General features: G+C 40.8%; 8 protein-coding genes, 1 long non-coding RNA gene and 5 other non-coding genes across 16 annotated transcripts; 3 read left to right on the forward strand and 11 right to left on the reverse strand.

Annotated features, from left to right (window-relative positions):
• Positions 1-2,596: 2,596 nt before the first annotated feature.
• On the reverse strand, positions 2,597-65,691 carry supt6h (SPT6 homolog, histone chaperone and transcription elongation factor). Of its 2 annotated transcripts, none has more exons than XM_070843996.1 (37): positions 65,594-65,691; positions 64,130-64,240; positions 63,883-64,044; positions 63,071-63,144; positions 62,738-62,918; positions 62,512-62,593; positions 62,041-62,296; positions 61,762-61,863; positions 61,463-61,576; positions 61,239-61,328; positions 60,913-61,055; positions 60,554-60,699; positions 60,303-60,410; positions 59,917-60,197; positions 59,654-59,808; positions 58,932-59,127; positions 58,638-58,777; positions 58,406-58,523; positions 58,210-58,286; positions 57,955-58,090; positions 57,678-57,815; positions 57,058-57,225; positions 56,828-56,955; positions 56,458-56,665; positions 56,074-56,221; positions 55,713-55,855; positions 55,468-55,608; positions 55,091-55,286; positions 54,782-54,927; positions 54,441-54,533; positions 54,199-54,312; positions 53,932-54,056; positions 53,388-53,500; positions 53,217-53,294; positions 52,944-53,122; positions 51,893-52,170; positions 2,597-2,610 (listed from the first exon to the last, which is right to left on the reverse strand). In XM_070843996.1, the coding sequence occupies exons 2-36, from the start codon at positions 64,227-64,229 to the stop codon at positions 51,898-51,900; spliced, it is 5,052 nt and encodes a 1,683-aa protein (XP_070700097.1). In that variant the 5' UTR covers positions 64,230-64,240; positions 65,594-65,691; the 3' UTR covers positions 2,597-2,610; positions 51,893-51,897. The 2 variants fall into 2 exon arrangements, with proteins under 2 accessions (XP_070700097.1, XP_070700096.1); XM_070843995.1 differs by lacking the exon at positions 2,597-2,610 and adding an exon at positions 49,566-51,554 and having other exon boundaries at positions 51,902-52,170.
• nsrp1 (nuclear speckle splicing regulatory protein 1) lies at positions 3,658-7,971 on the forward strand. Its single transcript, XM_070844254.1, has 7 exons — positions 3,658-3,685; positions 4,676-4,766; positions 4,877-4,933; positions 5,071-5,199; positions 5,471-5,678; positions 6,103-6,205; positions 6,298-7,971. Exons 1-7 carry the CDS (start codon positions 3,666-3,668, stop codon positions 7,106-7,108), a joined length of 1,419 nt encoding a protein of 472 aa, XP_070700355.1. The 5' UTR covers positions 3,658-3,665; the 3' UTR covers positions 7,109-7,971.
• LOC139213390 (calpain-1 catalytic subunit-like) lies at positions 8,215-13,641 on the reverse strand. The gene is made up of 19 exons (XM_070844068.1): positions 13,402-13,641; positions 13,185-13,272; positions 12,946-13,061; positions 12,693-12,826; positions 12,407-12,599; positions 12,260-12,334; positions 12,040-12,125; positions 11,787-11,858; positions 11,269-11,416; positions 10,719-10,730; positions 10,402-10,604; positions 10,108-10,252; positions 9,943-10,008; positions 9,754-9,811; positions 9,599-9,654; positions 9,118-9,196; positions 8,882-8,995; positions 8,623-8,675; positions 8,215-8,241 (listed from the first exon to the last, which is right to left on the reverse strand). The coding sequence occupies exons 1-19, from the start codon at positions 13,639-13,641 to the stop codon at positions 8,215-8,217; spliced, it is 1,965 nt and encodes a 654-aa protein (XP_070700169.1).
• LOC139213391 (calpain-2 catalytic subunit-like) lies at positions 18,265-22,610 on the reverse strand. Its single transcript, XM_070844069.1, has 11 exons — positions 22,383-22,610; positions 22,204-22,273; positions 21,947-22,065; positions 21,713-21,846; positions 21,046-21,220; positions 20,888-20,962; positions 20,474-20,559; positions 19,887-19,961; positions 19,370-19,376; positions 19,237-19,248; positions 18,265-19,131 (listed from the first exon to the last, which is right to left on the reverse strand). Exons 1-11 carry the CDS (start codon positions 22,608-22,610, stop codon positions 18,928-18,930), a joined length of 1,185 nt encoding a protein of 394 aa, XP_070700170.1. The 3' UTR covers positions 18,265-18,927.
• Positions 31,380-35,635, reverse strand: LOC139213392 (calpain-2 catalytic subunit-like). The gene is made up of 12 exons (XM_070844070.1): positions 35,402-35,635; positions 35,252-35,321; positions 34,983-35,101; positions 34,718-34,851; positions 34,330-34,504; positions 34,172-34,246; positions 33,725-33,810; positions 33,511-33,585; positions 32,625-32,785; positions 31,968-32,125; positions 31,846-31,857; positions 31,380-31,730 (listed from the first exon to the last, which is right to left on the reverse strand). Exons 1-12 carry the CDS (start codon positions 35,633-35,635, stop codon positions 31,527-31,529), a joined length of 1,503 nt encoding a protein of 500 aa, XP_070700171.1. The 3' UTR covers positions 31,380-31,526.
• Positions 36,740-40,055, reverse strand: LOC139213302 (uncharacterized). 2 transcript variants are annotated; one of them, XR_011585417.1, is made up of 8 exons: positions 39,835-40,055; positions 39,410-39,492; positions 39,165-39,211; positions 38,884-38,966; positions 38,571-38,642; positions 37,790-37,841; positions 37,551-37,602; positions 36,740-36,849 (listed from the first exon to the last, which is right to left on the reverse strand). It is a non-coding gene; the product is annotated as an uncharacterized lncRNA (long non-coding RNA). The 2 variants fall into 2 exon arrangements; XR_011585418.1 differs by having other exon boundaries at positions 38,571-38,636; positions 38,880-38,966.
• LOC139213578 (small nucleolar RNA SNORD65) lies at positions 37,677-37,750 on the reverse strand. The gene has a single exon (XR_011585444.1). It is a non-coding gene; the product is annotated as a small nucleolar RNA SNORD65 (small nucleolar RNA).
• Positions 37,920-37,997, reverse strand: LOC139213575 (small nucleolar RNA SNORD49). The gene has a single exon (XR_011585441.1). It is a non-coding gene; the product is annotated as a small nucleolar RNA SNORD49 (small nucleolar RNA).
• On the reverse strand, positions 38,726-38,799 carry LOC139213580 (small nucleolar RNA SNORD65). The gene has a single exon (XR_011585446.1). It is a non-coding gene; the product is annotated as a small nucleolar RNA SNORD65 (small nucleolar RNA).
• LOC139213579 (small nucleolar RNA SNORD65) lies at positions 39,039-39,112 on the reverse strand. The gene has a single exon (XR_011585445.1). It is a non-coding gene; the product is annotated as a small nucleolar RNA SNORD65 (small nucleolar RNA).
• On the reverse strand, positions 39,290-39,361 carry LOC139213574 (small nucleolar RNA SNORD49). The gene has a single exon (XR_011585440.1). It is a non-coding gene; the product is annotated as a small nucleolar RNA SNORD49 (small nucleolar RNA).
• On the forward strand, positions 41,866-48,678 carry LOC139213321 (ras-related protein Rab-34-like). Its single transcript, XM_070843997.1, has 10 exons — positions 41,866-41,964; positions 42,664-42,755; positions 44,099-44,164; positions 44,796-44,897; positions 45,860-45,924; positions 46,306-46,357; positions 46,477-46,558; positions 47,115-47,205; positions 47,312-47,419; positions 48,478-48,678. Exons 1-10 carry the CDS (start codon positions 41,917-41,919, stop codon positions 48,537-48,539), a joined length of 768 nt encoding a protein of 255 aa, XP_070700098.1. The 5' UTR covers positions 41,866-41,916; the 3' UTR covers positions 48,540-48,678.
• Positions 65,692-66,040: 349 nt separating the features above from the next.
• sdf2 (stromal cell-derived factor 2) lies at positions 66,041-68,997 on the forward strand. The gene is made up of 3 exons (XM_070843998.1): positions 66,041-66,255; positions 66,809-67,005; positions 67,761-68,997. The coding sequence occupies exons 1-3, from the start codon at positions 66,072-66,074 to the stop codon at positions 68,058-68,060; spliced, it is 681 nt and encodes a 226-aa protein (XP_070700099.1). The 5' UTR covers positions 66,041-66,071; the 3' UTR covers positions 68,061-68,997.
• Positions 68,998-73,119: 4,122 nt separating this feature from the next.
• caln2 (calneuron 2) lies at positions 73,120-92,539 on the reverse strand. Its single transcript, XM_070843939.1, has 5 exons — positions 92,410-92,539; positions 87,631-87,774; positions 85,498-85,610; positions 77,158-77,311; positions 73,120-73,247 (listed from the first exon to the last, which is right to left on the reverse strand). The coding sequence occupies exons 1-5, from the start codon at positions 92,525-92,527 to the stop codon at positions 73,120-73,122; spliced, it is 657 nt and encodes a 218-aa protein (XP_070700040.1). The 5' UTR covers positions 92,528-92,539.
• Positions 92,540-108,344: the final 15,805 nt, after the last annotated feature.

A 108,344-nucleotide genomic window follows, 5' to 3' on the forward strand; every position in this document is an offset into this window, starting at 1 on the left:
GCTGCCAGTTGTTTGCTGGCCGATTCGCACATTAAAAGTGATCAATATCTGTTTTCCAACGGGTCTGGAGGTGGATCAGGCAAAAAAGAGGCAGTTTGGTGTCGGCTCCAAAAACGGGAATTTCCTTGACCCCGGGGTCATCATTTTTTTTCACTCCCCTCCTCCACTGTTTTGGCTGCCAGTTGTTTGCTGGCCGATTTACCACATTAAAAGTGATCAATATCTGTTTTCCAACGGGTCTGGAGGTGGATCAGGCAAAAAAGAGGCAGTTTGGTGTCGGCTCCAAAAACGGTAATTTCCTTGACCCCGGGGTCATCGTTTTTTTTCACTCCCCTCCTCCACTGTTTTGGCTGCCAGTTGTTTGCTGGCCGATTTACCACATTAAAAGTGATCAATATCTGTTTTCCAACGGGTCTGGAGGTGGATCAGGCAAAAAAGAGGCAGTTTGGTGTCGGCTCCAAAAACGGGAATTTTCTTGACCCCGGGGTCAGCGTTTTTTTTCACTCCACTGTTTTGGCTGCCAGTTGTTTGCTGGCCGATTTACCACATTAAAAGTGATCAATATCTGTTTTCCAACGGGTCTGGAGGTGGATCAGGCAAAAAAGAGGCAGTTTGGTGTCGGCTCCAAAAACGGGAATTTCCTTGACCCCGGGGTCATCGTTTTTTTTCACTCCCCTCCTCCACTGTTTTGGCTGCCAGTTGTTTGCTGGCCGATTTACCACATTAAAAGTGATCAATATCTGTTTTCCAACGGGTCTGGAGGTGGATCAGGCAAAAAAGAGGCAGTTTGGTGTCGGCTCCGAAAACGGGAATTTATTTTCACTCCACTGTTTTGGCTGCCAGTTGTTTACTGGCCGATTTACCACATTAAAAGTGATCAATATCTGTTTACCAGTTGTTTTCCCTGACCCCGGGGTTAGTGCTTGGAAACCCCCCTCCCCCACTTTGTTTGATCATTTGCTGGCCAAGTAAGCACATTAAAAGTGATCAGTAACTGTTTTCCAATGTCTTTGGAGGTGGATCAGACAAAAAAGAGGGAGTTTGGTGTCGGTCCGAAAAAAGTAAATTTCCCTGACCCCAGGGTCAACGCTTGGAATCCCTCCTCCCCCACAGAGATATTTTGTGTGCATACACAAGTTTCATTGAAGTGGGTGTAGTTCTGATCCAGGGAAAACGTCAGGCAATATCTCATGACTCCTCAGGTGAGGCCTGCCTGTCTGAACCTGTACTGCTACACTGTTATCTCCACTGCCTGAGGGAACAGATTGGGGATTGCAGCTACCATAGCCTGCCACAAACCACACACTAAAATGCGAAGTGTGTGTCATCAGCACATTACACAGGCCAGATACCAGTGCGTGCAGGTATGCACAGATGCACAGCTCCAGCAGCACCATTATCATTACAACTGGTGTACAACCTGGTTTCTCCCTTTTCTCCTACACATAAATAGATAGATAGTCTGATCCGAATGATTCACCAAAAATGAATGATGTATGTGGCGACTCAGAGGTTTGGAGGCAGACAAACACAAAATACCTGATAAGTTGAATAATTCACTGCATTGGCTTGTTGTCATCAGCAGTGTTTTATTTCTGCATTATTGCACAAAGATGGAAAGAATTTCCCTCTCAGTTATTGACATCAAAATGCTATTTGATGAGTCCCTTCACATTTTCTTCAACTTTACCATTTAAAGTGTCTATTCACCACTTCATTCGTCCTGCTTTCAGTCTGCCTATCCATTTATTTAGACGTCCCATCGTTAATTTCATCACCACTCCATCCATCCATCCATCCATCCATCCATCAGGCAGCTTTGGTAGTTGTGTTTGTACCAGAGGGATTAGCAGTTTAGCAGCGAGGCCAGAGGAGAGATGAGATGAGTTGGAGATTACGACAGAGATAATGGTGTTTTGGATTTAAAGTCACTCAGAGGAGGCAGTGGGGAATTCAAAGCTGCAGCTTTAATCACAGGTGAGCCATGTGCTCTCTGATCGGATTTAAAAAAGGGACACACAGGTTTAGAGCAGAGCAGCTGACAGCATTGGAAGTACCAAAAATTGGAGTACCAAATAAGACATGTTTGGTATCGAGGGGTCACAAGCATAAAATTCATTCTTCTTAATTCTTAGTTTCTGTCAAGTGAAAAATGTGTGTCATTTTTGACATTATGAGTTGTGAAAGGGATTTTTGATTCAAGATTCAAAGCGTTTATTGTCATGTGTACAGTACAGAAACAGGTTTCCCTGTACAATGAAAATCTTACTTTGCCATCCACACTGAATGCCTTAAGAGTTTAAAGTGAGAGTAAAAGACTAAAAAAAAGTAAAAAAGTGGCATGCAGGAGAAGACTATAAGATATAAACTACTATTACTAATATAAATATACAGTATTTACATAATGTGCTCTGCAGATGCTCTGCAGAGAGGGCAGGGGAGTCCTGGTGATCTTGGATGCGGTCTTCACCACTCTCTGCAGGCGTTTGTGGTGGTGCTGCAGCCGGTTAAGATAGACTCAACAACGCAGCTGTAGAAGTTGGTGAGGATTTTTGATGACATGCCAAACCTCCTCAGCCTCCCTAGGAAGTACAGCCGCTGCTGGGCCTTCTTCACCAGCTGTGTGGTGTTCAGTGTCCAGGTGAGGTCCTCGTTGATGTGGACCCCCAGATATTTGAAGGTGCTCACCCTTCCTGACCTCTAATGAGCAGTGGCTGATGAGGGCTCCTCTCCTTCCTCATGTCCACTATCATATCCTTAGTTTTGTTCGTGTTGAGGGTGAGGTTGTTGTTGAAAGGGAGTGGAGCGAGAACACGAAAATCACCAAAACAAGAGCTGCAATATTTTCACACAACCACAGGGTTATTTTGCTTTAGTACTTGAAATAATTCATAGGCCTTAAATGTAAATTTCAAATATAAAACTCAATTGAACCCTGTCCCTCTGTGTATAGTGTAGTGGTTAGTTTTTAAGTCTGTGAACACTGCTGGTTTTCTTGATAAGAATTCTGTAGAACATTTAATCATTAAAATTTCCAGTGATAAAGTTCCAGTGATTGTATCCAGGATTATGATTATTATTTATTAACGAAGTTTTACTATTTCATCCAGTTAGCCAAGTGAATTCCGTTATTCTTTAAAGTTTACTGTTGTCTCGTAATCTCTTTTTATTAAACTGACATTTCACAACTAGGATCTGGGGACACTCATTTCTCTGCATTACCTGCGTGGATTAATTGGTGTATTGTTTGACTGATCAATGAGTTACACTTTGGAGCAATATCGCCATCTATTGTTGGACATAACAGCAACAAAAGCAACACATCCATCATTATAGCGTTTTTAATAGTTGGCACAGGGATCTATGGTAATATGTTTTTTTATATCACGGTATTTTAGGTGATTTTAAACAGTGATAAATCACATTTTGTTCATCGGCGTCACTTAGATTTATTGAACAATTGACATCCGCACATTCACAACATTCATTTTAGTGAACAGAGGAAAAAATAACAGAGATTATAAATATCGGCCATTTTGTGGGGTGGATATATTCACATGGTAGCTGAAGTGTGTATAAATGTAACACAATAGAAATGCTAATTTATGAGTTTTTATTCAAATGTGTCGAATCTGTCGGTGCTCGTTCACAGTCAGCAGAGCAAGATGGCGGTCCCTACAAAACAGTAAGGAGCAAACATGCTAACGTGATCTTGACTAAACGTTCACTGAAGCGGCTGCTGTATCACTTGGCTGGAGTTGTAGTTAAAAGCAGGATCGATAACCTAATGTACTGTAGCAGCGGTGGTGTTTTACATCAGGGTTTATTGTGAAAACGGAGGGTCGTCCATTGCTGCTGCTAGTTAGCGATATGCTAACGTTATGCTAACTTCGCATATAAATCGGCTACCTGACGATAATAACTTCTGTTTTGTTTGTATAAAGCTCTAAATGTTGACTTTTACACACCTCCCAAATATTTACCCACCGCTTCGTAGCTGTTTTGATTATTAGAGAAAGAAAACACAACCTATATATATCATATGAGTCATTCAAACTGCAGTTAATTTGGCAGATTTGTTTTAGTTAAGCGTTATTTTTTATTTGTCTGTTCGGTACACAACAGATTACTCTGAAAAGTGAGCTTAACCTTATGTGTGCATATAGTCACCTGTCTCATAAACGAGTTATTTTACAGTCTGTGGTTAATAATCCATTGTTGCCACTGGAAAATGGGACAAATTTGCTAGGTACACCTAACTAAACTAATGCAGTGTACAACTGCAACAACCCTGCAACACATCCTCCCTTCATGAAGATTATGGTGTTCAGATTTTTCTCTGAAACTGTTCCAGAGAGGTTTAGATTCAACTGTATGGTCAGTTTGGAGGATGCTTGTGGTGCTGTTGAACTATTTACCATCATACAGAGGGGTGTTTTTTGTTATTTGTAGCTTCCAGATAGTCATTGCCAAAATGAAGCATAAAACACTACTACTTTATTTGCTGTTTATTCTAATGGCTGCCTCAGTGATAGTGTCAGACAAGCATCCTTGTCCCACAAGAGTCAGTTTTCTAATAAATGACAGCCTTTGAACGTTTCACATGTACAATGCAAGTACAGATGGTTTTTGTAGGACAGGTTTTAAGAAGCCTTGTTTCCTGATTGTCTACAAGGTACGGGCTGATCTTGCCACAGAAGAAAGGAGCATCAAAGACGGCAATTTTGCAGAAGCCCTCAGTGTTTGGGGATGACTCAGATGATGAGGTGGGCAAAGAGATTTATGTAAAGGAAATAAAAAAAAATAAAAAAAACTGTATTATTTGGTGTGTTAGCTGGCTTCTGTCCAATTACACTGAATATGCTTTCTACCTCAGACCTCTGTTGGAGAGAGTCTGCAGAGAGAAGCTGTCAAAAAGAAGATGATGAAGCAGGTGAGAGGAAGAATATAAGGACTTAATGTGACTTATTGCTATAAATTGTTTTACCTTTTTTTTAAATTGAACACAGTCATTCTTCTGTGATTTACGTTTTTCTGGTCTTTTTTTTCTGTTTTTCTGTCTGTCTAAAGACACGTCTGGAGATGCAGAAGGCCCTGGAAGAGGACAGCACTGTATATGACTACGATGCTGTGTACGATGACATTCAAAACCAGAGACTTGAGAACAACAAAAAAGTTCTGCGAGGTGCTGACAAAAGGGTAATCTCATTTATGTTGATGTAGTATAAATGTAGTGTAAATTTGTTGTATTGCTGCAGTTGTTAACACTGGGATATCAGGGTGATCTAATAGTTATAGATTGCTTTGGCCAGCATGCACTCTGCTAAAATATGTTGGAGCAAGACACTGATTCCCTGTGCTGTTATGCTGCTGTTTTCTGATATTGAGTTCTAACGTCCTGCTGGTGAAGAAAAGCCTCCTCAGAAATATTTACTTGATTAATTCTTTTGACTGTGTTGCTTTATTACAGCCAAAGTACATCCACCAGCTAATGAAAGCTGTTGAGGACCGAAAGAAAGAACAAGAACGAAGGGAAGAGAGGAAGATCCAGAAGGAAAGAGAGGCAGAGGGAGAGCAGTTTGCAGATAAAGAGGCTTACGTTACCTCTGCCTACAAGCAAAAACTGCTGGAGCAGGAGGAGGAGCGGGAGAGAGAGAAGAGAGAGGCGGCGATGGAAGGTTAGACTGACACTGCAACTATTTTTAGACTGCAAGCAAATATGATTTTGTCGTAAGTGATATGATGGGACTTTGAGCTCCAGACATATCAAACAGCATATGAATGTATCTTAAATTGGATTTGCTGAAAGCAACTTTTTGTAATCTCTAACCAATCTGGATATTGTGAAAACAATTTGAAAATAGCCTGATGGTCTTTCAGATGCTTTATCAAAAGCAAAAAAAAAGTTAATCAGGGTAATTTAACATGATTGCTTCAATTACTTCAATGCATTTTATTGTGCCAATGCAGTTGGGGAAGTATAACCTTCTGTGGGGCACATGAAGCATAACTTGAAGAGATGTATTTCAAAAAGTTATTGAAATGTGAATATTATGTGAAACAATGTAAGTGATTTGTTTGGATTGTTTCTGGTTTGCTCAGCTGCTCTGGATGTGAAGAAACAAAAAGACTTGAGCGGCTTTTACCGGCACCTGCTGAACCAGACTGTAGGAGAGGAGGCGATACCAGATCGCTCAGCAAACAAGTCAGTCATAGCTCTGCATTACTTGCTTATCCAACAAGCACACACATAACTATTCTGGACCTTCAAATTGATCTCTCTCTCTGTTTCCACAGAACTCAAATCTCAAAGGGTTCAAAAGACACTGAGAGGACTTCACCTGTTCCCTCACCAGTGGACCATGATAATATCCCAAGTCCATGCAGCGACAATGAGGAGGGGCATGGGCAGAAATCTGGGTTTAACAAGCCTGCAGTAGGCTCTACACACTCAAAACGCCAATACAGACAGAGGTCGCCTTCATCAGGGAGTGGAGAGGAGAAAGACAGGGAGAAAGAGAGGGACAGACATAAGAAGAGCCATAGGGATCAAGACAGAGACAGAGGGAGGGACAGAGATAGAGACAGAGACAGAGACAGAGACAAAAACAGGGGAAGGGAAAGGGATGACAGACACGGAGGACGAAGAGATGACAGGGACAGAAAAAAAGACAGAGATAGAGACAGAGGAAGAGAAGATGACAGAAGCAGAGGCAAGGGCGACACAGAGCGGGAAGACAGGCACGGGAGGAGGGAGAGGAGCCCTAAAGACAGAGAGAGGGATAAGAACGGGGAGAGAGAGAAGAGGAGGGATCCAGATGAAGACAGGCGGAAGGACAAAGATCGAGAAGAAGAGAAGGAGAGGAGGAGAGAAGCAGAGAAGGAGAGGGCAGTGAAGACGGAAGACATAGACCCAGAAAAGAAGGAAGCGGATAAAGAACACAAAAAGGGAAAAGAAGATGAACAGAGGCAGGAAGACGAGGAAAAGGCGAACAAGTTTGCAAAGCGCAGCACGGATCAGACCGTGAGCTCGGCACGAGAGAGGTACATGGCCAGGCAGATGGCACGCTCGGCCTGTAAGCCCTACATAGAGAAGGAGGAGGACTGAGAGCAGCCGACACAGACCCACAATCTTTATCTCAGTTTAGAAAACCAAGCTAATGTTATGTTGTGTTTTTCTTTGCATATCCTATGAAAACATCGAAACCAACAATGCGTTAGTTTCTTCTTCTGCCGACTCTCCAGCCCTGTTACCAAATGTAAATCCTCAAAAGTTTAATTTGATTTTCTTTTCAAGACTCAATAATTTCCCTAAAACAGCTGGGTGCTGTAGTTTTTAGCAAATGTTCCTCAAACACAAGTAAATGTCCAAGTCATTTCCAGCGGTGGATTAATTCCCATTTGGTGCACTAGTAAGTATTTACAGTGACAAACCAGTGTATGTGGCATTGTGACCAGTGTAAAGGTTTAGTGTACTGATGTGTGTTTTTAATAGTGTTGGACAACAACAGAAGCTACATCAGTCTTTGGCTACACAGACTAGGGGGTTTCTGGGGTTAGTTCATTGTTGGGTTTAGTCTTTTCATGGGATTTGTTGAAAAAAAAAAAACCTACCTGATCCTGTAACCAGTGACTACACCATACGTTGCACTGGACAGATTCAAACAGCAGAGTGTGCTGACGGTCTCAATAGATGTGGACAGTACTGGGGACTTGAATAGGCAGATTTTTGATTTACTATTGTGAAATAAGAGTGCTGACGTGTAAATATAAGTTTTGACAAAGAACCTGTTGTAACATCACATAAAGGAGTGAGTGTATATAGGACATTTTATCATATTGTTTCATTTGGAAGAGGGATGAATGTGGAATGTCCTGAGCCATTGATGTTGTGTTTGATCACTTCTGTTGAGGTTTTGTATCTTTCTGACATCGTCTCTGATGAGTAATAAACTAGTTTCAGGTCCACAATTACTTCTGTTGTTTCCTGTTTGTTCTGGGGTCTTTTGCAGTTCGGTGTTCAAAGTGTTTACAAGAATTAAGATTTCATCTCACAATTCAGAGGGTAACAACGTTTATTTCACAAGGACAATGTGATCACAGAAACGTCTTACTTCACTGGTTTTACAACGGAAGACATCACTTCTAATAAAAGCAGAGTTTGATTGCAAGAATCTTCTCTAGTGTCTCCTTTGCTCCTGCATCAGCTTTGATCTAGTTGTACATGGAGATGTCGCTCCACTGAAACACAACAATTGTACAATTGTTAGTATCTGAGGGGTTAAATAACATCTGAACAGAATAGGCTGCACACTACAGTGGTGGAATAAAGTGCATCTATCCAAGCACTGTACTTTTTGCATTTTATGCTACTAATATTGTACTCATAATACAATTCTACATCATGAGCACTTTTCACTTTTGTTACTTCACACACATTTTACCAATAATACATACTGAAATGACTATTTAAATGCAGGACTATTTACTTTTACTTCAGTAGATTATGTGAATTATTGTGCAATTTCTTCTTTGTTTATGTCAATTTTTTTTATATATATTGAGAAAGAAAAGGATAAGTGGAAATTGGGAAAGTGGAAGTGGAAGTGAAAGTGGACTTGCCTCGGTCCAGGTCATGCTGATCACTCCATCTGATGATCTGTTCTTGAAGACATCTGTTAAGAAAATAAGTCACAAATGTCACATTCTTGCAACATAAGCTTAAAGAATACACTAATACTGTGCACTGTTCAAACCTGTCATCAGTGTTGAGAACAGATTTGAGGAATCAAGGATTAGCTCTTTAGACACAAAAGCCAAAATTCTCTCAGAGGAGTGTGGCTCTGAAAGCGATGCGTTCAGTGTCTGCCATGTCACTCACCTGACATAGTCTCTAGGCGTAACATGAGAATGATGAAGCTCTCCAAGGAGGTGGATGAGAAGCCGGAATAGCGGAACATCATCAGCCTCACCATGCCGTTGTCCATGTCCATTCCTGGTGTGGACACAAACAGAAAAATAGTCCAGTTACAATGAAGCACGTTCCTCTTTTTTTTTTGTATTGGTGTGAGCTTATGATGACATTTTAGTAAAGTTTAGATCAATAACCAGTGTTACCTGAACTCTCAATTGCCTTCTGGATCTCATAGTCAGACAGGGATCCGCTTCTGTTCAAATCGAAGCGATGGAAGAGTTTCTGCAAAAAAAAGAATAAACAACATTTAGAAACTAAGAGCACTTTAAACATGTATGCCAGCTTTTTAATCAATAATTGCACAGCATCTCAGGTAAATAAAACTCTGAAAATTAGATTGATTGCATTGAAATATGTCTTTACCCCCACCCCCTCCTTCTTATTTGCTGTGTTACCTTGTACTCATGAATCTTCTTCCAGAGAGTTGAGAATTCACTGAAGGACATTTTCATCCTTCGGTCGGTCTTTGCACGTTAAGGATTGTTTCAGCAAAAACACTTGACAAACAATTTATACTTCTGATCAGAATGTTTTTGACTTGTAACTCTCTGTCATGATACTGTAGGGTAATTTCTGAGATAAGAAAAACAAGATTAAACATTTGAAATTTTCTTTTTAGGATACGTCCACCTGAGCCATCATGCTCCTGCAGGTATCCAAACCAAAGCCATAAGAGGTTCCTGTGAACACAGTGAAAATCAAAGTTGGAGTCATAATTCACAATTATTGATGTAGGATTTTGAATGTTTTGAAAGCACGTGTGGTTAAAGTCATCTCACCGTGAGGGAACCTGTCATTCAAGAGCTTCTGGAGCTGTCTGGCACTCAGCTCACCATTCTGTCGCCAGACACAGAAACAACAATAACTGTGATTGACTGATATCAGAAAAAAGGAGAAATGGAGAAGCAGACAGATGAGTGGTGAGAGACAGATTTTAAGGCAGATGGAAGTGGATGAAAATAACACACCTGATTAGCGTAGCGGTTGAACATGGCACGGGTGGGATCTTGGGTATCATTGCCACCACCTGGTATCTAAAGTTAATGTAACAAATTAATGGATCAGATGTCAAGTTGGCAAAAAAAGACTTCCCCGCTCCCTAACTTACAGCACAGGTGTGTAATTTTCCATACCTCAGGAAGAATTAACTTGTCCTCTTCTTCATGGTCATCGTCATGGTCATCATCATGGTCATGGTCATGATCATCGTCATGGTCATGATCATCATCATGGTCATGGTCATGGTCATGGTCGTCGTCGTCACCGTGTTCATGGGGACTGGATGCGGAAGAGAATCTGTTAATCAAATCTGCCTCCAACGCCACCAATCATTTTCTGCTACGGGATCATTTTTACTAATCCTTGTTGTCAGTGTAAGAGTCTCAATTGGGACTCATACTATGTGTCAAATATCAGGAAGTCCTTACCTGATTTTAGTCTCAGACTTGGAGTACACAGAGAGAACGAAGTCTGCAGTCATGTAGGACTTCATGGTGGAAGGGATGATCACATACTCTCCAGGCTGCAGACTGTGCTGCTCAATCAGGTCTCTCTCATAGGTGTAACTCTGTGAGTCCTTTATAGGCCTGTTTGACCTGAAGAAGGACGAGCGCAGGCGTCCTTCTGGTGTCTGGAAAGAACACGAATCTTATTTAATCTGATGAAATTGCCTCCAGAGCATCAAATTGCATTATTCAGATTATTCAAATGTGGGATTTGCTTTGAGTGTGAGATTTGTTCTTACCCCTGCAGGAATCTGTTGGATGTGAAATGGGAAGAAGAATGTCATTATACAGTTTCCCCAATCAGTCAAAAATTCTAGTTACAGGAAGAGTGTAAAACAATGACTGTTTTGTGAATTCCTTTGCTTCACATTAAGCATTTTTTATTTATTTTCTTTGTGTTTCATAATTTTTCTATTTTCCATACAGCATTTGGTTTTATTCAGTCATTAGTAAATATTAAACCAAATCTCAGGACACAAACCTTATAGAGGGTAAGTCCAATTGGATAGGATCTTATCTTTTTACGATTCTCATGGTGAGGTTTCTGCATCAGAGAAAGCAGGATATTTTTGTCTTTTTTCTCCTCCTTGTCTATTACAGACACCTGGATGCGATACTGAGGATTTGTTTCAAAGAGAGCTGCAGATACAAAGCAGATGACACTTCAGAGACAGAATGGTGGTTTTTGTGCTTGTACATGCAAAAGGAAAAAGACACAACAAACATCTTGTCCTTGCAGCTATAGTTAAAGTGAAGGTGAACGAACGACTTGGGCTTACAACTATTCACGTTGCCTCCAGCAGAGCTCCCTGCCACCCACTTGCCATCATAAATCTGGCATTGCCACTGGCAGGTGAGGTCACCATCAATAAAGTTGGGGTTCTCACAGCAGATGGACACCATTGAGAAGTAGTGACAGAAGTCGTCCAACGCCATCCTGGCAGTTAAGCAAAAATACTGCAGTTACATTACAGTTGTACCGTTTACTCAATCTTCATCATGAAAAATAAAACGTGATCTTGTTCAGTTATTATCAGGCCTCATTGTTTTAAAAAGTCCTGTGGAGCTTTTGACCACTAGTAGCACTATAGAGCAATGTTTTTATGGCAAGGAAGCACTTGCACACACACGTTTTCACACTGTCCCACTGATTGTCAGTTGGTAGTGAGAACACAACAGAAAACAGAAAAGTTGCAAGCTGGCATACATTATAATTTTCATGTTTTATGAGGAAGAGAGTGGAGAAACACTGATTGTGTCTGTTTACAAGAAAACTTCACATGGTACTTTTGATTTAACTTCTTTACCAGAACTCTCCATCGTCACGGTCAAAGCACCTCTCCCGATCCTCTGGGCCCACTCTCTGCCACATCCTTGACCTGAGCACAAGAGGAAAATAAATCAGTGACAATATTCAACACACTGAAGCTCAATAGATTCGTTCTTAGTTATTTTTCTTCACATGAAAATAATTCGTCTTCAGTTGTAGAGCAGTGTCAACCTTTTTTTTCTATTGCTATGATATGCACATATGAGTGGATGTATAAACAATTCAAGTACTTGTCACTCCATTTTCCGTTCCACTCCTGTTTGCCCCAGGGGTTCATGATTCTCACCAGCCTCACTTTGGAGCCGTAATACGTTACCTAAGGGTGAAATCAGAAACTTCTATTATAGTAAATACCTCCAGCCAATACCAGATTATTTCTGATAAAACCTTGCTGGCAATTAAACCCCTCTTATTCTAGCCCGTCCCCTCAGCTGCACACATGAACTTTACCTCAGTGACTGCTGTGACAGAATAGGCATGTGCATCCACCAATCCCGTGTCTGCTACAGTGTTCACCAATGGACCCTGAAATGGGCAAGACAGTTAAATTACCGCAGTTTGACTTTTAATTTTTTGCTCTAAGAAATTGGTTCTTACCCCTTTGGGAGCAGTTCCACAGCAAACCATTGATTTGCACCCAGTGGCTCTGGTGAGCTGCATCCACAGGTCATCGTCATGTCCTGCAGAGTGGGACTCCCTGAGTTTGTAAGTCATGTGCACGCCTCCACTGAAATCCTTGCAGGCCTCTGACGGTAAACCAGCGTTCATGTCTGCGTATGAACCACACACTCTGAGAGAGACAGAAAAAATGATGTTCTGGTGTTAGGGAGCGCCACAACTGTGAACTACTGTGCTTGATGTTGTGTGAGTGATCTGTTCGTACTTGGCATATGCTTTTTCCAGCAGTGGAACCCAGAACTCATTTCCAGCTTTGGAGTCCACAGACAGTAACTGTTTGTTGAGTGTTGGCAGGTGGTCATCAATGACAACCTCCACCCACTTGCCGAACCTCCAGAACTGACACGGCAAAGATACATGAGAATTACAAGTCAGTTGATGACCAGGCTGTACAGTATTGTTTAGATGTATTGTGAAAGTGCTGGTTTAACAGACATATTCATCATTAAATCCTTTACCCTGAAGTGAAATATCCCTGCATAATTGCTGAAGGACTGGTCCATGGGCACAACTTGCACCATCAGGCCTTTCGAGAAAGTCAGTGAGGAAATTGCAGCCAGAAACCAGCAATTACCTGGTAAACAAGGAAAGCAAACACTTCAAATATTTGCAAAATTTGCACATGCACTACCACATAGTTAAACTTTTCAAAATGTTCTGTTGTCTTTCACTGTAAGTCAAAAAGATCCTTGCTTACCCACTCTGCCTTGGCCAAAGTCAAACCGTGAGGCTCCTTTCGTACAGAAATGAGGCTCACTGTCGTTGCCTTGTGCTTTCAGGATGTCCTGGACAACACAGCAGGAAATACACAAGGAAATAAATCAGATGCATGTATAGACATAAACATGAGAAAAAGGCAAGTCATCACAATGCAAAAATGTGCATTCTTGAGTGCATATTTTAAAGTAATCTACCGCAGGTCGAAGCCACTCGACTTCATCCTCCTGCCAGCTGGTTAAAGCAGGCAGGTCTCCCAGAGATCGGTTGTCAGGTGGGAAGGTGCTGTCCACAAACAGTTTCCTTCTGCGGAGGTTGTTGTCTTTCAGCTGTGCATAGTCTTGGTTGTTGAACTTGGCAGGGTTGCTGGGGCTCCCCTCACTGCCATCTTGGTAACGCAAGTTGATGATAGAGGTGCAAGTTCCAGTTTCAGGCATGTTGACAAGAGGCTTCAGACAGACCCTGAGATGCAAGAACAAGGACAAAATAAGAGAAAACTGAGTCCAATTTGAAAGGCAAAAGCTGTGTGTCAGAGATGGATGGAGATAATTACCTGTGACTGCTGCAATCAAGTGCTGCTTCCTCACAAGTGACTTGGAGATGTCCAGTCTGGTCTTTGCAGCAGACTTTCCCTGACTTAAATACATACGGTTTTACATAAGACTGTAGTCAGACCCACCCCCAAAACGCAATGTTAAAATTACAGGGGACTGTGATGTTTCTAACCAGGAAAACTGGTTTTGTGCTATAAATCAATCATCACCTCCACTGAAACACAACTTGACATTCTCATTGTCTCCTGTCATTTCAGTGACAGGCCTGACTGCACACATCTCTCTTTTCCTTGTGAAATTCCACACGTAATTTCACATCATTTACATAATTTTTGTACTTTCTCTCTGTTCTTTATTTTCCTGTGCCATGGAGGTTATGTTTTCAGAGCCCTCTGTCTGTCTGTTTGTGATGGTGATTACAGAAAAACATACTGACCCAATTTTCATGAAAGTTGGAGCAAGAGTGTAGCATAGGTCAAGGAAGAACCCTTTCAACTTTTGAGCAGATCCATATCAGACTCATGAACTGACAACAACAACAATGACTAAGAGGAATGCACAAAAACATGGCCTTCAGATATTAACCATGAAAATGTGAGATTTGGCATCAGATCAAAGTCTACACACTGATTTATTGTAAGGATTGTTTTTTGGCTGTGAGTTAGGTATGATGAAAAATCCTATCAAAGTACAATGCAATCAACAGCATGTTCTGGTCATTTCAGTCAATTTGATCTCACCCTGAAGGATAAGTGGTATAGACAATGCATAAATGCATGTTTTCTCTATAGCAGTATGATGTTCTGCATATTTTAGATTCAGGTTTCGTGTGTGTTGGATGATGAATGAGAATCACTGCTCTATCCTATTATGGAGAAATTTGTGAAGCTTGCCCCTGGCAAAATATGTTCCTGACAACTGTCAAAACATTGCCAGCTAGAAGAAATGACATGCCACTTCAAGTGTTAAGAAACAAGAAGAACAATTCTCAGTTAAATGAAAGTAAGAAAATAAGTAAGATAAATTAATGAAAATGTATGCATTCAGGATGAAATGAATCACCCCACGTGTGGTGACAGGCAGAGATGAGCTATGTTTTTCAGGTGGAAAAAGACAGTTCTGGTGATTTGATTCACGTGGTGTTCAAAGGACGAGTTGCCGTTGGGTGGAAAGAGTGGCAGAGAGGAGTTATTGATGGTGTTGCAGAAGTTGTGTGTAGTTTTGGTGAAGGATTTGGGACCAATAATGATCATGTCTGGTATGTCATACTTTCGAAGTTGGCTTGCATCCATGATTTAATGGCAGAGCAGCAGCTGGACAGAGTGGAGTGAGTTGCAGTGGTGATGGATTTAGTGTAGCTGGATGTCATTGACATAGCAGTAGAAATGGAGACCATGACAAAGTGTGAGGTTACCAAGGAGGATCATGTAGAGGATGAACAGAAGGGGGCCAAGCATTGGAACCCGGGGGAATGATTGGGAGTGGTGGAGGAGGTGTGGTTGTTGATGTTGATGAACTGTTATGCAGATTGAATAAACGAGTGCACAACCCCTTTATGAGCACCCTCATTGGATCTGTCCAATGATGATGACATGCCAATTTGAACTTGGGCTGTGAAATAGCTGCTGAACAATTATAGAGTTAATGCACTAAACCATTTATCATGGACTGATTAGGAAAAGCCAATTCAACCAGATACAGAGCAGAATGAGAATATTTAAGTAATCAGTCATAGTATGTGTGCATGCCTGTTGACAAACAATGTGTGCTGTCAGCAAGTCACATGACTATTAGGATTAGGCACTAGACCAGGAAGGACCCAAAAGCATGACACTGGACACTCTCAGACAGATGAACACTTTACTGAGGACTGGCAGGCAAACAATACTTACAGACTTTGACAATGACAAAATACGTAGCTATATACAATGAACTCCAAGGGCTTGACAAGATAGTTGCCAACTTGAACGCATGACAGGACAAGACGATCTGGCACAGGACACAGGGAGACACAGACAATATATACACGAGGTAATGGGGAACAGGTAGAAACTGGAAGTGAGAGACGAGACTAAACACAAGTGAACACAGGCAACTTAACAAACACGACGAGACATAATGACATGCGTGACACATGACAATAATTCTCACAGTTTTCCTCCACTTAAAGGTTTACCGTTGCCCTTGGGACTCTGCCCTGTCTCTGGAAGATGGTATGTTGACAGCTTTCAAGAAATATGGTTCATTATTTGCATATTGCACTGCAGCACTCGCAAATGCTCATGTTACACAAACAACAGAAAGAACAGGTGTGTAGAATTGTGTATCAGTGCAAACAGTCTAGGAATGATAGGATTTCTGTACTATTGCCCCAATCGTTATTGCTTTGAATCTTAAAAGTAAAAAGGTAAAAAAAAAAAATTGCCTGTAAGAAAATATAGTGGCTGGTGCTGTTTTATTCTTTCCAGGTTGTAAAGTAATGTAGAGCAATGCAATTTTATTCATAGAGCACATTTCATTATAAGGAAACTCAATGTGCTCAATGTTCTACAATATCACATACTGTTGATATTTGAGCTGAACTGAAGACACAGTTTTTAGAGATCCTGTTGATCCTGATCCTGATCCTGTTCCTGTTGAATGCTGGCAATCCTTAATTATATAGTAGTGTGAATATATATATATATGTGAAATAACCAATATAGTGACAAATTGTAGTAGTAGAATTTCTGGGAATTACTGTAAAAGTATTGGGCAATTACATAGAAAAATTAAAGCAGAATAAAGAGGTTTGATCGGTAGTTTCATGGAGCCTGTGAATTAAGATCTGATGATAGATTACAATAGTAATACTAGGAGTATTGGATATTACTGACAAGGCATTACACTGTAAACCTCACATACTACTGTCGAAAGCTATAATAAATATTAATGACACCATAAAACAACAGTAAATTGCAAGTAACGACAGCTGACAATAATTCATCATAATTTTATGAGAAAATTCATTGCGGTACAAGTATGTGACCACCAACCATCATTCTGCCTCAGCCACTCCCATCGCTAACAGGTGCATACAGCATACCAGCATACAGCCACAATCTCCACTGACAAACACTTCCAGTGAAAGGGGTTGAAATGACTTATTAAAGTTTGGTGGTTTTTGTTTCTCAAGACACGAGTAAAGGCAACATCTACAGGCTACAAAACATATAACCCAAATAACCACATGAAAAATAGATAAAAGAAGATAAAGAATATAAACTTAATCTTCTTTTGGACACTTTTGAACTGTACAGTAGGCAGACTTATTTTCATCCATTTACATGTACATGCTACTCACACACTTAATAAAAACATCAATATAAAAACATGCAAGTTTAGAAACTAATGCAAACAAAGAACTGTTCCATGCATGGTGTCAAAACAATGTCTTTGGCACAAACAAACATAACTAAGTGGTATTAAATATCAGAGCAAACATCTTTGAGAGATTGCATTAAATACACCAGTGATGATGGAAGAATTGGAGGTGAAGGACTTGGGTTGTGAGATGGCTACTGAACTGTTGCAGAGTTAATGCACAAACAAGGCAATTCAACCACACACAGAGCAGATTGTAAAGCCATAAGTGCCAATGTCACCGTATATATGTAAACCTGCTGCAGGAACAGTGTGCTGATATGTGACAATAATTCTCTCAGCATGCTCTTTATTGCCAAACTTTTTTCTTCCACTTTTAGGTTTACAGTTGCTTCTGGGACAAAACGTGTCTAGACAAGATATACGTTGACAGCTTTTAAAGAATGTTGTGCAGCACTATATTCAAATAATAACACAGTAAGTACACATGTTCCATACATGTCTTACTGTATTGAGTATCAGTGTATTATTGCTTAAGTGTAAGTATGTCTAAAAATCAAGTGGGTGGTGTGAGTTTATGTGTTTTCCAGGCTGTGATAACCAGCATATTTCTGAAACTGTAGTTACAAGGTTTAAGATAATGGCCATGTTTGTGATGTATGCACAAGTTATAATATGGAAAAATGAAATACTGGATCTCAGTTTATGCTCGTTTTTTAATCTTGAAATGACAAGTGTTCACTAAGAACCACCAAAAGCTCCCAACATGTCAGTACATACAACATATCATAAAAACATTTTTGTTGTTAAGTCTGCTCCTGTAAAGGGGCTTAGAGTTGCCCTTGGGACAAATTCTTTATCAACAAGTTGCATACACGCTATTCTCAAAACAAGCCTTTCATTATAAGCCATCTCACATAAACCATATTGTGTTAAGGCTGGAGAAATAACACGTTATTCACCAAAAATGCTGAAATAACAAAAAGAAATATTAGCATAAGCGTCTAGACACATTTTAATGAATGCTTTTGATTTTAGGCTTCAAATAGATTTCTTTTTTTCAGCATAAAAACACTGTAATTTGCAGCAATAAGAAAAAGCCAAAAGGACAGTATTTGGCACAGTAGTTGTTTTAAATGAGTACAGATAACTGACTGCATATTGGCACATTTTAGCAGATAAAATGTACTATATGAAGTTACAAAGCAGTCAGTAAAACAGGAAATTAAACACAGCGTTACAAAAAACAACAACAATTGTACTGTATGTGGTCTCCACTCATTGAAGGTACATGGTGGGAACAGATCACTTGTCTGTATAAACCTAAAGCATGATAATCATGACCTCTACGCATGTTTACTCTGTTATCTGCAGGTACATTAAAGCTTGTTATAATAGCACTCAGCTTTTCCCTCTGGACGAAGTCTTCAGCGCCTGTCAAACACTTTGTAATAGGTTGTTACTTTCGTGTGTAGGGCACACATACACAAAAAGGGAGGAACTGAAAACAAAACAGCAAAGAGTATATATTATTAGCAAGAGATGACTCTCTCTCACGTACATGTTTGCTGAAGTCCTCCTTTACAGACCACAGATGACTTACAGGGGTTTTGTAACATGATATATATTGATATACTGGTATGATATATATTTGCATTTTCAAATACATAAAATTGATTCTTAATGATTAGTTAATCAGTAAAGCATTAGAAATGAGGAAAAGAGTTTAGCATTATTGTATTATATTGTATTATAATTGTATTACAGTGTTATTACACACTGTATGTCTGCATCCATCAGGTGTCTTCACTCTATCTCGGCCTCTGCCTTGGAGTACATTGTGATGACGAAGCTTCCGGTCTGGTTGGGCTCTGACGTAGAAGGAATGATCACGTACTCTCCTGGCTGGAAACAGTAGAACTCGATATGCTCCCTTATTTGCCATAAGTCGCCGAATGCTGTTGGTGCCATGCCTTTAAAAAGGGATCCCGGAAGTTTCCCTTTGGGTGCCTGCAAAGAAAATAGATGGGCCATTAGCTTTAATTGTTTGGGGTATCAGTTTGTGATGTTGAGATCGCTTACTTATTTCTTTAGGGAAATAAATGATCTTTTTACCTTTGGTGGCACCTGTGTAAAATGAAGGATGAAGACACAAGATTAGATTCTTTGGAATTCACATAATATCAATAAGACACAATTAAATCAACAACACAATGACTAACAGATGGAAGAGCAAACAAGAACACACCACTGACCTTGTAGACGACAAAACAGACGCTGTTATATTCAACTTTGCTGCGATGTTCCTCATCAGGCTTCTGCAGCAGAGACAGCAAGACATTCCTGTCTCCCTCGAGGAACTCGTCCGCCTTCACTGTGAGACGGTACTGTGGGTTCGTCCAAAACTCCTCTAAGGAAAAATACAAGATGGTCAATTCTCAGAAATCTTTTTTGTTGTTTTTACACAAAGTCAGAACTCACCTGAGTCAGGATCGCTGCCCCCGGCAGATTTTCCAGCCTCCCAGCGGCCTTCTTTCAGGGAACATTTCCACTGACAGTCAGCATCACTGTCCATAAAGTTGGGGCTGTTGCAGCAGATGTCCATTTCAGCAAAATAGACACAAAAGTCTGTCATCTTTATCCTGAAACAGCGATAGACAGGATTGGAGGACAGAGCTTTCTTTTGATTAACTACAAAAAGATACAACCCTTTACAAAAATAGGTCCAGGTTTTCATATATTGGACTTTTTTTTTACTGCCTTACCAGAATTCTCCATCATCGCGCACTTTCAGACACTGTTCACGGTCCTCATCACTTACGGTATCCCACAATTCTGACCTGTAACACAAGCCAGCTCTGTTTATTTAAACAGCACAATTTGTCAGCACAATTTGTTAACAATGTAGCGTTGCTCTTAACCACAATGCATGTCCAAAAGTATGTGGACACTCCTTCTAAGTTGTGGACATTGTGTGCTTCCAAGTTTTCTGCATCAGTCTGATAAGATTAGATAAGATATACCTTTATATTAGTCCCACGATGGGGACATTTACAACATTACAGCAGAAAATATGTACAGAGGACATGTTTAGACAGAGGAAGTATAAAACTAGAAACAATATACAAAAGGGGAATATAAAGAAAAGAAGGGGGAGATATTAAATATTGCACATAACTCAAAGTTGGGGGAGAGCTGCTGCAGCAGGCTGCCACTCATGCAGCACCATCTTAGATGATGGTAACATTCACAAATGGGTGTTTTGTTTGAGTGTCCATTTTCTTTTGTAGTGCACATGCAGGTAACAGCATTTGATTAAGGTTCATCATGCAGCAGCTTCACTGCTCCTTACTTGTCACTCCAGTCTCCGTTCCATTCCTTCTGACCCCACGGGTTCCAGATCCTCACCAGATGCACCTCTTCTCCATGACTGTCTACCTGTTAGACAAGTCAAAAACAATCACTTAAGTTACATATTCAACACTTTACAGTCAATATTTACTTAGAACATGTTTCTACAGCCAGAAAACTAAGGGATTAGTACAATAACAGAAGAACAAAAGCAGAATAAGGGGAGAGGAGATATTGTTAAATTCAAGAAATCACTCAAACTATAGTCACCTTAGTTTAAAGGGTTTTACACCTGACTAGTGTGAAATCATATTTCTGAGGTAGAGAGTGTGATAGTGTGAATGCAAAAGTGAAACCTGTAGTGTTATTCCGCTCAGTCATTTACCACATGTTAACATGGAAGAACAAGACAAACCTGCTTGAATCCTGTCACAGCGAAGGCATGACCATCCACCAGACCAAACTTCTCAAAAGCTTCTGCTCCTTTGTCCTGAAACAGACAAGTTAAAACCAGATGATGGCTATTCTAATCCTCTGCGATCTGACCTAATGAACCATAAGTCTGACTTTTACCCCTCCAAAAGTTGAGCAGCCCATCATAGTTCCACACTGAATGGCTCTGTTCATGATATCCCACAGGTCAGGTGGGCTTTTGGAGAGAGTGTAGCTCATGTACACCCCCCCGCTGAAGTCCTTGAATGCCTCAGGTGGGGTTCCAGCGATCATGTCTCCATAAGATCCACAAACCCTGAAGAAAAAAAAGAAACAGGCACCTTTGAATTTAGTGATGATAGCTTTGTGACATCCTCCAGACACCTGAATCTCCTATTTGTGAATCACTGACAACATATTTTTTCTTATCTGTACAAAGTTACATTTTGGAGGACAGTTTTCTGCAGTTGAAGATAAATAGTGAAGCAATATCAATGATGAAGACAGATAAATCAAAATTATGACTCATTAAGCCAAAACTGACAATTAGTTTTGTCTCTCAAAGTTCTGACTGACCATGATTATTTAACATTTATCTCATTCCTAACACTGTATTCATTTACCTCACACATATGGGCACCCATATCTTGTTGTCTCAGCGGAATATTTTGTCAGAACCTTTTATGTTTATTGTCACAACAAAGAAAAAAACTAAGGCATGACAACACATCCTAATGGTATAAATAAATCTCACTTGGCTGATGTTTTTAATTATGGTAGGGAACATTTTTTCACTGCTATCACATACTTGGCATACGCTTTCTCCAGCAGGGGAGCCCAGAACTCGTTCTCAGTTCTCGAGGAAACTGACACAGGGACGTGATGCAGTGTTGGCAAGCGGTCATCGATGACAACATCCACCCATTTTCCAAATCTCCAAAACTTTCAAAGAGAAAGGGAAACGTTATACTCATTTTCTCAGATTTTGTCTTATCATTCTTAAGACTTTTTTTTAGTGCACTGACTGAAAACTTTACTTCACCTTGAAGTGAAATATCCCAGCGTAGTCATTCTTGAAGCTTTGATCTGGAGGCACCACTTGTACCATCAACGACTTGCGAAGAGTCAACGCTCCAATAGACGAAAGAAACCAGCAATTGCCTGCATGCAACCACAGAGAATATCACAATTAAATTAGTTAGATTAAATAATGGTAACCATAGTACTTAGATTTGAAAGCCTTTCTAGCTTGGTTTTGAATAGATATTGTAAAATATTAAATATTGTAAGCTTGCATACCAACTTGTCCTTGGTGGATGTCTAACCTTGAGACCCCGTCCACAATAAAGGCTGCATCATAACTAATGTCCTACAAAAGGTGAGAAACATTTGGGTAACCTCATGCAAAAAATTTAGCATTTGCTGATTTGCTTTTTCTGAGATACTTCAAATGACACTACGTGGACAGATTGACTTACACCAGGTCTGAGCCACTCCACTTCATTGGCTGATGAGAAACCCTCCAGTTCTCCCAGAGAGTCCAGGTTTGCTGGGAAGGTTTCATCCTCAAATAACATCTTCTCTTTGAGGAGAGATCTCTTGAGCTGCTTGTAGTCTTGGCCATGAAATTTCACCGGGTTAGATGGGCTTCCCTCGCCTCCGGCCTCATACATGGAATGAATCATCTTCACACTGGGGGAAGTCATGCTGGAGAGCAGTGGCAGAGGTGCCTGAAATCAGATGAACAGTAGCTGGTTAAAAGCTTTGAGGAAAAACCACACTTAACAAATATCAGATAAGTAACATCAAGCAAAAGACAAAACAGGAATAATTGGATTGAATTTACTTGTAAAGTCAGAGTCTGGCAACAGCTTCACAGTAAGAACCCAATATGACAGGATCAGAAAATGTGAGCATCTTTTATACTGAGTGTTGTGAAAAAAAAGTGTGTGGTGTGTGTGGTGTGTGTGTGTGTGTGGTGTGTGGTGTGTGGTGTGTGTGTGTGTGTGTGTGTGTGTCTCAGATGTACAGTTTAATGCAGGAAAAGCCCATTTTTTAGATTTGGCAGAGGAGGATTCACATCAGCAGCTTAAAGGCATTACATGGAATTGGAAGTCATATCCAGGCACAGACACGTTGAACACACCTGATTTGTTAATTATAGACTTGCTGATTTGAATACGAAGCCAACAGGAGGTTGGCAGGGATGAAAATGTATCCATCTTTGTATGGAAAAACATAAGGAAGAATCTAGATGTGCACGTTGAACATTAGAATTATGGATTATGTATGGTGAGGATTAGAGTTCATGTGGCTATTCATTCAATCAATTCAATCAATCAATCAGTCTTTGTTTATATAGAGCCACTTCATAACAAGCACCATCTCAAAACTCTTTTCATATACAGTGCTGTGAAAAAGTATTTGCCCCCTTACAGATTTCTTCTGTTTTTGCTTTTTTGTCACACTTACATGTTTCAGATCAAACAAATTTTAATATCACACAAAGATAACCTGAGTAAATACAAAAAGCAGTTTTTAAATGATGATTTTATTTATTAAGGGACAAAAGCTATCCAAACCAACCTGGCCCTATGTGAAAAAGTAATTGCCCCCTAAACCTAATAACTGGTTGTGCCACCCTTGGTGGCAACAACTGCAATCAAGTGTTTGCAGTAACTGGCAATGAGTCTTTCACATCGCTGTGGGGGAATTTTGGCCCACTCTTCTTTGCAGAATTGTCTTAATTCAGCCACATTGGAGGGTTTTCGAGCATGAATGGCCTGTTTAAGGTCATGCCACAGCATCTCAATCGGAGATTGAGTTGTCGATGCGCTCTTGGAGTCATTTTGGTAGGCCGGCCACCCCTGGGAAGGTTCACCACTGTTCCATGTTATCTCCATTCGGGGATAATGGCTCTCACTATTGTTCGCTGGAGTCCCAAAGCCTTAGAAATGGCTTTTTAACCCTTTCCAGACTGATAGATGTCAATGGCTATGTTTCTTGTCTGTTCTTGAATTGCTTTAGATCGGGGCATGATGTGTTGCATTTTGAGATCTTTCAGCCTACTTCATATTGTCTATTTAAGTGATTTCTTGATTCTACAGCTCTGGCAGTAATCAGGCCTGGGTGTGGCAAGTGAAATTGAACTCAGCTTTCAAACATGTGGTTAATCACAGGGCAATTACTATTTCACATAGGGCCAGGTTGGTTTGGATAGCTTTTTTCCCTTAATAAATGAAATCATCATTTAAAAACTGCTTTTTGTGTTTACGCAGGTCATCTATGTCTGATATTAAAATTTGTTTGATGATCTGAAACATGTACGTGTGACAATAAAGCAAAAACAGAAGAAATCTGTAAGGGGGCAAATACTTTTTCAAAGCACTGTAGAGCAGGACTGAAAGAGACTGAAAGAAAGTTAAAGATCCATGGATCCCCACATGAGAACAGGCACCAGTGATGAGGAAAAAACGTCTCTTTTTATGTGCTACAACAGCGTACATTCATTTCAATTAAATGAGCAAACTGTTTATCTGTATCTAGACGTGGAATGTAGATTTACTCAAGCGCTATACAGTGAATTTCTTCTCATGCTTCCATATATTTCTATTCCACAACAATTCAGAAGGACATCTTGTACCAATTCCTCCAATTCAATCATTTTAGAGCTTTGGTTAGTAGTACTTTACAAATTAAGATAATGTGAAACATATAAAGAAACAAAAAGGTAGAGCTGAATGATTGTTTGATTAATCGACTGACAGAAAATTAATTGGCAGGTATTTTGACTCAGTTCAAGTATGTAGGTATTATTAGCAAAATGTACAAAAATTGTAAAAAGTATTCATTCTGTAGAAAAAAGGTCCCTGTCAGTGTTTTTCTTTAAATCTGATATTTCTGGATCAATATTACTGCTGCATTAATTACTTTAGAGACTGTTGGGTAGTTTAATCTACAGCAATGCCCTTTCCTTTTCCTCCAATTCAAATCACACACAGAGCAGATTGTAAAGCCATAAGTGCCAATGTCACCGTATATATGAAAACCTGCTGCAGGAACAGTGTGCTGATATGTGACAATAATTCTCTCAGCATTCTCTTTATTGCCAAACTTTTTTCTTCCACTTTTAGGTTTACAGTTGCTTCTGGGACAAAACGTGTCAGACAAGATATATGTTGACAGCTTTTAAAGAATGTTGTGCAGCACTATATGCAAATAATAACACAGTAAGTACACATGTTCCATACATGTCTTACTGTATTGAGTATCAGTGTATTATTGCTTAAGTGTAAGTACGTCTAAAAATCAAGTGGGTGGTGTGTGTTTATGTGTTTTTATAATAATTTTAGACCTTTGGTTAGTGAAACATATAAAAACGAACAGGTAGAGCTGAACGATTGTTCGATTAATTGACTGACATTGAAATTAATTGGCAGTTATTTTGACTGTTTCGGGATTGTTAAGTCATTTTTCATTAATTTCATGGTTCCAGCTTTTCAAATGTAAGGATTTGCTGCTTTTTTTTATTTCCTGAACAACCACAAAACATTTCTAAGTATTTCTAACATCTGAGGTATATGCAGAGAGGCCGTAAAGCATGTTGGAACAGTTATTGTTCCAAGAGGGCATTGAATTTAAGGATTGTTTGAATTTAAAGATTTAAAGAGTTTTATGTTCAGTATATGCATATATGGTACAGGTGTTTTTCTTACTTGATTAAACACTCTGTCACAGGGTTCACCCTTGAGAGGGTTGTTAATGTGTCAAAAACACCATTAGGTTTTAATGTATTATAAATTACTGTTTCTTAATTACATGGTAGAGAAAGATGCCCTAAAGCCAAGATCATCAAACAGGCACCAAATGATAAATAATTATTTTGGTTGTAGGATATCTTCCTCTAACATGCTAATACCACTGAGACATGCATCAGCATGTAAATGTGTGAACTAATACTAGTACTAGTACTAATGCCCAGTTTGAAAGCAGAACAGTACCTATTGTCATGGAAGTATGACACTGAGCAAATAAACCCATGTGAAAACACTGATTTGGTCACATATCGATTGCTATATGATTAAACTGTGAATAAACATTCCTTAACTGATGCTCTATTAAGCTTCAAGGACTGTAATTAGTGGTGTGAGATGAGGAGAATTTTTCTTAATCATCCCATACCGAATCCATCACAATCATGCTCGGCTCCATAGATACTTGCCAACTTGATGGGTGCCAGATGCCAAAACAATTATATGTTGATGCATAACTCAGTGTTATCTGGTATTAACATGTTCCTGCTTGTCGATTTGGGTTGAGAGCATCTTCCTCTTTTCGTGTCTCACTCCTCTTATTTCAACAACAAGACAATTATGATCTTAAAACAATAACTCAAGTTGCATCCTCAGGTTGTTAATGTGTCAATACACCATTGGGTCAAGCAACAACATGCAAATGTTTGCATCAGATGCCATGTTTTCAATCAGAACGCTACCTGTTCTTACAGAAGAACAACCCATCTAATTTGGTTGTTTTGATTTACTGTGAATTATCGTGTCTTTTTTACACGATAGAGAAAGGTGCACTAAAGCACTTTGGTTTTAGGTTTTATCTTCCTCTAACATGCTATTACCACTGAGTCATGCATCAGCATGTAAATGTGTGTATCTAATGCTAGTTTGAAAACAGAACAGCACCTATTCTCATGAAAGTTTGACACTAAGCAAATAAACCCATGTGTGAGAGGCTGATATGGTCATACATCAATTGATATATGATTGAACTGTGAATAATACTTTAGAGACTGTTGGGTAGTTTAATATACAGCAATGCATCATGGTCTAAAAAATCATCATATGTTTGTAGTGTTGTTCTTTGTCTTTGTGTGCTGATCCAAGATCTATTTTTTAAATTGTTTAATTATCTCAATAAGGAGAATTTTCTAAACCCGTGAAGACGCACTTCATCCTTCAGTTTACCACAAACATTCAAAATTCATTTGGAGATAGATGGCTTTGATTGGATGACAAGAGTATGAAAAACTGTTATATGAAAATTAACTGGTGACTGAAGAAGTATTCAAGTAAATTACAAAAACCTCAAGTTTTCTTTGATTACAATACTAAACTAAAACAATTAATGCTCTTCATTACCTTCCAGCAGTGGTTTACTTTCCATCACTTTGCACTTCATCATCATCTACACTCATTATCGCTTACAGCGTCCCACAATTATGATCTGAAACCAAAGGAACTTTATTAAATTATACCACAAGTGCTCTGCAAAGATCATCATAAGCACGTCTGAGCAGGTAAAAGTATGTGATTTGGATTTAATATGTAACGCTTCACCTCCTTACACATCACAATCACATTTCTTCCATCACTCTCTACTTGGTAAATACATAAGCTGAGTAAATGTGCAAATATGAAATGTTTCACAGTCATGTTAGTGTAAGCCAAGATGTTACAGTACACATTTACAGTCTGCAAATGGACAGACTGGACCAATAATAGAAGGCAGGAAGCAGAATAAAAGGTCTGAAAATAGCACAAAACCCAAATTATAACTTAAACAACATTATTAGAGCCAATGGAGCAACATCTAAATGTAGTGATATATATATATATATATATAATATATATGATATATATGATAAAAATTCAAAAAGGGAAGACAATCAATGAAATATACACACAGAGGTTTTACCTTTCAGAGGGGAAAAAAACATAAGCACACTTACTAACTTAAATAGTGCAAATGCACCAATGTTCAAACACTAATGTGTCCAAAATACACAAAGACATAAAGGAAATATACATATAGTCAAACTAGAACAGGTGCACAACTGCCAGTGGATATTCTTCTGTTGTTCTTTCCATATATGTATGTTACACACAGTGCAGTAATAATCTGCTGGAATACATGGCTCCAGGTTTGCTGTATTCTTATTAAAGGGTAACTACACCCTCAAATTCTGCTAGAGGCCTCCGACCATATTTAAAACTAAGCTTACTTAAGTTACAGTTACAGACATGCACAAAATATTGTCTTTTTCAGGAAAAATCAGAAGATCAGACACATGCACGCTAATTTTGAGAAGAAAAGGCAGTTTTTACACACAGTAAGTGCATTGTTGGAAGAATCAGCTATATGGAGTTGTGAAGATTTCAGAAAAGTTCTTCCCCATTATGTATTCCCAGTTCAGTTGTTTTTTAAACAACCTTAATGTTACTTAAAATAGAAACACCCTCCCAGATGAAGCAAAGATCATATAAGTGTGTTATGGCCACTAGTTTTTAATTATTTTAGCACAGTTTCTGTCATTGTGGCATGATCGATGGGCCAAAGTGCTATAATACTCAGGAGCCTTGGCCATAGTTTCCATGTAGTCAATGGGAGGCAAATAAGGGAGCTGCAGCCACATTTGACGAGGAACTCGTGAAAAGGAACTGATTCAACTTCTTATGTACACAGGCTTGTACCTTCAACTTTTCCTGAAAGAACCTAATATTATCTAATGCAGTTGTTGATATTTTCGACTGATAATTCAACTGGAAAAATTTGATGTTGATCCAACGGTCAGTCACCTTTCAATGTCTATGGAGAAAATACACTCACCTGGTACACCGGTACACCTGTTCAACTGCTCATTAATGCAAATATCTAATCAGCCAATCACATGGCAGCAACTCAATGCATTTAGGCATGTAGACATGGTCAAGACGACCTGCTGAAGTTCAAACTGAGCATCAGAATGGGTAAGAAAGGTGATTTAAGTGACTTAGAACGTGGCATGGTTGTTGGTGCCAGACGGGCTGGTCTGAGTATTTCAGAAGCTGCTGATCTACTGGAATTTTCCCGCACAACCATCTCTAGGGTTTACAGAGGATGGTCCAAAAAAGAGAAAATATCCAGTGCGCGGCAGTTCTCTGTGCGAAAATGCCTTGTTGATGCCAGAGGTCAGAGGAGAATGGCCAGACTGGTTCGAGCTGATAGGAAGGCAACAGTAACTCAAATAACCAGTCGTTACAACCAAGGTATGCAGAAGAACATCTCTGAACGCACAACACGTCGAACCTTGAAGCAGATGGGCTACAGCAGCGGAAGACCACACCAGGTGCCACTCCTGTCAGCTAAGAACAGGAAACTGAGGCTACAATTCGCACGGGCTCACAAAAATTGGACAATAGAAGACTGGAAAAATGTTGCCTGGTCTGATGAGTCTCGATTTCTACTGTGACATTCGGATGGTAGGGTCAGAATTTGGCGTAAACAACATGAAAGCATGGATCCATCCTGCTTTGTATCAACGGTTCAGGCTGGTGGTGGTGGTGTAATGGTGTGGGGGATATTTTCTTGGCACACTTTGGGCCCCTTAGTACCAAGTGAGCATCGTTTAAATGCCACAGCCTATCTGAGTATTATTGCTGACCATGTCCATCCCTTTATGACCACAGTGTACCCATCTTCTGATGGCTACTTCCAGCAGGATAACGCGCCATGTCACAAAGCTCAAATCATCTCAAACTGGTTTGTTGAACATGACAATGAGTTCACTGTACTTAAATGGCCTCCACAGTCAGCAGATCTCAATCCAATAGAGCAACTCCTTTAACCAGGGCCGTCAAAACGAGCCCCTCTCTCACTTCCAGTAATATCATGTGACAACAAGAATATGTGTAATCATGTGTACAGTGCAAAAACAAATACCATACTGTCAGCTCATATTTGTTGCAGGAGCACGTTCAGGGCAGAAAGTCAAGATCCAGGAGTAAAGGGCCATATCGTGTCAGCTGGTGTTGTGCTTTAGAAGTGCACAATAAAATCACAATTCATTAAATTCAAAACTACCCAATGCACAGTGAACATGCACATTTTTGGAGGCCCCTCTGGGATCTGGAGTTTCAAAGCTTTGCGTGCATGATTATTATTACACAGCCTACACCTGTGTGTACATTCCCAAAACCACACAATTTGGTCTTTGTTGCAACTCTGTCAGCTCTACTGGGCAAACAGCTGACCTGTCACGCTCAAAGACATCATCAATCATGTGCTTGCTAGAACCAGAGGTGCTGTGTGAAGTACACACCTGTTTGACTGCGGTCACAGCGAAGACATGACAGTCCACCAGACATTAAAAAGTTATTCTCCTCTCTGCTGAAACAGATGCACACGTTGATAGAGAATGATGATTAACAATTAGTAATTCAATTCATTTTTGTTTTAACCACCGTAAGTCTCACATACATCCCATCATAGTTTTGCACTGGATGGCTCTGATGACGTTGTAGTGTCAAGTCCATGTACAAAAAAGAAAAAGGGTATTTATGAATTAGTTTTTTTCTAATTTCTGTCAAGGAAGTTATGTTGTTGACAACATCAACAGATTTTCCAGATCTCCAAAACTTAAAAAGAAAAAGGACGCAATTATGTAATTATGTCTACCAGCAAACTAATTTCAACTCACTGATGATTTCAGGAGTGACAAGTAAATATTTTTTACCTTGAAGTTAAGTATTCCAGCGTTGTCATCTTTGAATTGTTGACCTAAAGGCATCACTCATGCTATCAATTATTCAACAGAAGAAATAAGGAAAGAATAATTGCCTGCAGAGAATCACAGAGCAGCACGTCCTGATAGCATCAGAGATTTAACCTAACTTGATTCATTCCTCGGAAAGGTTTTTACCCGTGTGTGAAATAACCTGTATATAACAGTTTGCTTCACTCTTTTTCACAGGGTTTTACACAGTTTTGGATTCCAGTTGTAAAAGTAAGTCTTTCTGACATCATCTTATTAAGTAACATACCGAATGGAAAAGGAAAAGGTCTCTCTGACCCATCAGAGACTAAACACCAAGTCACTCATGTGAAACAACACAAACTCCCAACTTTGGCAGAGGCAGCTGTGTTTGTTTAGAATAAGAAGCTGATTGAGAAAATATGCATTTTTAAATGTTTTTAAATGTTAGCTATTTCCTCTACCCTAAACCTTTAAAATGAAGACAGGGGCTTGCTGCACACTTAAAAGTTTTTCTTTCTTTACAAAAATTGTTTCTCCCAAAAACATGCCGAGCATATCCTTGAGGTTTAACAAACATGGTCAATGCGTTTCCTTCCTCCTTCCTAAAATTCAAAACCAACAGGTTTTTGTAAACATAAAAAAATATCAATGAATATATGTAAAATGCAGCAGCTCAATACTGTAATTATTGTGGGACACGGCTAAATTCTCTCATATTTGAGCTTGATTTGTCAAGTGACTTAAAAAAAACAACAAAAAACTTCAATTCCCATGTGGTGTTGATTGTCTTGTTGCATTTCACATCATTTTAAACACAGCCCATGAGCATCAGCCTGAGAGGGTCTACTGCCACCTGCTGGCGCTGATTGTGTACAGCTCGATAGATAGACACCATACTACAGATTTATGATGCATCACTGAATCATTTATTGGTAATTTTAAGTGCATATAAACTGTTAGTTGATGATTAGTTCAAAATCAACTGGGGGGTTAAAAATGATTTTATGATCATTATATCATATAATATCATGTCATAAATTGGTCCAGCACCCTGACAATAATTAGCTGTTTTTCAGCTACTGTCCCTCGGGTGTCTTCACTCCATCTGGGCCTCTGCCTTGGAGTAGATTGTGATGATGAAGCTTGCGGACTTGTTGGCGTCATATGTGCAGGGAATGATCAAGTACTCCCCGAGCTCCAAACTGTGGAACTCGATCAGCTCTCTCGACTCGCTGAACTCACTGACTTTTAGAGGTTGCTCACCCTGGAGGAGGGAAGATGAAAGTCGCCCTCTGGGTGCCTGTAAAGTTTATAAATTAGACATTTCCTGTTATTTATAGATGTATGTAGGCTTTCTGTGTGCCCTTGATTATCTATTTCATACAAAAATGATATAGAAATGATCCTTTGCTTACCCCTGATGGCACCTGTTTCAAATGAAGGATGAACATATCAGATTAGATACTTTGCCATTTCAGTAATGTCAATAATACTCAATGAAAATGCAACACAGTGACCAAGCAAACACTTCACTGACCTTGTAGATGATAAACCCCATGGCGTGATATTTGACTTTGCTGCGATATTCTTCATCAGGCTTCTGCAGCAGAGACAGTAAGACGTTCCTGTCCCCCTGGTAGTCCCCCTCCACTGCCTTCACTGTGAGACGGTACTGTGGATTTGTCCAAAAGCCATCTGAGGAAAAGTATGAGGCGTTTACAGCGCTTATAAAGATGTGTCTTTTAGGACTTCCAATTGACCTTTCGCAAGGCCTCCTCTGAAAAGCAACTGTCCAAGTCATTGCTTAGCCACAATAACTAGGCACAGTATGCATGAGGTAGTGAGAAAAGCGATATTTGGTATTAAAATAACTTGGTGGCCGTGTCTTTTTTTTCCTCTACAAAACCAAAAATGTAAGAGCATATTTGTGAAGAACAGATTAAACTGTTTTCTCATCTGCTCTACTGCAACTCACAAACGTTAGCATGCATGGCTACCTACTTTATCAAAGACCTTCACAGACTTACTTCCAGAACTTTCTTTGCATTGTTTCAACTCACTTATTTTCAGTCTGAAAGCCAGCTAACTGCATATGTGCCATGTGAGAGTGGAGACAGAAATAGCCGCAGTAACTAAGTCTTGGAAGAAAACAATCAGTAATTATAAACTATAATTATGAAAACTCAAACCTCACCTGCTCTGCTAGCGGAGCCCCCGGCAGATTTTCCAGCCTCCCAGCGGCCTTCTTTCAGGGAGCATTTCCACTGACAGGCAGCATCACCGTCCACAAAGTTGGGGCTGTCACAGCAGATGTCCATTTCTTGATAATAGACGCAGAAGTCCTTCATCTTCATCCTGGATTAGTGGTAGAGAAGAGTCAAGGTCAATGATAAACTCAGCAGGGTTTGGGAGTATTTCTTGACATGCGGCAGGTCAAGTGGGATTGAGGGTTCGCAAAAGTGACCTGCGACCATGATCAAAGCAGCATACATGCCTCATTTGGTTTTAGTCAGTGGCAGGTCACTTAGGCTGACCCATGGGGCAGTGGGGCATTACTTTTGACCTGTTATTTAAGCAGCAACTCTGTTTGTCTAGAAGGTCACACCAAGGGATCTTTAAGAGTGATTTATTATCGTCTCTTGCTCAACTCTCTTCATGACTCCATTCCCCACATGCCAGTAGAGACTCATGACTAAATAGTTACTATAGATTTGCAATTCTTGCAAAACTCATACACACTCATCACACTCGTCATTGTGTTCCACTAACACTAACCATAGTCTACCCCTAAACCTAAACATAACCCCAAGTCTAAGCCTAACTGTAACCCCCTAACCCAAATCTTGTGAGAGTTTTAACTTCAAATTTAGAGTTACCATCTGGACAAAACAAAAAAAACAGCACCCTCTACTGTGTGCAATCACTGAGCTGCCACAGTTTAACAAATATCCCCAAGCCCCTCTAATAAAAAAAACAACCCTCCAATAATGATATTTGCAGAAATACTGCTCAAATGATGAGGTGAGCCATGTTAACTTAACAGATGTTAAATTCAGGTCTTTCTTTTTTGATTGCTTTACCAGAAGTCTCCATCATTGCGCATTTTCAGACACTGATCGCGGTTATCTGCGCTCACAGTAGTCCACAGTGCTGACCTGTAACACAAATCAACAGTCTTTATTCACACAACAAAGTGATGGCAGGGATTGTTAGACAAGAGGCTACACCATTAGCTACATGCAGATGACAGCATGGGATTAAGGTTAATCACGCAGCAGCTTCACTGCTCCTTACTTGTCACTCCAGTCTCCGTTCCACTCCTTCTCACCCCACGGGTTCCAGATTCTCACCAGATTCACCTTTTCTCCCCGACTCTTTACCTGTTAGGTAAATCAGAAACAGTCACTCTAGTTACATATTCAACATTTTACAGTCAAGGTAGAATATTAAGGGATTAGTATAATAACAGATGACCAAAAGCAGAATAAGGGGCGAGGAGATAATTCTGAATTCAAGAAATCACTCAAACAAAGGACGCCTTAGTTTAAAGGGTTTTACACCTGACTAGAATCATAATATATTTACTGAGGTAAAGAGTGTGATAGTGTGAATGCAAAATTGAAGACTGTAATAAGAGTGTTATTCCTCTAGTCATAATTATAGAACCTACAGCTGTGGTGAACAGATAATCTATCCAGGTCAGTCATTTGTCACATGTTAACATGGAAGAACAAGACAAACCTGTTTGGCTCCTGTCACAGCGAAGGCATGACCTTCCACCAGACCAAACTTCTTAAAAATGCCTTTTCCTTTGTCCTGAAACAGACAAGTTAAAACCAGATGATGGCTATTCTAATCCACTGCGATCTGACCTAATGAACCATGAGTCTGACTTTTACCCCTCCAAAAGTCCCGCATCCCATCATAGTTCCACACTGAATGGCTCTGTTCATGACATCCCACAGGTCAGGTGGGCTTTTGGACAGAGTGTAGCTCATGTGCACACCCCCGCTGAAGTCCTTGAATGCCTCAGGTGGGTTTCCAGCAATCATGTCTCCATAAGATCCACAAACCCTGAAGGAACAAAGGAAACAGACACCTTTGCAGGTAGCAGTGCTGACTTTGTTGTTCTTGTCAAGAAATATGAACATCTTGGTTTCGTATGTTTTTGCCTCTGCTAACTCGAGCAGACTGAGATGGTAACTTGGCTGAGGTTTTGTCTCTCTGATTTTTTTTGTGTGTATTTACAGTGATCTCTGCATACAGTGTGCATAGATTATCACATACTTGGCATATGCTTTCTCCAGCAGTGGAGCCCAGAACTCTTTCCCAGATCTGGAGGAAACTGACACAGGTACCTTATTGCGTGTTGGCAACAGGTCATCGATGACAACATCCACCCATTTTCCAAATCTCCAAAACTTTCAAAGAGAAATTAGACATTGTAATAAGGGCAAAATTATACAAATACTTCAGTCCTAAAAAAAATCACAAGGATCCTCTGATTATTTGGGTTCTTTGTTTGGTGCCTGAAAAGCAAAGATGACTTCACCTTGAAGTGAAATATCCCAGCGTAGTCATTCTTGAAGCTTTGATCTGGAGGCACCACTTGTACCATCAACGACTTGCGAAGAGTCAACGCTCCAATAGACGAAAGAAACCAGCAATTGCCTGCATGCGACCGCAGTGGACATTACAATATCGTCAGAGAATCAAACTAATTCCAATACCTACGTGGGAAAGGATTTTTGCCTGAGCTTTGTGGTGAATTGCATGTTGCAAACACAAGTGATGAGGAGGAGAGAATTCAAGTTTACATACCAACATCTCCTTGTTTGAAGTCAAACCTTGAAGTCCCGTCCACCACAAATGACGGATCAGAGCAAAGGTCCTATTCAGTCAGAGACAAATGATTATTTTCATATAATCGTACCTAATTTATCATTTTGGACAACTGATAGGCTGACTTACATGTGGACTGAGCCACTCCACCTCTCTGAGCTGCTCTGCTGAAAAATCCTCCAGTTTTCCCAGAGAGTCGAGGTTTGCTGGGAAGGTTTTGTCCTCAAATGTCCTCCCCTCTTTGAGGAGAGTTTCCTTAAGCTGCTTGTAGTCTTGGCCTTTAAATTTCACCGGGTTAGATGGGCTTCCCTCGCCTCCGGCCTCATAGAGGGAGTGAATCATCTTCACAGAGGTGGAAGTCATGCTGGAGAGCAGTGGCAGAGCTTTGAGGCGAAACTGAAATCTGCAGATGATAGAAATGTACAAATACAGCGTCTTACCTGCAGCTGTTGTAAAGTCGAAATACAGTGTGACTGAAGAAGTAGCCCTGCTACTAATTTATACACAACGTCTGCATACCAGACATCAGTCGCAGGTACTGAATGGCTCCGTGCAAATAAAGTCAACACCCACAGCCAGATTTGACAGAGCTATGTGAATTACAGGCCATAACATTGCACAATGTCTGAATTATTAAGGACTTAATCCTCATCCCACACATGGATCACAAATCTTTTGTGTTTTTGTAACTATAGGTTTGTCGCTAAACTAACAAGGTGTGGACAGAGATTAAGATGGCTGCCTCCTCATGCTGAAAGGCAAATGTCATATTTTTGACGTCCATATTAACACAGTATTAGCAGAGGTGTGGACATTTATCCATTTAAGCCTTTCATATACAGGGAGACTAACATTAAGGGAGTGGTGTCTAAGCAACAGATCCGACTTACTGCATCAGTTATGTAAAGAGGTAGTAGAGCATGCATTCTCCACATCGCTACCATCTTGCATTAAAAAAAAAAAAAAAAGTCTGCACTTCCAACAGTTTGTTTTCCCACAACCTTCACCTAAAAATGTCACTGTCTTCAGATCAAATGCTTGTACAAACACCATCCTGAAAAACAGGTTATTTGCACCTTGTTTACCTCAGTCACACCTCGACATGTAGTGGCAACTTCAGGACGTTGGTTAAAACTTGACATTGTTGCACCAGAGCGCCCAATGGGTCGAGGGGCCATTTAGGGTGTTGCGCCATCCCTCAGTGTAATGGGCATTGTGGACAAAAGGTAGGAAAGTGCCTCTCCAATGCAACTTTAAGTGGAAAATAATCTTCAACCTTCACAACCCCCATGGATTAATGACACCCAAGACCATCAGGAACTTTACATCATACGTATTTAGAGTCATCATCAAGATCCAGGGAGCTAGCTAAAGTATCTCCTTGAGGGTTGAAAGGGATCACCTTTCAGGTTCTAGTTCCTCATTTGCTTGCTTGTGTGTCAGGTTTGAAAAGAAGTTACACCACTGTTGTAATTAGTCTTTGTTGACACTTTATTACAATTATGACAGTTTGCTTTTTACAAGGTAAAAAGCAAGTTGGCATCCATCTTCAGGCCAGTGTCCGTGAGTCTTGCCATCTGAAAGAAAGGGAGCCAGATTAGTCACCATAACTCTGCTCATTGCTCTAATCAAGTTAGGAAAGACAGCAGATGAAGACAGGCCAATCTCAGACTGCAATGAAAACCACTGATTAGGAAAGCAGTGGGTGAACACACGTTGACAGATTCCTCCTTCAGTTTAATCAAAGCCTCCCTGAACCAGTTTCAACAAAAGCTGAACATTATAACCTTCATGATATATTGCAGGACTGTTAGGTTACATTAGTTTTAGGTTTGTGTGCTAATAAACTGTCAACTGAGTAAGTCACATTTCATTACAACCAGCCTCACATCTTGACCTGTAACAGTAAACCTGATCAAAGTACTTTCTATATTATTGGTGGTAGTAGCAGTATTATATAATACATCTCACTCTGAATGTACATGTTATATATTAGTAGTAGTGTTATTTGTATCATCATTACTTTCGTGTTTGAAGTTTATTCTTTTGGAACTGTGTGTAACAAAAAGCAATTTCCCCCTGGGGATTATTAAAGTAATTCTGATTTCTCAGGAACAGGGTTACTGCGGGGGTCATCCTGAAGAGCCCCTCTGAAGCTAGAGAGGGTTTTGGGCCTTTCTGAATATATTCTGATATATTTATCCAGTCCTCCAGTTAAACAAGACATTATCTCACTGGTGTCATTTCAGCCTGCACATGACCTACATTGATGTCTTACCAGATGCAGCTTTGAGTCATACGGTGGAAAAGTGCAACCATTCGATCCAAGCCTGAAGGACAAGAAAAACGATTTTAGTCAGCTAATTATTTCATGCACGTTTACTGAGTGATGCTGCAATACAATGTTCAGAAAACCGAGAGTCACCACTAAACAATCTGCCGGTAATTCCAGCTATTTCAGTTTAGATTTCATCACAACAATGGAAAAGTGATAGTTGCGTACTGCTTAAAAGTTACCTGTAAAGATCACTTGGCAGCAGAGTTTAGTACTGGCTGCACCAGATGACACCTGCAACAAAGCAAATGTGGAAAAATGAGACTTTACACTGATATTTTGAAAGACAATCTTCAAGCACAGCTTTGCAAGACTCAGAAAACTGGACTATAAACCATCGTCAGTTGTCGCATCAGACGGCACTTCCTATTCCAGGTTCTCATCACTGACAAGATTCAGGGATTCATTTACCTCAAACCAAATAAGCTTTTAAAATAAGTCACCATTTGTACGTGAGTCAATGAAGTTGTATTGTTGATGCAGCAGTATTAGTCAAATTTGTACAAACTTTATTCTGCCCTGGACTAAGTGGACAACACACGCCAAGAACAAACCAAACGATTCAAAGGCTGATTTTACTTTTTGGCATAGTGTCATCTTAACAGTGGTGGTGACAACCAGGGTAGGTCACCACAAATACACACATGCAATACGAGCATGAGGGGAAGAATTCAAATCTCTGCTCAACTTAATCCCACAGCACATGGCATGATCTAGCTCTGATTTGAAATGTTTGACTCTGCTGACTAATCTGACAGATTAGATACAATATGAGCGTTCTCAATCAACCATTTTACCAAGTCTGTTAGTGTTATCAGGCCAATGCAGAACAAGCTTGTGGGCCAGATGTTCAAACCATCAAGTACTGTGTGTTATCATCGTACAAAGGTGAACTTACTAAAAAAAAGCTTGTGCCTATATTTTAAAGACAGAGTATCTAAAAATCTAAACAAACTTACACACCGTGTCAAAAGTTGTTGCTGATCCCCATAAGATGAATCACTTTCAGGGGAATCTTCAAGTCGCCAGCTCAACCTTAAGAAATTAGAACAAAATTCAAAATTGTGAAAAATGAGCACTGATCAAATGCATTTAAGACTACATATTTATCTAACAGTGTTCAGAAAACCAATGATCACCACTGAACAATCTGCCGGTAATTCCAGCTATTTCAGTTTAAGTTTCATCACAACAGAAGCAGCTGTTTGCCACAACTTCACCAGCACAAAACTGGTTGCCTTTTGAGGTTTTATTAGGAAAAAAATTGATAACTTACTCGTCAATGAAAGACTTTTTCATTAACAGCTGTATTTTCCTGGCCTTGACATCCCTTATAGCAGCTCACACAAGTTACTCCAGCTACAACAGAAACACATGACTTGTTAATACTTACATATAGACAGTTTATTTTGATAATTGCCCCATTCCAATGTTCAGAAAACCGAGAGTCACCACTGAACAATCTGCCGGTAATTCCAGCTATTTCAGTTTAGATTTCATCACAACATTTAATACACAATTTATACATTTTCACAAGTAAAAGTGCACCAAACCAACCTCTGTTCTGACCATGACCTGATCATCTGGAATGGGCCCATTCTGACCTGAAAGAGAAAAAACGGCAATAAGTAACTTCCAATAAGTGTGTAAGCACTGATAAGTCAATTATGCTGGCAGGCTCAGAACAGTGAGTATGAAACATCGTCAGTTGTCGCATCAGACGGCACTTCCTATTCACAGTTTTCATCACTGACAAGTGCATTAGGATATCAGATAGTTTGGTTGACTTTGCTGTAACTCACCTCTCTGGGACACAACTCCAGCCCATGTATCCAGTATGGGGTTTGTTAAGAGTCCAGCAAAGAGCTGCAAGACTTAAATCGACCTGCAGAAAACACAAATGAGCAAACATTACAGGAGAGCAACATAATTATATTAACGATATTAGAGACTTTCATCTGGAGAGCATCTCATCATTCTGCATCCACTTATTTCTGAAGCAGTTTGCCCCAACCCACTTCCTACCTACTGTAACATTATTGCTAGTTTTAGTTAAAGGCAGACCAACAACTGCTATGGCTTACATGTGACCACTAGTATGATGGATAAGAACACAAAGACACTTAAACAAACACTAGTAATAGAAGACGAAACAGATTGCTGTAAAACTACACAGATTCTCTTGACAAACGAGGTTGAAAGAACAAAAAAAAAAAAAAAATCTCACTTTGTCCTTCATCTTGTCCAGCTTTCAGTCTTCCCACGTGGCTGCTTGAGGCCCTTCGGGACAACGCCACCAACTCACACCAGCAGCAGTAACCACGTTTTAAAACAAATTATCGCTCAGCTAACGTGTTGTTGAACACTCAGTACAGAGGCCTCGTATTTGCTGACAACTCCCTAATAAGTTTAATAAAAAAAAAAGACCGCAGGACGCAGACAGACCGGCTGAGACAACAGATGAATCCAAAGGAAGCAGAAACGCGTTGGCGAAGCTTTTAATACCCAGAACGTCGCAGGGATAATACGTCACATCCTCTTTAGCGCTTTATGGCGCGCAACAAACTGACGTCAGAGATGCTCTGCTGCCCCCTGTTGAGCCGGAGTATAAATATAAATATAAACATGATTCAAACATCAACATGATTCAAATATCATCAGAAACATGATTCAAACATCAACATCAACATGATTCAAATATCATCAGAAACATGATTCAAACATCAACATCAACATGATTCAAATATCATCAGAAACATGATTCAAACATCAACATCAACATGACTCTAAAAATACTCCATTGTAAGTACAAGTCCTGAATTAAAAAAGTTGTTTACCTAAAATGGGACATCAGAAGTGCTCAGAATGGCTCCTTTCACAGCATTACATTATTATAGAATATTATATTACTCTGTTTTTATCACTACATACAAGCATTTGAACGCTTTAGTTTAATGTGGAGTCAATTTTAGATACTAGATTAGATTAGCTTTTAAATTAGATAGTTACTTCCCACTACTGGGTTGTTTGGTGGCCTAATGCACTCGGCTACTTTATTATATTATATGCTTTTATATGTGATAGGTAACTAGTGACTATAAGCGTCAAATAAATGTCATGACGTAAAAAGCATAAAGTAGAATAAAATTGAGTACCCAAGTAAAGTAGCATACAAATATGTCAAAACTTTACAAAGTACAGTGCTTGAGTACATTTAAATAATGTTCATTTAGCTGGTAATGAATTGCTGAAGGATTTAAATGACAATGAATGACAAGAACACTAAATTTCAAAGCCAGTGGTGAAAAGTAATTAAGAGCACCAAATACCTCTACGACACTATTTTATTAGTTTTGTGTTGGTCAAGTGTTCAGCATTTCTGCTGCCCAAACCTCTGCCTGTGTGACTTTCATTTATATTTTCCTAAATAAATCCTTTCTCACCTCTCGTTGTGTATCACCTACTCACCACCCACCACCAGCTGAATAGGCCAATTAAACAAGAAAAAAAAATACATTAACTGAAAAGAAAATGTAGCTTCATCTTATCTAATCAGTAAACTATGACGACCCGATGGAGCCGCAGGGCGGCGCTGTTTCACTGGTTACTGGTGTTGGTGGTGGTGGTGGGGGGGTTCCTCACTAATTACACGGAGAGTCTCATTAATTGTGTCTCAGACTCAGTTCGTCTCTGTGAGCGTCGTTTTTCCGTGGATTTGTTTTCTCGGCACAGTTTGGATATCACATCATATCATCTCCGGAGAAAAACAAATCTCCTTCAGCATTTTCAGGTAAAGTTGTTATTACTCATTATTCTGTATTTAGATCTTTTTTTAAATGTATTTTTTTTACTAACTTTGACCTACAAACTGACCAATGAGAGATGTCACCTCAGAGAAACAAAATGACTCTTGGGCTCCACAGTCGAGGACAATACTTCTAAACATTTTTCTAAGCTGTTAGAATCAACTGAATCATGTACAAATGTTGATATGGTATGTTGATTGTACTTTACTGCAAACTGTTTCTGTTTTCTAATGGAGAAGCAAAATAAAAAGTCATTTCCAACCTGCATGTAATGAAACCAACATTTAAACTTTCTGACATTTGCTCTATTTCAGGAAAAGTTGGAAACCAGTAATTGTTTCCTTTCCTTGTTTTGTGGAAGGAGTGGAGAGAAAAAAGAAGTGAAGTGTGTGTGTCTTCTTTGAAGTGTATAAAAGGTGTGTTTGCTGCTGTGTGAAACAGTGGCTGCTTGAAGGTGTGTGTGAGTGCGTGTGTGTGTGTTTCTGTCGATCCACTGCAGCAGCATGTTGCCTCCTGTGAAGAAGGACAGGATCATTACTCAGCTCCCAAAGGCTAGTAACACACACACACACACACACACACATGCTTTGTAATGTAATTACAGCTAACAGTGTTACAAATGATGATGAGGCTATTAAGAGTCTCAAATGCTGCCCTTTGCCTCTCTGAAAGTGGACTGCTGCAAATGATCAAAATGCTGTTGTCCTCAGAAAACCGTGTCCAGTCTGTTAATTCTGTCAATTCTGCTCTGCTAAGAACCACTCAGATGAACAGTTTAGTGCTGGACGTGTCTCGGGAATCATTTATTCAGTCAGTATTGTGTTTCTTTATGATTTTCTGGTCTGGAAATCTAAGTATGAAAAGTAAAAATGCTCTTGTCCGGATTGTGAAACACTGCAGCAGCAGGTTGTAGGACTCAGACAGGCTGGTCTGCCTGATTTACTCAGGAGACAAACTCTGCAGAAAGCACATGCTGTCCTTCATGTTGACCCCCCACCACACAGTTTCAGACTTTCCCACATTAGTTAAATAAATAGGCACTCACACTGTGCTGTAATGATGCTTCACTGTAATGCACTTCACTACAACACACTGCCATATATTCTTCTTTGCAGATTGCTGTGCTGCTCTTGGTCTGTGAAACAGTTTCCCTCTGGGATCATGGCATTAGATTAAACTTGAGAATAAAATAAAAGTCTGTTTTCTGACAATTAGACAAAGACAGTTTCCTGTTCTCACTTTCTTCACAGTTTTTTAGTCCCAATGCAGCGCTGCACACCAAAGATGGCTTCCACTCGCAGGTGAAGGCCGTCTGCCAGGTGCACAAGACATCCACAGTGAGGTAAGAACACAGCACACCCCGCTGTCCGTCCTGCTACCGCACAGGCTGTGATATGGGTATAAATTAATTAGCTCCGGCAGGGCTCATCATAATGACAGAACACGTAGTGATTAATAGTTATTGATTAATAGTTTTTGGACAACAGCAGAGGTCTGTGCCGCTGAGGAAAAAGGCTTTAAACTTTAAAGCTCATTGGTGTTAAGTAACTAAAATACAGAATATCACTAGTTTTATCCTTCATAGTTACTCTCCACCACCCCAACCCCAACCTGCTTCACTCCTGCTCCTTTATTTTTTAACATTTTGTCGATGATAACCCACCAAAATCACAAACTTGCAATGACAGTCCTCTGCAGTAATTTTCATGGATTATGATATATGAATGAATACAATACAGCAGAATTCGACTCAAGTCTGTGCTGTACTTTTTTAACAAGCACATTTATTTATTTGTTTATTTAGTTCATTAGTTAGTTACTTTCAGGGACAATAAAATAATAATATAATAATAAAAAAATCTAATGTTTGGCAGACAGTCAGCACAGGCAGCTAAAACAAAACACCAGAAAATCACATTACAGAGATAAGACCAAAGGAACACAATCTGAGAGAACAGACAGAAAGAGAAGCATGTGGTGGCTCGACATGATGGCACGATTATATACAAAGGAAACCTTTAAGAGTCACTCTGTGGCGCATTTGATGGAAGGGAAGTTTCAAAACTCGGAAGCTCAAAGATGTCTTCCACCATAAGACAACGTCTCCTCTTGTGCTTTATGAGACCATGTCCAGGGCGTATATTACAGTGATATTTCTGCTTTATGGTTTGTTATCCAGGATCTCGAGCGTTTGTTTATGTACAGATTGTGCAGGCTGTGTCAGTGACAAGAGACCAAGCGGTTAAACTTTATGTTACATGTAAGAAAATCTGGACATTAAAAAAGTCCATTGCAGCTTCAGATGTCAGGTGCTTTTGAATAAATCTAAAATTGTGCAGATTGGATTGTGTTTGTTGTCGACGCCCAACATCAGCTGTTTAAAAATTTAGTGTGTGAGGTCAGTGGAGAGGCAAACCTGAACTACTAAAGTTATGAAAAGGATTCATCTTACATGGAAAAACACACAAAGGACCATTAATGACGTCATGCACTTAAGCCATTGAATTAAAGTTATTCATTTGAATGTATAAAGGGGCCGTGAGGCTTGATATTAAAAGGGTTAAATTATTAAATTAGTATCAACTCCTGCGTGATAGCGATCACGTCACTGTGTATTTCCTGCTGTCAGGCTGTTGCGTCAGAGTCATGCACTGACTGTTGACATTATCGACTTTCTGTTACCAGCTTTAATATCGCCAAGGTCATTGTAGTGGGAGATGTCGCTGTTGGGAAAACGTGCCTGATCAGCAGGTAAGAAGCACCCATGAATAATTACATTAATCAGAGGATTGTGTGGCTGTTGTTGGATTTTTTTTTAATACAGTGTTGGTCTGATTTGAACTATGACTTTACCAAGTGCTAAATGATTCCCTCTTTAGCTGTGTGTAATGGCTCAATGCATCATTCAGGTTCTGTTCAACAAAAACATAGTTGGACCTGGTTTTGCTTCAGGTTGAGGATGTAGAGCTATAAATGTCTTTATGATAAAAAAAACAACAACAAAGAAAACGTTGTAAATCAACTTCAAAATTTCAAAATCATTACAAGGAAATGCTTGTTTGACCTTTTGAGCTCATAATTTATGTCACACATCATTAAAGGTTTGACTAAGTGACTTCAAGTTGAATGCAGGAGTGACATAAAGAAACTGCAATTAATTTATGCACCCTCAGGACTATTTTTTCGAATAATTTATTGTTAATCAAATAAGATTAAAGTCATTTTATAGTTTAGTTTTTTTGGCTGTTGAAAATAATCAACATCAAGCACCACAAACATTTGAAAGACGAGTTGCTTTTTGATTAGATTAGATTTAGATTCATTGATAATAAAAGATAGTAGTATAACTGCTCTCTCTCACTGTTCCCTTTGTTACTGTGAGGTTTCGTAAGGGTGCGTTCGATAAGAACTACAAAGCGACCATCGGGGTGGATTTTGAGATGGAGCGTTTTGAGGTGCTCGGCGTTCCCTTCAGTTTACAGCTGTAAGTATGTTTCTATACCGCAGAGAAACACTCAGTCAGCAGGCCGAGCGCTAAACAAACTAATTCACTTACTGGGCTGACTGAAAGCCAGTGTCATAAATGGTCAACAAGGTCTGTTTATTGCTACACAGCCTTCATTTAATCACACACCATGAAAAAATTCAAACTCTTCAATGTCTGAGCAAAAAAATGAAGTCACATGATCAGATCAGTTTTAGGCTATATGATGTCACCTATATTTGATAAGCTTGTTTGGAGTCTTTAGTGGGTCTTAAATGACACCATTTTCCTTCACTACGTTGGCTTTGGTTGTTCACGTAAGTAGAGTTAACATCATTTTATGCTTAATTTCCCAGAGAGACTCAATATTTAATGAGCCCAACACAGAAAATCATTTAACCTTCACAGCTGTAACAAGTTGTACTTTCATTAGTAAATCATCAATTACTCAGGTTCTTATACTCTCTAGCTCTCTCGTCTCCCTTTTCCTTCTCTTCTTCTCCTTGTTCTCCAACACTTTGGTTCTGAAATGCCTCAACAACTATTGGATGGATTGTCATTAAAGTCTGGACAGACATTCATGGTGCCCAGAAGATTAAACCGAAGGACTTCGGTGATATCTTAATTTTTCCTTTAGTGCCTCCAGAAGTCAATTTTTTCACTAATCCAGTGAGATATCTTAATGGATTTGCACCCAAAGGGAGGATAAATTGCAGCATTTAGCTCAAAGCTTTGCTGTGCACACTGCAATTGCAGCCACACAGTGATCAGCATAGCTGTAGACTCTACTATGGCCCCAGTCGTGACTCCCAAACTCTTTACTGCACACATTTTTGTTTGTTTAAACAACAATCATGACCGCTGGACTCATCTTGCAGCTTCTCCCTTTTCATCCCCGCCTGCCTTCAGCTCCACCAAATATTCCAACATGAACAATTAAAGTTGCATCTGATTTGTTTCAGGTGGGACACAGCAGGTCAGGAGCGCTTCAAATGCATCGCTTCAACATACTACAGAGGAGCTCAAGGTGAATGTAGCTCAGTCTCCTGGGTGGCTGTGGCTCAACAGGTAGAGCGGGCCGTCCCCTAATCAGAGGACTGGTGGCTCGACCCCCGCCTGCTACAGACGCATGTTGAAGTGCCCACGGACTAGACACTAAACCCCAAACCTGTGTGTGTGAACGAACATTAGATCCTGATGCTGGCAGCCTCAGCCATCAGTGTACGAATGTGTGTGTGTGTGTGTGTGTGTGGACCACTTTGACTAGAAAGTGCTTTATAAACACAGGCCATTCACTGTTACACCTGACTGAAGTGAATGAACACAGCTATCTCACACACACATGCCCTCCCATCATGCTCTTTGTTTTACTTGCGTTCATTCTGTTTGTCTCCTCATGTTCCTCCAGCCATTATTGTGGTGTTTGACTTAAGCAGTATGAGCTCTTTAGCACACGCCAGGTAAGGAATACCTCATTGAGATTCAATTGTGACACCATTAAAATGCAATTTGATGTCTGATAATGGTGTGTGTGTGTGTGTGTGGATGTGTGTGTGTGTGTGTGTGTGTGCTTGTGTAGGCAGTGGCTGGAGGATGCCATGAAGGAAAATGACCCATCCAGTGTTTTACTGTTCCTTGTCGGTACCAAGAAGGACCTCAGTGTGGGTGAAATTCATCAAAAATGATTATAATGGAGACAGAACTGAAACATTTAGACAATTAAGTGATGAGTCGATCGACAGAAAATTAACCAGCAACAGTTTTAATAATTAGTTTGTGGTTTTGGACTGTTGGTCGGACAAAACAAGCAATTTAAAGACGTTTACTTTCACTTGTTGGTTTTTCACTTTTTATCTGATATTTCATAGCCTCATTGACAGCCACACTGAATAATGACAATGATATATTTAGGGCTGCAGCTAATATTTTTTTAGTATCAATTAAATCATTTTTGATGAATTGTTTGGTCCATAAAAAACATCCAACAACCAACAGTCCAAATATATTCTATTTACTATCATGTAGGACAAGGAAAAGTACTAAATTCTCACATTTGATTACCTGGAACAATCAAATGTTTGGCACTTGTGCTTCAGTTAGTTTATGATCAGCCTAGTCACTATCGTGACCAACAGCCTGAGCCTTGTTCTTTGCTTCACCGCTTCCCTCCACTTCACCGCTTCACGTCCTCTTTTCTGTCTGTATTTCACTCCTCAGTCTCCTGATCAGTTGGCTCAGATTGAGCAGGAAGCCATCAAACTGTCTGCAGAAATCAAAGCAGAGTACTGGGCTGTGTCCGCAAAGTCAGGTGAGAGTCAGTCACACACGGACATGAACACACGTGCCACCCAGCTTTCTATTGTCTGCTCTTTTTGTGTCACCAAACTCTTCGCTCTGTTTCCTCTTTGTTCCAGGAGATGGTGTCAAGGATTTCTTCTTTCGTTTGGCCTCTCTGACTTTTGAGGCCAACGTTTTGTCTGAGCTCGAGAAAACTGGGTCGAGGCACGTCGGTGACATCATCAGTGAGTCGTTTTGCTCTATAATGCATCGTTATTATAAAAAGTCAGGATCATACCTTCACCTTCATTTACAAACTAATTAGTTCCCCTTTTTCTGGGGAGGTTCTCAGTAATGATGACAGTCTTGGCTTTAGGTCGATTTATATTTGAATCTATCCAGCGTGGCGTTTAAATATTACAGAGGCTCACAGGTCTGAGGATTTTCTCAACCTACAGAGAAACAAGTAGTCCTTCAGCTGCAGATGACGCATGAAAACAGTTTTTCTTAGGACATGTATGAACCCAAGCACTGCTTCAGTCTACGTTCTGTGGCTCTTGCATGTCTGAGATCAGGAAACTCAGAGGAAAAGGCTGATATTGTTTATCTTTTTCCTTATTCTCAACAAATATATGGTTAGAAACATAATCAACAATGCATTAGTCCATCTTTCATATCTCCATACTCTGTCTCTGGTTTTGCAAGCCCATTTGTTCCTATTCAAGGTGGTAATCCTTTAAAACAGCTACTTTAAGAAAATGCTATATAAAGAGACCTAAATGGGACTATTTCCATCTGTGTTCACTAGTTAGCAGTCTTCTTCCTCCCTGCCTTTTGCAGGTGCATAGTTACGCTTTTTTTGTGTGTAACCACCTCGTGTATTGCCTCACATGTATCCTGTATGCATGTGCACGAGACAAACACAACAGGGACACACTTGTAAAGACACTGCTGGTGGTGAAGCACTTGTAACCTCTACTTGTAACCTCTTATGACCTCTTATGAGATTATGGAGGTGTGAGCAGTTTAACCAAAAAAAGATGTTTCTCCTCAGATTCTTTGATTTGAAGGATTTTTAGACACACAGGATGAAAGGATCCAGTTCCCCAGGTTGGGAACCACTGCTGTAATATCACATCAGGATGTTGTGTGTCTTTTTCATAGGGGCTGACAAAGACAAAGGGGTTTAGACGGTGTCGTTCACAGGATCAGCTCATTTAAACCTTTTCTACCGCAGCTCACATTGTTCATCCAAATGTGAAAAATGCGAAAGGTGTTTAATTTGTATTTGCATTCCACACAGGGCTCACGGACAGCACAGAAGCCGATCACAAGCCGGCCAAGAGGAAATCCAACTGTTGCTGATGAGAGAGAGCGAACGACCCCCTGCATACACTGCAGCGACTACAGAGCAACACAAAATGGCACACTGAGGGGGGAAATTAAACTGAAATATGGACTCAGCATGCTCAGTGTGGATATCTTGAATGGACCAACGTAAAAAGCAACTAAATGATGTTCTCCAAATGGCCTGAGAGGGAACCAGTAATAGTCCAAGTTGTTTGTTTGACATACTGAAGTCTAAGCTGAAGCTGTAAACATGAAGTCAGTCAGCAGGATGACCACTTTAGTGTCCTCACAGGAATGTTTGCACTGCTGGCCAGGGTTACAACAAATGAAGCTTTGTGGTACGCTTGGCAAACATTTTTCGTGAAAGAAAAATTATTCTCCTCTAGATATTTTTTAACTGCTCTCGATTGACACCCTCATATAAACACGTGTCTGTCTGTCTGTCTGTCTGTCTGTACAACATTTTTCTCCCGTTACTGGAGAAAATGTCAGTACCAGACATGTTTTTTTTTTTTGTTTCACTCACTGGTCTCCTATCATGTGTCTGTGCTGCTAATGTGGTGCATACGCCGGTTCCCATGACTGCAGTCATACCCACAACGCATCTTTCTCCTCTGACACAAGGGTTCTCATGATCTCGAAAATGGAGGGATTGTTTGCAGGGACAGAAACGAGCAGCAAGTTACATCAGAGGCTAATTGATTTCCTCATTTAACAGACAGATGGGAGGAAGAAGAGCGTGTCTTCATCAGCCTCGTCTCTTATCAAACATATACTTTTATTATTCTCATAGATTATCAACTGTAAATAAATTGGTTTTGATCACTGTGTCGTCCTTTTCCGTCTGGTGAAATAGAAAAGTCAGAAAGTATGAATAAGGCATAATGGTTGGGAAAATTCTTCACATTCTGTTCCCTGATAATCCCAGATAATCATATTTATTCTGTGAACAAAATCAAGAATGCGAACACACACTTAGATGTACATCACATGTCCAGATTGCCAGCTTGTTGCCCAAATCAGCGTGAACAAGACTCGTGGTTTAATATGAACACTTTTATTAAAGGGGTCACAGGTAGAAAAGGTCATCAGCAGTGCCAGAGACATCATTTCTCCTCTATCACCGACTTCTGCTGAGAACCAATCACAGCCTTGCTGAGAAAGATGCAGTTATCTTTACCTGGCAAGAGACGTAAAACCAAGTAAGTTTACTCAAAAACCATAATTATTTAAAACAATATGTATATTATGGGATCATGATAATTTGCACACTGCTAAATGAAGCACACCATTGAATACCAGCGCTGCTTGTGTGAGGCGCAGCAGCAGAAGAAAATAACAAAACAATGCTGAAGTCAAAAGAGATGCAGTGGCCTAAAACTGCTGCATGACGATCACAAAAGAGATTGGATGCATTTTAAACGACAATATATTCATTTTACTGAAATAACTGCGTGCAGTCTGGAATATTATACAGAGTTAGGAATATAAACACAGTGGGAAGTCCGTTCTGAAAGGATCTTCTGCTGATAGTGTTACTGTTCACAGAAATTTGAACTCATCCACTGCAATATCTTAATTTTGTATTTTGTATTTTGATACTGTCAGGGGCTAAATTACAGCAGCGGTGTTCGAACAGATCACATCCTACAAGGTGGCAAACATCATAACCCAATGTCAAAAGTGAAATAGTTACTGAATCACAAATATTTAAAGATACAAGAGATTCAAACATGAGTCAACTTTTCAAAATATCCCTCTGACCTGGCCACAGATGCTTGCTTGACATGCTGAGGTACGTCCACGTTGCCCGTTAGATATCGTTACTGAAAACAACTAACTTCTTCGACACTGTCTCACATTAACGCAGATGAAGTCATCGGAAACAACCACCATTACCTCTAATATGGCACCTTGCTAGTGTCCGCGTAGTCTTCTGAGAGGTCAAACAAACAATACATTAGAGGCTATCTACAGGAGCCAGAACGCAGTCAGCTGATCATAATACAGCGAGCGGTGGAGACAAGACAGCTAGCAGTAACTCGTGTTTGAGCAAAACTCGAGCTGACATGAAGGTTTGAATTAATTCATTTTTACTTTTTTTTTTTTTTTTAAACCGGCCTCACCCCTCACAATCGGCGCGTGCGTTTGTCTGTACAGTCATGGATGTGTTTGCTTTGACAGATGTGAAGAGCGGAGGCTTAATGTTCAAACAGAAAAAAAAAACAAAACAGTCTTTATTCATTCTGACGCATTCCATACAAAAATTAAATTTCCTGATTGGCTTGGGAAAGCGATCTTTTGGCAACTGCTCACAAAAAAATGCACCACCGTAAAGGAGGAACTGTGGGTTCTGGAAACGGTAACTGTGCCCCTCTGTCAAAACCATTCATGTATCAAACTAAAACCAATCGCAAAAATAAAGATAGCAGGACAGCGTGTCTGACATAGTCTGTGTAGGTCCATATCCTTTATGTAACTGCTGTCGGATATTTCAAGTTTTTTTGTCATTGTACTGACTTTCTGCATGACATATACAGTGTTATTCTGACTATACAAAATACTATGTGGCCAGAGGAGCTGGCTGGAGGTGAGGAGGTGAAACATTTGGGATGAGATGGGTAGACAGGAGGACAACAGGAAGCCATGATACCAGGCCAGACTGATAAACTGCAGCTACAACATCAGGAGCCTCCAACTACTGGTCAGCTGAATGAAAGGGTTGATGGGTTGTGGGGGAGACAAAAGGTGGAGGGTTGTCCAGATGGAGAGCAATACAAAGGATGGAGTCGGGTAGGGGGGGTTATAGCGACGCCCCCCTCCATGTCCTATCGGTCCATTTCGTCCAGCAGGGGTGTGGCGTCTCCGGCGATGGACATGGGTGTGCTCTCGATCATGGGGCTGGGCGACGGTCGTGGCGTCATCCTCTGGGCTTTCTTTCGCCCCTCTGCTTCTTTCTCCTTCAGCCACTGCTCCGCCATTTTGCCCCAGTCTACTGCAGAGCTGCTGCTGCCGCTGCTGCTGCTAGGCCTGCAGGAAGGAGAGGACACAGGAGGAGGTGTTTCAGTCAAAGACAGTGTGGGGAAAGAAACACAGATTGATGCTGTGCTGCTGCCTGAGGATGAAGCAGATTGTGGCTTTAGCGCCATCTAATGACAAAGCACTGTCACTCTGAAATGGCATTCAAACATTTTGTCTCAGAAAAATATTTTAAACTAGCTGGAACTTTAGACTGGCAATTGCTACGATCAGTGTACATAAAAAATCAGCCTCTTCAAGAAAAAGCTATAGTAAATGTAGTACAGACTTCATCAATCAGGATGCTTTTTCAAGAAACACATGGTTACACAACATCAGGTCGGTTCCACTGTACTCACTTTGGCTGCTGCTGTGGCGTCCGTCCTCTTGACGAGGTGGAGGATGATGGCGTGCCAGACGAGTGGCCGTGATGACTGCTGTGATGGCCGTGATGGCTGTGGTGTGACACGTGGCTTCCGTGTGGGTGGGCGTGTGCGTGAGAGTGTGAGGACTGCGGCGTGGAGCCGGGGTACTGCGGCGTGCCCAGGGTCTGCTGGCTCGGTGTGGTGTAGGAGTAGCTGGGTGTCATCATGGGCGTCGCCATGGGCTGCTGAGGTGTGGCGAATACCTGTGGAGGAGGAACCACAGTTAGTCATCCTTTAATGTCAGAGTTTTTGATTTATTGTCAATAGTTATTAGCACATTTGCATGCTGCAGCGGAGCAGCTAATCAACTATCTATCCTGCACACTGATGTTTACAGTGAATCTTTCCCTGGTGAATTTTTGTTTGGTCGCTTGATCAATAAGCTAAGGGACAGGACAAGACGTCTGTTCATGTTGTTAGAACAAAGTTCATGTGGGTTGTTCAAAGTAAGGATGTCCATTTCAAGCAAAGTTCCTCTTCGATAGTCACAGTGAACTATTCTAACATTCTCAGAATACTGCTGGTAAAACCATGGGAAGACATACTTATATAAGGAGACAATAACTGCATAAACTATTAGATTTTTTTTATAATCTATTCAAATATTCAAAAATCATGACCCATCCCTGGTTCAAAATCTGCTGCTCATGTGTTGTGTGGCTGGCTGCTGTAGCCGTTAGTACCCTAACCGATCTACACAGGAAGACATCTGATCTAATTTTGAAGAATTCATTCAAAGACAGCAGGTGCTGTCATGAAACATATTAGAGATAAGTTTCAGAACACTTACATTTCTTAAGAAATTAAACTACAACATGTCTAATCTCTTGTTGGTATATATTTCATATTCATATTTACCATTATCACAAAATCTGTTGAATCTGTGTCTTGTATCATCTCCCTAGACCTAAAATGAATGAGCTCAGTCCGTCTCTTTCCTTCCTCAGTAGTTGTCAACATTAAAAGCTGCACTCACATGATAAGCAGAGGAGCTCCCTCCTCCCCCTCCTGTGCTGCCACCGTAGCCGTACTGGCTCGAGCCCCACTGTGCGGGGGTGGTGTTGGGGTTCTGGCCCTGGCCTGTGACTGCGGCGATGGCACTGAACATCTGAGAGGTCATGTTGCGTGGGAGGGCGTTGACGGCTCGTGTCAAGTCTAGAGAGGAAGGAATACATTAGGAATAGTAAAAGGCACTACAGCTCCACTCGTGATTAAAATTCAGACGTGTGTGTAAGAAAATAACACTCACCCGCGATGTTGATATTGGCTGGGGTGGCGTTCAGGGATGCAGGCGTTCTTGTACGGCTGCTGTTGCTGGGAGTGATGCCTTTGACAGGGGAGAAAATGTTCAATAATAACTCACAATATATTTCAACTGTGGTAATATGCACTACAAATAACAGGTGTAGAGCTTCCATACCTGGCACAGGCTCTTGGTAATGGTCCTTAAACCAACGGAATAGTCCGTTCACTGTAGGAAATATCTGTGAACGGTAGCGGAAGCCATCTGGGGTGATGGTCACATACTCAACGCTAGAGAAAAAAACAACAAAAAAAAACTCATTGTCAATCAAACTAGTGAACATCTAATAAAAAAGTCTTGGCAGTGGAGCGGTTGTGTGGGAGAGTGGAAAATAATAATGCTGTGTTGAGTAATTTGGCACAAGTATGACACCACTCAGAAAAATTCAGATTTGCAAATATGAGCCTCTGTAGTAGCTCTGGACCTTTGCATGTCACCATGTGTCACACAGTGATTAACAAGTACTGCCACAATGATTCACGAGTACCTACAGCACTGAATGGCATCGTCTGCGGTTTCAGTGGTTTTAAAGTGAGCTTGAGCAGCTTTGAGGAAAAGCAGCATTGATAATTATGTTTTAAACCTGCTTCCATCCATGGCACCATTACTGTTATGACAGTGACAATCAGTAAACAGGGGAGACAAAAACATTTCTGCTCACCGTGGTTTTCCCCGAGGCTGGTAGCCCAGTATGAATTTCCCTGGCAGATCTTTACATGCCGAAATAAAGTAAGGAATAAAAGTAGGCTTCTCCCTCTTTGTCCTGACCAATAACTCCTCCATTTTCTATAGGAGAGGCAACAAGACAAGAGGAGATGTGAGAGGTGCAACTCGCGGAAAAAACAGTAGTAAAACAAGATGAGTTGAGTTATGTTTCCCAATTATGTTTTTCAATAAACTACAAAATACTCAGTGAACCCGTTTTTACCTCCTTGTTTCCCCCATGGCATTCCTGGAAGTACTTATGCCCCAGTAGATCCCTGGCAAATGACGCCATTGGCTGAATGTACCGAGCAGTGATTTCATCCAGATCTTCAAATTCCTGCAGAAGATGCAAGAAACTCTTGAAGAACATGCAGCAGCTACAACAACACTTATGTTTAACTTTCTGCAGGTTTGATTATGAAGCACAAGATTATGCTCAACAAACAAAGAGGAGAAATGGCTTACTTCGTTATTGATCCAGAGAGTGTGACCTAAGCTGAATGCGTTCTCTTTGCCTTCTTCCCTCACGTCCACATGCTGGTAGATACCATCAGCCACCTGCATAACATCACAGTGTCAGACTGGAACATGTCGTATCATCCAAACTCTTAACATGCAACTTTAAATACCGTATTGTAAATATTAACTCGTGTTGTGCTTTATTAAATCTCCTGCCGTGTGTTACTGCCAAGTCTTTCTAAACCATGACATTATAAAGTCTTCTTTTCTTCACTCATCCATTCAGTTCAGTATTTTCTTAATTTTACCCCTCATCGCTCTGCTGTGCCCCTCTATTCGTTTCTTACTTTCCAGGTGACGGTGAGGTGGTTCTCTCCCTTGCTGCTGGGTCTGATGATCAAGTCTCCTTGGTCCAGGGTCTCCATCATTTTCTCTGCTTGGTTAAAACTGATATTGTGGAAGTTGGGGTGGGCGATCACACGCTTTATATATGCTGGAGAGAGAGAGAGAGGCGGCGAAGAAAAGACAAATGTTATAAGGATAGTGATTTGAAAGGAAATGTTAGGTAATCAAAGAACATTGTGAGGAGAAACACTAAAGTATCTCAGTACTGTTTAATTAATATTTTTGAATCAAACTACCTTAATTATACTTACGTGTTCGTTGTTGTTTCTTCTTGAGCTCCTCATCCTGTTTTTGGTCTTCAGACTCTGTGTCAAAGTCATAGTAACTGTCTTTGGGGAGCTTCCACTCATTGGCCTTGTCCATCAAATCTGAGGTGCGGCATGTGAGGTCGACACTGAATTTCTCAATGTCGATTTTCATGATGCGGCAGTGAACCGTCATGCCCACCTGAAGGAGGAGGGGGAAGAGAAACAATCAAGTATTACACAGGTGCCACAATAAAAGGAGACAAGACAGAAGTAGACAATCTCTCAGGGTTAGGTGGTAACTTGCACAGCCAGGAATCTCATTAAAAAAAATAAAAAATAAAACTGAAAACATCTGCAAAGCACAACAAAGAATGGCTCACCTTGACCCTCTCCTCGGGGTGTTTGACCACTTTGTCACTTAGAAACTTGGTGGGAATGAATCCCTGGACACCGTTATCTAATCTGGACCTCACCCCAATGGCCTGGCCTGGGCATGAACCGCTGTCAAAGTGATTCCACACCTAAAGCGAGAACACAGAACAAAAAGGATGATATTTAAATGTCAGACTCTCAGCTCTTTTCTCAAATCAAGCTGTCAAAAGGGTAAAACTCGGGTATCTGGTACCTCGCTGAGTTCAGGGAAGTTGTCCTGCTGGCAGAAGGGACACTGCCACAGCCCTGTAGCATCGTTACGGATGGCCTGGTCATAGCTCTCTCCTTGAGGCCGCCGGTGAGCTATACCAGTTACTATACTTGTGATCAGCTTACCTGGAAGAAAATGAGGCAAAACATTTGGCACACCAGCCTGTGGAGCTGCATTTCACTGTGACTGGAATTCAGCAACATCACTCCTTTGAACTCATGTGCTATGATAATAATAACTTCTTACGCTGAGTGCTGATGATTAGGAATTAACCATCTGTTACTGATTTTTGGTGAAGTTTAATTCAAGAGATAAATATGTGTATTTGTGCAGCGTGTATTACCAATGTAAAAGGTCTCTGGAGTCTCCTTGGTGAGCAGGTTGAAGACCTCCTCAGTGTTGGGGGCTCTGTAGGCAACTCTCAGGTCTTTGTATCTGCAGCTCAGCTCTGCACGAATATCATACAGAGTAATTCCCTTGTTGCCGTAACCCTACAGGGAAAGAAAAACAACAATGACCAAACTTTTTAAGAGGTGAATGGATGTGAAACATGGCTGAAGTGTATTTTGGTTTCACGGGTTCCTGAAACATACCGTGGTGCTTTTGTCTTGACTAAATATAGTAAGATGCTGCACTATAGAATTTTTTTTACGCTGTTCAAAAATGCTACTTTGGCAACACAATGCATGAGACATTGCTACAGATAAACTACAACACACATACTGACCTGTCTCTCAAGCTCTTCAGCAAAGGCATCCAGGTCCAGATCTTTCAGACGCTCTGGATTTTCCAAGATCTCCTCCAGAGCTCCGGCTGGGTTGGCATCTTCTGCCGACTCATCATACTCGAGGGCGTCCACTGCCATCTTGCGAGCCCACTCGTACGTCTCAGGGTGGACACGAGATCCATCCAGAACCTCGATGTAGGAGTCCGTACTGTGTGGAAAGTTTGAAAGAAGAAAAAACAATGCCGATTTTCAAATAACCTCAAAACAGGCAAAATGGTAGATCACTGGCTTGTATGACAAAGGTGGATTTGGCATGATGGGAAACATCTGAATGTTCTGAGTGAGTAAAAGACCCCTAAAAAATACTAACCTGTCCCCAAGCGATGCGGTGTCGATCTTGATGAAGCCGGCACAGTTGATAAAAACCTTGGGTCCCATGTGACACATTGTAACCAGCTGGGTTCTGTTTTCCAGACGAGTGTTGTTCTGCTTCAGAATCTGCACAAATACAAGGACAGCGGCGGTTAGGGGGTCAGCAGATTAGGCGCTATACTTCCAGATATTAAATAAGAAGTTGATGAAAACAGCACAATCTCATACCTTGAGAAGATGGGAACCCTTCCTAGGTCCCAGACCACAGACATATTGGACCAGGCTCTGAGAGTGAGGATGTGCGATGGCCTTGTTAACATCCACTCCAACCTCATTGACACGGTTGATGAATTCACAGTAAAGGGCACAAAGCAAATCTTCCTTCACCACATGTTCCTGAAGACAGAAAGAAAGAGAGGAAAAACACAAACTATTTCAAAAAGCTGAACTGTATGCAGTAGCAGAATCATGTTTAGTTTCTTAATTTTCTGAAGCACCTAGTTTTAATAGCCATTATTGATGTTCAGTAGATAGGAGAAGCAGAACATCACATTATCATCAATCAATCAATCTTCACTGATACACATGTGCGACGCTATAGGAGAAAAAGAGGTGGATAAACAAGGCAGAAAAACTGATATATCCTGTTGGCGAACGTCCAGAAAGCAAATACACAACATAGAGAGGAGGAAACACTGAAAATGAAACTCAAAATTTCAAATAATTTCATTACACTAAAGCAAAAGCTGGAAATCTGGCAGCATAAAGAAATCATGCTTCAACAAAAGCAATACATATATAAAGGGAGATAAAAACAACACAAATCCACCATTTCATCAATCTCTTACCTGTAGTGGGTGCAGTTTGAGGCAGAGGATATCGTCATCAGTGCTGCAAACCTGAGCATACTCAATCAGAGGATCCTGGATTTTCCTGGCTATCGACACAGCCTGTCGCAGCAAGGGAGGGTAATCCCGAAAATCAACCTGCAAAGAGAAAGCAGAGGAATGCTTTGGATCCACCACTTACTGTTCTTGCCGTGATTAACTACTATGGTTGACCGGTGAAATCCCTGACTTCTCTGTGGTATCGTATGCATGGTATGATCAGGTGTTAACCACTTACCTCTGACTTCTTGCTGTTCATGTACAGTGTGGCCAGTTCATTGTCAACAAGCTCCACTCCCACAGCGGGCAGAGAGGACTCTTGCTCAAGCTCGCTAATTGTCCTCTTGATGTCCTCCATGATCATTTGGGCATCTCTGCACATGACACGTTTTTTAACATTTCAACCTCAACTCCATTTTAACTTGTAGTTGCTGTTCAAAATGTCTACATGGATTTGTAGCTTTTCAAGCACATACAGAAATAAATTATTTACCGGTTTTCCCCAGCAACAGCAACCACATGAGGTTTCTTGCTGGACAGAAACCTCTTGAGATTTTCAATGTCGTGTGCCTGAGGATGACATGCATAAATGGGTGATGATCTCAATGACTCATCCAGCAACATGTTTTCTTAAAACAGAGTGTATTATGTTGACTGCAGAAAGGCGCTTTTATTTTATCAGCTCATACCTTCTTCTCTCTCTCGTCCTCCCTAAAGGCATTCCTCCTCTTCATGAAGTAGGGCAGACGCAAGAAGTCGACCACCTCTCCTTCCCCGTTGATCAGAGCACAGAAAACTGGTGTATCCCTGTTGGAGCAAAGTTTGTAAGACACAATATTTTCTGTATTTTGATCTCACTTTAATACCAACACTTTTAGCTACTGACATACATGAGGGAAAAAAATACTGTGTGACACATACCTGCTGGGTGCATAGGCTACACCCAGCACCCGAATGCCCTTGCCCTGACTCTCATCCATCAGGTCATCGTCTTCCTCCACCTGCTGATCTGGCCTGTAAGGAGCCACCTTAAGCCAGTTATATAACCGACGACAGCAGGACTTTGAGAGGAAAAGGAGAAAAAAAGAGTTTGTGAGTTTTGCTCTGTGATTTTACAAACATGATGCATGTGCTAGAAGATTGTTGTGTTTACTTTCTGTGTTATATTATACAATAATATTGTAATAAATGGAGACAGATCTCATGAGAAATTACCCTGACAATGCTCTCTTTGGCCTCAGCGATCAGTTTGCTCTTGAGCTCCTTGGCCATCTGAGGGTAGAGGAACTGACTGAGAGCTCTCTCAATGGCTAAAGTTCGCTGCCTGTTCCACTCCTGCACCTGGTGACTGAACTCATCCCTGTAGTAGAACTGCTTGATCTCATCAAAGTACGTCTGGTCCCCGGCATATCTGAGTAGTAGCAGAGTGAAGGCACAGAGAGAAGCAGAGACAAAAAGGAATGCCTTAATATTACCAGAGTCATAATTCAACAGCCCTGCGCTCTGCTGAGAAGGATGTGGATTAAAAACACAAGCTGCAGTTTAAAATTTCAAGAAATGAAACTCAGGGGACATATCCTACTTAGCAACTTTTCTTTCCTCCAACATGTAAGCTAGGTTTCAACTCAGTGGCTAAAAATGGCACAACAGTTAGTCACATCAGATCTGCTGCCTAAGTGTATTATGGATGCATGAAGACAACAGAAAAGGAATCATAAGACCTTGATGTGTTCGTATATTTACGATTTGCCTCATCTGGTTGATTAAAACTGACTCGATGTAAATGGTGAGCCTCCTTAAGATTTGGTCTGCCTATAATCACAAACTGCCATATTTCTGGATTAAGGAGGTTCATTTTGTGATCTGGCAGATCAACGTCATTGAACAGAGTTTTCTCCATTTTAATTTTTGATTGTCAGTCTCATCATCGTACTTACCCTTTGACCCCTATAAGGTCAATACAGATGTCAATGGAGAGCAGACCTTCCTCCTCTGCCAGGCACATCTTCAAGAACTGCTCACCATTCAGCTCTTTTACTGGCTTGTTCTTAAGATACTTGAAGGAGTAGGCAAAATGAGCCTCATCTATCTCCTACATGAAGAAAGCAAATGACAAGTTCAGAAAAGTTTCTGTTTAGGATTTAGATGACAGTATTTTTGCTTTTGTGGTTTTTGTGTCTGTGATGAAATGCGTCCACACCTTTTTGCCTTTCTTCGTAGGCTTGATATTGATTTTGGCCCTCTCCTGAAAGGTCTGTCGCAGAACATGTCTGACCAGAGGTTCACGGGCAATCTGCATGGCCACCATGTACCTGGTTCCTTCCAGCACCGCCTCTGGAGTGGAGAACTGACTGCAAACATAGTCTTTGGCCAGCTCGACAGGTTCAGCGGGGAACTGTTCTGTCTCGTGACGCTGGTAACTATCTCTCAGATTTTCTCCAAACTGCTCTGGAGTTAACCCAAACTTTTTAGCCAAGCCATCTGCAGTAGGAAAAAAAACAGAAAAAGAAGATGATGGGCTACCAATCTGGGAGGAAAAAGGTATACGGATATTTGAACACTGAGATGGTGGTGTGGAAGACTAACCAAGCCCTGCGCTCTGACAGATGCTGTACATATCTCTACGGGACGCCAGCTTGAGGTCAGGTCCTTTCTGCTCTTCTTCTTGTTCTACCTCCAATTCCTCCTCTTCACCTAAAGGGGAAGCCCATCAAATTCAGTCACGTAAAAAAGGCAAGCACTCCTAACTCAAAACCATTTCAATTACAGCTGAGCAATCTGCAGCATATCTCCATTATCATCAACTGAAATTGGAAATGAAGAACAATCCATCTTACCATCCTCTGACACTTCTTTGATCTTCTTGAGCCTTTTCTTGTTGGTCTTGGCAGCATTCTGCATCTTCGGGATGTCACGGCCATAGTAAAGCAGAAAGTGGTTGTACACATCACCCAGCTCTTCAAGAGTCTGCACATCTTTCAGCCTATAGGAAATAATAAAACAGGTTTGAACAGAATGGGATAATATCTATGAGGGAAGGTGAATAGCATTGTTTCTTGTTTATAACCATGTGAACTCAGAATTTTATCACTTTCATTTCCTGTGATTATTCGTTGCTTATTGCAGTCACAACCAAATACAGTGCCTAAGAGATTATCTTTTCCAGCCTCAGCCCCCCTGTGTTATCGAGACGGACCTCTCCATGTCAGCGGTGTCCAGAGGACGTATGCCGTCAGCCAAAGGTTTGTCAGGGTCAGCAGAGATCTGCTCAAACTGGTAGGATTGCATCTTCTGAAACAAACGGGTCAGGTTCTGCTTCCGGGTCTTCAGTTGAGTCCACTGGTGGATGGAGAGTGAAAATATATACGTCAAGAAACCAGAAGTGGCATATGAATGACAAGCTGATGAAACATAACAATTATAACAATTTCAAACAATGTTTAATTAATTGATGAATTCAAAGAACACCCATCTAGTAATCTGTAAAACATTCCTTCTGCAGAAAAGCAATACCAATCATACCTTTTCATCCCACTGCCACACCTTCCACAGGTCATTGATGTTTAGCTCTGGCTCCACATATTCTTTCCTGTAGAAAGCTATGAATGGAACCTGAAAAACATGATAAAATTGGTTCTTTCTGACAATGCCACATTTAACAATCTTTCTAAAAGACAAAGTTAATGGCTTTTAAAGAAGATCTATCTCAAACAAATGAAAGATGAATAAATACATCTTATGGGTACCTCAAACTGTTGATTCCTCATGAAGTTGAGGGCCTCTTTTATCTTGGCTATTGTGCTGGGGCCTTTCCTGCTGAAGTTAGTGGTTGTCCCCCTGTCTAGATAATCTGTGCTCTCCTGTTTAGAAAAAGCACAAATTAGCTTCATTTGCATCATAATAAACAAGTGAAAAGATATGAGGAAAATCTATACATTTATCCCACTAGAAAGGAATCTAACCAGGTGTCAAAACCAGTCAAAGAGAGTTCTTTGCATATTTTGTGTGTGCATTTTCCCTGAGTTTGTTATGGCAAAGGTCGTACCTGCATGGAGATAGTGAGAGTGGAGAAGCCGTGTCTGAAGATCCACTCTGCTTCCTCTTCCAACTCATCATCCTCAGCAGGTTTGACAGGGATAGATCGTAACTAAAAGAAGGAGAACAGAGTCAGGAAGGAAGGCAATAAAACATCAGGGCTTAGCTGATTATTCATAAACCTGCCAAGCTTTTTCAGTACTAACTGACAAAGAAAAAGGGGTCATTATGAGCCCATATGCTACGTATGAGAATGTGACAACACTGTTGCCATCAAACAGACACACACCTGGAACCTCTCGGGCATGTCCGTGGAGCGGATGTCATTGTCTTGATCGGTCATGTGACTACTTTCCAGCTCACTGGGCTCGTAGATCTCAAAGATGCTTTTCCTCCCCTGCCTCCTCTTAGTCTGCTTTTTGGGTCTGTCCCAACCCTCTTCATCCTGGTCCTCTTCCTCCTCCTCACCCTGGTCGTAGGCGTCTGCATCAAAGTCGGCAAAGTCAAAGTCGCCACCAAAAATCTCTTGGGCCTCCTGGAGGGCTCTGTGGGACGATGAACAGTGAAGAGAAGATGCAGTGATTGTGTGTTTCACCGTGTTTCCTTATATGTATCGATATTTTTAATTTGATGGATGGACTACATCATTTAGCATAGCAAGGTAAATGGAGGAAAAAACAAGTTTCTGTGCCACACAATTGATACATTATTTTTAAAAGATAGACGCCACTACATTTGCTGTATAAACTATGACACTCACGCATCTGTGTATCCAGAGAACTTCTTGCCCCTCTTTTTGGTGATGGGCTGGCCATCATCATCCACAATAAAATCATCTATATCTGTGGGACAAAAGCACAAATTTAAAACCCAATTTTATACTTAATTTTGAAATCAAGTGTGGGCCTGAGTTTACATGTATCCATTATTTCTCTGCTTTTTAGATATTCCGAGACTGATCTAAAAATCCCATATTCCTGGCCTACCCGACTCCTCATCCTCTCCTTCTTCGTCGTCATCTGCTTGAGGGAGAGGCTCGTCGACGGCCTCGCCTTCCTCCAGCTCGCCCTCTGCATCCCCATGGAAGATTTCATCCGCGATCAAGTCCTTCTCGTCATCATCTTCTTCATCATCGTCAAGTGTTTTAACACGGTCATATTTCTTCTTCTGTGACACAGGACAGGTACAGCATTAGCACTGCTAGCTTAAACTTTTTCACGGGTGCAAAAATGGCATGAAAATCTTTGTACATTTGTCATAGTGTGACAGCCTAATGGTAAAATTGTACAGTTAAAACAAGGGAAAAAAATTATTCTTACCCTCCTTTTTACTTTAACACCCAAGTTTTCCTCAATTAAGTCAAGATCATCATCATCTAGATAATCGTCATAATCTGAAAAGAGAAAAAGTCTCAGTCAGAGGAGACAACTTCAAGACATGTTGCATGTCTTCAAAGATTATGCTTATAGAGATGGAATGAAAATCTAATGAGATATAAATAATATTTCTAGATGGCACATGTATAGCTGCTGCAGACAATTATCTATTTTCTGGGTTCACTGCAGATAAACGCTGTTGAAAAAAAACATATTTACTTTCTTTAATAATGAGAAAACAAAAATATAAACGAAGATTATACACTACACCAGCAGAGAACTAACATCACATAGCACCTGCTGAGGTTAATGCAACCAGTTTGTGGGTGCATCTAGCTCCATAACATATAGAATTGAAAGCAGGGGAAGAAAACAAAAAAAAAGGGGGGACAACCTGTTGTTTTATCTGCCCAACAGAAGGCAGAAATACGTTATTCATATATTATTCAATAATGTATTTTGTCGGCTCACTTTAAAATCCAGAACAGTTAAGTAGAAAAGGAACAGCCATAGAAATCATCAAAAATATATAATATGTAATTGCAGTATTATAGGCAAGACATTGATTTGGCACCTTAATAATAAATTCTGTATTGTATACAACAAACAGTGCCTGTGATTTTTGTTTTGTTATTGAGCGCCATGTCGAGGCTGTGACTCTGCATGGAGACAGACTAAAACAGCAAGGAGGGTTGATGAGTTCCAGTACAGTCCGTAGAATCGCTGCAGCCCTTTGAAACACCTGAAGAACTTACTGCGCTTTTTACGTCTATGCCTCACTTCCTCTTCTGAGTCACTCGCCCCTCCACTCGCGCTCCTCCCTTGATCGTCTTCATCCTCCTCCTCGCCGTCATCAATGAGTCCGCGTAAATTCCCTTGCTCATCCTGGTCCTCTGTGTTATCTTCTTCTTCTTCATCTATTGAGAATTGACAGATGAGTGCCCCACATATCATACCCCATATCTGAAAGACACACCCAGAACTTAACTATTCAAGTCTCACCATCTTCCTCCATAAACCTCTGAGTCTTTTTAGGCTTCAGGTCTTTCTCCTCAAACTCCTCCTCTGATTCCTCGGCCTCGCTCTCAATGAAGTCTGACATGATTGTTGTTCCTGAGAAGAAGTGCAAGATGTTAGTAAACTTTTTCAACATCATCCAAGCATTACTTTGTTCTCCAAAGCAGGTCACAGTACAAAAGCCAAAAACGCACAATAACTAATACGATATGCTCTATAACGTTGTGCAGTTTCTGCAATTTCACCCCCAAGCATCTCATTTCCTTTTGCTTCTCTTTTGAGTAGCTTTAGGGTTGGACACATCATCTTATTTCACACTCTCTGACAATATTACATATAGAGTATATTCTTTACCGGCTTGTTTCAGCTCTTAAATAATGTTATATGATTACACTGAGTGTAATGAAAAAACCCCAGAAATGTATTGTTTGTGGCTGCACTATTTCATTAAATGGAAATATTCTAGACATTTTGTGTGCAATTTTGTACACATTTGCCCCAAACTCAACCTAACATATTTGGAATCTTTGTACACTTAGAGATCTTTTACTAAATTTAAAATATACTTTCTGGAGGGTTTGAACAATGTTCATGGTATGAGGTTTTACTTATTGTTCTGCCTGTCTGTATAATTGTGTACTCTGTTTTGTTCTGTTCCACAAGATGTACAATAGTTACTTAATATGTTAATTTTGTTGACAGAGGCATTAAAATGACTTACTAAGTAGTTTGATGTGTATTAACAAGCAACGTTAAACCAATTAAATAACGATTAACAATACGTATTTGTATATGACCTGCTAAGAGTTTGTGCATTATATCAAACTATAATAATGTCGGAAAATTACAACAAATCCAGATTTGACTGATGAGCTTGAAGAAACCTTTATGGTTACATCCTACGTTGTCGCAATGCGCACACATAATATCGACAGTCAACCGAACCAGCACGTTGCTTTCTTCCCACATGATTGCAGCCATTGTTATCCAGATTATACATTTAGGTAAACCGATGAGCGGTCTCTGGACAAACACTAACGTTATTTTGGGATTTCTGGTCAAAAACGTTGAAAAAAACATGACTATCCGGATAAGCTAGCAACCTCCAGCTAGGCTAACTTAGCGATTCTGGTTACTTAACTAGCTAGCGAGCAACCCTTTGCCAGGCTAGCTCGTATTTAACTATCACGTCGCTATATTGTGCATTAAAATACACCACACTGACACTAAACTACCGAACCAACTTATAGTAGTAAAAAGGACCTCGCCATCTGAGCCAACCTAGCAGAATATCGGTAGTTAGCTAATGCTTTAGCATGCCAGTACGTTAACTTAGCATTAGCTTTGAGGACAACAACAACCAACTGCTTTAGTATTAGCTAGTTAACGTCTGTTAGCTGATGATAGCGATGTAAAGATCGCAAATGACCAAGGTAGAAATGGACTTACACGTTTCACTGCGGTGGTATATTCCGTAAATATGTACAGTTATAACGGAATTGTGTTGTGTTTTGTGTTTCGGGGAGCTTGTACTTGTAAAAATGGCCGAGAACGGGCGGCGTGAGGACAATTCCGGGATGCAGTGAGGGGAACTCAACTTCCATCCTCTTCATCAGCGAGGTGACGCCCCCTGCTGGCCCTCCACGATTAACCACAAAACGAAACAAATAAAATCAGACTGTAAAATATAACCACCGTTAATATTTAGTGGAGATAGTATCCCATTAACATGGATATTAAAACAATACATATGACCGCCAGATAATCTCAATATAAGCCAAATGCCTGTTATTATCCCTGCAGTGGCCACTCCGAGCCGCTGGGTGCGCTGTTTCCTGCGCCTCACATTGGCATACAGTGCCGCTTTAATGACGTAGCGAAAAATTATACAAATCATAGTGAGGCAGCTTGGGTTTGTATTGTAGGAATGGGGATCTCAAACTGTGCTGCTATTACACAGTCGCTACCAACGCTGTTATTGTTGTTATCCTGTATATTTGGACTAACTCTCGGTACGGAACTGAGTTTTGTGACATGCGGATCCGTCATTAAACTGTTAAATTTAAAGCACAATGTGAGGCTGCACTCACACGACGTACGCTACGGGTCCGGTGAGTCTCCTCTCATTAAAGCACTATTAAGCATTATTAAACAGTTTCATTGTGTGTTTCACTAACATTAACTTCATCTACCATTAACCACTTCTATAATTAACACTGTATTTGTTGGATTAAACTCCAAAATGACTGGTTTTTATGTACAAAGCTTAACAATATTGCAAAATTCATGTTGACTCCATTATGTGTGCAATCAAACAATGGCACGCATACAACATTGGTAACATGATGTCTTTTAGGTGACGTTTATAGATCTATTATTTTACTTTATTTTACTGATTTTACTGTATGTTTCCTGTAAATGAAACATACACTGTAAATCACTGTAAATGAGTATCACCCTCAATTGTTTCTATGAGAATCTTAAACAAAAGTTGAATAAATAAAGTTAACCACCAATAATGTTAGGGCTTATGTTCGCCATCTTCCATAATCAATGAATGAATCAGCCAAACTCCTAGTTTGGTTGTTGACTTTCACCAAGTTCATTCACTATCTCTCCAACGGCCTTCTGCTCACTGTGTGTGTTCATGTGTGTGTGAGACAGGCAGCGGGCAGCAGTCTGTAACAGGGGTCACCGCAGTGGAAGACAGTAACAGCTACTGGAGCATTCGAGGGACAAGAGACGCCTTCTGCCATCGGGGTACACCGGTCAAGTGCGGACAGACGATCCGCCTCACCCATGTCAACACAGGCCGAAACCTGCACAGCCACTACTTCGCCTCCCCACTGTCCTCTAACCAGGTGGGTGGTGTGAGAAACACTTGGGGAAAGAGCAAAGCTTTGGCGCCATGTGAAGAATTAACCACATAGCTCCCTGCAGAGATTAGGAAAGGTTGTTGATATCTAAAAGATGGTTTTTCACATTTCCAGTAATTCACTGTTACCCTGCCAAGTTGATGTGAAATACCAAAAGGTTGCCTTTCACATTTAGTGAAATGTAGACATGTTGAGGTGGACCTGAGTTGACAGCAGCTTTTACACGTCAGGAAACTAACAAATTCTGTGGGAAAACAGCCCTGGGTCAGCAAAAACCTCTCCAATTTTGAGGAAGTGTGAAAACACTGTCTACCCAAAGTATTATGATGTTGGAAGATGTGTACAATGAAATTATACAAATTTGTCAGCTGTCAGATAGTTTGGTGTTCAGTTGTCCTTTAACATCTTGCATTGCAGTGGACGATTGTGAACAACGCTGGAAATCAATGAACTTGTCTGCTTCATGTCGCTTTTTGGTTTACAGGATTGTTGCATCATTGTGGTGAAGTTCCTTTACAGATGTATTAGCCAAAACTAGACATTTCTGTCTGTTTTTTTTAATCTGTAAGCAGTTTCTCAACTGAGTGTCCAGAACATGCACCAAATCATATTTTTTTTACCACTATGGGAATATAAAATTACACACATGACAATAGAAGATTTTATGTAAATAACCCAACACAGCTGGGCTATATGCATTGTAGTCCATCTGGTCTTATCTCTTTCTCACTTGTCCACAGGAGGTGAGTGCGTTTGGCGACGAAGGGGAAGGAGACCACCTGGATGAGTGGACAGTTCAGTGTGGAGGATCTGTATGGAAGCGCGAGGAGGCCGTTCGCTTCCGTCACAAGGCCACTGACGCGCTACTATCAGTGACAGGGGAGCAGTATGGACGGCCGATCCACGGTCAGAGGGAAGTTCACGCCATGCCGAGCCCCAGCCAGCACAGCCTGTGGAAGGTCATGGAGGGCATCTTTATGAAGCCGAGCGAGAGCTCGATGGGCAGCCGAGACTACAGTCACACACACACAGAGTTCTGACCTTGACTTTTCTTCTCTGCTTCTGTCACTTCCCGTTTTTCTCTCAATCTGCCACTTAATTCCTACCTCTATCCCCAATTACACCCGTACCAGCAGCCTCTCCTGCTTCTCCTTCCTCATTGTTCTCTCTCATTACCTTTTGACTGTCATCTTTTGTCGAGACTGTGCCAAAGGCTGTCAAGAATCAGGGTACAATGACTTCTTTTTATCAGTCCTAACCGACCTCCCTCACATTCATTGTTTTAGGAAACCGTACTTGAATCCTCAAAAATCCAGCAGCTACACTCAGAAAGCTAACAGTATTTCAACAGTATTATAGTCTGCCTTAACATGTACAAGATGAAATAAAGGTAAATGGTGTTTTACAGTACAAACACTAATCAGCATGTGACACTTGACATCCTAGAAGAGGTGCTCCTCTCAGCTGTTATTTATTGCTAATTAACTGCTATTAGCAGTTAGACTACAACACAGAAGTCAGTACATTAAGTCATGAAGTGAGTTGTGTGGTTTGTTGGACTAAGACAACATTGTTACACTTGTGCCTTTATCCTTTTTTAAGAACTAGTGGGTGTTTACATTGTGGAGCCTTTTAAACTTTGGGAAACCTAATTTTATTGTGTTTTTATGGTATTTGTAAGTCACATTCTACTTAAACAGTGGTGAAGCAGTGTTATTATGGCAAATTCCTTTTTTTTCTCCCCTTTAAGTCAGATTCAGTATTGTGTATAAATCATCCCACACTAACTGACATGAGAGAATACGCTGTTTTTTTGTACATCATTGAGCTGGATGCTGTTGATTCTCATCATCTGATCACTTTCCAAGTGCTGGGAGAAAGTACAGTGTTTTACTTTCATGCTGTTTGTACATGGATATATGTTAGAGCAACTCTTTGTTCCAGAGATTCATATGAGCAGCAAACATGCAAGGAATACCTCACATTAAAGAGATTCTTTTGTGCATACAAATGTCTATATGACTTTTTTATTGCACTTTCTACTTTTTTTTTCGTTACTTGAGATGATTGGCGATTCTTCACATGTGGTCCCTTGTGCATTGTCTGTGCAAATTACCAACGTGCATTATAGTGTAGACAGACAATGCACTGTCTCTTTTTACATGTAACCTTTTACTTGATCATTCATATTGTAGTTGAACAGGTTGGAATGACCTCATGAATTTCTTTATTTCGTCTATAATAATGAAAACAGACTAAAAGATTTGTAAGTAAGGCAAGCTGTTAACGTCCGCCTGGACCATTACACTTATCGCAATGCCTTGTTTGTCCACTTAATGGCATGTTTTGGCTCATTATCTGGTGGTTAATGGAGTTCGGATGCATCAGCTGAGGCTGTTCTCACTTGTATTTGACCCGTGCTCCCTAAATATCATGATTTATGAGTGAGCGCTGCTGCCAGCACTGCTCCACAGGAAAACCCTTTCTGACACGTAGTGTTAATTCACCTCTTGCCATCATGTACAGCTTCAAGCCAAATAGATTTTAAGATTCAGATCTCAGAAGTGAAAGGTCAACATCACATCCGCTAAGGTTAGTCCACCCCAAGCAGTTATGTTTGTGGTGCGACACGAGCTGCATGTGTTGTGTTGCACCTGAAGAGGCTGCTCCTCTGGCTCACAGCTCCTTTATGTGCGCTCTGGTACCCGCATGGGGGAACAGTGGTGAGGGACGCTCAGTGAAATCCTGCTGTGCTGTCATTCTATTTTTAGGGCTGGTATTTAAAATGACACCACAACAATGATAACAAGTGACATGTAGAGCAACAAGCGTACCTTATTCTGAGTTTTACAATTATGAACATTAAAAATATTTTTGCTCAACATCTTATTGTGAGCCAAACATTATGTGGGATTTAGGAGAATGTTTTACCGTTTTTATGTTAAAATATCATTGTTATGTCATTAATGCATTATACATGTTGTTGGTCTTGAGCCAACGGACAAACATATGTCAGAAGTAAACACAGATGCCTTATATTTCTATCAAAACAAGGTTTTATTGCATAAACATATATGGATATATTTTTTTTAGATTAAACAGATTAAACTTGTTATTTGCATTTTTAAATATCCATTCAGTTGGTGACTATTGCTGTTTTCTTTCTCCTTTTCTAAGCAGCATGCCAAGGTTGTATTATATATCTGTGTTTAGTTTTTATCTCTATACAATCTACAAGGTAAAAACATGTTTTGGTAAAAACAAATCTCAAAAACAACTTTCAAAAACATGAAAATCATGAACTGATTCCGTCCTGTTACAGATGTACAGTATAATAATGTAAACTTCAAAAGTGTTGATAAAAGGTCTTTCGAACAGGTTTCCCTTACATAGCCATGCAAGGATATCTGAATGGCACAATTATTAGAGAGTTGTCAAGATAAAGTGGTCTATGCTGGTTTCAAAAGGACCATGATGCTAATAGACAAGGGTGAAAACATGGTCCATTGGTCAAATGTCAATGTGTCGAATATCAAAGACATAGACTGACTTACAGGGACGAGGGTAGCATACATTATACAGCAGTTTATACAGGACTATGAGGCAGTGAGAACATTCCATAAAAACCTAATGTGACTAAAACACACAATATATTGATTTCACTGTTAATTTTAACCATCCACAGTGAGGCCTACGGACTCTACCCAAGATGATGTGAAACAGAGACGACGACGACGACGACGATGATGATGATGATGATGATGAGGATGACGACGAGGATGATGTGACCTTGTATTTGCATATTTATGAAAATGCCCTCTCCTGCACTCTGATTTGATTAATAGCTGGTAGAAACTAGAAAAAATGGCTATTACAGTACAAACTGGAGAGTCAAATATGTGACAGTAGTACATACATACCTACAGTTAAACCAAGGCTGTGCCACCACAAAGAAAGATTAAATGGATTTCCCTGTCTTTCAAAGACATGAGAATCTAAACGACAACATGCATACTGATTTACAGTATAATACATTTTTGCTGTGTTACTTGATCTTACAAAGCTATTTTTTGTTTTAAAAGAAAGCCCTCTCCCCTTTATACTTTGTCTAACCCAGAGAGCATACTCAACAACAACTCAGAAACTCAGACAGTTGCACATTAAATTGATTGAAGTATCTAGTTTTGATTTTATCCATCCTGGCAAAAAAACAAATGATCCCCCAAAGATATCAATGGGTACGAGTCAGCCTCAGATTCAATGATGTCCGATGGGAGCACCGTGCAATTTCAGAATCCACATACTATGTTGCTGTTATGGTATATAATGTTGCAATCACCAACAAGTGTATTTAAAAGATGGCGTCTACATAGGACTGGGCAATGTGGCAAAAATTAAAATATATTCTATTAATATTGCAAAGTAATATGTTATAAATAGAAATTATTTTCATTTTAGAATTTGCTTGGAATCCTTTGAAAGGACAACAACACTTTGGAAAATTTAGAATATGAACACATAACTAGGATACCATTCCAATGGCAGCAGATAAACAATGTAATTTCTTTATTGCCCAGCCCTACACCAACATAAAAAAAAAACATTTTCACCCTCAAATTTAATCTGTGGTGTCATTGTGATGTTCAACCTCGGCCGGCTCTATTATAAAAGAAGAGGAGCATGATTGTAAACCCCTACAAGGTCTTTTCCAAACTTTTTCATCTCAGGCAGCTTTATAAAATTGTAGTGCTATCAGATCTGAATCATAAAACATTGCTATGACCCCAGAAACTACGACAGCAGTCACCTTCAGTGTCTCATCCCGTCCTGAGCTGTACACTAATGCGACAACACAATCTGGGCTGTGAAAGAAAATATTCTATTTCAATGCAGATGAAACTGCCCTTGTGACACTAACTCAACAACAATCAAAGCTCAAATTCAGTGGTGTTGTTCTTCACTTCTGAACACCTTGTAAACATGGTTGTTCAAGCATTTAGCTGCAGTTGTCATTTTATCCACTAGGATGCAACATTTTCCAAGGAAACAGCTGTACCAACAGTATATCACAGCTCTACTGTATATCCCTGATTTATCTCACTAGTTTCTACCCCCCATTCATTCTGCCGTTGAGAAGAAATACATTACACAAGCTAAGTAGTAGGCTACAATATATACAGTGAAAATGGTGGGAGTTGGCGTAATGCTTGCTATGGCAGTGTATATACTGGCATGCTTTTGTGTGGTTTATATTTACCACAGTTGGGCAGCATTACAATGAGATGGTGAGGTGAGACATTTTCTACCAACACGTGACAAAAAAAAAGGTAACTTGTCTCAGGCTCGTCCTATGTTTAACCAAAACCAAATCACATGTTTTTTTTACCTTCATCCATCGGTCAGTAATGAGACTAAAGCAGAGAAAGTGAGACAGTGATGATGCTTAAGTGGTCCCTTACTGAGTATTGAGTTGTGCTCCTTGTAGATACACATAAAGACTCCATGTGCCGCAAGATTAGTGGACTGAGCCAAGGATGTTGACAAAAAAGTGTGATGTTTACAGACGATTCTATGAGATGTGAGGGATTTACTATGCATTTATATACTGAGCCCAACATTCAATGCCCACATTCATTCAGTTCACATTCAATGCAACTTCTCTAGGGTAAATATGCAGTTGTCCATAACAACCACTGTTTGTTTTTGAAATTAGGAATGGCTCAAAGCACCTGATACACATTTTCGGTAATTAGAAAATCAAGGTTAAAGGGTGGTCTTGGTCTTGAAAACAGTAAAATAAAGCTCACTATTTATTTTCACCATTTATATAAAAACATAATTCTTCTCCAGTTCAGGTACATGACCGGTAAGTCCAGTAACTCTACATGGCGACATCTTCAATGCAAAACAAATATATCTTCATTTCACTCACATTGTCGGCTTCTACAAGGTAAGTTCAAATTAAACTTAAAAAAAAAAAAAAACTCAACTGATTGTTTAGAGAAGTGCTTGGGTTGTGGCTGGTCCAGCTTTGGCTGCAAAGACAAGATGTGAGGTCATGGCTGTTCTGTCCACTCCCCATGCTCACAGTGCAATTGGTTACTCCATGCCGTTCCGCAACATCTGATTGGCTGCGATAAGCATGACACTGATGATGAAAGCCATAGCGAAGGCGCAGATCAGGCTTTTCCTGACACACGTCTGCCGATTCTTCTTCTTAGGATGGACTGTGAGGAGTGAAAGAGGAGAGAAAAGAATTAAGAGACTAGAGTACAGATCCGATAACACAGGAGTTTCAAAGTTTCTTTATTCCCAGTTTGTGCCTCTCATGTGATGGTGATTAGTTAGCTTATTGACTTCAATATAATGATAATAATAATAATGATAACAATAACAACAACAACAACAACAATAATAATAATAATAATAATAATGCAACTTTAAAGGAATAGTCCGACATTTTGGAAAATTTGCTTATGCTTTCATGTGGAGAATTAGAAAAGCAGATTGATAATACTTGTCTGTACACGTCTGTGTGGAGCTAAAGCTGGAAGACAGTAAGCATAATTTAGCATAAAACAAATGTAACAAAACTTGCTGCTAGCTCCGGTAATGCTCACTATAGTCACACATTATTTCTCTCACATTTAATTCGTGCAAACGACTCCATGCCAAGACATAGTCCAGCACATATCTTTGAATGGTTTGAACAAACAAGATATAACGTGTTAATTGGTGAGTGATAATTAGTGCTGATAGATTTGAAAGGCAGATTCTTTGGACGGAGCCAGGCTAGCTATCTCTCTGTATCCAGTCTTTATGCTAAGACAAGCTAACCAACGCCTGCACGAGCTTCATATTTAGACAGGCACAAGACTGTCAACAAGAAAACAATTGCATTTCCTTAAAGTGTTGGATCACAGCATTAAGTAATCCTCCTAACCTTCAAAGCCCTCCATAACCTCGCCCCTCCATACCTGACTGAACTCCTCCACATAAACACACCCAGCTGGACTCTCAGATCATCATCCTCCATCAACCTCACGATCCCTCCTGCCCGTATGACCACCATGGGGTCCAGAGCCTTTAGCCACTCTGCCCCCCGCCTCTGGAACTCCCTCCCACCGGACATCAGGAACATCAACACTTTGACCATCTTCAAATCTCACCTCAAAACCCACCTGTTTAAACAAGCCTACTCACTGTAACATCACTCTGCAGATCTCCCACCCCTTGGTTTTTTAAATTTTTTGACTTTTTAACTTGCTTTTTCACTGTTTGTTTTTAACTGTGTGTTGTAAGGTGTCCTTGAGTGCCTTGAAAGGCGCCTATAAATAAAATGTATTATTATTATTATCAAATAAAAACATTATGTCCAAACAAGATTCTATGAATAATATGATTATTTCAGTACATAAATGTTTCTTGTGCATGGCTGTGTATAAGAATGTAACATTAAAAAGGAGTCCGTGGAAGTTTAGACTTAAAACTTTGTAGAATGATTGTTAAACTTTACAGAAATTTCCATAATCTGATTCAGAATAGATTCATGTATAGTGAAGGAATTTTAACCTGTTCCTTAAATTGCACCTCCCAAACAAAAATGGTTGAAAATAAGTAAGCAAATATTTCTAGTTGCTGTGTTGCAGCTTATTTCTGTGACCCAGATCATCAGTGGAAGTGTCTCCAATGTAAAAATGATGGATACATACACATACACAAACTGATTATGATACTCTCTATGCTGCAGCAAAACAAAAGCAAGAGGAGTGAGATAGCACTTTTGTTCTGCAACCTGTCTGTGTGGCCTGAAAGGCCGTCTTCCCCCCAAAGACATAATCTCTGGAGACTGAAAGTAAGAGTAGTTGAGACAGATGTGTCCTCCAGCACGCTGTATAACAAGAGCCACAACCAAAAGTTTCCTCTCTGTCAGCCCCCTTGTCTCAGTTTGTAAGAATCACACAACGTATCAATAAATCAAGTCAGAGCTCTGAGTTGTGGATCTAAGAGGGTCTGTGAAAGGCGCTGAAGTCCCACCGGACATGAAGAAGATTGGAAGGAAGCAGGCATGAAAGGGAAGTTAAAGATGTCGGTAGGGGGTTGAATTTGGGGAGTCATATGTCTGTTTTTCACAAGAGAGTCTCTGTACCTCTTCATCTTTCTGTTACCCCCTCTCCTCCGCGGCCTACTTCTCTTTCTACTGTTCTTATTTCTGTTCCTAACTCCATGTCACGCCCTTCCCTCAACACCAGAAACTTTGTGAAATAGAGTGCCAAGCCAGCAGTTCCCTGATCCCCTCTTTAGCCTCTTATCTCCTCCTTCACTGTCCCTTCTCCGCTAAGTTTCTCCATTTCCTCCCGGCTGTCTCTTTTTCAGCCTCCCTGAGACTGTAGGCCGGTACCCAATGGATTCATTAAGACTTTCCAAGTTTTCTAGCACGTTTGATCTGTCGTTACCTTTGTCCTAGTCTAGCTTGTGGATGTTTCACAGCAGAAAGGCAATTTCTAGCTTTGTACCATAACTAACATGGGGTCAAATTTAGGCTTTTGCTTCCCTCTTCTCCCTCAAGCAATGTAACTTTGTCTCATGTCTCAAGAAGAATACAGTCCGTGTTTCACTTGTGCACTCAGCAGTCCATCAACCCTGTGGTTCCTGTGGCTTTGAAACTTAAAGAAATATATGCTTTACCTTGAGGCTACATACATTTGATCATTTAAATATTACATCTGCTTCATTGAATATATTCCTCACCATTCGTGACCTTTCTCTGAGGATCACAACCTTACAGATAAAACTTCTGTAGAGGATATTCATGTTGGTATAGAGGCAGATATAAAAAATGAAGGATTTCACCTTGAATTTAGCCAAGTAAGTCTTTTAAAACTGTGTGTCTATAAAAGTGTTACTATTTTTTGTAATACACTAAAACTTTGTCTTTCCACTTTTCCAACAGAACAAAGATTTCAGAATGAGTTTCCTCCTGTCGCTGTGCAAACTCACATTTCTTAACCTTTCTTCTTCTTTCCTTCTTAAAATGTTACTCCTGTGGTAGATTAAGTGACTGTGTTGACCTTTCGTCACATCAAGAGGGATTTTATAACACAGACCACTGCTGGAGGCAGCAACAGAGTTTTGAATTTGTATGCTACATATGAATTTTTATAGATAGTTTAACACTTTGGGAAAAGTTATTTGCTTTCTTGCCGAGAGTTAGATTAGAGTATCAACCAAGCTTTAAAGCTGCTGGTGGACGTATGTTTGAACTTCACAGAGAGCCACCAAGCTGTTTCCTTTCTAGCCTGATAACGCTCCATCCATTCAGCGATGTCATCATCATTGTTTTGTTTTGCTCTAATCAATCAGTAGCAAGTGATGTATCCATGGACACCATTTTCAAAGTTGAGCAGTTGCTAGGAGTAGTAAACATAATGTTTTTTTTATAATAATGTAATGTCATTTTCTGAAAGCTCCAAGTTCACAGTTGGGAAAAGTTGTTGACATTCTCAGAAATGGTGGAGCTCATGGAAATTAATTATTTAGTGGATGGTACGTTAAATTGTAATATTAACCATATGGAGTTTTATGTCTAGTCACACATTTCCTCCATTAATGTTTCGTTACCCTCTTGCAAGCTAGCTAAACTGTTAGCCTACTGGATGACAACAACGAGGAGTCTCTCGGCAACCATGTTGCCTAGCAGTGTTGCCCAGCAACAGTGTTCTGGCATTTCTTAACCATTTGAACGCCGAGCATATTGTGTAAACAACTTCCCATGTTGTAAACACAAGTTCAGGAGCTCCATTTAAAGGCAGCAAAACATCAATCAGAGTAACACCAGCTATTGCCAAGCATAACACAGCGAATTGCCTTTTGGCTCTAACATAGTGTGCAGATACAAGAGAGGTATCGATTTTTCTCATCTGACTCTCAACAAAAAGAAAAATAAGTGTATTTCTGAAAATGCCAAATGATTCCTTAAATAGTTTGACTAAGCATACAATTAGTTACGTAGACTAATATCAGCAGAATGCTTTGGTCATGGAGAAATTCATGTAGCTCAGTGTTGATAAGAATTACAGAGCAAAATTACTTTTTCTAAGTGCAGGTATTTATAACAGCAAGAAGCGGCTTCCTCACCTCCCTCATACTCAGGGCAGTTCCCTGAGGTTTCGTTGAGGCTCTCCTCCTCGGTGATGATGATGTTCTCTATGTCCTTCATTGTCAGGTGGTCCCGGAAGGCGTGGAACAGCACCTGCTTCAGCTCATCCAGAGACAGCTGCTGCATGTCAAACTGCAGGGGCACACGGCAGTCAATGCCGAGACACAGTCATCCACAAACTGGCTTCACGAGGGCACATAAATTTAGAACATAGGAATGAGTATGGCATGTATGAATGTATGTTATATTATCTAATTGTGTAATGTGCAGACACAGGATGTAAGCAGAGAAGGCGCTGGTTGTAATGTAATGGCAGCATGTTTGCCTATGCATCACTGGTGCTATTTTTGGCTGCCTGAATCAGTATGCAAACCTGTGTGTGTGTGGGTGCATTGATATAAGTGGATAAAACTATACAAGCACAACTGGCTTAATGGATGTATCAATTTAAAACTGAATTACCAGCACATTTACTTGTTGGTGGTTGTGTTCTCAGCTGTGCGTGCATGTACATGTTTAAAATGATTTATGGGTTAGAGTTGGGTCCAATCACTGAGTTGAAGTCTGAATCTTAACCTCTGTCCTATTCCCTGTATGCCCTTCCAAAGCGTCACGTCCTTCCTGTCCCCCCCAGCAGATCCCCCCCTGCAATCCATAGACGCACATGCACACGCCAGCCTGAAACCCACTAGCATCTATGTCTAGATTATTTACCTCACTGACAGCCTCAAACACAATCAGTCGCTTGGTTTAGCACAACAGATGGACATACTGAGGCAGAGGAGGCAAAGAGGAAGAAAATAGGGGGTTGATTGGGAGAGGAAGAGAGAGATAGTGCAAGATGATGAAAATAGGAAAGTATGGTGAGGTCAGAGAAAACTGAGATGAAAGAAGCAGTGGGAGACACAGATGGAGAAGATAGAACTGGCAGACAATGATGGCAGAGACGTAAAAGACTTGTGATGGTGAAGAGGGGATGCTCACTTCAACTATAGGAAATTATGATCCTGCTCATGCTTTATTGCCATGTTAGCTAAATGCTACAAACAGCATATTTCATGCTGAACCTCCTCAGGCAAAACAACAGATAGTGTTTACCAAAGCAGAACTAGCGGATGAGAGGTTAGAAATCGCACTACTAAGACTGGGTATCAAACCCAACATTGGGCTTGCCGACTGAATTTAGTTTGGTTTACGTATTCTTAAAACGAATGGTTTGGCATGCTTATTCCCTGTCTTGCTGAGCATGGTGGAAGATGAAAAAATGCTACCACTCTCATACCTGTCCACTAAATACGTCTGTTGCCTTAGTTTAGAATAGTGACTAGAAACAGGGGGAAACGGCTTGCCAGGCTCTGCCCATCAGTAACACAATCCACCTACCAGCACATTTAAAGCTCACTAATTAACATGTTTCATCATGTTAGTTTAATCTGGACAAAAATCAAAGTATAAAAACAAGTTGTGGTTTTATGGGGGGGGGTGTCTTAATGCTAAGCTAAGATAAACATCTATTGACTGTAGCTTCATATTTAAGTGACACATAAGAAAGTGATATCAATGATTTCATCTAACTCTCAGCAAGAAATCTAATTAGTGTATTTGCCATAATGTCACACTACTCCTTTAACCAGACAAACAAATTTAAAGCATTTGAATAAAATGGTTTTGTAGGAAATATTTTTCATAGTGAGGTATCAAAAAAAAAGTCTTGCTTTGGTATCGGTAAGAAAACTCAGGTATTGTTTTGGTACTAGTATGACAAATATTAGAATCGATTTTCTCTGTAATACATTGCAACATAGCAATCAGTGGAACATAACTAAGATACTAATGCAATAATTCAGAGTTGTGGTACCATCTAACACAAACATGAAACACATACACACGTGAAAACGCGCTGAACTTGGAATATTGATATTAATGTTTTTTCCATTTCTGTGTCAGTGTGCTTTGATATTCCGCTGAACAGCTCTACAAATGATTATTGATTCCAATCTAACCTTTCATGCCTCCTTTTCAGGTGATTTACACTGTAATTATGGAAACACTGTAATTATGGAAACACGCATGTGGATCCATACACACACACATACACAGACACATACAAACACACACACACACTCACACAGGAAGAAAAACCAACACAAACACACACAACATTAACAGCAAGCCTGGGACATTGCAGTAAATAGAAAAATAATTTTTCACACACATACAGGCAAATACACTCATTAAATCACTCCTACCTAGTTTTCTATTTGTGCCTCTTCCCCCTCTCACTACACACACACACACACACACACACACACACAAACGTAAATAGAGTATCTATTTATTAGCTAAGATAGAAGAACAACCCAAAACAGCATGGAATCAATATTATTCAAAATTTGGTGAACTTAGATCAATCTTAAACAACATTTTCTTTTATTTTTGAAGTGGCTTGTTTTCTCTGAGGCTTTTTTGAATAGCAAAAGAGACAGGAGAAGGCAAAGATAGAAAGAGACAACAAATAAGATCCCAAATTACGGGGTCATTAGTTGTAAGCACCTTAGCCAGAGTGAAAGAAAAATCACAATTCAAAGGCAAACATAGGCACACCAAAAATGTGAGGACTGGAAGCTGGTGTTTAAACATGGAAAGGCTCTACACAACAACTGAAGTCATATTTAAGGTTTAAGGTTTGTCTGCATCAGTGATGTTTGCAACCACTGCTGCAACCTTTTCATTAATGACGATTTTTGTTTATTTCTCAACTTCATCACATATATGCCAATACGTGAGATTTATGTGGTCAAACAAAAATACAGATTGGACCTTTAACTGCTCTGACTCATGCAACATTGCATGGCACTCCAGGGCAGAGAAACAGGGAGGGGCAGCAGCCGTTGGAGGGCCTGAGCTGCCTGATTTCTGCTCTCCTTCTTGCCAAAACTGTGCTTTGAATAGATGCTGGAAAATAGAGGAACAACTCTTTGGACTGCAGTCGCAGGACAGACAACATGACAGCTCAGAGCAGGAGCACGGAGAATGTACAATGTTCCTGTCCGTCTGTCTGAGAGGGGAACAGCCACAGAGGAGCCACAACCTGTTACCAACCACCAGAGTGATTTCTCCGCCTCCTCTCTGAAGGACATTGACATCCACGCAAGCGCACACACACACACACACACACACACACAGTAATGAACGGGGGATGCAGAGACTTGAGAGTTTGGCTGTCAGAGTATTTTGTCTTTCAATGAATGAACTCAAATATGTGATGTGTGTGTATTTGCGTGCCTGTGAGTGTGCGTGTGACAGGAAAACAGCAGGGGACCGTGAGCAGTGACCGGTGGCATACTGAAGGAGCCAGGACACATCAATCAGAAGAACAGGTGCTTACACGCTGTCCCTCCCATCTAATCCTGCCTGCCCTCATACAGCAAACGCTTGTTTCGTAAGTCGTCCACCTGCTTTGTCTTCTGACCCCTCTCTAAAAAAGTCACAGAGAGAGACAGCCTGCAAGCATTGTTTCTTTTATTCTACAGTCCTTTTGTCCTATTTTTCCGTCTGGCAGCAGTGCTGTCAGGGTTAGGCGACACTTTCAAATTCAAGTGAAGTTTTGCCAAAGTACTAAAACCAAAAAGAAAATGCATACACAAAGACAAATGTGTCCAACAGTACATGTGCACTAATACATACACACACACAGAGGACACCAAAATGGCAGGCAGTATAAGTTATTTTTAACAAAGAAATCTACAGACATCTGCAGATTAGAATCAAAAGAAACAGCATCAGTCACATTTGTATGTGATGTAATGAGAGGCAATTCCTAAAAATGGCAACAGATTTTGTCAATCTGAAGCGAAATGTTCCACAGTCGATGTGCGTGTGTGTGTGTACCAAAGAGTCCCTGTCTGGGCCACTTTTTACACACCAGTGTTAAAATAATCGCACTTGTGGGACTGCACTTTGGATGAAACCATCCACTAAATGGCAGTTATTATGTAATAGAGTCAGACACACCATGTTTATTTTAAATTACTCTACATTTGGCATCACTGGTCATCCGTTTGAACGCTGCAGACTGTCTCACCAGATGCAGACAGTGATGAGCCTCTATTCTGCTTCCTTCACCCTTCTTATCAGTCTCTCTATTTCATAAAAAAAGATACTAGCATGTACTCAAATTAAAAAAAAGAGTTAATGGCAGAAATGTTTGATAAATGTGTAACTTGATATAACTCTGACTTAATTTTTGTAACGTGACGTTTGAAATAAATGAGTGCAGACTGGATGCTAAAAAAGTCTGCTATTTGATTTTTACATGCTGGAATTCAGTTTCATGATTAGCTGCCTGGAGAGACCATCCTCATCCAAAAAAGAAATTATGCCGTAGGTTGTTCAAGTGCTTAGAATTGTTTTTGTTTTTCTGGCAAGCAACCTTTTTCAGTTGTACAAATATTAACTGTTCCATCTTATTTACAAAGGTGGTTTTGGTTGGTTTCTTTTAACCCTCCAGAGTCTTGGGGTAAAATGGCCGTTTTTTTTACTACTTTTCATTTTACCTTTGTGTTTCCCATTAAAACTGTTTAGCTTGCTTTCTTTGTGTTTGTGTCTTTGACGCCAACGGGCGGTCCGAGACTCTGAAGAGTTAACCATTACAACGAACTTTCCCCAAATATTAAATGAGTAGTTCAATATTTAGTTTATATGCTTTTTTACTCTCTCGCCCAGAGTTAAATAAGCAGATCAATACCACTCCCATGTCTGTCTGTCAGTATGAAGCTTGATCCATGAGACAAGCAGCTTAGATTAGCATTAAGAGTGGAAACAGGACTAGACTGAAGATTTTCAAGGGGGGTTAAGTTACTCTTTAAGACGGCTACAGATGATAGGCCTGTGGTAAATGGGGTTTAACATGCTTTATACCATGGTCTGGATGAATACTTGATTCTGATTGGCTGTTGGGTGTTAAAGGTGATAATGGACACCTACTAAGTAGCACCGGTCAAACTGTCTCTAAATTAGGACCTTTCTCATCCTCTGAACACAACAAGATCGAGACACACAAGATGCAGGAAGAAGACTGATCCCCTCTGAACTCCCTGAGACTTTGGATCACATGATCACTCTCCGATCACGTCTTTGAACTGTTTACATCAATGATCCACATTCACAGGGGAGAGCCTGTGAGAGTGATCTGGAGCTTTTGTCTGCTATCCTGAAAAACTGTCGACTGATAAACTGTGTGGAAAATTAGGGCAACAATCCTGTAGGGTGATACATCTCACATTCAGCTCGCAGCTTCAGGCTGCAGCAACACTAACGTTACACACTGCTATTCATTTGTCTGTAAAAATCTTGATATTGATTTGGGGACAGTGACATAGCTGGTTAGCTGGCTAGTCTTGTTGTTAAACATACTGTGACATATTTACTGATTGTCAACTGTACACAGCTTTATTTACATTGAATCTTGCTTAGCTTTATGGCTAACAGCTGAGCCAAAGGAATCTATGAGCTGAGCGGACTAGAAATATCTCCCTTTGCCAAGTCATATCTATGATCCATCCTATTTATTGGAGAATTGAACAACGTTTCCATTACATAACAACCTAATGGCATGGTAATGGTTGATCCAGGTATTAGTCAGACCCTGAGGCGTTACCGGGGAAACAGAGTTACGGCTTGTGAAAAACTTTTGATTTTGGTTGCAAAACGCATGAAAATATAGATGAATGGTCTTAATTTTTTTTTTTTTAAATGACCATGCTATAAGCGGGATAATGTCCTACAAGGTGTCCATTATCAAGAATTAATGGTCTCTGCAGAGGCAACCGTCCAACAATGGTTCTCTGCCTCCACGTTGTCCATTAAATACTGATAATGAACACCTCGTCGGACATTATCCCTTTCTTGGTGGTCCTTGTTGTGCCACTATTTTGGGTGGTCGAGGGGGTTGGGTATTTATCATAGGATCGATTGTATGGGCCCAATCTCTCCTGACTACATGTTGTGTCAAGTGTCCTTAAGCAAGAACCTCAAAACTGCTCATGATGTGTTTTCCCCCTTAAGACATAAAGAATCTGCCAAATGAATATAATGTAAGACTAGACACTGAAAACAACATTTTTCATTTCTCCTGCTCCCACTCAGCGCAAATATAGTCCTTTTGGATAAACATTTTTTATGATATTGACCAAAAAAAATGTTGTTTTGTATCTTTAGGCACTGTAGCTTAATTTGCAATGGAAGACTGGGTGCTTCAAATCTAATTTACTGACAGTCAGCAGAAACGTGGTAACTTGAGTCAGGAGGTTTTTTTTTTGTTTTGTTTTTTAAAGCAGATATCTAAATCTCCCTGAGGTTTTACTCAGACCATGCCACAGTAGAACATAAACAAAAAAACAGAAATGTTTTTTGGATATCTCAACAGCACACTGGATCAAACAAGCAGAACACAGTCACGGGGTTACAAAAATATATTCAACACAAGCACACCCAAATGCACACACAGAGGAAAATGTAATTACACACGGAACCTGCCAACTCCAGTCTCCCCAATGAAGTCAATTATTATACATCTCACTGTGCAAGGATATTATTTGAACATACTGAACTGAGTCATTATGGCCCACCATGATGTGCCTCCTTCTCTTCCATCCTTCTCGTTTCAATACAATGACACTCTCTCTTTCTTCCTGTTTCCCTCTGAGGTCTGTGAAATATAAACAGACACACACGCACACACACACACACACACACACACACAAAACGCTGCTCTCACAGTCCTCAGAGACACACTTCCTCCCACCATTTCATCCCCCTCCTCCTCTTCCTCCACCTCCCTCTCCCTATATTCTTTTGCTCTCCGCTTCCATTGCTCGCTCCCTCTCTCCCCTCCTGCTTCTCTCCTCTCATTTTTCCATCCTCTTCTTCCTGTTTTCTTTTGGTCTGTGTCTCTTTCTTTGTGGGAGGTGAACATTTTAAATCACCCCCGAGATGCACACTGTCTGCGACCTTCATGAATCTCAGTCTCTTGTACCTCTTCCTTCATTTTCTCCCAACTCTCCTCCTTTGTGGTTTTCCCATTATATTCCTGTATCTTTATGTGGGGCATCCCCCCGCATCACCACCACCACCACCACCAACCCCCCCTCCCCTTCCCCACATATTGTCCAGCTCGCCTCTCTATTCTCTCGTCTCTTTCAGCGATGCTGGCTGGCACACTGTAGTCGGTCTTGCTCCATCCTGCCTTCATAGATGCAATGCGTCTCATTTCTAAAAGGTGTTCTATTTCACACGATTTAGAATAATTTGATCTTGATATCAAAATCAGCAGTTTTTTGCATTAATTTTGTTTGTTTTTACGACGTGTGGATGGCATAGATAGATTTTTTAATGCTATTTTCTCAAGTGATTGCACAGTGAAATGTAGCACAAAGACTCTCTATGTATATGTGTAACCTGAAACACACACACACACACACACACACACACACACACACCTCCCCATTTCAGTGAGTCACCCTCTAAATGTTTCTCCTCTCATTTGACTCAAGGAAAACAGAGAACAGCTTCCTGGGAGCTGTCACCCTGCTCAACCAGCCGTCCTCAGACTCAAACACTCCCCCCACACTCACATACACACACACACACACACACACACACACACAGACACACTCAAAACTGTGCACTTTTCATTATTGTTGCATGCCTTACCTAAGTGGCAAAAAAAAAAAAAAACCCGCTGCTGGAGCAGTAAATTTTCACTCCAAAAACAAAGGAAACACGTTCAAAAGCATGTAGATGAGCTGCAGCTTTAATCACCAATGAACCCAGTTTGGACACTTAAAAGCATACAAACTCAGATTTTCCCCATACCGGAGCACATCACTGAAATCTTTATTATGGTAATACCTCCTGCAAAAGTGTGAATGATAGACACACACATGCACACACACAAACCCAAAAACATACACATACTCACATAAAGAAACACACTTAATTCTCAGCAGGTCTCTTTTTCTTCAAGGCCCTGAGACGAAAGAAAAAAGTCTCTGTTTTTGTCAGAGAACAGAAGAAGCAGGTGGGGGGCCTGAGTGTGTTTTGGTGTGTGTGTGTATTTTTGCACTTCAGTAGGTGTGTGCCTATGCAAAGTCCCTGCAGAAACTAGGGCTGTGCTTAAGAGTGTAAGACTTGCTCTGACTGCAGTCAGAGTAAGTATGAGGAGGCGTAAAGGATGGAACTGATAAATGATGAGAATTGTGAGTGATGAGGAATAGACTGTAGCTGGTAGGAAGAGGGAGAGGAGCTTTTTCTTTCACCTGCCAGAAGATGTTGTCGATGGTGTTGCCCAGGAATCCTTCTCTGTTGTCAGATGACAGCAGCTTGGGCCCCAGTATCGTCATGAACTCCTCAAAGTCCACTTGGCCATCCCCTGCGGCCAGACACACACATATACACACACGCACACACGCACAAGAGAAAATCAGATCCACAGACAGGAAAGCTGGCAGACTGAAACTAAATAATGCATTTTATGCTGAAGTTTATTTGCTTACTGAAAGAAAAGAGAAGGAAATCACCACGAGATAGATCAACAGATGGATGTGCTCTCATCCATGGCAAACACCCATGCATCATCAGCACTAACTCACCTTTCAAATAAGGTGTCTGCACCTGTGTGAGTACGTGCCTGTGTGTGTCTGCGTGCAAACGATCGCGGGCTCATTTTTACGGTGAAGCGACAACTTAGGGAATATTTTGCAAATTTAAATTCAAAGGGCACAACACGTAAGTGCTTGCATTATGTATTCCACTGCTGCATGTTGTTAGAGATTGTAATCAACAGCCAGCGTCCCGTGGAATTAATACTCAGTGTGCATCTCTACAACAGCATGTCTTGTAAACTGATTTCCTGCACAGACTTATTATACTAGATATTGCCAATATTGATATAACCACCACTTTACAGCATTAACTAATGTTCTATTTGTTGCTTGTTAATGAGTAGCCGATCAGAAGAATTAGTATTAGTCTGCACACATCTCATTACTGCTGTGTTAGTATTGGTACTAGGATAACACTTCATTTTGCAAGTCTGTAATTTCTGAATAATTTCCAAGAAGTTTCTTGGATAGAACTATGTGATTTGGTACTAATTACGGGGAAATTAAAGACAGTATTCAGCTGGTTCTCAGTAAATGAATGCTAATGAGTTATTTAGTCAGTACACAACAGGCCAGCTGAACATGCAAAAATGTGACATTTGTCAACTGATAAGCATATAATTCAACATGTATGGAGAATGCAGATTTAAATAATATTTACTAAGGTTTAAATGGAGCTGTATTTTTAAGGAAATTATTTTTCCCCCTACGATTAGTGCCAAATTACACAGATCTTTCTAGGAAACCTCTTTGAAATACTTAAGAAATGACTAAGAAATTGCAGACCTTTAGTATTAAACAGCATCAGTTCTCTATTCTGAAGCCTGGCTGCAGTTTCTCTAAAATACGGCTTTAAATTAACATAATATAATCTTATTTTTAAGACTGCTTCGCCTAAAAGCTGGAGGATAAGAAGATAATGCCAGAGATCAGCAGATTAAGATTTCTGAAGGAGGGATTTTATGGCATAAAATTAATCATCAGAAGGACTGCGCAGGTTGTCTAACACCTGATAATAATTGACAATCTTGAACTAAATTGTGCCTGTGACTGCTTTCAGTGCTTTATTAGCGGCGACATCGAGACTATAGAAGTCAGAGGTAGAGGATTTTAAGAGCAAATCTGTCTCTCCTCAGAACAGACGGCAGCGCTGCTCTCAGATCGTCGGACTACTCATGGAGTCAAAAGCAAAAAGCTTTTAGCTTTGACCTTTGATATTTACCGCAAGCTGTGGAATTAAGAGCAGGGAGATAAGAACCAGTTGAAAGATTGACTAGCTTGTTTGTGATGCAGGCACTGCTTAGGAGTAATTGCAATCTTGTGTGAATTTACAAGCAGAGCTGGAGTTTAAGGAGCAGGAGCAGACAGGTTCCCTCTTTATTGTCTCCAGGGGAATTTGTTTTTGACAATTCACCACCTGCTGCTCTTACGGCAGTTTAGAAACAGTTTTGAGGGAAGATTTTGAAGGACGCTGTGACTCAAAACCCCTCTTTGTCACAAGCAAGTGAAAGAAGCAGGATCTGTGCTTTTGGCATTTTTAAGAGGATCTTTCCTTTATATTACTTTAAAATTCAACCGAACATTTGTACTTGCTTGATTATTTTGGAAGGAAAATATACTTCATGCTGATACACATCCTTTTTAATACAGACAAACTCTAAACAAACATTATACATATAAATATGTTAAACAGCTCAACATTTAGGTTAGGAAAAGGTCCACTCTGTCTGTTTGCATGTGCATGCTCTGTGCATGCACCCAAGTGTGTGTCCTTATGTAGAGCCTCACCATCCATGTCCAGTCTCTGCATGATGATGGCCAGCTCCACTTCGCTGGGCATGTAACCCAGGGAGCGCATGGCCATGCCCAGCTCTTGTTTGGAGATGAAACCATTCCCATCACGATCCAAAACACGAAACGCCTCACGGATCTCTGCACGACAACACATAGCATATCATTGTAAATTACTGTCTGTCTGTCTGTCTTCTTTTGGGGACCACTTACATTTACTGTTTAGACCAATGTTCATTCTGGGAGAGAACCTATGAAATATAGAAATAATTCTAGACATAAACAGTATATTATGCATTTTATGTTTTTATATTTTTTCCAAATTGTCTGCTTGATATTCTGTGTGTTTGATCTCTGTCTTTCTGAGTGATGCCTGTTATCACTTATTTGTCTATACTGCTTGTTACATTGCAGATCTTATGATGGAGTGAATAATAACTGTTGTCTCTCAGGAGCAAAGGCAGACATAGCGTGATGTTTATATGAACACTGGATTAAATTACTTCTTGTATGTTAAAGGGGTCACATAAACTCACAGAGAATTATCACCTGACTGTGCAGTTCCCTTCAGCTGAGTTTCCGCTCATTGTTTTCCAGCCTAAACTTTTGGTTCAGTCTCACTGCTCTCATAACATTATTTCCAGACGCAGCAGTTCTCTAAAAACTCGCTACCTGTCAGCACTTAACAACAGACACACAGACAGACACAGTTAGTGACTAGCTGGTGAACTTAGTGGAGCATTTAGCAGCTAAAGTGACAGACTTTTCCCTCAAGAAGTCTTTCCAAATACAAAGCTAAAAGAAAGTGATTAATCATATCAACTTAAAAGTTGATGATATGTTATATGATACGATATGATCATGTCCTCAACCTCATACAATCCCAAAATGTATCAGTGAGCCTTCAGATGGTGACTGTGAGATGGACTAATCCATCCATCCATCCATTTGCTATACCGCTTATCCTTAAGGGTCGTGGGGGGGCTGGAGCCAATCCCAGCTGACACTGGGTGAGAGACAGGGCACACCCTTGAATGGTCACCAGTCAGTCACAGAGACATAGACAACCAATAACACCTGTGGGCAATTTAGAGTCACCAATTAACCTAACCTGCATGTCTTTGGGGAGAACATGCAAACTCCATACAGGAAGGCCCCATGGTTCAAACCACAAACCTGCCGGCCGGCAGATTTGGACCTGTAAACTTCTTGCTGTGAGGCAACAGTGCAAACCACCGCACCCCCATGCTGCCCATGGACTAATCCATGTGATGAAATTAACAGATTTTAACAGGTCTGTAGATGTTGCTGAAATGTGCTTCCCTGGTGCTGATAACAGGGTTTCAGCATCCTTTCTTTTAGACAAATCAAGGTGAGGGTGATCTCCCGCTCTCTCCCTCCCTCACTCTCTTTCCTTGTCTTTCTTACATCTTTATATACTTATTGTATTTTACAAACCCCAAGGGACCTGTGCCAATCCTTCCACGCAGCACAATCACCACCAGCATTGCCAAGAGCATTTCCCGCTCTCTCCTCCCACATAAAAGGCTTTCTTCTTACTTGAAATTGTAAGTGAACGCACGCACCTCTCAAGGCATCTATCAGTTTGTGCAGTGCAATTACTCAAACCTCTGAGGACCCTCTTACAAAATAGCCTGGTCAATCTCTGACTAATTACCTGTCAATCAGTTGGCACTGTCTAAGTGGAGGTGGAAGGCGGAGCTTTGGTCAGGGGTGGAGGTGGTCGAATTTATCAACTTGATAAAGACAGTAGAGACAGGGCAGACTTTGTAAGTCTTCATTCAACTTCTTTTCACAGGCGAGCCACTCCATTTTTCTGTGGATCTCTACACATCAGGGGTGGGAGAGGGTGTCATGTCAGCTGGCATTCAACATTTGTGCAAATCTTTGCAGGAGAAACACAATCGATAAGAGTAATAGCCTGCTGCACGATGGAATTTAAATCACAATTTCCCTCAGACTAATCCTTTTTCTAACTTAAACAATGAATTTTACATGAAGTTCATCTCTCTCTGTCTCTCTCAGGGTGTGTGTCATTAATATTCTCGTCCTGACATGCTGCTCCTTCCTTCCTCTGTGTAATAAGTCCGTCTCAGATCTGCCTCCAATGCCTGTCTTTGCCCTGTCAGTTGTGTGAGAGCCGAAGTTCAGTGGCAGCCCCCATCTAAGCCTGTAAATATCCCCTACGGCTGATAACTAGACTTGAGCACCGTGCCACTGCCTCTATTTCTCACTCACTAAGTAAAGTGAGAATCCGAGGCGAGGGATTGGGAATGCGGTTGAATGTGCGGCCTCCCAAAACAAAGTGAGATGTATTTGTATGCAGCTCAACAGTCAGGAGTGCATTTTCAATAAGGTACGAATGAGCTGGTCTGTGATGTATGACTGTTCGCTGCCTGTGTGTGCATGTGTGTTTGTGAATGAGCAAGAAGCCCTGCCTGTGTGTGGCTGTGTGTTATGAAGTTAAACCCCCAGGACTGTACATGTTCTCCCTGTGATTGATGAAATGCCTCAAAACCAAAGAAAAGGATAGCGGCAATCCAACACAGGGGTGATTAACTAGCCTTCTATCTGCGCTAACAGATGATCCTAGAAGAACCTTCAGCATCTCTCTGAAGTTGGATTAGGAGTTTTCAGATGCTGGAAGCAAATATCACGGATATTCTGTCCACATCAGACAATCCCATTGGTTGCGTTGGATATGAGGCTGACGGGGCCAACATAATGCCTCATCATAATGTCTGGAAACTAAGAGTCCAAATTCAATTTATATAATAGCTCTACACAGGTCCAAACAACTTTACCCTTCTCGCTGTCCTTGACAAACAACACACAGATAAAGGCCAACCGAACTAACGATGGTGAGACAGTCACAGTACCAGCTCTGCTTTCAGTTCGCTAAAACAACTGTTTTAGCGAACTGAACTGGGTTGAGTTGTGCACGAGGGACAATGGATTAAAAGATTTATGCAACAAAGTACTTCATACCAAAGCTCATTTGAGCAAACTACAATAGGCCACATATATAAACACAAACAAACAGCTTCAGTCAGTCACTCGTGCTCTTGGTCCTCACTCAGTGAAGGGATTAGCTGCTTCTTTCCCACTAAACAAGCCATGCCAGCGATATATGCACTCTTTGCAAGTCTTTGTGATGATTTTCACAAGATAGTCTCAAATCAGGAGCCAAATGTAATGACGTATAGTATGCTTTAGGATTCCTCAGGCTTGCACAAAACGTAGCACTCACTGATCACACACTGTACAGACAGCAAACTCTCAATCTGAATGTCCTATATAAGGATATTTAAGGGATTCAGAGCCACTAGATGTCACACCGAAATACCGGGACCTCATACCAAAACAAACATGGCTCTTGTTTGCTTGATCTGTCTATATGACATTTAAACAAGCCTGTTAAATGACACAATCATATTCACACAAGCAAAATAGTGATTTTGGGAACTTTTGGGGACAGCCTTCATTGGTTACATGTAGAAGTGGAAGTCCATAACCCTTGGCTTACTAACCCCAGGCAATGAGCCTAAATGCTATTTGTAGTTTTACAACAACAACTTCATCTTCTGCTGCATAAATTCACCAGCAAACCACCTGGCTAAAAAGGTCGTGCATCTCCGGGAGCCGATTGCAGCCCACGAGGCAGATAAGAGAGGTAACTCCGGCCTTCCTGGAATCTGCTGAGCTTGTTTTTACAGTGGCAAGAGGCATCACTTGGTGTTTTTTTTTTTTTTTTTGTTGGCCACGTTCTGTATGTCAAACTGAGAATGTCTGAGCTACTCCTATAAAGCTACTATAATTTTTTACTTTCTTATACTCATGCTCTTACATGCACTGTCCAGACAACCAAAACAAAAGATGGAGGCCCATTTTACTCCACTCTATATTTACATACCACCTAGCTATTTGATGTTATATGAATGTTCGGGATGTCTTATAGATAATCTTTAACCCAATTTAAAGGAAAGCTGCAGTTTGTGACTATTTTCTTTGCACTGGCCAACAGTTATGATAACTTTGTCTTCAAAGCTCTGTGGAAAAAATGAACAATTCATATGAGTTTTCATTGAAGCGGTCATTTTTAAACATCTTGGTTGAATGACCTGTAAATTACAAAATAAATAAATACATGTTAAAAAACACATTCAAGAATCTAACTGTAGCCAAAAACCTTTAAGGTCATATGTGTTGAATATAAAATAGCACACTGTACTTGTCTTTTAAAAAGGCTGCATTAGATAAATATATATATGGATATGGATGTCTCTGTGCAGATTTTTGGATGTTTTTGGTTGCTTTCATAGACAACACTTACTCAATCACTCAAATTGCCAATGTGCAATTTTACTTTGATACAGTCAATTTACCACATCGAAACAGTCCTTTGTCAGCGCTGGTGGCGTCAATTTTTATGCAAATTGGATTGAAAACTTGGATCAGCATACCAACATCAATACATTGCTGTCCAAATTCAGACCTGGTCATATGTATTTTATTGCTGTCAGGGACTGCTTCAGTCTGAGTCCTGTGACTGATTTCATTTCCTAAGCACCATAATTGGAAACCAATGCACCCAGTCAAGCTCTGACAAAAAGGCTAAATGGAAAAACTTTTCCCTCCAGAGAATTGGAGCGTTGTAACTGCATTGTTCCAGTATTGAGACGATAATTGCTAGTATCTCACATTTAACTCTCCTCAACCCCCTCCCCTCCTCACCCTCTCTGTCAGCACACTCACCTCCCAGCTCCTCTGTGGAGATGCTGGTGAGCTGGAAGGCTTCGCTGCCCTCCGTCAGGGAGCTGCTCAGGTAGTTGTCTGGATAGAGCAGGCCCGCTCGCACGTGGTGGAATGGCATCTTCTCCCTGCAGAGCGCACACACATACACACAGAATCTGCATAAACTGAGCATGTATGTGTGTGTGAGTAAGAAAAGTACAGGTAAGAAGCATTTGCGTCTACATGTGTATTCAAACTCTGGCTACCAGTGCAGTCATGAGCCCTTTTTAGAAAAACAATCTCCTGTGAAGGGAACATTGTTCCTTCCACTCTGCTAATGTTTATTTCTGGGAGAAACCGCTGTCTCTTCACGGCACAATCACAGTGACAAATTATGTAATCACATTATAATTCAATGGAGTCACAAAAAAATATTCCACTGTTATTGTTCTGATAAATACCATCAGAGTACAATCAGGAACTCAGTATTATCTAGCAATCATTCTCATGCTGTCTTTCTCCGACTCGCTCTTTGTTCAGTCTCCTTAGTCCACATAGGACAAGCACTTCTGTCCTGTCACTTGTTGTAGTTTCCTTTAACCCCCCTCCCCATCAGACTTCCTGTCCTGCCAGACAATCCCCACTGCCTCCCAACACCTCACCCAGAGACCCCAGGATCTGACAGGGCATCAATCAGCCACGGCCCCTGCTGTCGCAAGATCAGAGCGATTCTCTGGTTTGATTCATGAGAGTTGCCCCTCGGAGGACTTTCCCAGTGTAATATTTTGACACTTTAGCAATATGCTTCATGTAATATTCCTGCCGATAGTACATGCTGCACTGAACTGAGTCGATGTGAGGGGGAGAAAGAAAGATAGGGAGGCAGGAAGAGATAGAGATCCCAAGAGTATTTCGTGAGCGGGCTGCGGCTAGACAGGAGAGATAGAGATACAAGTGGGGATGTCTCTGTCACTGAAAACATGGTCAGAGTATAAACATCTCCCCTTCTTGCTGTTATTTGAGACTTAAATCATTTGTGGATCTTGAAATCAGAGCCAAGGGAGGGATGGACACAGACAGAGCGTCAAGACAAAGACACTGTAAAAGGATAAGAGCTGTGAGATAGGTGCAGGTCTGCTCTGCTGATCTGTAGCGGACACCAGGTGTGAAAATGACTGCGTGTACGAGTGCACGAGACAGAGGCAGACATCAGTCAGTGTGTGCACAGGAAGGTGTGTATGATCACACTGTTTGTGAGCTCTGGGGGAGTTTAGTCTTCAGTCCGTTGGGTCCTACCTGCACAGTAGAGGTGCTCAACATGTGTCAGTTCTGCAGATGCAAACAAACACACACCCTAAGGTCTTATTGCTGGATCATTGTCCAATGACTCATATTCTCAGAGAGTTAAGTACAGGACAGGAACTCTTTAAAGTTGTTAGATTTGGCCGCCTGCTCCTAAAAAATAGAGGGCAGCATTTCACCTCCTCCTCCCACCCTCATCCTCACCTAATAAATCTTGCAATGTCCTCAAAAGTGTACAGCAACTCAAGATTCAAGGTTCATTTATTTGTCATTTATTTTACAAGACAAGGTTGACCAACAAAATGAAAGTTGTAGCCCCTTCAAGTTACACACACATAGAACATCCTGTATATACTTATAATTGAATTAAGAATAGAACGGGAAGAATATAAAACAAAATAAAAGCAATATACTGTTATTTATATGCATATATGCATACACACACCCATATACACCCAGGAAATAATTCTATATTGCATTTTTTGAATTTTCATCTGCATCGAAGCAAACAGCAACAACAGGGTAGTGATGATAAGATGGCCTTCATCTTACATTAAACGTTCAGCATCTGGGAAACATTGTCCATCAACTGTCACTGTGTTTGAGCGCCAAGCTTCATTGATGTAAACACAGAGTTCGCCTCCCTCCACCAGAGCCCCGTACTCTATCTGCCTGGAGCAGGGTGAGCCCGTCGAGAGCAGTAGCTTAATCCGAGGAGCTGAGATGAAGCCAGGTCTGATGTAGGGACAAACATTCTGTGATTTCCTGTTGCTTGGCCAGCCTGAGTCCCATTTCATCCACTCCACCTTCCTGCGGCCACCACCCAGGTCCAACCTTAGCTCTTATCCCGGCTCCCTTCCCTCTCTGGGGCGTTCGCACTGGTCGTAATTCTTCTTCCTCTCGTGTTGGACTGAGGGAAGACCGTGGATGTATAATAAGAAGTTGATACTGAAGTGGTGCCGCTCAGCCTTGCTTCCAATTTTTTCCCAGTAGCCACTTGCAGTATTGCAACAAACATTCCCCTGCAGCTCATAAAGCATTTTCCCCTTATAGACCACCACTGTGAAAGAGACGTCTGTGCAACTGTTAACAAGACACCTCCAGCTAAAAACATGGTCAAGTATTACTCACTGTATTGTACAAGTTTAAGCCAAGAGGATTTAATGAGATCAACACTGCTGTGCATATTCAGTGGGCCTGAAAGCTAACCTGGAAGCTAGAAACGTTTTTGGTGTATACATACGGTGAGCAAATCTTATTTGACTGAACAGGTGCCATTTTCGGTCCAGTGTCCAATTATACAGTAATACAGTGCATGGGGCACACTGAACACTACAGGGACTCATTATCAGCCCTCAAGTACAAAGTGGTATTATGAGACAGGATGGGCCGGGGCCAGCTGGTTAGCATGCTAACTTCAGTAGATATTTCTGCACCACGGTACATAGACATCTTTGACGTAACATTTATACTGCTATTTCTTCACATTCTCTTGATATTCTTGGCTGATTTTTGAAAGCTCTGAACTAAAATTCTGGCCAGATCTTACGCATTGTACCTTTAAATATAATACTTGTTTATATCCAGTTTATTATCATGCCTTCAACTAAGTCTATCTAGCTTTTGAAAGATTGAATAACACATTTTTCCTCTCACAAATGAAAAGTTGAATTCATAAATAATAAAACACACCACTCAGGAGTTTTACTGCTACAGCCTTACTTGGTCTGGTATCGCCAGTAGCTTGTGGCAGCTAATGTTAGCTAACATTTGCAAATTTAGTTAGATAACTGACATCAGTTTGCTAACTTTCCGCCTCTTTTGAGTAATAATTTCCATAATCATGACCCCTGGTCATACTTTGTGTCTCATGTAAAGGTGCAAAGGGAAGCATTTTAACATCAATGAAATACTGCTACATTCATTTCAAGATTTAATTGATTTTAAGATACAATTAAATGAATAAATAAGATCACCAGTGGGAAGAGTGGCAGCCTCCCCACTTACATTTTACCTTGTGTGGCATCAGGTTTGTTTTACAACATGAAACAGCACAAAAGCCATTTTTCTTCAGCTTCTCACGACAGCAGATGAAACAACTGAAAGGTTGACTGGAAAAAAACATTCGACAGAGGAAACAAGGACACTTTTTGACAGGAAGCAACACGTTATTGTGAAATGTACGACTACATAAAGTGAGACATGTACACACAAATTATCTGAACCTTGGCTGTTTTGTCTAATATGTTGTTGTTTATTAATCTCATAGATGCAGATACAGCAGATACATATATGTGTACTGTTTATTTATGTCTATGTGCAAATATACAAAGTTTATCTTTGAGTGTGCGTAAAATAATGAATCCATGTGCATGTTTAGATTCCTATAAATACGAAATGCAAGCATATCTGTAAGGTAAGTTTGTGTGTACCTGTAGATGTTCGGTAGAGTATATAATTAGTATTTTCTCCACTTCAGGTGGTAGTGGGGACTGTTAGGTGGAACAGAATGATCTGTATTTGCATTGTGCATTGTGTGCATTTATGAGTGAATTTATTTATGGAAAAAAAGGACAAAGAAATAATTGCAAGAAGAAAAAAAAGAGTCACGATGAAAAATGATGAACACTGAATGGTTGTTTAATAAGCCGCAGCAGACTTAAATCCTTAAATTCTTCAACTCTTCAAATTAAACAGGATCCAGCAATTATTTAATCAGTGGCTAAATTAATAAGACATATGATATGAAATTAATATAAGAATGTATTTTAACAGTCCATCTGCTCTCTCGATTGTTCCCCTGACAGAAACACCCACTCACTCGTGGCAAAAACCAGCAGACGTGCATACACATACATCAAATTCAGTCACACATTGATTCTTTCTCTTTTTTCTCCCTCTCACTGCTTATTTTTCTCCCGTATATTTTTGGATTATGGTTTTTTCTGCTTGTGAAAACACAGACTGTTGTCACAGAGACGGACATGAGAGCTGATGAGGACAAGTTTTAGCAGAAAAAAAACTCTATCTGATAAGCATCATTGCCTGGCTGAGAGCTGGAAGAGGAGTGGCAGAAAGACAGACAGGCAGACAGACAGGTGTGTGAGATAGAGAGGAGGGTGGGAGGAAGGGGATGAAAGGAGCAAATGAAAGCGGGCTGACTGACAGTGTTTGAACTGTGGGGTCACCTGCACCCCGGGGAGCCGAGTTTCAAGTCTGCAGCTCGGTGCTCAGAACGAATTTAACTTCAGACGGGAGGGAAGAGGCTGAAATGAAGGGAAAGGAGCGACCAGGTTGAGCCAAAAACTAGGAATGGGGAGGAGGGAGATTCATGTGTTTTCCTCACCTCCCACTATCCCAATGGAGAGCTATGCATCAGTGGAATGGGGGTCACAACAGTATTTTTGCAACAGCACATGCACAACACAGCACATCACAAGCAGGCAGCCCAGACAAGACAACAATATTAGCAGAATCAAGCCTTTTTCTCCAGATCAAAAGAGACAAGTTGTTATACCGTAAGCCGCCAATTAACCATCAAAACACGCAGAACTCTGTGATTTAACTTCATCCAGTGACTCTCTGATGTGCAAGAGATCTGTTGGCTGGCCAGGTGGATAAATCAACAATTCTCTTTTTACTTCAAGCCACTAAAACCTCAATAAGCTCTCCATGTCTTTGGAGATAGGCTCCTGCTGCCTGCCAAAAATAATGAGAGACCACAGATGATCAGATGAAGCACCATGTTGGATAAAGGGAAACTGCAAGTCCACGATTTGTCAAAGAGACCGCAAAGCCAAACGAGATGGACAGGAGACAAATTTTGCGCATCAAAGGACGCGTACTTCACCAGACAACCAACAATAAAATGGCTTCTAATGAGATTTACAGCTAAACCAGTGATAAAAATGATGAATGAAATTCAAATAACTTGCTGTCTTTGCTTTTCCGTCTCTGCTCAATGTCACATTGTCAGTGTCCGATGCTGAAGTCACCTTGGGCAAAGATAGGCAGCCTCCACACAGCTGTGATTTCTGCTGTCTCTCTCTTACCCATCAAGACTGCACTCTAAAAGCATTTCCTCAACAGAGGCGCTGGATGGGCTGCTCATCTTGTCGCCCACAGCCTCCTCTCCCGGAGGTCAACCTGGGTCATCCAACACGCTTTGTCTGGCCCCACAAACAGCTTCTGCGCCAGTTCAGTAGCTGTGGTGTTTCACCACCAGCCCAGGCAGAGGAGGTGTGGACGTGTGCCCTCTTGGTCTCCTGTCATTCGGTCTGAAACGACGCTTGTTGGATGTTTAAAGAGTCCAGCCCGAAGGGAAAAGAGTTGGACCCCCGTGATGGCCTGCCACTCTGCTCGCATCTGGAGCCAAGGGAGCACAGCTGGACTCACAGCGCCGGCTGCTCAAAGCCGCTGCTACATGTCACCCTCGTTGCACCTAGTATGGGGTCTCTGAGAAAAGATTTAAAGAAAAAAAAAAAAAAACTTGTGCGCGCTACCCGCCAAAATGCTCGCACCCACACGCCCAGCACCACGCACGTACTGTAACACCCTCCATCCGTTACCATCCACAGGCGGGTCTCCTCCGGGGTATCAGATGATGGATGTGCGCGAGGCAGGTGACAGATTTGTCCATCATGCTTTATGACTGAGGAGTTTTAGAGCATCTGGCAATAGGAATGAATACAACTGGGCTTTAGACTGCAGCCAGTCCCCATTTATCAGAACCAATATGTGAGCTGCTGAGTGAAGATGAGAGCGACTGATAGAGCCACCAGGCGTGATGTATAGTGTGTGATGGAGTGCTTTACATCCCGCAGCGTGTTGAGACAATTAGACTGTAATTACATTTATAGCGCGTGTGTGATGGACCTATAATCACCTAATCACACCGATCAAACCCACACGGCGCGCACTGACGCGCGCAACGCGCACAAACAGCTGGAAAGAGATTTTCAGGAGCCGCTGAAATAGTCGGATACTGGATGCAAATAGACACAGACATCATTATGTTGTCAGGTTGTCAGCCATTAAAGCAGCACAGCTCATATAGACTGTCAACATTCAGGTCTATTTACACACGCGCACACGCACAGGCACGCTCCGCACATTTGCACAGATTACAACAGGTGCAGTCGCCTGCGCGGCTCTGCGGCCATCAGCGGGACCGACGCATGGGCGGTCGGTCACGGTAATCACCTTTATCACCTTTAACACAGCAGCCCAGAGGTGACAGAGTAATTAAGCGTCGGGGTTTAGCCTACCTGCCTGTGAAACGACTGCTCCCCCGCTGTGAGATTCACCCCGCTCGGTTACAACACCGTTGGCGGAGATGCTGAGGGTGTTTTGAATCGCCAAAATGTGTTTAGTCTGTTTGCATCCGTCCAGTGCTCTTGAGGAGTCCGTCCGACAGCCAAAGATTGACTCATTCAGTCTGTGTGTGGGACCTGCCTCGGGGATTCACCAGTGTGTCATGTGCTCCACACTTTTTAGTTAGTTATTTCAAAAAATATCAACTGGTTAGACGAGGAGGACGGTGATGATGGTGCTGGGGGATTTTAGCTGAAGCCCAGATCCAGATGAATGGCCTCCCATCCGTTTTCTACATCTCACTTCTCATCGCCATATCTTGAAAATTTGGGATGAAGCAGTTGGTAGGTGCAGTGCCAAATCTTTGTCCTATCAGCTCTCCCAGACGGACGCCACCCAGCCGCCCACGGGTCTGGGTCTGAGAACCGGTGCTGGTGCTGCTGCTGTTGCCTCTTAGAAAATGATAAATCACGATTTGAATTCAATCTACTCAATCGAATCAACACGGCGGGGAGGAGATGTTGGTGCCTTTGAGCGCAGATCGGTCAAACAGCGGAGGGATGAGAAGGGATCTCCCGACGCTCCCGGTGCCTTTATCTCGGCTACTCCCGCTGACAGAGTTAACCCATTTATCGGTCCAGTCCGGTAAGGGAGGGGCCACATGGGGGCCACGGCAGCAGAGGTGCGACTGTGTATAGGTGAGCGGGAAATATGCGACGCCGTGGCGCTCAATGGAGCTGCCTTCCTCCCAGGTGTGTGTGTGTGTGTGTGTGTGTGTGTGTGTGAGAGAGAGAGAGAGAGAAAGAGGGAGAGAGAGAGAGAGAGAGAGAGAGAGAGAGAGTCAGAGAGTGAGAGAGAGAGAGTCAGAGGGAGTGTGAGGTCCGAGCAGTCAAGGTTTCAATGGATCAGTGAAGCTACAACATCTCTCCTGGGGAAGTGTGTGTGTGTGTGTGTGTGTGTGTGTGTGTGTGTGTGTTTTCATTTAGCCATTCTTCTCAGCTGTAAGAGTCATTGATGACCAATTATGGTGCTTAGGAAATGACATCAGCCGCAGCACTTAAATGATGCAGTGTGTCCAATTCCCCCCCCCATCCTCCTCTTTTCCTCCCCGTCACCCATCCTAAATCATCATCATCATCTTCTTCTTCTTTGAGGTCCAGTCGGCAAGATTCAAGGCACAAGCCCCTTATTTCTGCCACTGTTGTTAGTCATCCTTTCCCCTCCTGTTATCTCCAGATCAGACTGTCAATGTTTTCGCTCTCTCTCTTCTGATTAGAAATCCCCACCACTTTCCCATTTACACCCCCAACGCTAATTATATAATAGTCTATGTGAAGTTTCTGTTTTCGCCTGCCAGCAGTTCAATTGCATCCTTGAGGTTGAAAACTGTCTCCCGCTCTGCTGCGCTGTTATAATTAAAAGCGGTTGCAGCAACTTATTTAACCATCCAATCTTTCCTCCTCCCACTGATTGCAATGGGTTAATACATTAAGCATGTGTGTCTCTGGGGTTTAATGGTGGAGCGGGCTACCAGACTGCTGTTTGTCACTGGGAGTTGAGGCATCAGTGAAAAGTAAATCACAAGTGAGTCCTGAATGTTTCATCCCGGCTCTCTAACAGCACTGTGGGCAAATCTAATGAGCCTAGCAAAGGTTTTAGACAGATCTCCTTTAGGTTCATGTGAAAAATAGGCCAATCTGAGATACCAGTCATTAAACGCACCCTTTAACTCTCACAGAAAATCATGTGAAAGTGGCAGATGGTCTCTGAACACGTGTCTGTCTGTGGTGCTGATTCTGTTGGCGCTGTCCATGGTGCTGAAGGGCTTTCTTCAACACAAGCAGGACAAATCAAGGTGAAGTGATGCGCCTCATGTCAGCATTTACAAACACCTGCATGACTGTGATTTCTGCCAGTTTAAATTAAATGTGAGTTTGCGCAATGGCACAAAGACTGCCTTCAGGGAGAGTTAGAGGCCATTTCATTTTCATACATCACCCTTAATTCTATAATAAATCCATAAATGTTATGATAAACATAAAAATGTCTCTGAGGATTTATATGCCCTCATATCATAACAATATGATAATACTTAAATCATAAAAATAACGGTTTGAGGACACTTTCAGTCTTTTTAAATTGCCCAAATGTTCTGTCTAGTGTGTAGATCTAGATTTGTCACAGTTAATAAAACAACTCTAAGCTGAAGGTCTAGCTAATATCTTTAAGTGCACAATGTAATTTCTATTTCCTTAATGTATAGATTTACAAACTAAATGAGCATACAGTACCTGCCACTACTTTTATTATTTTCTACAAGTAATATTGAGGAGATCAAAACTATGAAGGGACACATATGGAATTATGTAGTAAACAAAGTGTTAAGCAAACCAGAATATGTTTTATATTCTAGATTCTTTAAAGTAGCTCCACCTTTTGCTTTGATGGCAGCTTTACACACTCTTGGCATTCTTGGTTGAGTTCATCAGTTGTGTTGTGCAGACCTGGGGTTGGTACACAGATCTATACACTGACTGATCTAATCCATTTCATGGCAAGAACCACTCAACTAAGTAAAGAGGAACGACAGCCCATCATTACTGTAAGACACTAAGGTCAGTTGATCCGGAAAACTTCAAGAACATTGAAAGTATCCTCAGGTGCAGTCGCGAAAACCATCAAACGCTATGATGAAACCGGCCCTCACGAGTTACTTCTGCTGCAAAGGAGAAGTTCATTGGAGTTACCAGCCTCAGAGACAGCAAATTAACAGCACTTCAGATTAGAGCCCACAGAAATGTTTCACAGAGTTCAAGTAGCAGACACATCTCAACATCAGCTGCTCAGAGGAGACTGAGTGAATCAGGCCTTCATGGTCGAATTGCTGAGAAAGAAGCCACTACTGAGGAAGAGCAACAAGAAGAAGAGAACTGATTGGGCCAACAAACACAAAGAATAGACATTAGACCAGTGGAAATCTGTACTTTGGTCCGATGGGTCCACAGTTCAGATTTTTGGTTCCACCCGCCATGTCTTTGTGAGACGCAGTAAAGGTGAGCAGATGGTTTTTACATGTGCATGGAGGAGGAGGTGAGATGGTTTGTGGAGGTTTGCTTTGCTGGCGATGCTGTTGGTGATTTATTCAAAATTCAAGGCACACTTGACCAGCATTGGCTACCACAGCATTCTACAGCAAAATGCCATCCCTTCTGGTCTGAGCTTAGTGGGACCATCATTTAGTTTTCAACAGGACAATGAGCCCAAACACACCTCCAGGCTGTGTAAGGGCTATTTGAGCAAGAAGGAGAGTGATGGAGTGCTGCGTCAGATGACCTGACCTCCACAATCATGTGACTTAAACCTAACTGAGATAGTTTGGGATGAGCTGGACAGCAGAGTGAAGGAAAAGCAGCCAACAGGTGCTCAGCACCTCTGGGAACTCCTACAAGACTGTTAGAAAACCATCCAGGTGACGACCTCATGAAGCTGACTGAGAGTACGCCAAGAGTGTGTAAAACTGTCATCAAAGCAAAAGATGGTCACTTTGAAGAATCTAAAATATAAAATATACTCTGGTTTGTTTAACATTTTTTGTTTACTACATAATTCCATATGTGTTTCTTCATAGTTTTGACGTCTTCAATATTAATCTACAATGTAGAAAATGATTTTAAACCTCTGAATGAGAAGATGTGTCCAAACCTTTGACTGGTGCTGTATGCATAGCTTCTAATGCCAGAAATGTGTTTAATGTGTTTAATGTGCTTGTTTTTAAATGCATGATTCATACTTAAGAAATGCTTGTTATGTACCTATTTCATCTCAACCCTATTTTTGTTGTAACAATATTTTAGTGTCGTTATGTGTGTATCTTAAAAAGGAGGATCTCAACAGGACTTTTATCTGATAAAATGAGATCAAAATGGAAAAATGGGAGCAAAAAAGAAATGATCCAACTTGAAGGGGGTCATGATAATGATGAATAAACAGCCAGCACAGCATCAGTTGAACGGCATTGTTTTAAGTCTTCAGAGTCTCGGACCGCCCGTCGGCGTCAAAGACACAAATACAAAGAAAGCAAGCTAAACAGTTTTAATGGGAAACACAACGGTAAAATGAAAAGTAGTAAAAAACGGCCATTTTACCCCAAAACTCTGGAGGGTTAAGATATCTGTTAGATAGATAGCTGTTTTGACGATTCGAAGATGGTGATGGAAAAGGCGCGTCTGCCACAGGTGTTCAGTTTGGTTGAGATCTGGTGACTGTGAAGGCCACAGCTTATGATTCACATCCTTATCAAATCATTTAGTGACTCCTGTACCATTTTCCCTTGTCACCCATCGAGCCCCTGAGTCCATCTGCTGTCCAAAATGGACACATCTGTGCAGCGGGTATCTAGCCAGGTGATAATCTAAATCTCATGGTGAGTTGAGCACAGTTTTCTCAGGTGTTGAGAAATCCATTTTATTGCTTATTTTCTTGGCAGGGTTTGGTTGGTCATGCACTTCCTAATGCATTTGCAATTCATTCACTGGAAAAGAAAACACTCTGTCACGTAATAACAAAATGTCAGCAGTTGCTCTTTGTGTTTCCTTCAATACAAACTTCTCCACTGAGTCAAAGAACTTGACTTATTTTCAGCATCCTGATTCACTGTGTTGCAGTTCCCTGCTGACTGACTGACTAACACACTTCAAGGATTATTATAACAAGGATAGTACATTCACAGCTGGATCCTGTCAAGTGACCTGAGAGAATTGACAATTGGCAAAAACCTCAGGGTTCACAAATATAAAGAGAGGAGTCATGAGAGGAAGGCTAAACCACCAAATAAAGCCACAGGGACACACTAACATGGACTCTGACCTCACCACAAATCAATACACGGAGTCATGTAGGCAATCAAAAGTGGCTGCCCTATTTTTTCCTGTAATGTTTGCTCTGCCAGGCCATTTATTGCTCACGAAAAGAGATATGCTTTTATGCTGCTTCCTGAGCTTTAATCACTACATAAATGAGACCATGACTAAAACTTAGCCTGAAGAGACAGACTTAATACTCTGAATTTTTTAAATTAGGTTGTTGACAGTGGAGAGTACCAAGAAATGACATCCAATGAAAGGTCTTATGATAGTCTGAAGGCCACCAAGACATCTCGAGGCTCAAATCAAGTCAAATCTATTCAATAAATAAGTAAAATGGCAGCATTAAATGGCCCACATTTAAAAAAAAGAAAGAAAATTATGCAGTAGTAGTTCAGACTGGAATGGGCCAGAGTGAATTTATAGATTGAAAGAGTCTCTGTTGAGGCCACACTAGAGCAGTCTTCTGAACAAAAACATTACCATTTCAAAGTTCATGTTCAGATATGGCAATTTATTTTCTCCACGACGGTGAAAGGTGCCGATAATGTGCTGTTTTAATAACCTCTTTCAGCGTGGTGTATTCATCAAAATGAAAGGATTGGCCATGAAGGCCGCCAAAGTTTGTGATTTCAGTTGGGTCTTAATGATGATAAAACTCCAATTGGAGATAATGGGATGAACTGTAAATTTATGTCTTTGTATTGTAGTGTAAAGCTATAGAAGACACAGTCCTCCACTGTATATACATCTGTGGTACTTCAAATGCTTCTTATATAAACTCCGTCTACTTTGCAAAGTTATAACTGGCAGAGGAACAGTGCCTTGATCTTGTTTCATTCTCCCTCATGAAGTGGAAACCTGGCAGCCACCAGAACATGAGAAAGCAGATTATGGTTTCAGATCACAACTCTGCTGTATAATACATTCAACATCTCTCCAAATCCAACCTCATTTTCATTAGCATTTAGATATTGTCATCATCCATTCCACTCCACATCCCTGCCATACTTATTCCAAGTCCTCCAGCAACAGTGACCTTCCATGGGGAAAAACAGGACTCTCACTGCCAGAGTTTTGCCGGTAGGCATCATTGAAAAATTACATTTAAAATCCCTAAGCAGGTTAATTAATATTCATCATGTACCCAGGACTGTTAAGAGGAGGACGCACCAAAACAATCAGCAGATAAGTGTGATATAGTGTATTTGAATGCTTATGTGTCTGCGTGTGTAAATAAGTAAGAGACAGAGATCAAGAGAGATCTTTGTTAACAGGTAGATGCTGGAAGTGCACTACATTACAGCTCAAAGGTCATCCAGCCAAACAATAAGCTTGGCCATCTTTCAAACTGGTCCTCACACACAGGCGCACAAACGAATGCATGTCCTGTAATATATACAATACAACCTCAAGAGCTCAGGGTAAAACTTAAAGTTCTCCCCAGGAAGGTTACGCCTGCAACACCGCATGAATAATGCAACACTGACTGGATTTAACATCCGGACTTAGTGCGTGCAGACACATGCATGTGTGAGAGAGACAGACAGATAGGAAGTGGCCAACTGCTTGCAGATGTGACATAGAAACATTGAACAAGATAAAGAACATTATAATATGTTTAGCCTCATACACTAAAAATGGTACTGTGTAGGCTGCAGAAAATTTGGGCTGAGGAGAGGATAAAATTTACTTTTTGCATCGTTTTGCCTGAGGCATGAGGGCCAAGGCCAGAGGCATCCTGTCCATGACTTGGTGGTAATGTGAAAAAGCACTACATTTTCCAAAAATGCACGTAAATGTGATGTAATAGCTTCGTTACCTTAAAACCAGTGTTAGGAAGGATGCATTCAAAATCTTATATATAGTCTTTGGTTGCTCTCAAATTTGTCCCACCATCTTTGCTGACCCGTGCTGTGTGGAAAAACAGAAGACATTCCTGCACGGCGAAATGGTGCAAAGCAACAGAATAAATGTTATATTATTTAGAAGCTTATAATGGTATAAGAAGAATATACCATTTTATAAGCCTTTTAACTTATAAGCTTTTAGTGAGTAAGATATGGATGTAACCCCTTTGCAATCACCAACAATTTGATTAGTATTAGTAATTTAATTACATATTTTTTTCTCTGTAACTGTAAAGGATTACAAATACATTTTATTTTGTAATCTAATTATGAAACACTGTTATGTGTAACTAGTTACTCCCCAACACTGTTCATGAGGTGTGATGGGTGTGAAAAATGAGACCAGTTTGATACTCCAAAGCCAGAGCAAGATATTCAAAAGAATTTACAAGGAGTAGCAAATGTTTAAAATATTTAATAGTAAATTCAGTAATATATGTACTTTCAGGCAAAACTGAATATATTTCTTAAAGCTGTTAATGTTGAATGTTTTATCTGTGCTTTTGCACCATCCACCACTTTCCCCACTTTTTCCAGCTGTAAGAAGCTCCTCAATTTTTCAATTGCCTTCAATTCTTCGCAGCCTGAGTTGTGAGAAAATTGTCTCTATCAACCCTTCACTCAGAAAATGAGCAATTCTAGATTGCATGGTCGCATTAGTAAGTATATGGGATCTAATTTTTTCCACTAGGAATTAGCTGTATTTGCATAATGAAAACACTGTCTGAGATGTAGTATGCAACTAGGACACAGTGGGTACCTTTGAAAAAGTCAATGAAGCTTCACCTGCTCACTGTTTTTAAGCTGTCAGCTAAATAACTAAAGTAAAATGTCTTTGACAGCCTGTAATGACATTAGCCACGGTATCTTTAACAGTTTGTTGCCCCTGCTGCCCACGGACCATAAAATTAGGAATTACCGCCAACTCCGGAGTAGTGACAGGAAAAGTGAGAAGTTGGTAGAACTGCTAACGAGTTAGCTGTGCACTGTGACTACCCTGATGACCTGCATGCACCTGCTGGAGAAATGATGGATGTCTCCTCAAAATGTAACACCACTTCCATTTGGAGATTACTGGGTGACTCATCATCTCCCTTAAATAGACACACTCAGAATACACATGCACATAAACAACACACACAAACAGTATATTCCAATTGATCATCCTGCTACTTGTCAATCAGTGTCCACAGATCTGTCTTAATGTTCCTTGCAGATTTCATTTTCTCGTTTAATTATCCAGTAATGTTTTGGTAAATTAAAAGCTCAATTTATCCCAGAGTTTCCCTTTGCATTCAAAAGGAGCTGCTTAAGCCGAGAACAATTTAATTTTTAATGGGTTTCAGGGGAGGTTTTAGTGCGACATGATGGTCTAAATGCTATTTTAGAGGGTTTCTTTCCATCTGAGAAATAAATTTAGGTGATAGATAGAAATCTTGTCATTTTTTGGCCTGAAAATGCTCAAATATAATGCGATAGGAACCTTCAATGCAAAAATGTCAGAATCAGAAAAATCCCATATCAGCTGAACCCTAGCAGAAATACACACACCCACACACACACACACAGCGTGAATAAATCTCACACCTTGGTAGGTTTAAGCTGTTCTAGTCTGTTTTCTCTTCTGAGCCAGGCAGCTGCCAGTCCATCATCCCTCCAGACCCCCAAATTCAGCAGCAGCAGTTTTCTTCTTATCCTGTTTGGTTCCGAATGGTTTGAGTTTGAATCAGGCTGAATTTATATCCAAAGGGCACACAGACATAACGCAAAGGAAGTCAACAAACTAATAAAAACATTTATCTGGACATACTCTCTGTGAGCGTCTCTGAATCTCTATATATCTTTGTGTACAATGGTATGAAAAGCGACAGTAAAGGCACAAATCCAAACCTCATTTTATTTAGGCCATACAAAAGTAAATACAGTCCAGGGTAAGAGACGAGCAACAAAAAGAAAAATGAAAATGGTAACTGAATCAACGAGAAGACATAAAATTGAGAGTGCAGCACAGTCGCCTATCTCTGCCTGAGCAGCATCATGAGCACGTGTGCGAGAGGGGTTCCTTTAAAAACTCACACACACACGCACATGCACACACACACGCACATGCACACACACACACACAGGCGCACAACAGCACAGACTCACCCCTGTAGGCACATGCAAAAAAACCCATCATCCACCTACACACACAAGCTCAGACACACACATATACACTCTACCGCATGCTGGTAACAGACCCAAATGAGGTTTAATTAAAACACGATTACATTACTTTTAATTCATGATATGGTAATGTTACTGGCTTTGCTGCAGCTCTCTGTGCAAGTCTGAGGGATAAAATTAACAGGATTACAAGTTCATCTGAGCTCAAAACTTCACGAATTACAAAGTAAACAAACAATTCTGAGAACAAGCGTTTCAATTCAGACGCCAAAAAAGCAAACAAAAACACAGCCCGTCAGAACCGAAAGAAGGATCAAACTGCAGCTCTCCCACTCATATGGGCACTAAAGGCTCTTTTAGTTCAAAAAGCAACTCAACAATGTTGCACATAAACATTTCACTG

Source organism: Pempheris klunzingeri, chromosome 14 (assembly GCF_042242105.1).
Source record: "Pempheris klunzingeri isolate RE-2024b chromosome 14, fPemKlu1.hap1, whole genome shotgun sequence".
NCBI classification, from domain to species: domain Eukaryota; kingdom Metazoa; phylum Chordata; class Actinopteri; order Acropomatiformes; family Pempheridae; genus Pempheris; species Pempheris klunzingeri.

Coding starts and splice junctions, on each gene's coding strand:
- caln2 (XM_070843939.1), bottom strand. CDS start 92,527: ATGCCATTCCACCACGTGCGAGCGGGCCTGCTCTATCCAGACAACTAC. Junction 77,312..85,497: donor TCGACAACATCTTCTGGCAG/GTGAAAGAAAAA, acceptor GTGCCCCTGCAG/TTTGACATGCAGCAGCTGTC. Junction 73,248..77,157: donor CTGCCCTGAGTATGAGGGAG/GTGAGGAAGCCG, acceptor CACTCCTCACAG/TCCATCCTAAGAAGAAGAAT.
- nsrp1 (XM_070844254.1), top strand. CDS start 3,666: ATGGCGGTCCCTACAAAACA. Junction 4,767..4,876: donor GGGATGACTCAGATGATGAG/GTGGGCAAAGAG, acceptor TTTCTACCTCAG/ACCTCTGTTGGAGAGAGTCT. Junction 5,200..5,470: donor TGCGAGGTGCTGACAAAAGG/GTAATCTCATTT, acceptor GCTTTATTACAG/CCAAAGTACATCCACCAGCT.
- supt6h (XM_070843995.1), bottom strand. CDS start 64,229: ATGTCAGACTTCATTGAGAGCGAGGCCGAGGAATCAGAGGAGGAGTTT. Junction 58,287..58,405: donor AGGACGAGAGAGAGAAGAAG/GTATGAGCTGAT, acceptor TGTCATCCTCAG/GCACACGACATTGAAAATCT. Junction 54,057..54,198: donor GCCATGGGGGAAACAAGGAG/GTAAAAACGGGT, acceptor CCTCTCCTATAG/AAAATGGAGGAGTTATTGGT.
- sdf2 (XM_070843998.1), top strand. CDS start 66,072: ATGGGGATCTCAAACTGTGCTGCTATTACACAGTCGCTACCAACGCTG. Junction 66,256..66,808: donor CGACGTACGCTACGGGTCCG/GTGAGTCTCCTC, acceptor TGTGTGAGACAG/GCAGCGGGCAGCAGTCTGTA. Junction 67,006..67,760: donor CCCCACTGTCCTCTAACCAG/GTGGGTGGTGTG, acceptor ACTTGTCCACAG/GAGGTGAGTGCGTTTGGCGA.
- LOC139213391 (XM_070844069.1), bottom strand. CDS start 22,610: ATGACTTCCCCCAGTGTGAAGATGATTCATTCCATGTATGAGGCCGGA. Junction 21,847..21,946: donor CTGGGATATTTCACTTCAAG/GTGAAGTAAAGT, acceptor TCTCTTTGAAAG/TTTTGGAGATTTGGAAAATG. Junction 20,963..21,045: donor GCTGCTCAACTTTTGGAGGG/GTAAAAGTCAGA, acceptor TGTCTGTTTCAG/GACAAAGGAGCAGAAGCTTT.
- LOC139213321 (XM_070843997.1), top strand. CDS start 41,917: ATGTTGCCTCCTGTGAAGAAGGACAGGATCATTACTCAGCTCCCAAAG. Junction 42,756..44,098: donor CACAAGACATCCACAGTGAG/GTAAGAACACAG, acceptor TTCTGTTACCAG/CTTTAATATCGCCAAGGTCA. Junction 44,898..45,859: donor GTTCCCTTCAGTTTACAGCT/GTAAGTATGTTT, acceptor GATTTGTTTCAG/GTGGGACACAGCAGGTCAGG.
- LOC139213390 (XM_070844068.1), bottom strand. CDS start 13,641: ATGCCTGAAACTGGAACTTGCACCTCTATCATCAACTTGCGTTACCAA. Junction 9,655..9,753: donor GAATGACAGGTTCCCTCACG/GTGAGATGACTT, acceptor CTGTGTTCACAG/GAACCTCTTATGGCTTTGGT. Junction 8,242..8,622: donor TCAGCATGACCTGGACCGAG/GCAAGTCCACTT, acceptor GTTGTGTTTCAG/TGGAGCGACATCTCCATGTA.
- LOC139213392 (XM_070844070.1), bottom strand. CDS start 35,635: ATGACTTCCACCTCTGTGAAGATGATTCACTCCCTCTATGAGGCCGGA. Junction 34,505..34,717: donor CTGGAGAAAGCATATGCCAA/GTATGTGATAAT, acceptor TTGTTCCTTCAG/GGTTTGTGGATCTTATGGAG. Junction 32,126..32,624: donor GGGCTCCGCTAGCAGAGCAG/GTGAGGTTTGAG, acceptor ACTTTTCCTCAG/ATGGCTTTTGGACAAATCCA.